The following is a 121896-nucleotide window of genomic DNA, read 5'->3' as shown; positions in this document are numbered from 1 at the left end:
ATATTGGCACAGAGCRACTGAAGTGAGGTGACATTATTTGTTTAAGAGCTCTTGAGAAATCTTGCTGCTTTCAAACCACATTTTTGATAGAGGTAGTTGTGGCAGTGATTAGGAAGATAATGCCMATTTTTTGAAAGATAGAGATGTCCRTGAAGCAATAATGCTGTGAAAATATGTGTCCAAAACCTAATTCTGTTATGATTTTGGTGTTTTGAGTTCCTTGCAAAAAATACAACCTGAACATTTCTATACTACCACTGGGTTCCACCATGGCTCCTCTTTAATCCCAGTTACTTCTTAGTACCAATTTTAACATTGCATTCTGTTTATTGTAGTTTCCATTTTGGAAATCAGGTTTTAATATTTCAGCTGCTTCTAATTTGACCACACTGAAACTTGGCTTTTCTATYTACCCAAACTCATTTCCCAAGGATTCCAATAAGATATGTTTTTTTGAAATGCAATAAAAATAGCAAACCTCTGTTGATTTCAGATGTATTTTCCAAGGTGCTACATCCAAAACAGCTCGGTTTTGAGAAAATAGAAATGTGCAGGCAAACCACTCTTGGTCCCTGTCTATTTTGAGTTATGAACAGCTAATACACTAGTGGTGGAGAGGAAGTCCAAAACTAAAGAAAGATGGTGAGCATCCCGTAGAACTTGTCCTGACATTCTTTTTTTATCAGTGAACGACAAAGCAGCCCTTGGAATGAGAAGCAGAACGTGCCTACGTGTGAGAAAGGCAACATGATGAGGCTCTCCAGCATGAACTAGTGGGGATTCTTCACGACTTCCAAGGCTTTCACATAGGGAACAGCTTGGGCTTCAAGAAAAAATGATGTAGCTGTTTGGGGACAGAAGAGAAGAGCTGTAGTCGTGAAAAAGAGAAGGATCTGTTATGAATCTATCCTGCTATGTCTGTAGTGGTTCACTTTAAACTGAGACTTGCTTGAGACTTGCTTGAGACTTACTACTATATTATTAAGGACTAGGGTCTTGCTTTTGAGATGCTTACACTCACATAATACTGATAATCTTTCTCATTGATGTGCCACATAACATTGTGATACTGATATTTGACCTAGCAGGGACAGTGTGACTATTTTCTAAACTAGACCTAGTCCTTGAATGAGGGAATTCATAGTGCCACAATGTCTTTGAAGAACTAGGTTTTCATTAAAACTATATCATGTAAAAACATCATGCAGATTCTGCACATCACTGCTGAATAATCTGAACATAAGCTAACCCTGCCTATTATTGTGGTATCCACTTGAACAAAATATTTTGGTGGTTTGTGGTTTTACAAAATTTGTTCATGCTCAAGAGTGAGAGTCACTAATGTCCCACATATGGTAGACCCTCAGAARGATACCTGGAAATAGAAGCAAAGTGTACAAAAGCCTGGGTGGAGTAGGTTTTAAAATGAGCCAGACTTTAATTGGAAAAATAGAAGCCTTTCACAAAGCCAGAATATCCCAAGCACTCTSTTCTACACGAAAAAGAAGGAAACAAACAAAGAAGACATCTAAAACACTCTTGTGCAACATTTAAGAGAGGGYTACAGACTGCCAGCTCACTCTGCATCTGGCCAAGCACCCCTTGATGCCTAGATCTGCTAAAGTAGACCGAGGTATGAAACTCCAAACAGGACTAGGTCTCCCTGTACCTTCTGTAATGGACTAAAAATCTTACCAGACAACAACAAAATCTCGGTGTTGCTTCCTCAAGTATTGCTGTCTSTGCAACCTCCCCAGGTCTGGGGGATGCCCCAAGGGGAGGACGACAGCACTCGCTCGTCAGTCTTTATGGGTGATATGGATGWTGTGCGGGGCCCCACCAAGCATCCCCGCTCTGATGTGTTTGTAGGCATTAATGTTTGCAAAACGGGAGCTGTAAAGAGCAAAATCCTGATTTTCACAGGACTCCAGCAGCTCTTTCTTTCAGTTTCAGTAAGGTGAAGATTTCACTTGGATCTTCGTTTTTCTATATCTATTGGTGAATTATTTGCATCAAGTTTCAGCCCAAATCTAATGCACAGTGCAGAACAACGATTAGTTTACATTCAGATATATGCATTTTCTAGTATAGAGAATTATCAGGTTTTTTATTGCTTAAAAATCACTAAGCAGTAATGTTAGACACATTTTATTCTTGGCTTACATGAAAACAAAGAGATAATTCAATTAAAAAGTATTTTCTTTCGTATCACTCATGAATAATGAATTTGGGGCATGCTTTGTGTTTACTAAACACAAGAGGTTTTTCTTTTTAAACCTCTTCCATTTTGTAGTCCATATATTTTTAACATAATGCAACAGAATTTGATTACATAAAACTTCCCTGTCATGAATACATAGTGAAATTTTATCTTGATAGAACCTCCAGAAGAAATTTTCTAGAAARTTTTTATATGCATAAGGAATTATTTTAAAAATATTCAGATTTTATTTTATTACTCTGTTATGATTTCTGAAGCTCTATTGTTCATTTGCAAAAGCTGTATGTGATAAGCATATGTTTAATATGCTTAATTTTAATATTTAAATATGTTTAATACTTCCTTTCTTTTTTCTTATTGCATTCATTTATTTTGCCTAAGTGYATTGTTAGCAACTGACCTACCATGCCGTGCTTGAGATTTTGAATGTTCCTATAGTGTAATGTTATACTGTTGTACTGTTAATYCTATCTGGCTTATAGCTAAAAAGGGAAACATTCCCCTTCTCGTTTGGCTTTTTTTTTTCTGGAGCTGATTAGTCATGACAGACAGCTCATCATGTAGGTAGCAACAATTTTGTAGGTGATGATGGATCTGCATTAATTCATTATCCTTTCACATCCTTACTAATTCTGACTTCCTAAAGAATCTTTCATCAGGSAGAAACTTTAGGGAAGCACAAGATGCAAAATCTCTCCTTTCAGAAACGAAGGCTGCAATATGGACTGTGTTGGCTTTTTGTCTTGGAAATACTCATATTAAAATTCTTGTGACTGTTGTTAATTGTTGCCAGCTTAAAGCTACAGCATACGCCAGAGGGGGACCTCCCTTCATCCGCTGGCTAGCCGGTTGTGAGAATGATTGCTAAATCCTAAGGAATTAAATATTTGCAAGAGCTCATAAAATAGAAATCCTGTAATATAACATAACTCAATAAGTAGAACTTTTCTCCAGCTATGTCCTGCTTATTTCTCCTGGGCCTGAGCTTGATAGACCTGCCCAAACAATGATTTGCAACAAAAGCGTGTGCTCTCCCTCCTTGAGCTGTGCTCACCCCAGGCAGATATTCTCTGTTCTCCCCCCTGGAAGCCAGTACTGGTCATGCTTTCTCTAAAGCCAGAGATATAGTAACCTTTTTCTTATTTTTTTTCAGATTGCCTGATTTTACACAGAACTGTCACTGCCAGGCCCTTCTCAGAAGGTACATTAATCATGATGTTATTTATTCACCGTGTTATTTATGTTATTTATACATAAAGCTTACAAGCTATGAACACACATGGGCTTGCACACACACATACCCATAGACACTGGCTGATGCTCATCCCCTTGCTGTGGCTCTGGAGAGAGCAGCTGTACATCTCCTTTCCCTCAGGAGCATGTGCCTGTGCTCTGACACACATTGGCCTCCTCAGTCCAAATCTAAAGTGATAGCTGGGACACAGGGAGGATAGTGCAAACCATTTCATAGGGTTTTCTACATAGCAGGACCTGGGGAGGGCCTTTTTTGTTTGTTTTAGTTTGATATTCCAGTTGTTGTTACTTGCCAAGTGCTTAGTGTAAGACAACTGTTTGTCTCAACTTATAAATAGAACATTGAAAAACATATATTGATAGTCATGTAATTTATGAAGTCGGTCAAATATATCTAAACCATACACACGTGTTGCAAATGGTAAGCACAGATATCTCACTACAAAAAACAGGGGAATATGAAAAATAGCATCTTATTACCATAAACTGTCTATAGGTAGTATAATGCTGATAAATTTTGATTTTTTATGTTGAAGGTTCAGGCGAGACTATATTGTACCGATGGTATTGACAATACCATTGTATTGTCAATGTTGCTAGATATTTAGATAATCTCTAAACCATACAGAGATGAATTCTCCCTTTAGTCACAGAAGTTTTTGATATTGAGGAGCTGTCTCATTTCAGGCCAGTCYTTTTTTTTTTTCATGTTTTTACGCTAGTGATAAAAAGGAGGTTACTCATTGGAGATCAGACATAAAGCTGGGAAAAGAACAAAATTCTGCTGTGCTCCCAACGAGCCCTTTCAGCAGCTCAGTGGTGCTGTCCTAGGCAGGGAAATTCACAATCTTGGCCCTTTATTCCCAAAGTGAATCTATCCGGAGCAGGAGTGGGCAGACAGGTGACCTGATGGCCTGCACTCAGCACAGGGATCCCAAAAATTAGCCTGGGAAAATACTGAAGTAGTTGAAGGAGACTATATACCTCCTCCAAACCACGGTGCCTCCCAGTCATGATTTAAGATCAGCATGTTTTGGTCATATTCCATCTGAACAACAGTTCTTTCATATATAAGTTATATAAGATCATAGTAAATATACATGCATCCTGCCTAGACTTTTCAGRAGATATTTAGCTTTTTGTGCCTTTTATCTAATGTCAGCTCTTCAAGAGGTTTTCAATATTTTTCTTTTAGGTTACATTCAACAGGATTAAATTGTGATATAATGGGATAGGTGACAGTATTCATTCTCCTTCTAAAGACAACCAGTCTGTATACTYCAAAAATTATCCTTAATTTAGTTTTAAATACATACCTCTCATTTTAAACTTTTTAAAATAACATGAACTAAGTGTCTCAATTCCATGAACTGATTTGACCTAAAACACACACGTTCCAATCTGAAAAACASTGTGTAAATTCTGAATTAACAGCATAACACCAGAAGATCCAACTTGTAAAGGAGAAGTGTTCCTCCTGGAAATGCATAGGATGCAGAGACTGGAGAGCCAACACTTCTTGCAGGGACATTGCTGTGGAGGAAAGAAATGATGAAGGCAGGGGAGTGAAGGAGCTGTGACCTTGAAAGTGTTTACACAAACTAAGAGCACTGGAGCTGCCTTCCCAATGGGAAGGTCACATCTAGCCACGCTACTACACTTAACACATCAYGCACAGTAACCTGTTGCACTCACTTCTTGTATTTACATATAATGAGTGAGAAGGAAGCAGATTCTGAAAACTCTTGTAGCTGTCTGCTGTCTGATACACTTTTAAAAAATTATTATTATTTTTTTTAAGTTGTATTGCCTTGCTAGTACTTGTAATTGGATTAGGAGGGAAATCTCAAACATTGTTTCTGTGCTCCCAGATAATGCATTATGAGTGTTCCTGCGGGACTGTCCCGTGTCACAGTGTCCACCACAGCTATTATGAAATCATAGGAAAAAAGGAGCTTTTAAGAGGAGCTTGCAGGTCATCTGTACGTTCCCTTTGCAGATAAGCAGAAATCACCCACAACACTAATCTTGAAGTTCCAGCTAGAAGATTGATAGCTCTATCCTGACTGTTGGCATATTTTTCTCACTGTCTAGACTAAACCTTCCTTGCAACATTTTAAGTCTGTTCATTTTTGTACTTCTTCCATTACTGTCATTCCCATTCACGAAGATGGTTACTACATATATATATATATATATATATATATATTTGCTTTTATTTTCCCCTTTGACTAAACAATTCTGGCTCTACCACTCTTTTTCCTTACAAATCCTGTATTCCAGAGCTGGACCTGGTCTCCCTGCTGTCCTGTGGGCTCTCTGTGCTTTGCCCACTTCTTTTGGGGGAAAGAGCAGGCAAGCTGGATTAAGTATCCCAGCCAAGGACTTAACCATTGCCATGGAGAGTTGAAGGATTGCTTGAGGATTCTCTCCTAACAAAATAGTTACACAGTTTATCTTGTTGCTTTCTTTTTCTGCAGCAATACAACACGCTCAATAATGATAACTGTCTCACCACCCAATTTAAACCAACCAGAACTGCTCCTTTTTCAGACTGAGAGGAATACACTGATCTTTATTTGAAACTTCAAGATATACTCAAAAAATGTATTTTTCTCAGTGATGGTCCAAGTACTCAACCAAAGTKGTGCCTAAATGTAGATCTGAGATTCATCTGGAAGTATCTGCAAAATAATGTRCTGCACAGGAACATCTGGATCTCATGAAAAATGGRTGTTTTTAAATGAATCCTTAAAGGTACTTTAATTACTACCTCTGCTAAAGAATGAGAGTTGTCAAAAAAAGCATAAATCCAGCACCATACTTCATTTCAGAGTCATCTAGGGACTTAAATTTCTCTAGAAAACCAAGGAGCTGCTTGCATACCTCTTATTTGAGGCATCTTATTTGAGGTCTGACTTTCCCACCCTCAGCATCGCTGACTTTGGCTGGGTAGGATTGATTCCTTCATTTTGCCAGCTCCCTCTGGAACTAGTGCTATATTCCTGGAATGGGAAGGTCCTTTGTGCAATCCTCCTTGCTGCTGGACAGCAGACAGAACAGGGTCCTATGCAGAGTAGAGAGAACATTATCCCCTTGCTGTCAATTATTGTTTCCGTGCAAAAAAAAWTAAGGTTACAAATGCTCCTGTTAGTGAGCAATAATCAAAATTATGTGCATATTTAGCTTCATGAAGACACATCTGACTTGTAGTATTCAAGCACTGGAAATGCAGATACCATCACATCATTAGTGTTTGGGATTATATCTTTGAAAAAATGGCTTGGATTTTGTTTGTTAAGCTTGGCAAAGGATGGATGGAGCAGGCTTTGTGAAAGGGGACAGAAATTGCCCACATTTGCACAGCAGCTTTTATCCCCAAATGAAGTTATGTTGCTATATTATAAACATAGAACATTTTGTAATGGAAATGCTGGCAGACTTTTAATAAAGGTAGTATTATTGTTAAGAATTTTAATATGGAGAAAATAGTTTGTTCTGCTTTTGTTGCTACTTTATTTCAGCTAAAACATATTTATTAGGTAAATTAAAYGAAAAAAACCCCACAAGATTTAATTTCAGCACCTGTGCCACAACAAGTCTTTCCCTTTGCGCTGAGTCTCTGTACTAGACAGAAAAGAACAGCAAGAGCTTTTCTGACAAAGTCACTTGTTCAAACAAAGAGAAAAAACCCTCTTGCCAGAGCCAATGTTCACTAAACTTGGTTTTCATGTGTCAACTGTGGTGTAGATACTACCGAGTTGGTTAGTTTAGGGTTTATTTCCTTGAAAAATTCTCTTCCTGCTTTTTGGTTCCCTAGTATCTAAATTGTGCATTTCTAATGAATGGAAATAAAGAACACATTTTTCTTGTGATAAATATTAGAGACAAATTTTCTAATGTCAAGACACGGTAATTGTTCAGGTCATTTCAGCATTCTCAGTATTACTGTCATTAGTGTAGGGTACTATTTTTAAAGCACAGGTGTACAATTTACCTTGTGCGCAATGACTACTTTTCAAACYATTTTGATATGAAGAATAAAATAGCACTTTCCATTGGAAAAATATTTTGATTGGAGATTACCATCCAGCTCCAGAAATGCAGTCTTTTCTGCAAATCCCCAGGACAACACTAGCAGGGGATTCAGCATGTGATTCTTTTAGTGTCTGTGAATGGTTATTATTCCACTGAAATCAAAGTTGCCACAAAAACTGCCATAAACATGCAATGTTTCTGTCACCTGAAGCTCAAACCAAGATCCCCAAACCCAGCTCCTAAACTTGGCATTTGAGCACATTGCCCTGAAGTAAAAAAAAAAAAAAAACCCAACAAAAAAACCCAAGAGATTAGTGAATGAAGAAAGCACCCACGATAATGGCAAAGCATATCAATTTTGTACATCCACAGGAACACAACAGACGTAAAACAATCTGTACTTATATGTACATGACGATTATTAAACTTTCTGTATTATGCACATTTCTTTTACAATCAGCCAGTTTGTGTCTTTAGAAATTAAGAATGCCTTTTGGAAAGCACAGCGTGCCTCAAAGCTATCCAGAAACACAGCATCCGCAGTAAAGCTGCCTTACTGCCTTTAGCTACTAAGTCTTCCATTTTCTGTTGTTCACTGGCAAAAATAGAAATAACAATATGCAAAATACTGTTGTGTGAAAAAATAACTGCCTTCATATAGCTTGAAGTCTGAAAAATAGGCATGTGGTTTGAACGAAAACTCAGGACTGTGTTTTTTGTAAATATTCCACTAGGTTGAGCATGCTGTGGGTGGCACTGTTGGTGGGCAGATCCGTCTTGTTCCTGGACTCTTGTTGGATTGTCGCGGAGTTGGCAACTCCTTCTCCAAGATGGGTTGAAGCCTTTGGTGAGGAGCAGCAGCAAGGTGAGTGCATCTGCAGCATGACTGCTCTTGCCATGAGGCATTGCCTCCTCTACTTGGAGGGGGATTCAGTGCCTTGGGTTGCACCTTTCCCTTACTTGGAGCTTGGAGGACTTCTCCAGTTAGGTGGATGACTCATGTAGGTAGATATGTTCCGCACACCTCCATTTAAAATATACTGATGACCAGTCCACCTTAGGGTTTAATTGTGGCAGTAAAGGAAAAATTAAATCCAACTGAACAGAGTATTTAAAATTGGTTTCAAATCACTAAGGATGAAATCGTTGTCGGCTTTCGAAGTCTATACTAGGCTGTATTGCAGAATTTGTACCTAAACACTGGAGAGAGCTGTCTGACACTCACTTATGTCAACAGATGTTTGCTGGAAAATTTTAATGGAAGTTGAAGATTTATGATAGAATTGACTTTAGCAATTTATGCTGTGGAATATAAAGTCTATCCTGCAACCCTTCTTGGACAGAGCATGACCAGCAGGATTATGGCCTTTACTTGTGATCTTAAAGTTTACATTTAGCTCAAGCATTTTGTTTCAGATATTCTTTTCTCTTTTGCTATTAAATGACAAGATGTGAATTTAATACTATATTAACTTATTTAAGTTATTATGCAGCTCTAAGGAGAAAAACAGTACGAATGGGATCTCAACAAGTAAAGGAAGGAGGGGAAAGCTTACAACTGTGAAAGAATTCCCATGTTAATTGAATTACAGCTTAAGCACTGAGTTTCCTATTCCTTCCTTCTCCTCTTATTCACCTGCCATGTAGGCTGGTATTTTAACAGCTCCCAGTGCAGGGCTGCTGTGTAGCAGCTGCCTTCTCCTGTCACGATATTTCCCTGTTTGGGCTGGGGCTGAAGCATCATATGTAAGTGGATGAGCAAGGAAAACAGAGGGGCATGGATAACTTTCCAGCTTTCCTCAAAGGCAAGGCTGTGATGTGCACACTGGTATTTCAAATACCCCATCCTTGTATAAAACAATAGCAAAGGAGTGGATGATCTGTAGGGAAAGTTTCTCAGAAAGACGCAGTAAAGAAAACTTTTAAATTCATTAAAAGTTTTATGAACAAAACTCCCTAGCAGTCACAGGTATTCAAAACTTCATTGGCACTGGTCTTTCTGCTTGTAGATGCTTAATGTTTAGCTTTATGTGGAGCATTCATCTAGTCCTTTAGAGTTTTTCAGAACTTGTGTAATGACAATGTCACAATTTCTAATTGCAAATCAACTTTCCCCGGCCCTATTTCTACTGCAGTAATCATACAGAGACAAATGATGCTTTGAATGTACAGGAGATGCTTATTACTTGCAAGACTAGGTATTTACCATGTTTGCCTGATGACACTCACACATTTCCTTCATCTATCAGGGATTCTCAGCAGCACTCAGATTCTAAAAATAGATATTTTTTCTGCTGTGACTTTAGTTTCTTATTTTTTACCTGGGATTCATTACTGCTATGGCTATAATTTTATTAGAGACAAGAACTCATCCACCATTTATCTCTGAATGATCATCATATGAAATCATAATTTCCAATCAAATTTCACAACTTATTTGGGGTGAAAGAATTGTGCCTTAATGATGAACTTTCTGGGCAGAGTAATAGGTTGACAGTTTATCCCATAAACAAATACTCTTAAGGAGCTACCAAACATTAAGTAAAAACTCTTTTGAAATGTCTTCTGAAATTTTTTGAAGCATTTTGAAGAATTGCTATGTTTCTGAAGCGATGATTAAGAATTTGTTATGACTAATTTACCTTCATTTGTTCTATGCATCTGCTAATGGCATGGTAATATTTTGGGTATCCTTTGGAAATCATCAATATTTGAATACTTTAGAGTGATTCTTTTTTTGGTCTTACCAGGTACAAAAAGATTTAAGATGGCATCAAGCTCCTTAAGAGGGGAAAGGGAAAAGATTCCAAGCCAGTTATTTCTTGTGAAAGCTGATACTTCAAAATCTCTGGTTGAATAAAAGTAACTGAAGCAAAAAGTGCTAAAAGTTTAAAACATCAGATACTGGTCCTTTCTTTCCTATTTACTATGGGTCATCTGAAACTGTTGGTATGGTTGTATTGTCACTTCATATGGCTGGTACCAGGAAGTGTGGAAATTATGTAGCTTGGTGAGCAGTTCCATGTTGAGTCGCTGCATGTTGAGTAGGATGGACTGCTCTTCACATCTTTGCATGACACTGTCTCTGTGTCATGCCTGGAAAAGGTTGATGTGGCTTCAATATAATGCGTCTTGTCATCTGGTCATGCYCTCTCACACCATGGCTTGATTTCCACACTTCCACCCTTCTCCCTACTTTGTTCACAAGCAGAACGTGAAATGATGAGTTTGTAATGGTTGCTGTTGAGCTAGGCAGATGTCTCGCCAGATTTTAACGCAACGAGTTCAGAGTCATCTACGTATCTGCCGTTTAGCTGCTCGTTGTTGGAGTCATGATGGTACAAGTAAACGGGGACCTCTGTGATGGATGTTGCCGTGTAGGAGGTAGATCGTGTGGAACAGTGCTCTCGGCGCCTTTGGCCCCACTGTGTTTTATACTGTGTCCATTGCCTTTTCAAGGCTCCTTGTACCTGTGAAAGAAATGCATAATTAGAGTGAGGCTAAATTGCAGCTCCTAAAGTGAAGCCAGTTTTGTTTGTTGCAGTGATAGTTTCCCTGTCCTTTGCTAAGCCATTGGTTGCAAGCACCAGGACCAGTCCCCTCTCTTCCCCTTCCCCCCAGCTCCAGRAGCAAGAGCAGTGCAGTTATTCAGCTCTCTGCTCTAGGTTCCTTCCTGTCTACCCTATGGCAGCAACCAGATYTTCTGCAGCTGTTGATGCATGCAAGCAGAGCAAATGGGCTAGTTGTTCCCATAGGAGGTCAATGTGGAATAGACTGATGTACAGGAATGCAGTAGGATGGAAGTAGGGAAATGAAGGAAGGTTGGGGGTTAAAACTCAACTGATGCTGCAGCTGGATCCTTGCCCCTAATACATCTAATACATCATGAATGCTAATACATCATGATGCTAATACATCATGCACCTCTGCCTTGAAGAAACTTAACCTTGAGTAAAACTAGCCACAAATGGCATATATGTAAGTACACTTTATAAACTTGCCAAGATTACATTTGTACAAAGAAAGATTTGGAGGATTTCTACAGATGAACAGGGATTGGGCTCTCGTCATTTATGAATAAGTTTTGGTAGTTCTGCGCTGGCAAAAAGCCTTGATCACAGCACTGTGCACAGCAGAGAATTTCAGCCTCTGGACATTCATCTTCTAAGAAGGCATCTTTTATTTAACATGTATATTAAGCATGATGTTTTATATAAGGTTATGTTTTATGATGAGTTGTGCAGGGAATAAGAGCCCCTTCTGAGACTGCACATCCAGGCATGCTGGAACCTGCTTGCTCTGTTCCAAGGAAGTGTTGAGACGCGAGCAGGGGGTGGGCAAACCCTGGCTCCTCTCCTTCAATTTAGCCATAACAGCCAAGAAAATGTAAATGCAGAAGTAGTTTGCCATAATAATCTGCTATAAATTACTTCCACCAGAGAAAGGGAGAAGCAGGTGAAGTGCTGGGACTTACAGGAGCATCCTGGAGTTACAATATGCCTCCTAAGGCTGACATTATATGTCAGTTTTTGGTCAGGAAGTTTGCTCAGCAGCCACTCTAAGCTTAATGCASAGAGGTGTCTTTGATTCAGGCAGAAGAGTTTGAATGACTTCAATATTTCTCATGTCTCCACAATTCTAATCACTCTATTAATATGTATATARTAAAGTGCTATCTACTCACCACCCACAGCTGCCTGCAAGAAAGCCATTTCATGTCACCTAAGGACAAAACTTCATAAGGAACTGCTATAAATCTGAGATGCTTACTGAGTGTGCAGTGGGACTATGCAACATGCCAAGAATGGATATTTCATTTGCTTAAGCTTTTTATTTTCATGCCAAGGAACAAGCCAAGGTATGAGGAYTGATACTATAAATCCTTACTCATGCAAGTAGTTGCACTGACTGCAGGATGACTACTTTTTTTTCAGAAAACAGTTATTTGCTACACTGGACATTTAAAACTCACTGAAAACTATGTCCATGCCCAATTTCCAATACTAACTGTTTGGGGTTTTTTTTAATMATTTTCTCAAGACAATGTACTTAGAGTTTTTTTCATCTAGAAAAATGTATTGCTATTCACCTCATGGCAAATAAAGAAAAGAAACCAAAAGCTGAATGTAGGTTAACTAGATATCAAGAACATAAATGGAACTTTAATTACTGGTGTCATGAAAAAGTTTATATATGGTTTGGGAGAGAAGAGGAGTATCCCTTCCATTCAGGCTACGATTAGAAATGCCAGTTGTCAGATCTAAAAGGCTCCATGGACTGTGAGAGCACGAGGTCAAAGCAGCCGTGTTGTTATTCTGCACCAAACTGCTGGACTTTACAAGAATCTGACCACAAATGGGTAGCGGCTGATACAAGCTGCTGAGCAGGAATGAAACAACATGTTAATCTATATTTCTGTGCTAACTCCAAGGATCTCAGATGATCACAGTTCAGTGCCAACTAAAACTAGGTTTTAAATGTGTAAGCAGCATTTACTGAAAATCACATGCACAGCCATAACACATTAACAACTGAGGGCTGGGCAGGATGCTCTCTATGACAGCAGAGGGAGGAAAAGAAAGCCTACAGAAAAGAAGAACTTAAGTTTATTTGCTCTGCTCTTCTCTGTTATATGCTCATGCCTCTTTGGCATACAAGGATATATGACTTTTTTTTTTTTCCTCCAGACTTTCCATTTTTTTGGCCAGCCTTCCAGTCTAAAAGAAATCTCAGGACTGGAAATATGGTCTGGCGAGCCGACAATTGCAAAGACCCTATATCATCTGTGCAATGCTATTTTTATTGGATGGAGAAACTACAGTGCTACTTGACTCTCAGATTTTATATGAAAATGAATAAGAAAACTCATCATTTAAAAAGTACKAAAAAAAGCCATTATTTGTATGTTTTCCTATATTAATGCAGAGAACTTCTTATTCAGTATTTTGGCATTTCTTTCAGCAGATGGRTTTGTTGTGGTGCTAAAGTGAGGTAGGTGAGGTAGCTGGCTGCAAACACTGATAGAAAACACTGCCAGGTGGTACTGAATTTAGCATTGTTTATTCTGGATAAGTTTTTCATGTTTTGGCCTTGAAGATAAATATTCCAGTAGTAAAAAATAAATTACTGAATATGCAGCCTCCTGTGTTACTAAAACTAATCATCTTGCCCCACACTGTATTTTCCCATTCTGTATGGCCTTGGCTGAGGACAGACAGAGCAGCTGGCACATATCCATATCCATTCCTATATCTGTTCACACTACATTCAGCAAAAGTCCTGGGAAATTAGCTTAATTTTCTTGGACAACCTAATTCAAATCAGTACATGATGAGGGCAGGSATGAACACAGCCCCTTTCTCTCCCTTCAGGAGTTGCTAAAGTCACCCTGGTGTCAGTCCGTTGCTACTCCCTAATAGCTTTTATGTCTTATATATCTGCCACTTGTGCATATACAAGAAAAAAATGACACTTTGAAGACAGGGGCCATAGTTCTTTCATTCTCTTTTCTGGTACAGTCCATCACAGCTGGTTCAGTGGAATTAGGCTTGTTATCTATTGATCAACTGCTGATGCAAGTACCCACAGATTGTCCTGAGTCTGTACGGCAGAGGTGTCATCTTGGGTCTCTATCCACCCTAGTGGGAAATTCTAAAAAAGCTTCCCTTTTCTGGTGAATATAATTTCCAATTAGAAAATAATGTGAGAGTTTCTAAACACCTCTGTCATTATTGTTGGGCAATCTGCATGTCTGCAGCAGATGCAATTTTGGAAGCTGGAGTAATGAACAAAAACACCTGAGCACCAACAAAAATCACACTAGGCATGACTTGAGAATCTGAATCTCAACAACTGTTTGTTCCTAGTATTGATGCTCATTAATATTTCTGATCAGTCATGCCAGGAAGAATTCATTAATCCTTGAGGCWGGTTGTAACTACCTGAGTGTAGCCAAGGTATCCGTATGATTACTTATAGGAGCAACACAGTAGAGGTCTGGAAGACACATTTCAACATCAGATTTGTGTTTTCACTTCATTTTGTGCTCTGCCCTTTACAGATATGTGCCTGTGATCACCAAGATTATAAACTCAGGGAGCGTCAGAGATGTCCCCTCAGTGACAACTCAAATCAAAGGCAGATGTCTAGGTCATGGACTTTTACAGGGAGGAACTCCTCCTCTTGTGAGTTGCCAGATGTCTTAGAAAGGCTTTCCGAAGTCAACAGGTGTCGATGACTATTGTCATTACTCAGAGTTTGTATTCAAATTATATATCTTTGGTCTGTATACAAAGCTAGCTGCTGTTACTACAGTTTCCTAACAGCAGCTCAATTTGATGCAGAACTCCACAAAGTAACAAGTGCCTCAGAGACTTAAGTATCATATATGATTATGGCATATTTCCTTTTGCATTCTCAAATAAATGTAACCCAATACTTAATGAGTAAAAGCAAGTTGTGATTATTGTAGACTCAGTTTCATTTCTGAATTGTGGCTTTGKTTTTTTTTCTGCCTAGCACACTACAGGTTAATTAATCCAACAGATAAATTCATTCATACCTGAGCATCTAATTTTCARTTAACTGATACATTTGGTTATAATATTGACATAATTATTGGGCACCTTGAAAATTATATTACTGGAACTGTAAAGATGGATTTTTTTTGACACTTCAGCACTGACAACAGTACTTTAGAAATACAGAATTACAGCTTTCTGCTGAACCATATCTAAAAATCAAGCAGCCTTTAAGAAGTTTTATGTTTTCTGTGCCTTTTCYTGCTGTTTTTTTTCTTCCCACTTTTATGTTCTCATCGTAACTACAGAATTAGAGAACTGATCTTTTACCCTGAAGCTGTAAAATACTAAACAAATATGTTCTGCAAAAACTAACCTACAATATTTTTCATGTGATACTGGGGGAATAAAGGGGAAAGAGGTCAATGTTCAGAACTAGAATTTTGGGGTAGCAACACATAATTTTGAAGCAAGCGATGACATGCAGGAACACTGCCTGTACATAGCTATGCAATTATTTCTACAGGGAGAGAATGTTTCAGAAATTTCCTGGCTGGTTTCCTCTTTCTGCATGCCAATACTTCCCTTCTAGAGAGAATCATAACCCTTTACTCTCTGTATTTCATGAGTGTGGAGAAAGGCCTGTGCCAGTAAAGTGGTGAGTAAGGCAGAAGGAGAAATATGGTAGAAGCCCGCAGAATCCGGGGCAGAAATGTGGTGGGAATAAAGAGCTGGAATATATCTCTGCAACCTTGTTTATCTGGACTTGCCTCTGGAACCCAAGAGTGAACTACTGCAATGTGATATTTAAGGTTATCATTTCATTTTAGGTTTGGTTTCATTAACTGCTCATGGTTTGCTATTCTCTTTTATATCTCCTGAAAAGCCATGCTACAGAATGACAGTGGGAGGGYATCCAATCTTTTGTAGTATTTCATTTCTCTGTACCTTTACTTGGCAAGCCAAAAGCATAGGTATAATGATGTGGAAGCAGAATATAATGCACTGTGTCCTCTTGAAAAACAGCAAACCACTCAGTAGCACCTTATCAATAAGGCAGCTCACTTTAAGTCACTATAAAAAAAGCAGTGTGCTCACATAATTACTGGGAACTTGTACAAGGATAAATATAAGCTTGGATATCTCTTTAGAGTGACATAGTGAACRCTGGCATGACAAATCTTGCTCCAAAAAGGAATATGTGTATCTAATGCAGTAGACTGAAAACTAACTTTTTWAAGTGCTTTCTAGATTTTCAAAGGTACACAGTATTTCATTTTGCTACAGTTAAAAGCTGCTCATGTATTTAAAAACATTTTGCGGCTAACTGTCCTTGGAAAATTACTTGCTGTAGGAATTTAAATGGCTCTTGACATTCTTTAACTAGCCGTTTTTATTGAAACAAGAAAAATCAGTGAAGTGGACCTAAAACAAGTTGTAAGAGGATAAAACATTGATCCCGCTGTAAAAGAACAGGAGACATCTTTCACTCAAGGGCTTTTATTCCTTAATTACTACTTGAGAAACACAGGCCTTAAAAAGGCCAACGCTAACCCCTGAAGGAGTGAAAGCAATTGCACTCCACCAGGCTTCTCTGATCTGAGGGCACTGCTAGGGATGGCCTCTCTCTCTGCTCTATCAGTTTAACCCAGCTTGCTGGTGGTCCAGGCCACCCCTCCGAAAGGGCCCTACTGCTTCTCTCAGGATATTGCAATCACTTCATGTCCTTCATCCAGCTACTCTAGGGCAAGAGGTAAAGTTAAATAGCAGGAAAGGGAGATGAAGTAGATTATTGCTTTTCTCCTTTACCTTGACCTCTATTTTAGATTAAATTGTGCAGGGTAGGGGTGAGAATCTCTCGACGGTACCTCACTTCATGTGGTCTGCTTTGTAAGGATAACACTCCTCAGTCACCCCCTCAGAGAAACTCAGGCCAGGCTCTGTGCAGAGCTTTGAAAAGTGCATGGTGCTGCTTGCATACATAGACTAAAACAAAGACTTTGTGCTGTTTTGAAGTTTGCAGCTGGCCAGGTTTCTTTTCTCTATTAATGAACAACCACCTGTCTATCTATGAAGTTTCTGATCATTTACTGTATCGTGCGTGCTTACCTCGCCATTGAAGAAGCAGAAGATAGTTGCAACAAGCAAGCCCTAAGAGGAAGAAAAATACAAATTTTAGTGTGTGTCACATGCCCCAGCTGGAAGTTTAGACTTGAGAGTCACAGAATAAAAACAGTTCAATTCTTTTCCAACTCAGTTATTTCTTCTAATCTCCCTCTGTATACAGTTACATTATTGTATTGACTTCTGCCTTTTAACTGTTTAACTTTTTCTTTTATATTACCAGCATTTCTAAATCATCCATTTTGAATGTAAAGTTGTTTCTATACAACAAGGAATTTCAGAAGTGAAATTAAGATATTTTGCTATCAGAGCACCTCATTGACACTAATTTTTGTGAGAGAGGGARGAATAAAGGTATAGATGATCCCACTTATACTTTAGGGTGCAGTTATTCAGTTGAAATTAGTCAAGGAAAATTAAATGCCTCAGAAAGCTCTTAAATTGAAGTGCCTGTTAGGATAAGAGAACTTGCTTGGGGTGCAGTGGGATGAATCAGGTGAATGTAAAAAGAGGTCTTAGTAAGGGGAAAAGGAAAGAAAAGTAACAGCTGAAAAGAGAGATGTGGAAAAAAAAAAGATTGAAGGTCCAAGCTTAAACTGCTCAAAATTAATGTAAATAATGCAACAGTAGTTCAGATAGTGTTTCACTATATCTACAAGATCAAATGGGGCCAAGCCAGGAGCGTGAGGTGAGGAAGTAGGAAGTACAAAATTAATAAGACAAAAATTTCTCACATACAGAGCCTGCCATTCAGAATATGTAATTAAATTTGCCCACGTTTTAAATAGTATTAGCTCTCATTAAAATAGCATTACATAACAACACTGGGAGCCAAATTCATTCTTCTGAAATTGCTTAAAGTATTTATAATAAACTAAACTTATGTTTAGTTTATTCAAATTTCAGTTTGTGAAGTTGAGTGAAAATCTGCAATACAGTAGCTTAAATTCCCAAGGGCTACTATGAAAAGTGTTACAGCTGTGTCTTTTTTGTAAGTCCTCATTTATCTGATTACAAGTGAACTTGTAGCTAACACTTCCTGAAATAGATCTTGGACTCTCAAATGTATATTTTGGACCACAAACGTATGTTAAGTGATAACTCCTTTTCACCAAATGCTTATATATTAGAGACACATAGAGGCTGTTTTGAAGATGTGTTAACCACTTGAACATGGGCAATTACTCTGCTGCAGTAGATTTGCTTTCACGAAAATGGGTAATTTGATATGATTTAAAATATGAACACAGAAAAACATATCTAAGGATGAGGAGATAGCATAGATAGGGTGAGAAAAAGAAACCTTCTCATATTTTTGGAATAAAATGTGAATATCTCAGAAATCTCACAAATCCTGTTTCACAATATGCAATAATTCATCAACAAGTCCTGGTCTGAAAACATCATGAAGTTCTCCAAAATCTTATGCCTCAAAAGCAGGACTTCATAGTTCGCAGTAACATCAGTGCTTTCATCACTTGCTAAATTGTAAGTGTTTATGAAGACAGCAATCAGCCAAGATGGAAAATGAGATGGACCTTCTAATCCTTTGGGATTAGAAACTGCCAATGGGTGATCCACATGAGGCATGACAGCCATAAAAGACAGTACACAGAGAGGAAGAAACAGAAACGTTTTTCAGAAGTCTATTCTTTAACTGGAGAGTTTAGTCAGAATTTGCCAACTGGAGGTCACATTAAGGCAGAAACTGAATCTGAACAACTGTATGGTATCTGCAGACCTCTGTTACATCCTACAGTTGCTCTACTTCTTTGCTTTTCAAGCAGTGGGTATTTTCCTTAACAAGTGGGTTTCTTTTCAAGGCATCTTCTGATAACAGTGCCGAAGAGGAAGACTTGGTGATGCCTCATCCACCTCTTCTGTTGAGAGCAGATCGGGTTCCTCATTCTCTTGAGGCTGTGGATGACGTATGTCTCTGCTATTTTTCTCATTTTTGCCCCACATTCAGCTCCCTACTCTTCTCCCAAGACACGTAGCCCCCTGCGACCTGACAGCTGAAATGATTTGTGTTTGTTACTGAACCTGATTTACACTGAAGAGGAAATCTCCATAACAGCCACACACAGTGATGGACGTCTCTGGAAAACTTCTTAATATATGTAATCTTGAGCAAAATTGGAACTATTTACATGTTTTCCTTTTTATTTCTTGCCTGCCATATTTCCAACATTAAAGGCTACTCCATGATTTTGTTTCTTTTCTCCTTCCTATATGGATATGAAATGTCTTACAATCTTACTTCCAATTCTATCTTAAAATAAGTAAGTCTATTATTTCAGTAGAATAGAATTCTTTATGTAGATGGTGACGAGGATTCTGTTCATCTGCAATTTGGGAAAGTTTTCCTGTTTTAAAGTGATATATTCACTTTAGTACTTCTTATATAATAGCCTTCTTTGTAAGATGGACAAGTGGGAAGAAGTAGTAGTGAAGAAACTAACTCAAAACCTAAGCGTCCTCTGAAAGGCTAAAAATAGAAGAAAACAGACAAATGGAAAATCTGTAGTATGAAGTTATAACATTGAATGAATTATAGCATTGAATTACAGCATTATTATAGCATTGAATGTGCCCCTCTCGCAGCCATACAGAGAACAACAGGCCACCAGGCCATGCCCATTGCTCCATGACAATTGCAAGGGCTGGCACTACGTCCTGAGACTCCTGGCACACCATCGTGGGGACCTCATTTCTGCAGCTCCATAGGGATGGCTCAATGCTCTTACAGAAAGAACAAGCTGGGCACAAAGTTCTTCTTCTCCTCTTGCCTTTTGATAGGTCTATAATAATATACAAGAAACCTGATATTTTTATGTATAAATATATTTTTATAGATAATATATATAAATATATAACACTGACTATATGTTTAAATATTATTTTGTTTTAATTTTATCACATCTACATGCCTATAAATATGTTTCATATTAATATTCTCAATAAAGTATTATTAATACTTAATATTAGCAAAACATATCAAATATTAATATAAATATTAATGCATTTAAATATGAATATATAAATTTATATATTCATAAAAATTGATAAACTGCTTGGTGTTTTTAATGAGAGTAAATATTAAAATGGTTCTRCATGTTGCCTGAATTTTAGCTCATATATCAAGGCTTCAGGGTTATTATCTTGATTGAGAGTTGCCATCCCACTGGGTTTGGTAAAACATCTATATCACTAAGCAAGGGGAATCTTTGGCCTTGCCAGATCCTTCATGCCTGTTCATCTCTATGATGCCTTTATTGTAACAGTCAATATGCTTTCAATCACARTCCAAAAATACATGCTACATGCTACATGAATAGCTATTCATGCTACATGAATAATTACTTGCATTTCTAATTCTATTTTTTTCTGATTTATAAACAGAATTCTTCCCATAGCTCAGTCTTTTGTGTACCTTCAGCTGTAAAGCTATGCAGCTGCAGAAGCAGCTAATATCAGTAGCATTTCTTTTTTCTTGACTAGAGGACTGGAGAAGCACTGATATTACAAAATATTAAAATATATGAGAGACTGGATATGGATTATCTGTTTCATGGCAGCCCACAGGGTAGTCTTATATTTGTTTTACATAAATCTTCCTTTTTTCCCCTTTATTTGCTGCTTTTTTTTGCACACGGTGCAATCCTTGCCGAGGATGGGCTGTCTAGGTCAATTATGTCTCTCTGCCACTGTGTGGAGTTGTTAAACTGACCTGTGATATATTGGCTGCTGATAGTAGGATAATGATGGCTGTGGGATTGAAGGGAGATATGAGGAATAGTTTTACTTTGAGACTAAGGCCTTTCGGAATTCTTTATTTTATTTCTGGAACTTTGTGAAGACCAGATGAACATGGCTTTCTACTGAATCATGTCTTAGGGACTGTCCAGAGTCTGCAGATCTGAGAACTTGATGTACCTTATTGACCAGACAGTGTGCTTTTTTCCCTGCATTTAAACGCCTGTATTGGTCCAAGGACATTCTTTGTTTGACAGGTATTTGATTTGGTTTACACTGTCTTACAAGATGTGTGTCTAAAATGATATTCCAATAATTTGTTCTTTTTTTTTTTGATTTAAAAATTTAAGAACAATTGTTAAAAAAAAAAAAAAAAAAAAGGTTTCCCAAGTCACATACCGAAAATTGAAATTTTGGATAGGTTTCTGATATCTCATTTGGGCTTCTTCTATCTCATGTTTCCATAAAAGCAACATAGATCCTGTATGAAGGAGCAACTATATGGTCCCAGTCTCTGTCCTAGTTATACACAGCATGTCCTGAAGGCTTCAGTGGGATTCATGATCGATAGTAGAGGCTGAAGACAGAGGCCTTCCCACTATGACTGGTATGATCCAGTGTTTAAATTCCAAAGCATCATGTTGGATGTCAKGGAGAGAGGAGAGCTGATGGAAGGAGTCTGGGAGTGGGAGCTCCTTGGAGAGCATCTGGCTGGGGAGGGCTAGATGAGGGCTTAATGTATATATATTGGGAGTACTGCATTTCCCTAATATTTCCCAGGTGCAGGCAAGCCCCTTGGAGGTGTCAGGCATGAGCCATGTCCGTGCTGTCCTTCTTCATCATAGAGACCCATCAGGCTCCTCAGTATTGTTATATTTCCCTTACACACAAGACACGGCTGCTGCTGTTCCATTCCTTCATGAGAGGCAACCTATTYGTTGCATTTTGGTTTTGCAGGGCAGTACAGTAGGATGATAAGTAGAGGCTTTGTAGTGAATTTCATGGATATATTTTGTGAGAGGTGTGCAAAGAGCTAGTACATCCCATGCAGGAATGTCTTACACCCTGAACAAAAGTCCATCCTTCATAAGCTTTCAGCATCATTTAATGGGCTTTTGAAAGTCAAGTCCTCTAGAGAAAATGTGCTAATTTTCTCTAGAATGAGCTGTTCTGTAATGCAAATGTTTGCTTTACAGTGCCCACTTAAACTACCTCTGTTTAATTAGCTAGCTGCATGTTCATCAATCCGCAGAAAGCACACGTTATTCCACTTTAGGATTGAAATATCTGTTTTTTTGCCTCATGAATTCTTCATTTCAACAACATGTGAGCCTGAAGAACTCATGCCAGGGGTGGTGAGGGGAGTTACAAAACTCTGCTTCTGCATCTGCAGCATTTGCACCCATATTGGGAGTGCAAAGCCAGTCTTCAGTTTTTATAACTTAGTACAGACCCACTCAGTGGATCTGTTAAGGTGAATCAGGTCTAGGTAGAACGAGCAACACAATCAGACAAAAGGGAGGCCTTTGCGAATTGCTTATACAGCCATATTTGAAAAAAAGCAAACCTTCTGCCTAAAATGGTGAGCATTAAGGGTAATATTGCAAAGAGGGCAGAACAATTCAAAGCCAAACTGGCTTCTGCTGTGCATAATTGACTTTAGCAGGAGAAGTCTAGCAGGTAGCGTATTTTTGCAGCTGAGAACACCACTCTCTGAAGGAAATACTAGTCCATACTTTCATCTGGGAGCAAATTCTCTCTCATTCACTGTCTTCAATCATTTGATTATTATAATAGACCACAGTGCTGGTTTGTATCTCTGTTTTGTGCATCGCTAATCTATCAAATCATTGTGGTYACTTAAAGCAGGGAAGTACTGCTGAAAAACTGCCTCTTTCTCTTCGAGAAAAGGTATAGAAAAAAAATCATCATTTAACCACTTTGAAGATGAATGGAGAATGTGCTACATTAACCACGTGAAGAAATATCATAATTATACCCATAATGTCTGCTTGTAAATGCCTGACATACACTGCTGGATGCAGAGATGAACAAGTTGCTGCTAGTTATGGAGAGGCAGGCTGCACTGCAGTTTATGAGGGCAAAAGAGCCAGGGGAGGAATATCGCCATTACACACACTAATGCAGTATCTGCTAATTACATAAGCACTCCTAGAAGAAAATGAACACTAGAGGAAGGATAACACAGCTGTCTGTTTTAAACATGCATGCAAGAAATGTTTGGGAAGGGAATAAGAAGGTTTATTTCAGAATACAATTATTAAAGTCTGCTTTATGAAGAAAAGAGGGAGTCRCCGATAGTCACAGACAGTGGGTGAACTCCATGTCTCTCATGAAAGACCAGTTTTTACATACTGGCCTAGATACATTGCAGCCAGTAAAACAGACAACCAGACATTTAAAATCATTTAGTGTTAAAAACAAAGAGAGAAAATAAAATAGTTCTAATTTAAACTGTTAAATGCTTGAATTTAACTCTTAAATTTCATTGCCATTGACAGTTTCATTGTCTTCACTGCACATTCCTTCCATACAACACTTTTCATATGCAACTAATTTTAATATTAACCTCATGGCAACAGTTTCAGTCAATTTGAATGCTGTGGCAAGAATAATGTTTTGAACATTATTTAAAGCCTTCTCTAATCTCAGGTTTCTCTATTTAATTCAGAAMTAGTGCTATCTGATGATTTTGCTGCATTTTTTCATTGTTTCCTCTTTCTTGTGATTGTTATTTATTCAACAATATTACTTTTGCAGAGGAAGATAATCCAATAATGTAAAAGTGATTGGGAAAGAAAAACAAAACCAAAATCACACTCACTTTCAGGGCAAAACAGCTGGCAACACTGTCTTTGGCTATATTAATCTTATACAACTGCTAAGTACAAATTTAGCCTGCTATTATATAACATACCTGGTAATGCATTAATATATGCATGATGTAATCATATATTTCTCCAGCAAGTCGGTTTTCTGGTCTCCAGGGGATAATAACAAACTGAATTCCTAGTAAGGGCACCAGGATTAAAGTAGCTCTGACAGCTTTCATATACATGTTGGACTCAGCACGGTGAGTATCTCTTAGCTTTGTCACCAAAACTCGGACAATGTTAAGCAAAAAGAAAAAATTGACCTGCAAAAGCACAGAACTTATTGGCAAAGCATTCAGATTAAGCAGGCATTCAAAATAAAAACATAGTACATGTGTACAACAGTACATATAGAACAGTAAAGTATAACTTTCCAGCTTCATCAAACTCATGAGGGGCAGCTCCTTGAGTGTCTGGCATTGGAGAGCAACCTTGAATGTCTTAAGAGTGTTAAGCAGCTCTACATGAGCTCTGCTGAATGGATGTGCCAGAATGGATGTGCCAGACCTGCCTGAATGGATGTGCCAGACAAGTTGGGCTCCCTTCTGGAAAGCAATGAGTTATTTTGACATYGCTTTGGTCAAATGTGAGACTTCCAGGGCAAAATTCACCTAATGTCTACTCCAAAGTCTAACAGAGTGCAGATGATTGCCTTCAGGACTGACTGTCTCTATTGACTCTGAAGATGACTTAGCTGTCTTGCTTCATTCTCCATTGAGGGCTATAGGCCCGTGAGACAAATCTCCACTGTGTCTCTGGGCACATGGGATGTATGCAGACATATGCATTCTCYAAGGAACTTGGGCTGGCATACATAGGCCAATATTCAAACTCTTGAGAAAAATCTGGGCTTAACCTTACAACATAAAGCCCATGCTACTTCCTCCACAGGCTAAAGCAAAAAGTGCTGGCTCAAGGCAGAAAGGCTGAACTTTTCAGAAAGTTTGACKCTTCTGTTTAGTTATTCTGACTAGCTTATTTCCCAGGTCATTTCTGGAAAGCTGGATTCAGTTGCAGATGCTCAGTATATGAAAACCCGCTCCCGACTCTGGCTTCACAGCGTGTCCCTGGGAGCCTGGGACAGGAATAAGCTGGGTAAATGCATGATGAAAACAATTCCAGAGGGTACCAGCTGGATATCATAGATATCCCAGCCTGTCTCACCATCCAGCGTACTCAGATCATTTTTTCCTGCCCTRTTACAACAATATGTGCACATATGCTTCTGAATTTTAAAGGACTTCTTTTCATATAATGTTTTAAAATAAGTATTCTCTTACTGCATAACTGACAGTTATTTTAATAGCCAATGCTCCATAAATACACAATGAATTTAATCTGGACCTTTCAGAACAATAAACCAYGAAGCAGTAACCTTTAATAAGCCATTTCATAAATTCTTTGCCACTGAGAAATCTTGCAAATATTTTAYATTCATGCTCTACTTGTAAAGAAAAAAAAAGGAATAATAAATGACTTCTGAGGTCCCATTCAGCATTAAATCTAAAACTTATTCTCCATCCTACTCTGACTTCACTCACATCATAGCTTAACCTTCACTTTTAGAATTTCTTGAGATAATTATGAAAGTTGGAAAAAGATTTTACAAAGGTAAAAGTTTCTAGATCTTCTGAGTCAGTCCGTAACTATATAACAAATCATTTAGGTTGTTCTGTAAAAATTTCCATTTTCACAAGAAAAATCTGCCTGCAAATGGCATCAACACAAGTCAGAAATTAYAAAATCTTGTTTTAAAAACAGTTAAAGATTGTTCTTTTTCCATAAAATACAGACTTTGTTTTCTTTGTGGTTAAGATGCACAAATTTGGAGTCGGGTGATGGCCACATGGAACAGGTGGAATGACCATCCCTAGAACTGGTACTGTGACAGCAGAAGCAATGCACAGTGAACCAACAACCCATAATGTAATTCTTAAAAAATGGCAGACTGTGAATAAGGSGTGAGGCTTCTGCTTCTAAGCATTGCTGACATGCAAAAATGCTTCTCAAGAAAGGGCAGATTTTCAGATTTTTCAGATACTCTTACATGGCGGGTTGTTCCTTTATTTAGAGATATTCCATGTGTTGACTATCCTACCACTCATTCATTATTTCATGTGTATAACTGAAACCTCTCTGCATGTTGCAAGGTGGTCAGCTCCCCTGCACTAAACTGGCACTGCTGGCACATAATGTCCTGCGTATGCACATGAGAAAGTTGTGCCTTGTCCTATGTTGCTCCTACTGTGACATCCCAGTCCAGACTCTTTCCTGGCCTAGTTTAGCTCACTACCTTTGGACCATATAGTGTAGAGACCAGTAAAATCAGTGCAGAGCAGCTGGCTTGCATTCACTCACAGTCTGTCATTCAGCGTTTGTCACAAATAACTTACCATGGAGGAGAATGACAGCTGTGGTTTTTAAAAAGCAGTGAGTGATTCTCTTTGCCTCAATATCTCATTCCTTACTGGAATCCTACTGTCTTCTTACTGGAAGATCCCTTTACAAATCTGATTTTTGGAAAATATTAAGAGTCTGTTCTCTTAATATGTATGTCCTTTGCAACAGAAAAAAACACCAGCTACTTTTCAGGTTCTACCAAAATACTTAAAATACACAGACTTATATTCTATGCAGGTTACCAGCATTTCTGAAGTAATTGCCTTCTGAAGTAATTCTGAAGCTGTTGGTAGAAAATAATATTCTTACCAATAAAGCTGCCATTACAGGTCCATGAACAATATAAAGCAAGTGAGTGTCAACACTCATCCAGCAGCTGTAAAGGAAATGCAACATTAAAAATATACCATTAATTCCCATGAATAGTCTTACATAGTCAAAGCTGAGTTACTTCAGTAACTGTCATACTACTCACTTGTCATTGAAGTATTTGGCTCTTGCAACAGCGTGAATAGATGCTGGCACCAAAGGGAAGCCTGAAATGATTAAAAACGTAATTAAGTCTTGGCATCTTTTTGGCTGCAATTCCACGTGGTGCACACACCAATAACCCCTCTTCACTTTTATATATGTGTGTGTGAAATCAAAATGAAATCATGAAAAAATGGTAATCCCAGAAAAWGTGCAGAGCCAGGCTGTGTATGGGAATGGGATTTGGGCTGTCTGCTCTCTGTGATTCCCACATCGGCAGAGGGCCCATCCGTGCATGCTGATCCCACATCTCCTGCCCTGGCTGTGAGTCTCACGCTGGTGTTAAGCACAGCAGGCATTTCCTCTTGTGCCCTGCTTCCTTCTGCTTGCTTGCACATTGCCTCCCTTTGCAGTAGTCTAGAAATCTGGAATAACGGTGCCTGCCCTAAAATACACCACTTGGTAAAACCTTATGCACACCAAGAGCTGGGCAGTGGGCATTTGTAACACTGCCCTTCACAGAGTAMTCCATGGGCACATTCGGGGCAACTGCTCCCTATAAACCATGCATGCTTGATCTGAGCTGTGGATATTTTATAGCTATCAGCAGGAACGAATGTAACTGTCCTGATGATCCTTTAGTCACAAGGGAGGAATGTGGTTCCCTGTTTTTCCTGGGTGTGGGCATGTTCATAAACACTTATAGAAGAGAAAGAGAAATCTTAGCCGAATTCTCAGGGATTCATACCTCTGGGAACAGGCCAAGTAAACCTAGAGTGAGAACATGGTCAAAAGAAGTATGTAAATAGAGTACTTGTGTCTCCAGGTATCCTTACTTAATAGCTTCCTACTTTGCTGCCAAAAGAAGTTCTTATGATAATTTAGCTTGGAATGATGGTGCAGCTGTGAAAAGCACATCTCTCATCTTCTCTCTTGTGATTCTTTGGCTTCTGGTTTCAGAATGCCTTTTTAGGGTGATGGTGCATGGCAGAAAAACAAAAAATTCAGTAGAAGGAAAATAGCTTCTGATCTTGGGGGGAGCTAGTAGGACTGACAGCTTGAGAAAATCCTTCGATTTGGAGAAAGTCTGAGACAGTTTTGCTGACAGATAACATAGATGGAAGTACAATTTTTAAGGGGTCATTCTGCAATAGGAAAATGTTTTCCTCTTAGAGCTTTGGCCTGTAGTATTGAAGTAGAGTGTTCCACATGATGAAGGGATTTTTTTTTGTCTTCTGCTAAGTGCATTAGCCTAGAATATTTGACTCAACAAATTCATATGCATCTCTTAAGAATGCAATGGAAAGTTTTCATTAGTTAGTTACAGAGCAAGAAGCTCATGACTGTCCAGAGCTCAGACTTCCAGCTGCAGGGCACTCTGCAGGGCTGGATGCTGTCGCTCCTTGCCAAGGGCCAAGGAGGGTGGCTGTGAGAAGCGGAGCTCCAAGAAGACCCGCTGAGTCTTGGTTGCCTCGTGGGGCAMAACTCTCTGAAAATGGTTGTGAAGAAGGGAGACGATGCCTCAGACCTTACTTTTCAGACCAGAGTGGGTTAGATGCAGATTGCAGGGTCAATCTGCATAATACCTGGAAATAAGGCAGATGTTGCAGCCCCTATGTTCATTGAAGAGGCAGTGAACATCCTTAGGCACAACACRTCACACCAGGCACCTCAACTACACATCAGGGTGTGAGCCACATGAAAAAGCTTTCACCAGCCATTGCAGGAGGAGGTAAGACATGTCCCTTTAAATCATGCCAGTCTCCAGCACAAAATGGCAATTATTTGCATTTCTTTTTGAACYTAGAAGGCACTTTGTTTCCACCGCCCAAATAAACAATTCCCTTTTGAATTTTAGATGGATGAAGCTGCTAGAGACATTAAGTCAATAAGGACCTATGTTTCAGAGGAATGCAAGTGAACTCCCATAAGAGCAGTTGGACAGTGGATAAAGAGCCACCACTTGCTACTTCACCGCACCAGTAGGTTTTKAGATACGGGGATAGGCTCACGAGGAACTTGAATGAGGCCAGAAACTCATGTAATGTCACTGTGGGAAAGCTGCTGTTAGTAATGACTTAATGCCAACATGTTGTGGAATTGTTGTGGATTTCCAATGCTGACTTAAACGTGAAAGGGTTCACAGTAATCAGTAATATACTGATTGTGTTTACTTGGCCTTCTGTTGAGTCAGATCATCCAAAGGTTAAATATTTGTTGTAGCTACTACCTAAAGGGCAAGGTCTCCCCTACTGCATATTTGGAAATGATAGACCAGACTTAGTAAAGTGCAACATGTGTGTGTGTAACTACAGTTTGCATTCATAGTGTGTGGGTTTGTAACCTACCTTCAAGATGATTGAGATTTGCCTAATTGACACCTATAGGTTTCTCTGAAATTCTTTAGAGACCATTGCTGTCAGACAAATCCAGGAAAGCTGTGTAGGTATGGTATGGTATGGTATGGTATGGTATGGTATGGTATGGTATGGTATGGCATGGCATGGCATGGCATGGCATGGCATGGTGTCTTCTTTAAAACAGTATCTGCCAAAGTATATCTGATAGTTTGATAGCCCCAGAAGGGCTCTGGTTCCTCTTTGTATATCTGCTGTGTTTTTCCATTCTGGGAGACATAAATACTGATTTTCCTCCTCTTCATTCCAGAATAAATATACTTTTATAGGTCCGGTGACGGATTAATATTTTTGCAAATAACATGATGAAAATAGAAAGGTTTTGTTGATGAAAGATGTTTTTGGATAGAAATCTACTTCTCTCCCAAAGGTTTCCTTAACAAAACTTAAATATTTCTTTCAGCAAATCCCAAGATCCAGAAAATAATAGATACCAACTTCTATTGATTTTTATGAGTCTCTGGTCGCATCCAGATAAATGGAATTAAATACAGAACTTAAGAGCCCAATTTTAGGCTATGATCTAGTACTATAAACACAATATTCAGGAGTGTAAATGCTAGAAGAATTCAAATGTTTTTTTAAAAAAGACCAAATTGCTACAAACTCTAACATACATACCCCAGCCCAAGAGGTAATACCAGTGTAAGCGCTGCTCTTCAGCAAACACTGCCACCACAATTAAAGTGTGGAGATAAATGCCTTCGCAGAGCATCCAGAAGTAGTTGCAGCCCAACATGTACTGATGAAAGAACTGCAGCACTTTGCAGCTTACCTGTTAGATACATGAGATAATGTTATGTACTTGACCTGGATTTTTCAACTAAGCAGGCAAAGACAAACATTAATGCTACATTATAAGAAAATAAAGTGAAATAAAAATCTCCAAGTCTTGCTGGGTTTGTTCAGAACATATTGGTGATGAGGACTTTAAATTTTAATAAATGAAACAAATAAATCTTTTAAAATACTACATATATGTTATATATATATAACAGCACTCCAAAAAGTACTATGTAAAAATAAAAATCCATTAATCCATTGCAAAACTTGGCAGTCTGATAGATTTTACAATTCAAGCAAGGAATTTGTTCTGCAAGTACAAGAAAGGCTGCAGAAAAGGAGACCTAGAAATCCAGTCGGGATGTTTTCATTTACATTTAACCACAGTTTTCTAAGACGTGCTCAGCTCTCCCTTATGAGTCAGAGTCATTCACTCTTTAAACTGCAGCCAGCTCAGAGCTTGCCGCTTAGCGAAGGAGAAGTACTGTTGGCAACGGAGATTTTTTTGGTTAGGTACCAGGAATACTGGCTTGGCTTCTTTGCAAGAAGACAGTTTTACTTTATTTTGTTCACATAGCAATAGGACACATGAAGATAAATGCAGTCAGAGAGGTAAAAATAGCCAGGCTGTGCTTTGGTGCCACATTTTGTAAAGGCTCTTTTTGCCTTTGCAGCCACAGTGCAAGAATTGAACCTCATTTAAAACACCTGGGCTGTGGTGCCTTTGGGTTACATTCAGGTGAGAGCGGCACTATCCTGGCATGGTCATGTCCTGCTGCTCTACTAAACATATGGCCTGGAGACAAAACTGGATAGCATCATTCCTCCATTTGGGCTTCTTTTCCATGGAGACCAGCTGACATGGGATGGGGATGCTTGCTCCAACAGAAAGTTGTGAAAAAGTTCACAGGTGACCAGGTCTTGGGGAATGAGGAGGTGGGAAATGGTTCCTGCCTGCGGTGCAGATGCAGATGAGGTTACAGAGATACATCTTGACAGGAGATTGTGGTTTTGATGTGCTGAGAACATTGCAGGAATAAACCTGCCACGTATGATCCCAGAGAGCCAGTTGGTGTGGGACAACGTAGCTTCTCCTTGAACAGGGGCCACCCGCTCCTCCGAGCAGCAAGGCCAGTCCAGTGGCTCATCAATGGTAGACTCCACAATGCAGACTACAGGCCCTGTACACGTGGGTCTCCTGTCCCCCAGCATCCCAGGGGCTCGGCATGAGGAGAGGTACCACTGGGCCTGCCAAAGCCCTGGCCATTGGCAGGGGACCCCATGCTCATTGGACATCTGGTGACAGCAGTGATCGTGGTATCACAGCTGCCATTTGCAGCCAGGAGAAAATGCTCCTTCCTCTTCACTTCCACGTTGAATACTTGGACTGTAAGAGATGGTTTTAGGATTTGCTTGCCTCTTTAAAGGAACTCCAGTTTCATCTGTTAAGCTTGTAAAGCACTGCCTATCCTGTACCTCTGTGGAGGACCCAGGCTGCTACTCTGGACCAGAAAAGCTTGTTTCACGGCCAATTCAATGAATTGCCATTTTTGCTAAAAAAACCTTCAAACCACAATGACCAGACAAAGTGCATTTATTTCTGTTTTGATATTTAAAGTACAGATTGCTGCTTGTGATAATTTAGGATTGATAAGATTAACATAAAAGACTGATTTTTTTTTCCACACACCATACAGAGCAGAGTGGATGGCTGCTTTTTCTTCTATCACGTTGTATGAAAAGCATGCAGAAAAAAGGGCTGTATGCAAGTGGTCTGAAAAGATATAAAATAAACAAACAAACAAACAAAGACCCAAAATAAAACAAAACAAAAAAGCTTTTTTCTCTATTAGCAAATGTTTAAAAGCCTGTTTTTAAATCATCCTTGGGCTGTTTTTCATAGGTTTTCATAGGTCGCCTCGTCTGCTCAATACAGGCCCCCAATTGGTCTTTCTCCATTGCCCCTTAATCAAWCACCCCTCCTCTCAAGAGCTGCCATGACTGGCAGATACACTGTGCTTAGCAAAGGCTGAGCTTAATTTGAGCTGGCACTCTCCCTGACATAAGCCAATTAATGCCGGCATGTAAAATGTGCATTAAGTTTCTGCATGAAAATAGACGTTTACTGGACAGGTTTGGTAAAGTCAGTCACTTTGGAAACAGTGCCACACTGCAGACCTGACAGCCTCAGGTGCGCAGAGCTGTACTGGCGAATTCTGCCATAAAATCTATAAACTATTCATTTAACTTAATGCCTTCACTGTTTCATATTTCCCAGCTGAAAATGAGATGAATATGGAATATCCTTTCTTTGCTAGATGTTTKCAGGTGTTCACCAATGCTCTAAACAGATTAACTGAACATGTAATTTGAACAGAATGATTCCTCGTTGAATTTTTATCTGTAGCTCAAATATATACATTTCAAGCATTTCTTGAACATGAACGATTTTTGCTTCTTGGAGAAGTCCTTATCTTAGACTTCATTTCCTCAATATTTCTTTCTTTCCCGTTCCGCCCATGTGAACTATCATTTGTGGTTTTTAAAATAAAATTTTATTTTAAAATAAAACATATCTRTCTTTCAAAGTAACAGTCATGCAGACAGTTCATGATTGCCTTGAGGAATGCAATCCCTTGCCATAAAAAGTAAGTTAAAAAATGCCAGTGGCAAAGCATGAGGAATGGGTGTGATTAGTACTTGGATCCATATCACATTAATTTGAGAATGACGATGAAAGAGTTAGCAGGAATAGGTTARGCACGACAAAGCATCAAGATGAACTAGGTTAAATTCATATTAATCAAAGTATGGTGAAAATTACTGCTTGATCAGGATGAGCTAACAAATGCAGCATGTTCTCATCTGTGGTTAAGTGGTGCAGTGGAAATATTGTCTTATTATCAAAACAGAGTGTTTTCCTTTGCCCAGAACATGTAAAAGAAATGAACCTGCTACTGATGAAGAACATAAACTTGTGGAGTTTCCAACCTCAAGCCATGCATAATACAAACAAAATATGACAAATATTACTGCATGTCTCAGTATATGTTAGTCTGATTTGGGAAAATTGCTAAAAAAATAGTGTTATGTTTTATTTTTAATAAAAGAAACTTTTTCACGATGATACAGAAGCAAATCTTCCATTATTCCTACACTTGACAACAGACCGATTGTAAACTTTTAGACAAAAAAAGCATTTCTAGGAATTTTGTCTTCTGTTGAAATGGAATATATTTTGCTGCCAGCTCTCTGAGGCAGCGGCTCTGGCCCTGCACAGCCAAATCCAGGATGCAAAAGACAAACCACCAAAACTTCTAGTGCATTTACTACTGCTACTACAACTTATATTATGAAGGAGAGTAAAATGTCTTTAATTCTCAGTCTGCAGGTGTACAGGTAGCTTAAACTTCAATTTATAATTCATAAGCAGGAAGCTCTGATAGGAAATAGTCCCTTCCACTGCAATTCAGTGACTATTGTTTGGGCTGGTGTGTTTGTCTCTTAAACAGAGGAATCATGAAATGTTCCTCATTTTGGAAAGTATGGAGACTGACAGCACTGTGCTGCCCTGTTTGGTGTCTAGGAAAAGGAAGTGTGATATAGACAGTTATAAGGAAAACAAGCAGAAAAGTCAAGTAACTACTTAAGGAAGAAGCTGGTGGCTCTAAAATGGGTTCAAGTATGAACTCTCTCCAAAGCTGTCTGTAAAGAAACTTGGACCATGGGCAAGGAGATTGCCACTTGCTATTTGTTCCTACTGCACTGTGCAAATCTTGCTAGAATTTCTGCAATTCTTGGGAGCCTCTCAGCTGTGATACATTACGAAAACACTTCAAAAAGATGCTGGAGCTTTTTCAAAAAGAAGAAATAAAGTTTCCTTTTACAAGAAGGAGCTAGAACTGGTGTCTATAATGCACTGCAGGATATATTGACATATTAGAAAYACCATTTAACATTCCATCCCTGTCTAAGGAGTCTCAAAGATTCATCTGTCAGTGTAGATACATTGCACTGTAATACAGATTGCATTGTAACACTGTTGGCATGTCACTTGTTTTGGCTAATTGAACAGCCCTTCATCATATATGTTTGCCACTTCTCTGTTAAAATATGCCTTAGTTATTAGTTAATGGCTTACGGACAGACAGCAGTGCCATTAATTAACATTACTAGCCATTATAGTAAATCAAATCAAAATTACTCAGATGATATAAAAACTACTACCATTSAGGACAGTATTCTAAGAAAATGTAATATTAAATAAATTACAAATCACAACTKAGCAGCTTTTTGAGTAATTCAGTCAGAACAGTAACCATAAAACAAACAAAAACCCAAACAACTCAGTTTTGCCATGGAAAAGAAAGATTCCTGTGTGCTCTTGTTCCCTTGGTCCCTTCCCTGGTTTAGGGTAGCAAATCAGGAGGGTTGTGCATTACAATAGATCTTATAGCTGTCAAAATCTATGAAAAAAATGAAAGCTGCATAGTTTGTCAGTGTACATAATAGAACCACTTTTCAAATGGTCTATAGCTGCTGAAATGCCCTAGACTGACATTTGAAAGAAGAAAGCTGGGAGGAATAAGCCAAAYAAGGTTATTAATTTTAAACCAAGCCAGTTACATTCTAGTTGTTCTTCGTTTAAAGGAAAATATATTTATTTGATCTCACCTAGGATTAACTAATGYGGTTTTTCTTCACTTCTGTTAACCTTCTTGGTGCACAGCAGTAAAGGGCTCTCCTTATGAAAACAGATTATGGCCAGACATGATTTCTTTGAATTCAGTTTGAAGGCAATAAAATATATGTTCAGACATTCTTAACATTTAWAGGAGTAACTTGAAGTTTGACTATTGACTTACTGTACATGTTCTTTTTTCTGATTATTATATAACTATTATATGAAAATATTTTTAAATTCTAAGCAGTCATATGTTACATAYATAAGGAATAAAGGACTTTCCAAAGCATAACTGTGCTAGGTAACATAGCTGTAAATCACTGACTATTAGAACGTCACAACATTATACAACACATCTACTATGAGTCATCCATTAAAGTGAGTTCCAGTCAGAAAGCTGGCACACAGTGGCTCCAACTAAGATTAATGCTTTAATATACTTTTAAACCATTTACAGAACAAAATGTACACGGGTGCTCAGAGGGACCCCAGATTTTGTGTTACAAGAAGAGAAAAATATGAAATTAAACAAGTAGGGATATTTTTAACAGCCCCTGTGTCCATGTCTATGCTATAGAGAAGCAGTCACTGAGTCATCACAGAACTAGAAGTTCTGGATGGGATTTACTAGACCTCTATTTATACAGCCTTGAGTCCAGGCTTGGGGGATAAATCATTCCAGCTGTTCACCCCAAGTCCCTCTCTTCTACAATCACTCCTCTGCTGCAGTTACCAGACACAGYGATGGAGCAAGGCACAGGTTACTCAAACATGCAGTGTCTTGTGCTCATTTTGCAGCCCTGTCTGAGCTCTGCTCTATGCTGGATAGGTTGTTATCACTTTCTGAGCCAGGCTAATTTAAAATTATGGGGAATAAAAGTAATACCTGACGATACTTTAGCTTAGGTTTGAGATATAAGATATAGAACTGCAAATGCATTTTCTGGGGATTAGGTATAGAGATAATTTTGATAACATTCACAGAACCATCCACAATTCAGATAAATACCTTAGTGATTTTCTTTTGATAGGAGTGCAAGTTGTCAGACTAAATATAGACACCTATGTTGTCTCTCCTCTAGTCAAAAGACAGAGTCAATACAGCTGATGGAGATTAGAGCATAAATTAGCTCATCATAAATGAGATACCTAAAATAAATCAGCTAGATTGTGTCCTAGATGTCTGTCATTATCTGTAAAAGGAGCATGAGAGTAGCTCATCTGTCAACATCTGTGGCACAGCTCTCGAAGGGCAGGTGAGACAAATCTGACTTCAAATGCCTATGGGAGTTTTAACACCTATAAAACTTACTGGATGTGCTGAAAGTCTGCTCTAGTGTCTTTCCTGGGCTGTTAGGCTTCTGAAGGATGTGGGCACTTCTTGGGGGGGAAAGCTCTCTACTCAATTCACGTTCAAATTTCTTACATTTTAGAATTTTACCTCAGTAAAGTTTCTAAATATAATTGCGTTATACTCCCAGAACAACAGCAAAACCTAAACCTAAGGTGCTTAACTGCTCCATTCATGTAGGAGTCCTGTGTGGACAGCACAAGGAGATGGAGTTTGTATTAGATGTCAAGTCCATACAGCAAATACAAAGATCACAAACAAGGCAACTGTTTGAACTTCTTGCTCTAACTGAAGAAGCTGATAAATGACACTTTCCTGTCTGAGTGTTTATAGGCTAATGACCTACCAYGTATTTACTTGTCTCCCAAATGCACAGACAGCACAATCTGGAGAAATCTGTGGTCATCTAGCTCACCTTCTGTATCTCTATTATCTTGAGGAAAGACAGAAGGTTAAAATGATAAAAAGCTCAGTAGAGCATGCAGAATTGGCTTAGTGTCAAAATTTGGTCAACCTCATTTCCAAACCATGAAATTCTTATAGTCTTTCCATGACAGCTACTGTTCAACTCTTAGGCTAAAATAAATGAAGCTTCTTTGTGCAGCAGTTTTCAACAAATCCCATGAATTTTTGTGTATTGGGTTCAGTCACATTACACCTATAGCATGTGTTTTGRTGTGACAACCTCATATAGAAACTCCAGCGGCTGCACGTGGCCACTCTTGTTAAACATGAGAAATGCTTCATTAGCTCATGATAAAATGGCTTGGTGGCACAAGTTCCTGTAGAGCAGGCTTCTCATTCTGGCTTAATCTCACAAGAGTTTAGTGGATCTGCTAACCATGAAGCATGTTGGGAAGGATCTCCCAGGAAATAATAGCAGGAAATGGAGAGAAAGTTCTTGAATGACAAGACGAGGATGCAGTGACTTTGCTGATTTTGAAAAAGGCTGCACAGGGAAAACYTGCTTCTCTCCACCACGGTGTCAGTATCTTCAGGGTCAAACAGAGATGGTGGAGGTGTATAATAACTGGCAGAATGTTAAATGAGTCTTTTCACAGAAAAAGTCACATCTGCAGTTTGGACTGTGTTGCCCATTCAACTGTTCCTGAGTTTGCAGCCTCCACTCATGCTGTGGATAAGAGTATGGTTCTTCCTCATCTGAGCAGAAAAGAAGGAGCCCATGCTTCAAAACCCTGGAAACAATCCCCAGGGCTCTAGTGACCAGGGCTCTAGCACTTCTTACAGTAACAAGATCCATTTCTGGAGGAAGATGCCTTCAGCCTACTAACCTATAGGGAAAACACTACAGAAACACCATCCACACAGTCTGATCTGTGGATTTGGATTGTTTTGACATGAAAGAATTTGGGGTGAGGCTACCTGAAAATTATCATCTTTCCCTTCATGATACTTTAACAGTTCTGAGATGCCCGAGTTAACAACATTGCTTCAAAGAAGAAAACAATGCAATGTGAATACAGTAATTTCTGAGGAAAGTAAGATGAGATAATCTGGCCCCAAATAAATCTAAACTTGGAGTTTTAACTAATTTTTTTTCCTTCTCAGGACAGTTGTTAACTTCCCAGATGGTGCCTTCCTTTTGAGAAAGCAACTATAATAACTTAGTTGAGAAAGTTCAGATCTTTTCAGAGGTGATAATCAATTGACTTCTTTAGTAGTTCTGTATGAAGCACAAAMGCTTTTCATTGAAATGGCATTAATGAATGCTGTGAATATCCTTTTAACTTCTATCCTTTGCATCCTAGGCATGGCATGCTGCCTCAAAAGTAAATCTGATACCACCGGCATTATATAAAAGTTTATGTTTCCACCATTTCCCTGAGAGTTTTGAAGACATAACCAAGTTTACTGTCATTCACTCTCTTGAAACAGGGTCACATTCATTTGCAGGGAAATCTTTCTTTGCTCACAGACTCTGCAGAGTGACCAYGCGCTACCTGTGCCTGGGTGCAGAAGAGGAGAGTGGGAGATCTTTCTCCTGAGCAGCCAATTCTCTTGATCCTGTGGCTTAGCAGGGCTGGATAGGTCTGGGCATTACATAGCAAATACTGCGAGAAAACAGATTTAAACCCCAATAAGTGTAATTCTGCTGTCACTATAAAAATGAAATAGTAACAAGGTAAATTGTTTCACTTGATGTATCAGTCCTGTTCTGTGGATCAGAGGAAACAGGAATTTCCTTCTCCCCATCACCTCCTGAGAGCCAGGTACAGTGAATAACTCTACTGCAGCCATATGTACAGCAAGAACGTCAATGGGGATTGCGCTGGCCTGCACTTCTCACAGCCTCAGCCACTGTAACTAAGAACCTCTCTGCCATGATATGGATGCTTTGTAGTCTAATCCRTTAAAAAATGTAGCTGAGCCTGCTTCTCTCTAAGCCTTAGAGACCATCTTCCTTTCATGCCTCTCTTTCTATTGTTTTGCTCATAATCAATGGGATCTTCTTCATGTAAAAAAAGATGGTCAAAGGGAAGGTCAAATGGGTCTTAGAAGGACGTTAGTGACAGCACTGTTTCTATTTTAAAAGACAGCTTGTTCCTATTTTAAAAGATAGCTACATCAAAAGACTGCTGTCTATAGTACAGCATTTGTAGTGTCAGGAAAGAAGTTGTATCATTTCACTGCCTGCTCCTCTGCCTTACTGGCCAAAGCTAATTAAAAGACAGATAGCTGTCACTGGGGAAAGCAGAGTGATGGAAGACTTGAGTTCTGAAATCACCAACCCAGCTACAATGCTTGTCTTGGTATCCCAGCCCATGGAAAGGAAAACTAATGGGATTGGGGTATTTGTTTTTGGATGTCAAAAATGATTATTCTGGGGCATCCACAAGGTCTGAAGCACAGCCTCAGTTCTTTGCTCGATGGATTAAAGAGCATGGTTCAGTAACTCACAACAAATGCCTGAGGTCATCTGAGATGCTCTTGGGTATGTGAGTCATCTACAAGGAGCTGCCAAGCGTGTCAGAGCCCCTGTAGAAGAACCTGGTCCCTCTGGAGCAGAAACTAGAGACCATCACCTCAAAAGGCAGTATATGACTGTTTAGACACAGAAGACTACAGCACTCCACTAGGATGAGACAGAACTGGAATTGTGAAGGCAATGCTTTGATAGTTGTTCAGAGTGTACAATGAAAACATTTCCAGCCAAATACAAGGCTAATAGTCATTTTGCAACAATCTGATTATTTAAAAAACAAAAATCTATTTATATGCACTTTTGCTCTTAGTTCAAGCTGAGCAAAAGATGGTAGCTTCATCACAGAACATAAGGGTTAGAAACACAACTGCTGGAAATCCTTTATCTTCAGTAATGTTTGAAATGAGTGAAAATGGGGAATGATTTTGGCCTTCAACTTATGCAAAAGCAGCTAATGTATTTTGTTTTCACCAGGTGAGGTAGTCAGCCTTGTTGAGCCAATTGGCCCTAGTGAAGTCAATGTACAAACACAATTGCAAAGATTGGATCCAGTTTCACCAGGCTCCTTCATTCCCGTGCAGATAGCAGGGCAATAGTGGTTTAATCAACCATTGAGCCCTTCATTAGATGAATGGCCCACTACTAGGCAAAATAGCACATACCTCCACAAGAACACCTACCTTTTCCTACTGTAGAAGATAAGTTAGAAGATTTATGAGATATGAATACTATGTACTGGTTCTCTGCCAGCAGTTTTGTCTTTGATTACTTTTGGATCTGGAATGTATTCTAGGAGAGCTTTTAGCTATCTGGGTCTAAAATGGCTGCAGAGGTCCCTGCACGTAAGCCATCTGTGAGGAGGATGGAGGAACAAATGTACTAAGATGAAAGGATTTGAAAAGCTCTGGAAATAGATACTCAAATAAAGAATCATTTTAATTTAACAGGAATGGGGCCTCCTGAAGTTTTCTCCCAAACACAATACTGGAAACAACCCCTAGGATCAAAGTGCCCTTCTTCTTTGTAGAGTTGCCTCTTTGCTGGATTTAGTGGAGGTTGCACCATTGGAAAGGCTGAGCTTATTGAAGCAAATGTCCTGTGGTACTGGTAAGGGGCCCCTTTTTTGAGAAAAAACGTATTTAAAAAAAAAATGCCCAGGCTCTGGTAGGCTACTTCAGAACAAACTAAAAATAGCAAACATCATAAAATTCTATCATAAGRAAATTCACATTTATATGGTAAAAGACCTAAAATTAGCATGGCTTCCAGTACACTGTGAATCCTTTCAGTTTTCTTGAAGATTCATTCATTGAATGAAGATTCATTGTATATTGTTCTGAGAATAGGGAAGTCATAGAATCATAGAATCATAGAATGCCGAAGGTTGGAAGGGACCTCAGAGGTCATCGAGTCCAACCCCCCTGCTCATGCAGGGTCACCTAGAGCACGTGGCACAGGGCTGCATCCAAGCGGGTTTTAAAGATCTCCAAAGAAGGAGACTCCACAACCTCTCTGGGCAGCCTGTTCCAGTGCTTTGTCACCCGCACAGTGAAGAAATGCTTCCTTAAGTTCCTGTGGAACTTCCGATGCTTCAGTTTGAAGCCATTTCCTCTAGTCCTATCCCTGCCCACCACTGAAAAGAGGCCGGCCCCCTCCTCCTCACTGCCTCCCTTGAGGTATTTATACACGCTGATCAGGWCCCCCCTCAGCCTCCTCTTCTCCAGGMTGAACAGACCCAGCTCTCTCAGCCTTTGTTYATATGGTAGATGTTCCAGGCCTCTGATCATCCTCGTAGCCCTGCGCTGGACTCTCTCCAGCAGCTCCACATCACTCTTGTACTGGGGAGCCCAGAACTGGACACAGTACTCCAGATGTGGCCTCACCAGGGCTGAGTAGAGGGGGATGATCACTTCCCTTGACCTGCTGGAGACGCTCTTCTTAATGCACCCCAGGATCCCATTGGCCTTCTTGGCCACCAGGGCACACTGCTGCCTCATGGTCAACTTGTCGTCCACCATGACACCCAGGTCCCTCTCTGCGGGACTGCTCTCCAGCAGGTCCACCCCTAATCTGTASTGGTGTCCAGGGTTATTCCTCYCCAAGTGCAGGACCCTGCACTTGCCCCTGTTGAACCTCATGAGGTTTCTCGCCGCCCAGTTCTCCAGTCTGTCCAGGTCCCTCTGGATGGCAGCACAGCCCTCAGGGCTATCAGCTACTCTACCCAGTTTGGTATCGTCGGCAAACTTGCTGAGGGAGCACTCCAGCCCTTCATCCAGGTCGTTAATGAATAAGTTGAACAGGACCGGACCGAGAACTGACCCCTGGGGGACACCACTAAGTACAGGCCTCCAGCTGGACTCCGCACCATTGACAACCACTCTCTGCACCCTGCCATCGAGCCAATTCCTAATCCACCTCCCCGTCCACACATCTATCCCACACCTTTGGAGCTTGCCCAGGAGGATGCTGTGAGGGACAGTGTCAAAAGCCTTGCTCAAATCCAGATAGACCACATCTACCACTCGCCCTCATCTATCCAGCTAGATATTCCTTCGTAGAAGGTGATCAGGTTAGTCAAGCAGGATTTCCCCTTGGTGAATCCATGCTGGCTACTCCTGAGCACCTTCTTCTSCTCCATGTGTCTGGAGAGAGCATTGCAACAGTATTGCAACTCCATACACCACAGTAACTACCATTTTCTCCTCTGTCATCAAAGGTCATCTTCTATTTCCATTGTATTATTCTGATAGGGAGGAAAGCCCAATATTCTTAGAAAACTCATAGATTTAACTTGAATTAGTCAATTGTGAAGCTATTCATAGTGCTCTAATGAGCATGAGCCTCCTATATTTTTTAATATTACTTCCACCACAACTTTATTTTTACAGAATGCAGTTTCAATAGACATCCCTTTTTTTGCTTTCCTTTTCACTTGCTATTGGTCTTACTAGCAGTGCTGAGTTGGAATGAGTTTAGTGTTTTCTTCAGAACACTTGATACTTTCAGTACAGACAAGCTGGATRCACTTTGTCACCCTACCTCATGCCCACAGCCATAGAAACATCAGCAAAATGTATGAGAAGGAAGGGACTACACACTGCTGGTCCTCGTAGAGGGAGAAGTGCATCTGTGCCATCAGTTAGGGTTGGAAAATAGCCCAGGCTCTTTAARGTATTTACAGACTTTAATGTCTTTAAAGCACCAGGATATAAGAGCAGGTTTGCCAGCTCCACCAGAGCTCAGCATCAAACTGTTCACACTCTGCTTAGTATGAGCTGGGCTTCTGGCACTGCTGGTGGGAAGCACTGTACCACGCTCAGCACAGCCCATCCCCAGCCTGTCCGAGCTGAGAAAATGAGAGAAAGGTGCTCGTAATAAAACATGGGCTGCTTTAGGTTCTAAAATTTCATCCCACACAGTGGCAGGTGCAGTGAGCAGCAAGCAGAAAATTACTGCACCAAAGGCAAAGAGACTACAGAAAAACCTGGAAAAAAGACAATGACAGATATCCTCTCCATTAGAAGGACAAAGAGATAAAAATATAGTAAGAATTATTAAAGGTTTTCTGGAAGACTTTCCAATCAGCCGGCCACTGTTAATTTGTGACTAAACTTAGTCTTGTCTACAAACTTACTTATACTGGTGCTCTGTGCTACCTAATCAATTATTCAGTTTCTTATTAGCAGAGAGATCCCTCCAGTCATTATCTCTATCTTCCCTCACTTCTATCAGTATGCTGTGATAAAATTACTAGCTTGTGGAAAAAGAAAAAGAAAAAGGTACACACCCAATGTGCCAGACTATATTAAAAGAATAGGCAGCAAGATATTTCCAGGCTTTTTAATGGAAAATATAATGTGTTGTTCACAGATCATCCTTCTTCTGAAAGTCAGTCTCATTTAAGATTGCAATGGATAATACGCTTTCCTGTAATTTCAGTGTCAGTAATAATAGTATATTTAATGCAGTTGTTAGTTTAGATACAACATGCAAAAAATTAACTTACTTAACATTTGCAATATACATATCTATGCTCCTGCTTCTTTTTGCTMAGTGATTCTGCATGTTTTGTTTGGGTTCTTTTCTTTCCTTGATTTCTATACAGTTACCTGGACTCACAGTTTCTTTCTCTTCCATTATTTCAGCTCCACATAAATCCAACAGAGAGGGAGAGAGAGAGGAATTATAACCAGCAAGCAGGAACAAACAAGCAAAAAGTCAATTAAGGGATATGGAAAAAGTTGCCTCACTTACCATTTCACATGAATAGAATGATCGTGACAGCAAAATACATGTGGGTGAGGCTAGGACCTCTCTTCATGTAACAAGGCTTTGGATTGTCTCACCTTTTTATATCTTCATATAGACAGAATCTGGGGTCTTGGAATTTCTTCTCTTGTTTCTCCTTTCTTTCCTCTTGAGTGTTCATTAAAAAACAGAAAATTCTTTCTTTTTTCAAAATAATATGGATTTGATTGATATCTTCATATGTACATATACATGGTAAGTATTTTTCCCCTGGTATTGCATATTTAAATTGTGTTCTGAAACTTTAGGCAGGGAAAAAGCAGGAGATATTGGGGTGGAATCACATTTATTATTATGCAGAATAAATACCACCAACTTCATGTCTTGTATCACCATTAATCAAAGGGTATCTGTGACTATTTCAAATTCCTTCAACACATTTCTGTATTTGTGTGTATGTCTGAGTTGGAAGACCTTCATTCTTGAATCTGTCAAGTTCTGAAGACATGCAGGAGGAAAGTGGATAAATGCAGCATCTACAAAAACKTGTAAGTAGTCATCTTCAAATAGACTTAGCAGAATGGAAGTTATAATAGGGTTAGACAAAAGCAAACTGCAAAGCCTTCTTTTGCTCTGTTAAGTGGCAGTAATATGAAAATATTGAGGGAATCTGTATGGTAGAATAAATAACATTTAAATATAAATCCTTTAATTCTTCCTATAATCATATGTAGATTATCATAATGTGTTAGGGAGTTGCCCTTGGCGATTCATTTTCCTTTCCCAACCTTTTTCTTCCCGAAGTATTTGCAAATTTATTATGTTACTAAAAGAGCAAGGTATTCATTCTAGTAATATTGAGAGACTTTGCACATATTGGCATATCACCTGTTCCTTCCTCTGAGGATCTAGCTCAAAGACATTACAATATAACTTTTTTTTTTTTTTTTTTTAAATGAAGTCTTGGAGTACAAGTACTGTAACTTGAACACTTAGTTTAAACCATTTCAACTCAGACAATTTACTTCTGCTATCAGGAAGTAGTATTCTTAGCCAAAGATAAGATTTTGAATTCACACGCCTGCCTTTTATCCTCAAATATCACATGTACTTTCATCACACTTTTTGCATGAGGTAAGTATATMGGATGGTATGCAGTAAAGGAGAAAAAAAATGTGTGATTTTTAAAATTATTCTTTTACTCTTCTATTTTTAATCTCCAGATGGTTCCTGGAACTGGTAATGTTCTCTTTATACATTACCTGCTTTAATTAGCTTACTTACCTGGTAGCATATGTTTGAGAAACACACATGTGACCTGATAATATCAAGTGCTAATGCTTAATTGTTTTCTCAAAATTAGAAGCAGATAAATGACTAAACCATAAGTAAATGATTCGACTAGGAGGCGAGCTGATCAGGACTGCGATACAACTTCAGAGGTTCCACACTTGCATTAATTTTATATCAGCCTGAGATGCTAATAACAATATCAAGTACAATGCATTTGTTCCATTAGTGAGCCAGGTCAGATCTGGGTTACTGACACCTGGAGATGCAGTACATATCTATCAGTTAATGGCTTGGCACAATTTGCATCATGGGCTAGCAGGAATGACCCAAGCTACTGGTTTGATTTACCACCTTTGGAGAAAAAAATGGAGTGAATAGATGGGGTTTTTTGTTGGAATTTGAGAATCAGAAGTCAGAATGCTCTCCATCCCTGCCCTTGCAGGAAGTATTTGCTTGGGAGAAAGGACAGAGGACCAGTGAGAGGACCAGTGTGAATCCCTCCCTATAGAGCCTTTGTAGGCAAATGTCTGGTAGCTGTTGAAAAGGCCAATGGGAGCCTCATACAAGTCCATATGGACAGGCAGGTTACAGAAAGTCTGAGGATTTTCCCTCCTGTGCTATAGTGAAAGATTTTATTATTGCTCAGTGAGCACGGTTGAGTGAAGTTCTCATAACCTGCACCCTCGCTGGAGGGCTCACCAAATGGCTAGCATTTACTGATGAGTGGGGATGCCTGTTTCTGAAGAGGCAGCAGTAATTCCACTTGTGTGTCAAGACAGAGAGGAGTCAAGCTGTACTTACGGGATCCCTTTTTACAAGGCCTGGATTAGGTACAACAGCAATGAGGTGGGCAATGGTAAACATGGAGTTCAGCACATAAGAAAAAAACAGATTCTTGTGCAGCGTTATCCTTTGACAGCTGAGGCTCCTGAAAAATATTAGCACACGTTGTAAATCAGTATTTTCATCCTAATGTCACTTTAACAAGCACATTCTGGCAGAGGTCTCTCAAGAATGCCTTTTGGCAAGATATAGTTGGAAAATACATGCTTTGCATCGCAGCCATAACCCCTGACAATTTCTTTGTTTTTGTTTTTACACCTGTTTAGTACCGCATGCTTTTCAGACCATGTTGTAAAGAGCCATCCGGTCACATTCTCAGCCCTTGATGCCTTCCTTTATTTCATGGTAATMGAGATATTAAGCGGTGAAGCAAAACCCTGAGAATTTTTACAGATGTGCATGATGCAAGTAATGAACCTCAGGAATACTTCTTCATAAATAATTGGGCCCTGGAGACTYGGTATCTCAAATATTCAGATGAAAACTATTTGCTACTTTAGGAATTAGTGGTGAGACAGGATGAGAAATTTGGGCCGGAATCCCCTTAAATTTCAGGGAGATTTGGGTTGCTATCCTGCATGTTTCTGAGTCCAACTGAGATCCCAAAACAGAAGGGGTTGTTTTCTTGTGAAAACTTTTCTAAATGTCKGATTTTTTTTTYYTTTTTTTTTTTTTCATTATTTCTGCTATTGTGGGCAGCAGAATTTCCTAAGAAAAGTTCAAAGAATTGTTGTGCAGCTAAATCATGGCTGCAGTTTCAAATCTGAACTCTTTCCCTGTCTAATCTGCACTGGGACCCTAATGACACCGGCTCAAGCACCTGTGCAGTGCTCCATGCCAGGAGCTCAGCATGATGCTGCCAGGACTGCAGAAAAGCAATCCTGGAGCTGCAAGATAGCACTGGGATGTCTGTATTCAGTGCATTCAGTGATCAGTGGGAGAAAGCAAGCAAATAAAGGGAAAAGAACAGCTGAGAAGAGCAAATATCTCTGCTTTCATGAGAAAACGCTCACTGTCCGCATTAGAAGTCTTTTATGGACTGGTTTTGAGGGTTGCAGTGACTTTCTGCTGCTAGGTGTGTGCAGGTCAATGCAGAATGCACCCTCTGTAAAGCAGGGAACACTAATTTGACCAGCTACACTCTTTCATGTTTCTTTATCTTTTATTTATTTCCCTGTCTGGTTCTATATGGTATATTCATATCCATATGTGGAGTAGACTATGTGCACTCTCCTTGTCTATACTTCCCATTTACATCAGTGAGCTGATCTCATCCTACCCCCTCCAATGCCTCAGTCTACTCTTTAACATCCCTCTCCCTTCTCAAGACCTCCCTTTATAATGGAAACTTACTTTATCTTTTTGAATTTTGTATCTTCATCCATGGCTTAGTTTATCTCTAGTTTCCCTCACTCCTTTCATGTTCCTTCTCCTATTCATCTCTTAGCTCATTTAACAAATAGCCTGAAATTGCTGTCCAGTAATCCTCTTCCCCAGTTCCAGTCTTTTTCATCTCCCTTCTTGTTCTTGCCCTCCACATGAAACTGCTCTCATGAGCCTCTGGCAAAACCCAAACCATTATTCTATTCAGTCCCTCTGCTTTTGACAATGAGCTGTGATTTTCTTGTCTAAGGTCTCTTGGCTCTCTTTTTGCCTCCTTAATCACTCCTGCATTCTTGAAGGATCCTCCTCATCCCATACACCACTTTCTGTATGCTCCTTTCTGTGCTTTATAAATCAGTATGCAAAAAGATATCATCAAGCCAGTAACTCAAGTCTAAAGCCTATTTTGCCCTTGCAGCTTTCTCTGTGTCACTACAACCCTATGCATTGTGTCTCAGACTTTCAACATCTCCTATGTTTCATCTGAAMGATACATCTCCTCCTGTCTATTTCCAAGATTCAGCCTACCTTTTGAGTTTCTAATTTAATTTCTATTTCAGCTATTTCAAGGTACTTTTAGCATTATTTTCTTTATAGATCTATTTTGTGAATCTGTCATCACATGAATGTCCAGAATGCTATTTTTATTACTGCCAGTCAGCTCTTTTTCATCTTCCTGTCTTTTGCTTATCTTTCAAGCAATTATTTTCATGCAATCTACCATGCTCCTCTAGGAAACCTAGGAAAAACTTGCCCAAAATGTCCACAAACTATTTTCATCACCCTTCTTCAAACAGCTTTAAAWGCTTTGGTAACAATTGTGCAGTAGGTGTGTTGACATCATCATCATTATTCTGGCAAATCTAGTCATATTGTACTGTATCCAAATGTCTTTGTTTTAATAATTCAGTTAAAAACAATTTGGTGCCAGGAGTCTCTTTTCTTTTCTTTTGTATTTTATCATATAAGATAATAGGGTCTCAGACTGTAATTGTAAAAAATATTGCTATGATAATGTGATATATGTAACTACTAGAGATTCCTCTTTATGGCTACTCAGCTACGAGTAAGTATTGCTTAATATAATCACTGCTGATTCAGTGATTCAGTATTCCCTTTTGAAAGTACTGCAACATCTGTGATATCAAATCATTATGAATCTTGATATCCAAAAACTGAAAAGAAAATAAGAGTCTTCTCTCACATGGTGAAACAGCAGACTCTGTAAGCTGCTGCATTTACAGTCAAAGACTATGGTGCACAGCTCTGAAACCTGAAGTTGCTGTCTGATTGATCGTCTGATTGACAGCCTACCTTCTAGTGAAGGTCAAATAATCCATCATGGTCCTATCCAGACAATTGAAAACATTTGAATATATCATCAGGCCCACTCCCATATAGCTTGATTCTCAATTTTTTCATTTATTCACAATCTTGGTTGGGTTCCCTCTTTAATTTCCCATCTCCCAATAATCTTTCTGTCAGGGAATAGTCACGGTAGGGAGAGGAGAAGTGGAGTGGGCAGAAGAAGAGGAGGTGTGTGCCTGTCAGAGGAAGTCTCTCACAGAAATGAGTCTTTTGGCACTGCCTGGGAATGACCAGGGTTGGGAATTGCCCATGACTCAGGCAGACAAGCGAGTCAGGCAGCCTGGTCCCCACCTACCTAGCTGCAAGGTCTCATTAAGACATGGTCACCTGCTGGGATCATTCTGAATAGCAGCTTTACCAGATCCTGTTTCTCCTCTTCCACGCAGCTCTGAGTCCTGGGTATAGGATTTCAAATCAGATTAAATTTTACTCTTCCCAGGTTTCTCGAAACATTTATGTGCCTGCGCTTTCATGCTTTGTACCTTCTACAAAGACGAGAACGCAATTCAGCAGTTCATTGCCCTTGTGTATGAGGTGCTTGGCTGTCAGAGCTTGATGCTTAGTAGATCTTAGTACTACTGTAGTATCTGACTGCAATAACCTGGCCYGCATTAGAGGTAGGGGGGCAGGGATAACACACAGCACCTTCTTATAGGATCAGGCTGTGTCTGAAAACTAAAGTCTGCTATGAGGGGTATAGCTTTTCCTAGAAAACAAAATAATAAAACCACTCAGTCTGGTTTCTGCACTATTTACTTTCTCTGTATGGGGAACAAATTCTGACCTGTAACAAAGTTTCTTCAAAAGTCTGTCATCCTTGAAGTATYATTTGCAGTATGCATTTTTCTATCCTTAGAGCACTTTATTTCCTACCTTCTCAGCTTTCTTTCTATCTGCTAATTTTAATTACTTTAGAAATAAAAATATCTCCACACTAATTAACTGAATCCATCCAGTGCTTTGGATTATTTGGTTTCGAATACTGAACAAATTTAGTCATGTTACAGTTGAATAAGAATGTGCAAATTTAAATCTAATTTTGTTCATGTATCTGTGTAATTCTATTAATTTGTCCATTAAAGAGACAAAGCCAAAATCTTAACTACTGTAAATTAGCTTAACACCAAAGAAGTTAAACAAGCTGCTGACTTGCCTGGAGTATCTTTCTGAAAACATCATTTGTTAKCTCTCTCTAGCTATTATTCCTCAAAGCAAAAGTTTCAAATAACTGCAACCCCAAGTGAACTGGTCCCTGTTTAACTGGCCCTTTCCTCCCTTGCTTGAAATTACTTTTGTCATTACCTTCCAAAATCACCTATTKCCCATGTTTTCCCCTAATTAACCACTTTCTCCTCCTCTGCTCACTGATTCTTGTCATAAGATTCACCTCATCTTGTTCATCTTTTTGATGACTTGTTCATCTTTTTGAACAAGTCTTTCAAAACAACTTCTATGGCTGCTTTAAAATCACTTTCCAGACACATCCCAGGACTAGGTATATTAAAAATGACATGACAGTTTGTCATCTGCAGGCAGGTATATCTGTGTTCTGGCATAATCAACAATCTTAACTTGAAATAACTTGAAAGACAGGCTAGGTTACCGTCTCCATACCTCTACTGATAGTGAGCATTTCCCTCTCTCTGCCCATGAAGTATTTGGCCTTCTGCAGACAACTGATGTATCTTTGCTGAAATAAATAATACCTCCCCAACTGGGTCATTTTACTGAATTAAAAAAAAAATCCTACCTTTGTTATTCTGTTGCATCAGAATATCTGGAAACGGGCTTTACAACAACAACTTCTAAAGTGTGCTATCAGTCCTGGCAGTTCACAGTTTATAATAGAGTAATGGAAGTGTAACACTACAAAATGACTACCTAGGAGCTACAAGAAGAATGTATTTTATCCCAGGCTTCATAGCTCTCTGTGCACAATGACTCTGGGCTTTGCCAAGTGGCTATTCTTGAATATTTTCCCCATAGTCATCTCCCCCGTCATCTAATTTATAGAAGTGTTTACTGTGACTACTGTTGAGAAATCCTCTGTGACTAGAGTGTGATTTAGATATATCAACTTTTCACATGATTTGAGAAAAAAAAAAGAAAAGAAATAATCAGAGACCTTAATATGTTAGAAATGTGGTGTTTTGTTGCAACTGGTAAAGAAGGAGGTTTACTGCATTCCCATTCCCACCATTTCTCATTTTTATGTTAATCTGGACAAGTTTAACAGCTTGCTCTTTGCTGCACACCACTGATAGATGTCGCTTTGGTGAGGTGACTCTGTGATGTTGCTTTTTTTTTGCCAGGATTATATAAAAATGTTCTAAGAAGAGCTGCTTTTCATTGTCATATCCCCTTCCAAGTTTTTCTTTGCTTAAGATCCCTCCGAGAATGAACAGAGTCTGTAAAAAACACTCACTTGAAATAGAAGAAAATTGCCAAGGAAATCAACAGGGATGTTATAGACAAAGCATGGCCAACGATCGCCATATAATAAAGTATGAACGCCATCTGCAATGTAACAAAAAGAAAAAAAAAAGCAAACGAACAATTTGCAGGCACTCATTTCTCACTAAGGTAGAATCTACACAATCAACTTCTTGTTTTACATTTCTTTACTTTCAAACATTCTTTTGCAATATACTTTAAATGCCTGTAACACATTAAATAGTTAAGGTCTACAGATGAGATGTTTCTTATATAAGTTGATCTGTTTCTGCTCTTTGCACTCAAGCCACTAAGATTGCTGTTAACTCTGTGACTCATGAACTTTCTAGAACTTTAAGTCAGCACAGTGGACAGAACTTATGTGGATTTTCAAAACAGCCCTTGATAAGATTCCATCGCAAAAAATATTAAAGAAAACAGGTTGCCAGGTCATTTTATAGTCTGAAATCTGCTTAAACAAAGAGGAATAAATATCTTAACGGCTGCTTTGGGGATGGAGATGAGTCAGCAGTGAGGTACCTCTGGGACTTGTATTGAGGCTTTTTTTTTTTTAATATCTTCATGATGATCTTCCTCAATGACCTATGACAGCAAGGTGCAGAGAAATCTTTAAGTTTCTACACRTTGCACAGTTCTTCTGGATAATAGGGAATTCAGAAAAGTCTCAAAAAGGTAAGTGAGCTCAGAGTACCATCTGGATTCCAAAATATATGAATGTGAGCATGTAGGGACAAATAATTTAAACCTAAGTCCACATATGCTGAACCCAGGACTGACAAGTAAAACCCAGTAGGAGATTTTGTTGCCATCCTGGTCGGTTCTGAATCATTGGTCAATGCATGGTGAGTGCCAAAACGTCAACAAAATGTAAGACATAATCAAATACTGAGAATAGAAGAACATTTTGCCACTGCTTAAAATTTGTCATTCCCATATTGCAATGGGAATGCAAACCATTGCAACCATTCATTGCAAACCAATGCAAACCATTGCAAAACCATTGCAATAGTTTTGTATTTCTGATCTTCACACCTTAAGAAGGACACAATGGAAATGAACAAGGTGCAAGGAAGGCAACTGAAATAATTAATGGGATGGAGCAGCTGCATTAAGATGAGTGGCTATAACTGCCACTTGGAAAGAAGAAATCAAAGGAGTCTTACAGCTGAGGTCCACAAAATCATGAAAGCAATGAATGGTGAAGACTATTATGCAGCTCCTACCACACTAGAACAACAGACCCTGTGACAAATCATGTTCTTGAGACAAATCCAAATCATTGTGCAGTAAATGTTGCTTATAAACAAAGAATCAGACTCTCACTTTAGCAAATATCACCRAAATATAAGATGTGTGTGTCCATATTTTGTATGCCAATGGTGAAACAAAATTGTAGGGCAGCACTTTGGCTGCAGAACACCGCGRTATTTAAATGTTGTATTTTGGTCTCAGCCAAGCTCTTAACCATCATCCAGCTGTCAGGCTGCAGGAGGCTAACAGCACGCCAGGCTTTGCCATTCTCTTCTGAGAGCACTAATATATTATCAGCCCATACTGAAGAGACTACTAGATACAAGGTCTTAGCTCCTCTGCTGGGTTGATTTCATTAGCTCCTTTCATTCATTTTTCTTGTCTTATGCACGGGCTATTTTTCTTGTCAATGATTACATAAATCCCTTTAGCATCACATTCCTCCCTGAAAAGCTTGCAAGTACTACTGCAGCAATTTAAGCACTGTTTTTATATTCCTCCACCTTTGATTCTTTTCTGTGAGAAGAAAGAAGGGGGAAAGGCATATTTTAATGCAGTTCTTTCAGTGCAGACATCTTCAGTTAATATTTGGCTAGCTTCTAATTGCTTTTTGCAGTCCTGAGCTTTACAATCTTTGTGTTTTTTTCCAGGTTCCAACTCATTTTAAACTTTCAATTGGAAACAGGGATGAATAAAATTCAGAAAAAAAATCTATTCTTCCTAGCATAGATGTAAAGTGTCTTACCCGATTTGTTCTTCAGCCATTTTACAACTTTGGAATCAGCTCCTGCTCTCATTAATGTAGATGATATGGTAGCCTGATTCATATTTCCACCAAAACCACATTTATACCATCGTGGTCTATAGAGTGGGCATATAAATACCATTTACAAAATTATGGAAATCTATGAATTTTATTTGGAAAAACTCTTATGTCTACAAGTTTTCCTCTGCACAGACTAACCACAATATCACTAATGAGCCTGACCTCTTGACAAGCTCTTCTAGGATCACCACCTACTACAGGGAGGGTCAACCAGACCGCAGTGAATACAAGACAACTTTCCAAACACGGAGTAGCAGGAGTTGCTTAAACACAAGTGCACATGACATTTCTTTCACTGCATACTAAATAGTTGCTATAGTTTTTCTCTATATTAAATTGAATACAATTTCCAAGCCTGAATTTTATTTACACATCAATGGTTAATAATCTTTATGTTGTCTGAAACAGCTATAGAGGCTTCTGGATAATTAAATGCATATGTATATGTATACGTGTGTGCATCACAGAAGACTGTAGCTATTCATACTATCTTCCACTACAACCATGAAATCATTTTAACTCGATACCTGGCACTCAGCAATAGCATTTTTGTTTACTCCATGTAAATGTTCAAGCTTCAAAAAATATTTCTAGAAATAATAATGAAGGCAGATCAGAACGGACTAAATTGTCAGATAATAAAGAATATGGTATATCACTGCATTTTTTAAAGCTGTGATATATTTTTTAAATAATCTATCTCACAAATACAGCATATTGATATTTGMTATTGATATTTGTTACCAACTTCAGACAAATAAGAAACTGTTATGTCAACGTCTCATTCCTTAAAATATCAATCATTCATATCTYTTCTGCCATATAGGATTTATAGCATGATTTTTTATAGTTTATGCAGATCTTTTTTTCACCTTGGGCTTGAAAAACTTCTAAAAACCCCTACTAGAATGTTGCTTTTTCCTTCAAATTCTTCACTTGAGAAAAGAGAATTCTCCAAAAGAAATGCCTCCTACTCAGTTAATTAAATTATCGCAGGTACATGAAAATAACCTAGAACTCAAACATATTCCTGATTTTTGAAGGTTTGGATWAAAGGTCAAAATTCAATTTGGCATTACTGTAAAGTCAGATTCTTACTGCTTTTTTCCATTATTTTTTGTTTCAGAAAAATCTCAAAGTACGTCTAATTTTCCTTTGTGTTCTATCTCCACTTTGCTTGAAAAATGTCCAAAATTCTTCTTCTGGAAGGCATGAATAATAGGTAACAGAACTACATTTTTTCATCTCCATATGGGCCAACATCTGGAAAAAATATATTTTTATGGTGTTTCCATTTAATGCCTCTGTGATCTCAGGTTGTTACTATTATTCTCTCCTTGTTACACAGGTGAACCCCTTTTTAACCCGAAGGTCCTCATGCCTCAAAAACTTTTGGAATTTACCTCCCATCTAGTCCAACATCCTCTTCCAAGGCACTTTAAGCTGGATCATTACTAAATATAACCACAGACTGGCTTTTGGTTGGGTAAATAAAAATTCGCCAGCACAAACACCAACCCCAAATCAAGTCACTTTCTGACTCTTTTCCTTACACATTTCCAAAGAGTCACAAATTATTCTGTCATGAATCTACAATCAGATTTTCCTGGAGCTCCATTCATATTTCAGAAATATATTTATTTTTTCACAAGCTTCCCTAACTTAATTTTTCAAAGCTTTTCTCAGATTTCTCTTTCCTTGTTTCTTTTGGTGCTTTTATACTCAGTTCTCCTCTTTCAGCTGAGCAATTTGACTTTGGAACTATCGATGCAAATGCTTAATTTCGTACTGTAAGTAATCTCATTGACTTCAATCAAACTGTGAAAATTAAATCTGTTCAGGCTTGTAGGATTTTTGCCATAATGGTATCTTCACAAATATTTCTTTTCAAAGAGAGTAAGCATAGGGTTATACTCTTTGTTCATAAAAAATAATTTCAAATTATGTTAAAATTTGCATTGGTGCAGAGAAGACATCAACAGTTTGGGAGATGTATGTTAAAGAAAGCAAAAATGAATTTTTAAAGGATCATTTCATAACTGTTGGACAATGACAAATAATTAAAAATGCATTTGAAAAATACTACAAAACTGGTCAAATAATTGGTCATATGAATTATTACTAAAGTATCCACCCTGTCAGATAATTCATCAAATAATTTTAATAAGTTAGAATCTCAAGGACAATGATCTTAAATTCTTGTGCAACAAATAAAGTTGATTGACGAGGGCTATTCTGACCTCTCTCATATGTATCTTATAGCTAGTCCAGCCCCAAACCATTCTCAGACAATGACTYTCTTTTTAACTTGTAGCATACCTTCAGTTTTTCAGAGGTGAAAGAATTGCAGAGAGTATAGTTGGACCATGTTCGGTTGCTCTCAGGATGTCGGAACCAGTTTCCAGTTTCATCACAATACTTTGAAGCCCTTTCTGAAGATAAATTGCAATAACAGTTATTTTAGCACGTGCATATTATGCCTTTAAGTATTCATCAAAAAGAAATAATATGTTTGTAAATAAAAGCCTGTGTAAGAAAAACTACAGGATTTTCAGCTTGTCCAATTAATATATATCTTTCTGTTTCCGTTTGCAGAGATTTATGTCAACGTCCACTTTATATGGACATTGGATTTATATGTCTTTTATCTGCTTCCTTTGGTCTTGAATGAATGCAGTAGACTATAAATCTAAGACTTCGTTCAGAAGCAATCATGTGATCTGTGATAATAATTAATTTAAAGAGGCTGTTATAATTGTTTATGGAAGAAATAATAATGTTAAGCTCAGATATAGAGCTTGTACTAGATGTATATATGAAACACAGTGATGTCTGCATATGTTCAGTTTTCATGAGAGCCTACACTAAGAATATTGCAAAATGGATAYATCCACTGACTAGCATATAAATTAGCATTTTTTGGATTCTTTTCTTATTTATTTTTATTATTTTTTATTTTTTATTTTATTTTATTTTTTTTTTTTAACTCACAAGAAGACACTGAATAAACTGGTGTGTTTTGGGCCTTTCCACATGTGCATCAGGGCTGACTTCTGCACCACAGGTCACTCTGACATCTTTTCACAGAGCCACGCAGTACAGATCACTCATCAGAGTCATGTTTCTTTGCACGTGTCCTTTTATTGTGGTACAGGGACTCCAAGGATCGCAGGAATATATCATTGTGACGGGACTGAAGGCTGTCTGGAAGCACACATGTGGGCTGTACATGTGTCCTCTCAGCCAGGCATATATTTCTGTCTGGGAAACCATGGAAGCCGAAGCACAGGCAGTCACTTCTAATCACCTGTCAAAATTTGGACTCAGTCCTTTGGCCTTTACTCAAACCTCGGCCACATGGGAGACTGAAAAGTTTGCCTGAGTGATGAAGGCAGGAAGCACATAAGAAATGTTAGCAGTTGATGTTTTCGTAGATAGTGGTTCAGATATTTTATGAAAAATACAGCATTTCAAATTTGACTTTTTATATAAAAGAACAAAAACTCTACTTTGACTTCCCTCCACCTATATCATCTTTATAACTGTATTGGTTCTATACATATCATATTAATATTTACAGTCTCAATACTTCTACAGAGACAACTGCCTTTTTTTTCTGTTCAGGATGTGCCTTTATAGTTCTTAAACAGTTCAGATGATTTATGATATTAATTTGGAAGATTCCTATTCCCTCTTTACACCTAATTAAGAAAAGCTATCGATTACAATGCCGTTGATATAAGATGTGCTACCTTCCTCTGACTAGAAATAAATTGCATGCACCACCAATGCCAGAAAAAGGSACCACTTAGTCACCCAGAAAATAGGATGCTGTAGAAATTACTGTGAGTTTAAAACTCATTTTGGGGGGGAAAAATTGTTGCAAATCAATACGTGCATGAATGAAGAGAGGAACAGTACATGTTATCTCAGGCTACCATCACTTCAGCTTGGAGATTATCTTTGCCTGCCTGTGCAGTTCCCTTGTACTCTTTGCCAGAAATTATCTAAAGCTGGAAAAAGTTTTCAGTCACTGATAAAGATTAATGGTTATGCTACCATGGAACACAGTGTACAAACACTCACCTACTATCCTATGCACTGTGCAATGTACATGCCTGTTGGTAATATGCTATACAGCATAACGCTGGTATCATCTATCATCTCTGTACTTTGATGTCTAGGTAGGCTTTCTGCCTTAGCTTAACATGACCTCAGTAAATTAGAGGTAAATCTATTGCTTCATACTTTTCTGTGAATCCAGACATATCGTGGTGCCTAGTTTGGAAGCTGCTGGTGTTGCCACAGYCCACTGATTTCTTACTCAGATGTTATCACAGTATGGGACTGTGACAGCCTTGCTGAACACAACACAGATTTTTTTTTAATTTCTTCCTAGAATGCTAGTTAATTTGATAAATGGCACTGGCTAAACTTTATGATGAAAAGACAATTTTTTATGTTACTGTGCTCTTGGAAAATGATAAATAAAGACCATCAGACTTGGGTGCCTGGGTCTCCTGCACCCAGGGTAATCCTGACATACGATGGGTTTAGTCAGTAGGACTGACTTTTGAAAAAGTTTACAGATGAAGCTGTATTGTGTTCTGAAGAAATACACAAATGTGTAAGGACAAGACAGTATAATCAAGGCAAAATATAAGTATGTGTTCCACGATTATTAACATACTGTGTGAACACTAATCTCCTAGGTTGTGTCTATGCCCTATGAACTTGGATCACTTGGGTATCATATTCAGAGTGTAGGAATTGTGATGTTTCGTGGCATTCATCTCACATGACTTAAGCACCTTAAATCATATATTTGCTTAAAAGTATTTTTGCAGGCTCTCTGCAGTTCCTTGGAATAACAGAAAATTCAAGAGTTCTCTGGGCATCAGATGAGAAAAATCTCATCCATAATGGCAGTTTCTTGGGAATACTAAAATGTTCAAAAACATTAACCAGTAACAATAATTTTTCAAGGGGTTTGTGCTACCAATAATACTTCTATGAATCATATTTTCATACAAAACAACTCATTTTGATATAGAGCAAATATTTTACCTCAATAAGTAYGAAAAGTCTATCAATCAATCTTTTTACAATTAGAGTAGCTCAATGGCTAGCAGATGCTAAAGGACACTTTTTTCTTATTGTTCAGTTATACCTTCATAGCTAACAGAAGTTTTCTGCTGCTGCAACACACGCTCAGCACATACCAGAGATCAGATTGTTTGCTATTCCTTGGATAAATCCAATTACTACTTAGTTTTGCAGATGAGGAATAGGAATTGCTGATACTTCTGTAGCACATCTGACTTACTTATATTCTCAGGAAAATATTCCAGAAGAAATTATTCCAAAACAACAACAACAGCAGCAGCAAAATAGATATAACACAATGGAGCTCCTAGAAAACTTCAGCTGCAGGGCCCTATAACTGAAGAGTGATATTATCAAAATGCTTCAGTCAGCAGAACTGGAATCTGTATAATAGAGTCATGCTGTGCACTGAGTGGGGAAAGAAATTATGTTTAAAACATAGCTAACAAGTTGGCTAAGAAGCAGGATAGAAATGCACAGAAGGTGATTTGGAAAAAGAAGCAGCTGGACAAAGAATCCATCTGAAGAAACAGATTTGTTTTATTTATCACTGTCCAAATGACGTCACCGGAAGACAGGAAAACAGGATCTGTGGAAATTCAGAGGTCTTTAGCAGAGCAGATTCTGGGGCAGGAAGGGAAGGGCTCTCCATGGCACAGTCCTCCCTGCATGGCTTAGTTCACTGCAGCAGGTCCCTGGGGCACCCGGGCACCCGAGGCTGCTTCCTCCAGCCTCCAGCCTGGCTGCAAACACAGACCTGTCGCTGTGCCGGGACATGCCAGTGAGAAGGAGAGTGGGATGGACTGGGCACGCTGGAATGGGTTTGCTAGCTGGGGGGCTGCGGTTAGGATGCTGCCTGCAGTAGGAAATACCTGGGAAAGTGGCCTCCTGCCAGCTCTCAGACATGGCTTGTGGACCAGGAGGTCTCTCTCTTTCTGGTTTGTGTACGCTCATGATTTCCCATCTGCAATGACTATGCCTGTCATTTTGTATCTCACTCAGCTTTGTGCATTTTGCCAGCTGAGGAAAGGACCTGTCTGTGACCACCATATCCAGTCCCTGGTGTCACCRCTGCTATATCCAGAACGATTCATCAGAATCACTCAGTGTGTTCTCCAGCTCCTGCATGGGATATTTATCCTTCTCTAAAGATATTTTTATAGAAGATAATAAGTTTTGGAGACTGCAAAACAGCACAAGAAGAGAGTGACAGTGAAGAAAAATACAGCCTGTGTCTTTGCCATCTCTGCTGCCAGGGTGCTCCTCAGAGCCAGGGAAGGTAGGGAGTGCACCATGCTGCAGATTGAATGGACATCTCTCCCTCCAGCCAGCTGTGACRGATACGTTCCTTTCCCAGCTCATCCTGGCCTGTACCTTACATGCAGCCCTGTTTTGTTGCTGACCACCAGCGACCGATCTAATTCTGGCAGGCGCCATCGTCCTGATTTCTSTTCTCACTGAGACTTAACAAAAACAGTCCTCAAGGCTACATCGTAAACAGGGAGCTAAGGCCGACACACTAACCTAAGTCTTTGAAGTTAAAAATATGACTACAAGCCAATCATCTTATTCCATAAATACTCGGACAGCCTGAGAGCCCCTTTGAGCTCTCCTGACACGGCTGCGGCCTGCACACCAGGATCTCCCCTTGGGCAGGGACGCCTCTCAAGGTTACTCCTCGAGGTTCCTCGAGAGATCTTCCTTTCCACCGCAGACTTGTGGTAAGTGAATATAGCGCTCTTTCTTTCTTTCTTCCTTGCTTGCTCTCTCTCTCTCTCTCTCTCTCTCTCTTTAACTTTACTTTGTAACATAAGCACCCTCAGTCATAAACCGTTGACCAGGTCTGGGACTAGGATTGGATTCAGCCGCACCCAGACTCCTCTCGGAGCCTGGAAAGCAAGGGGGTCCAATCTGAACCTCGTGACTCAACGGGAGGGTATCCCAAGATAATCCTGTATTATCTGTGCCTCCATGTAGTAAATAATAGAGTGATCTTGCCATAGAATCTCGTGAAATCATTATTATACTAATAAATCATATCGTTMGTTCTCTATTTGAGTGAAGTGCATTTTGTCACTCGYCCCTGYCACCACTCGTTCCGTGACACCAGTGATAGGGTAATACAATAAGGCTCCTCTGATTTTCAGTCATGAGAGATAACAAAATATTAATCCTCCTCTGAGGAAATTGTTTGTGGGTACATATATAGGCCTGTTTTTGAACTGTCACCATAAAAACTTCTTTCTTGGAGCCACAAGGAGAGTTATGAGCAATTAGTTTGCAATATGAAATCAAAGATGTAAATAAACCCAATGAAGTAGGGAATTGAATGGTGCTTTGGTAAAAATAGTTGGATCATTAGATCAAGTCCCTGCCTGCAAGCCAGGCAGGCTGGTTCTGTGTTAGATGGTTACTGCTCTTAAACATGTACCCTGCCAGGAGAGGAAAGGGACTGAAAATGAAGYGAAAAGGTGTGACTATCATAATGAACTCTGTGCAAGAAACTGTACTGCTTTGTGTGATTGCGTTAAATTCACCCTGACCATGAGTGGAAAGCTCAGATAGTGAGGTGGGCAATATAAAATTATGCTTCCATAAAGCAAAGGGCCTGGGCATTGCATGGGGCACCTCATAATGCCCCCAGTAAATCCATCTTGGTGGAAGACCATTATATTCATGATCTATTTTAATATTATTTTATTAGSAAGAATATTACCCGAATGAATTATGCACTATATTCCTATTAAATACAATTCCCATCAATTTCAGCATGACTAAGAATTATCTGAGGAATTACAACAAAGATTAATCTGGATAAAAGACAAATATAAAATATAATTCAAAGGAAACTGTGTATGAGGTAGAATGGATATGGGAGTATAAAACCCAGCTCTGCTCAGAGATTCACAGACAGGGATGGATGAGATGATGAAGTTCCTGCTGCCACTGGAGTTAACCCAGTAGATCTCAGTATGTTCTCCCAAAACATTGATTTTTTTTAATGCATTATTACATTGCACAAGATGGTCACTGCGAGAAAGAGATCACCACAAAAGGCTACAGGTGTCCTGGCTTGTACGGGAGGATTTCTGTAAGTCTGTTTCCTTTAAGATTCTAATCTTCTTTCATGAAATAGATCTGCATCAGATAGGAAAAGAAGTGTGTAGGAACCCCTAGCTCATTAAACAGATGAGAGTATTACAGTGATCCTTTGCTATTCCTGAACTTAGATTTCTATCTGGTACAAACTAACCTAARTTTGGAGAAATAAGTGGGATTATGTCAGGTTGAGTTGGTTATGAAGCTGTCAGGCAGAAAATGGACTGAAAACTCAGCGCACTGTGGCTCTCATTTTGCTCCTGGGCCATTTTTGTCAGAATATGATTTCACCTTATTTACTTTCTAACATACTGTAACAACTCCCTCCAGAATATGATTTCATCCTATTTACTCTCTGACATATTGTAAGAATTTCCTCTTGGCATCAATAGTATATGCTATTGAGGGTTTGGATATATAGGTCTGTTAAGGGACATTCACAGGTTCATATGGCCTGGAGGATCAGATCTGGTTCACTTTTCCAGTTATGAATGAAATAAGTATCAAAGTGCAAAAATAAATCTTGGAAGTGAATTTTTTTTCTAACTCAAAGAAGTTATACATGGCCACAGGCAAAAGCAGCTTAGATGTCAGTGATCTGATACATACTGGCTTTGCAGATAGTACAACCCAAAGCAGCATAGTATAAAAAACCTGTTTTTGAAGTTTGTCTAGTATTTGCATGTCTAAAATACACGCTGAAGTGGTTTGATACCACGGAGCCCTAGTGAGAAGAAAATCTGACGGGCACTGCACTTTATATCTTGTAAAACTACTGTTCTTTAGGAATAAATTTCTGTTTCTTCTAGTTGTATTTTGCATAACATGCCTAAGTTACCAAAGAAAATAACGACTTGTGATACAAAATCTGACAGATTTTTCACAGGATGGTTGAWCGTATGCTTTTGGTCACCTCTAAGTGGCAGCCACTTTCATTAGCAGTGGAAAGATTTCAAGTCACCACATGGTTTTGTCTCCCTCCTACTTTATTATGTCCCTGTGTGACAATCAGACTCCTGTGAAGCCAACACTGACTACCCGCTGCTTTTATGCAGTGGATCTACTATGAGTTGAGGTGCTTAATAGATACTCTAGGAAAGTGACTGTATCCGAAGCAGGTCTGTTGTGCCACGGAAACAGCATCTATTGATCAAGACACCGGCGAAGAGGCAGATGTTGGCAAAGGAACAGAGAAAAGTGTCGGTGGAAAAACGCAGATACTACAGTGTTTGTCAGTATGTCCATATGTTAAATGCAGATATTGTTCCTAAATAAGACAGCAGCAAAAATAGCAGGAAATTATACTAGAGGCTTTGTTTTCCCACTGTGGTTCTCATAACAAGAAGTAAATATACATAYATAAAATATGCAAGCTTTAAAAAATGGGAGAAAGAATAACAATAGGAGCTACCCAAAGAAGGCTGGACTCTGCAGCACTTCTGAAAGTGCTTAAGAAGCCATTTGCAGTCAGTTGGATGAGTCACAGACCTCAACATTAATATGCATTAATAGGAAGAGTAAGGTGCTTCTGTACGTAGGGTTTAAAGCGTTACTTTGCAGAGYGCTGATGTAACGGAGAGACTGACTCAGAACAAGGATTTGGAGACAAGAAGATGGGTAGAGGAGCTAGTAATAGCTGTCTTGAGAACAATGGGGAGAGCTGCTCTATAATCACCCTCATTCTTCATGTGATGATGATCTACAAGCTGCGAGAGACTTCTGGGGCTTCACAGTTGTCCTGTACCTGCTTGTGCTACTAGGTTAAACAGCTACACAGCTATACATAAACCAGGACTCTTAGCACTACCTTGTTTTTTTGCCTACTGGGTAAAGCATTTGTTTGTGGAGATGGAGATGTGACTGAAAAGCTCTCCTTAGCTGGATGGGTCTCAGCTTTCATCAGGATGCACCAGGGATTAATGTGTGAGGTTGACCCCATGGTAAGACTCTTCAACCTCCTTTTAGAAACTATGGTAATGTATAGAAAAGAGTTTGAGGCCAAGTATGTCAGCAAGTAAGAAGGGCGTAAAAGACAAGGAAAGACATGATTCAATGCTCATGAGGTATCTTATTTAGGTTGTTAGTCTCTGTATGAATCGTGCCATAGGTTTCAGGATATTCCTCTATGAGCATATTCCCACACAACTTTGCTTGCTCGCTTTCCAGGACAGTGGATCCTTTCCAGTGCAGTGTTTGTTTTCAGTGGAAAAGAGGAGATTCCTTCATCCAAGTGAAGATTTGAATTCATGAAGACTGAGACTGATACTGAAGTATCCTGCCTGCTGGGTGGATTCTCTAACCATGGCTAGCTTAAATAAGATCAGAACAACTGGCAAATCTGTCTGCTACTACAAATTGGATTCAACTACATATGTGCTGGATCTGATTCAACATGGAAATTCTGTTTCTAAACAGGCAAAAAGCTCACTAGAACCAATAGTTTAATGATTAGACTGGATAATTAATACATTAATTTACAGCTATTTACTTTCCAATATGGCATGTAACTTTTTTTTTTAAATCTCATTGAAGATAATTAGATTTATATGTCCCCTACAATATTTTTATTGCAACTGGCACATTTTGTCTATACTTTTTTGAACACAGTGTAGCATGAGACATGGCCCATAAGCAATAATATGATTTGTGATGTTTTAACTGTATCTAATAATTCCTTATAGCTATTTATCAGCCTTTCTGTCTTTGATTACTTCTTTCATTTTCCCTTGTAAATGTTTCGATTTACTTCTCTTAGTCTAAAAGGCTGCAAGTATCTGCATTCAGAAAGTAAGAACATTAATTCTGTTTGCTTTCTTCCATAAAACTGTATTATCAAAAAAAAAAAAGAGAGAAAATGCTGATAATTATTTCATGCACAGACTATTTTCAGTGTTTGCTCTTTATTAGGAGAATTTAAAATTAAGTTTTACAATTCTTTTAATATTTCTACTTAGCAGGTATTATTTTTATAAAATATATTCCAGAAATCTATAGGTAAAATTTATAAAAAGTAAAAATATTTAAATCTTTTTGGTTTTAATTAAATTATGCAAGCAGTGACTGCATATGTTTCTGTTTCAGACAAACTTTCCGAGATTTCACTATGTCACAAAAATGCCTTTAGAAGCATGTTTTCATTTAATGGCATGAATATTTTGAAGGCTTCCTTTGAAAGGTAGTATGATGAGAAATAATACTGTACCYGTTGGATCAAAGTCTGGAAAATAATCTGGACAATTCTGAGCAGTGACTCTTCCTGCAGGTGTGTCATCCCAGCACAACCATCCGTCCCACGTTCGGTTACAGAACAGACCTAGACATGCAAGAGGAATTCAGGAGTTAACTCTATAAAAAATAGTCATTTTGAACACATCCTGCTCTACTCTCCCAAGGAATAGTGGCACCTTCAGATGCAATGAAAAAACTCATTATTACTACACTTTGAGGGATCTTCAAATGCTACAGGGTACTTGTGACTGCTGACTTGTCATCCGTGATGTTTATTTTACTACAAATTTTAAAAGTCAGTTGAAATAACTTGGAGTGTAGGTCTGATCATACAGATTCCTTGTTTCAGAGCCTAGATTCACCAATCTTTTCAGCCTTAAACATATGCATTATTGGTACAGGGGGCCTCTGTTGCACATATCCTTACAGATATTCAAATTTCAGTTCATCTTCTGCTGTTCAGCCGGTTTGAATCCCTAATCTTTGAAGCGCAAAGGCAGGAAGAGCTTGCAGGACTATTCCAGGTAAAGGCAACATTTGCACAGACTAGTCTCTAAGTTTACTGCATAACTCAACACTAAAGATTACAGTGTGGCTTTAAAGCCATGGCTCATGACACCAGGCTGGCAGGTGGGCTGGGACAACCTGTGGATCCAGTGGAATGACGTGTAAGACCAAAAGATGCTTCCAGCTGTCTATAACAAGCTCATTCTGCCCTCCAAGCGTGCTTAGAGAAGGATGTAAATCCTGCCCTCATCACACCCTTTGGGGAAGGTTGCACTGCACTGACAATGTCCCCTTCTAGCAATGTTCCCATCTCCTGAAAAGGTGAAAAAGAAGAGAGGAAAAGGTCCTTGATTTTGTTTTTCCCAGCAGTGCTGGAAATGCATTATACATCTCACTCCTATTTCCCATTACAGAGAGGTTACTTACTGCTTAGCTTAAACTGCATGATAAGACTGGTTCCTGTAACACAATTTCCTCACTCATTGCAGATTTAGCCAAGTAACATTAAAAATATATATACTTAATTATTTCTCATTTAAAATCAGTTTATGCTAGAGAAAAAGATATTTATCAGGTCAAAGGGAGAAAACATGTCTTGCATTTTACGCTCTAGTCCCAAGGGAGTTTTAGAATTGCTGTTATGATTGTGTAAGTCTTTTCTGAAATACTCATTAGGCAATTGGGCTCTATATAGACATTGAAAGTTAATAAAACATAGGCAGTGAATGGCTTCTTGTGCCTTTAAAGTTATTGTCAGATAAGTGTCCTCCTTTAAGCTTTCTTTGAAATCAGTATTTACAATAGATTTAAAAAGCTGTAAAAAGCTGCCTGTTATTTTAAAGCAGAAGTGTTTTAGATGAAAAACTGAAAGCATGAGGTATTCTAAATTAATGTTTTCCAGGTTAGTTTATAGCCAGAAGTATATTTTTATGAGGACTTTTTCCTCATTAGTTAAGATTTTATGCACATATTCTTTCCCATTTTCAGGTTGAATTTGCTAATGCTACTTGCTCAGTTTGTTAACGAACCACAATATTAGCAGTTTGTTATCTTTATTTCAGGCACTGTCATGCTCTCTTCTGACTATGAGAGTTAGTTGAAAGACAATATTTTGTAATATCAAAGAAAAAGATAAGTGAAAATGGATGCAACTTGAGCATTGTATTTGAGAGATACTGCTTGTTATGAATTTTTGGCTTCTGTTTTAAATTCTTTGCTTTTCCTTACAAGGTAAAAAATCATTGGTCTTGACCTATACATTGTACAATATGTCTCTTGAGGTAGATAAAAGGATTCAGATACATATTTTTAGAATCGGTGCAGGGCATAAACTAGTGTCAACAACAAAATAGAAAAGGAAGAGGAGCAGAATATTGGTTGGCTGACAATTTTGGATGATTACAGTTTTGGATGGATGAGGAAGGAAGGAACACAGCACCATTTCAAGGGGATGGTCACGTCATCTCAAGGGGCTGTCAGTCAATTCTACCTTGAAACGGGCAAGGCAAATGTTTACCCATGGTCTGTTATTTCAAGCCTGCAGACACACGACCACTTGTTACTCTACTGCAATCCATCTGTGTTACAGCAGCTCTTCCTCTTCTGATGTGAGATTGTGCAGTTTTCTGCAGTTAACACTCATCAGGATTGAGCTCCAGCATTGTGATGGATGTAAATCACCTCTGTGTCAGTATAGAAATTGGCCAGTTTAGGAGCTGCATATGTCCCTGAAAAACGTGGACACTTCAGGGCAGGGTGTCTCAAAGCAGTACCAGATTCTCCAAATTTTCCTGAAAGAATCAGATAGAATGAAACTCCACAAGTGTTTGTGCTGGGAGCTTGTAACTGGTATATCCCTTCAACTAATATGTCAAGCTCTTCTCAGGAGCTGTCTCACAGTTGCCCTTTGCATCAAGAGAATCCACCTCTCTTTCAAATTTGCAGGCAAATTATTTAGACTCTTGTCCAGACTAGTATTTTAGGAAGTATAAATGTTGGGGGACAGTAAGGATTTAGCTACTACTTACAGAAACTACAGCAAAAAGATGACTAGAGTGGCCTTGATATCATTCCTTAATCATTCATGATATTAATTCTGAGATATAAATTAAGCGCACATTGTCTCCAGTGATGTTYCATAAATCTTGCTGCTAACCAAAGGAGCTCATGAACTGCTGTGCTGTGCCAGGTTGTTGCTGGTCTGTAACAGCTGTTCTCCTGTGGCAACTTGAAAAAAATTACCAAGAATTCATACCTAATGAGAATTAGGTCATGCAGAGCAAACGCTTCAGCAATTAATCTCAGGATCAAGCAACAAAAGAAAGGGGAATCCAGTGGAACTCTCCATGGATGCAAAAATTACATACTTAAAGAGCTGGAGACTGAGAGAGTAATCTGAGCAGATTGCAACATTGCCCTTATCAAGCCTAGGAGCTAAAGGTTTGTTTATGTCTGAAAGATGAAGGTTTCTATCCGATAACACTATTTAAATGCCTGTTTTTTTTTTTTTTTAATTATTTGCCTGATTGAAAAACCATTAAAGCAATGGAAATCTATTTATTCCAAAACATCAAACCCTGAGCATCTTAATATCTAATCATTCTGTCAGTCTTACAGAAATCAGCAAAATCTTTCAGGAAAAGAATTAGAGAAAAGTCTTTCTCTTGTATCATGAAAAAAAGGAATCAAACACACGTTTTCTCCGCCCCATTCATTATGTTGGGTACATTTATCATGTGTCCTTAATATATCTTCCCTTTAAACTGTTGCCTCGGTCTTTCTGTTCCTTGCTTGCATAAATTCTCACAATGCCTGCAACATTTTTTCTCTAGTTACTCATAACTGTTCCCATATTTTTTGTATGGAAAAGTGACCAGAACAGAACACACAGTCTCAGCTAGGAATCCTTCTTGATTTATATCATGCCATTGTGACCTCACTGTCATTTGCTATTTCTCTCCTTATTATTCCTAATATGTGCCTCATATTCAGTAAAAATACAACCTTAGTGGTTTATAAACTTCTTTTACTAGTATTACCATTGACTGTGGAATACATAGACCACCTGTATAGGTATCAGTCAATACACAAATGACAAAATGAAATGGTGACAGTAGCAAACAAAAATGACACTTATGTTCAAGAGACCATTCATCACAATTACGTCTTTGTGTGAGCCTAGTGAAAGGTACCGATCTGACAGTCCTGGACAATCATATTCCCTAAGGATATTCAAGTTACAAAACACTGAGCCAGAAAGGTACTTCATCTGTGAGATGCTGGTAGCATCTGCACTGGGAGGAAGGAAAAGCAGTTTATTCCCTCTGCTCGCTCTGGACTCTTTCTTTCTGTCATCAGTAAGAGGATGCTTAATGTGAATTTGACTGCTATTTGTTGGAAGGAAGTGGAAGTTGGAATACCAAGACCATATATTAATGGTAGAATGTTAGACATGGTAGAATGGTAGAATGGAAGAAAATGTTTCCCTTGTAATAAATATAAGAAAACATAGCAATATACAAACAGAGGTGTTTTTCTTTTTTTTTTCTTTTTACCTTTTTTCCTATATGGAGGAGCTCTGTTCATCCTCTCATAGCATTTGAACTGCGAATCTATTATCTTCTGTCGTATGACTGAATTTTCAGTTACTACAGGCTCTAATGTAGGATCAGTATAATTTACAGTAGAAGTAAGACTTGGAACCATTCTCTGTACAGAAAGGAAAAACTGTTAGTACAAGTGAACAAAGCAGAAGTATAAACAAAGTGAGAATCAGAAATCTCTATTATGCATTATGTGGCACATCTGTTTATCATTATGATTGACCTTTTACCGCTTGCAATGGAAACACTGATTTTTTACCAGTTTACCTCACTATAAATGAGAGGTTTAGAGGTTTTAGCAATCTGTTTTAAAGTCTTTGAAGTCTTTGAAGTCTTCTAATCTGGCACATTGCTCTGCAAAAAATGTTATCAAAGTTACGCCCATCTATTTCCTCTTACTGATAGGTAACAGTATCATACTGATACTGATTTTTCTCTAGTTGTCTCTTACCCAGACATATACCTTTATTAACACACGTATTTTAAATGACCTGCTTTGAGCTCCTTCAACTGATACGGTAATAGAAACACAAGGCAAAGAGTTTAACCTTATGTCTGACCTTAGCTCTTAGGTAATTTAGCGAAGTGTTCCTAAATTTGAGAGCCTGAATGAAAAAGCCCCCTTCAATCAACAGGCATCTTCTGACCTTTTCCATTCAGAGTTCCCTGCAGGGCGTGTAGAAGGGTGATTGCCTCTATTAGGCAAAATCTCAGGGAGATACATCAGTTAGAGGAGAGTTGACCTTTCCCCAGGCCTAGGTGCTTCTCTCTGCTGCACAGCCCAGGTCTGTGAGCCAGGGAAACTTCAGCTCAATTCTGTTCTGCCTTAATCCTGTCTCAGGACATTTCTCCACATGAGGCTGATAGGAAAGGATTAGTCCCTCTGCTTCCACAACCAAAAGCAGAGCCGCTATGGTTTGAAAGGTTTGATGTTCTTGTGAATCTCTCTTATACAAGGCCTTGATTTCCCTAGACAACAGTCATGTAAACAGACTTATTAAAGTTGTTTTTGCAATATTTTCACAATGTGAAACGGCAATCTAAGGTATGCTTCAGATTACATTGATCATCTTCACAGCACATTCAAATTTGAGATTTGTATTAGCACCGAATAAGAATATACAGTTATTCAAACTGAAAACATGACAGGTTTCAAAGCACAAACATCATCTTGTTTGTCAACTTTGTGCTTTCTTTTTCTTTATCCAATCCTAAAAGCAATTCCATTAATACTTTACTTTCTTTTTTATTAGCCCAACTAATACTAATAATCTTGGTAAAATACGTAACAAAGACCATACATTTGAGTTAGACAAAATAATGTAATCACTTTGTCATTTTACTTCTCTGCCAAATGACATTATCTAATCTTTGTATACTTTTAAATTTAACTGATGTGTTCTGGAATTTAATATAATCTAATCTCCTCTGATACTGATGTTTTCATTTTCACCTGCGTGCTATTTTAAGACTGTAGAGAATAGTGAAGAATTTTTTATCATTGCACTTCAGAACATCCTTCCCTTTTGCTGATTGTTGGATTCTCTTCTATAAAGATTTTTCTTTTGTTTTAATGACAATGCATTCCCACATGATAGCGCAGTATGGAAACATATCATAATCTGACATCAAAGAAACAGCAGAAAATAAATGTTCTAATTCTATCTTTTAATTGGTGAAGATGTAACAGCTTGTTACTGGGGACGATATTTCTTAGGGTGTAATACAATTCACCCTAAATTGAGGTGAAGACACCTTACTCTTAAAAGCTAGTTCCATGACTCACTCTAAGTAAGAGGCTAATGCAATTCCAGAGGAAGTCATCTCTCACTGGGTATAGATTGAGAAGAATATTTTAATATTTGGTGGCAGCTGCTTAATATGGTGGTGGATTTTATATTTTGCACAGAATTATTTAAACTACTCAACCACATAATGCAGATGATTATATGACCTCTGAGGAAGGCAATGCTAGCCTTATTCAACCTGCTAGCAAAACTTCTATTGCTCATATTTTGATCAGGAATTCAGTCATAGAGATTAAAAAGACAGAGGAGATTGTGTCACTGTGGACAGAGGAGACTGTGTCCAAAGCTCTATGGAAATTACTTTTGGAAAAAAACACAACAAATTGGATTTTTAAAGTTGGTCATACACGAATATTTCCATGCACTTTTGATGTAATCAAATATCTTGTGTGCAAAGGCAAATTAAGTTCTGTACATACGTGTCTTACTAGTATTGTTCATATAGATATGCTCTTGAATGTACTCCATTTTTTATCTATTACTCTTTTCTGTATTTGAAAAGCTGGCCTGTGGAAGTCTGAATAATAGTCTTCTTTATCTTAAAATCTGATGGGCAATTTAACTAACTAAAGTAAATGTGATGCTTGCTGGAGTTTGAAGCAGTCATATCTCTATTTGCAGTATCAATTGTTTCTAAAGTGCAGAGGAGAATAACGTCCACCACCACTTTAATTTATGGAGCCTAAAACCTAATCTCCTACGGCTAATGGCAGTCTTCCCACTCATTTCAATGGGCTTAAGGTCAAACTTCATCTATTTGTGACTTAATCTGCCAAAAATCTTACTATTGTTCGTGACATTACATATTATTATTAATTTTATTTTTCTTCAGGTCCTTACTGGGAAAATYGGGCAAAAAGAAATATCTGTGTCATTTTCTTATCAGAAGTAGAAGAATCCTGGACATGAAYGCATAGGGAGGAAAGCTTAATGCATAGCATGTTCATGTGAGGGAATGTCCCTGTGCCACACATACAAGAGGAAAAAATGAGTAGGAATCAACTTTTATTACATTTTGATGATCTCACCTAGATATCTGGGGAATAAAGTTTTCATGAAAAAGCCAAGATTTTCTTCACCTGCTTAGTACCTGGAGAATTGAACAAATTCTAAATTCTCATAGTCAACCACTACAAGATAAAAGCCCTTCCCATTATTCCATCAGCTATTTCAGGTAGAAGAACAAACACTGTTGATAAAATAAAGTAGAATGCCTCATTCATGTAAAATATTCTTTATTAAAGAGAAATAAATAAATTACAACTGAATAGTCAGGATGTATTGAATAGCCTAATAATGATTTGTGTCATTTCTTCTGAAGAAAACTGTTTAAGTGATGTCCCATGCAGCAGTTTAGCAGCCGTACATATGATGTCACTCCTAAAAGTTCAAGTAAATGACGTCATACATACGACCACCAAGCCACCACGTGACAAATGACTGCTATAAGATGAATTATCATAGCAAAGAGAAATAAATGCTTGGAAAGCTGAAGATCCCTTTATACCTAAAACTGATGAAGCAATCTATAGAAAGAATTTGGATTTGTTATTAATCTATATTAGAAATGATCAATTAGTGCAACAGTTCTGTAAGACAGATACTTCTTTTTAACCCATGGAAGATTTTCCCCATTTCTGAAAGACATAATCCAGATAAAGCACACATAAAATTCAGTTGTTTCATAAAATATAGACACGATGAACAAGTATCCCCAAATACTTTTATGATGAAGAATTTTAAAATGTACAAACTGTTAATGATATGTGACATTCAAGAAAGTATTGTCTGTAGCTGGCTTGCTTTCCATTTTTTCCCCCTGCTTTCATGCTTTGCAATACTTATTGTTGAGCTCAGTCAAAATATATTTCAAATTTGGATGCTGCAACTATTTGTTATTGATTTGAAAGCTCAAAAACACACTTTGAACGTTTGCTTTAAACCTGCTGTAGTCAACACATTGTGGGTCACTATCTCCTGCCCATCAAAGCATAATATCCTTGAGATCCTTGAGTGAGATCTCAACATGACTCAGCTCAACTGCAGAGCCCTCTCTTGCCTTAATTGTTTTTGCACTGATTTTCACAGCTAGCATTAGGATAGTGGAAAAAACAAAAAACAAACAAAAAAACCCCAAAACCCCACAAAAACACTCTGATGCTTTCAGAAGGTCATTAGGGCGTGGTAATCAGTAAAAATAATAATTTCTTATTCATCACAAATGTGCTTAATAAGAGGAGACAATTTCTTTGGGGAAATACCTCAACTCAGCATGTTTTGTTTAACCATTAAATCTAAAAATCTTTCCATACTCAATTGTTGTTGAAGCAGGATGGACAGTTATCTCATACTGAGATTCCACACAACTTAAATTTCACACTTTGGCAGCTGTTTAAACAAGCAAGACATTATCACGAGCAGATGCAGACAAGGCATTTAATTAAAAACAAGTCATGAATCTCATATAGTTCATTTCCAGTGCTGCAGTATTTTTGCACACAAGGAAGCTTTACTCCCAGGATAATCTGATGGAAAATGTGGTTTTAAAGGAAGATTGTAAGAGGCTTCATAGCTTTTGACTGCAGCTCTAATTATAATCTTCTTTTAAGAGTCCTTTTTAGGGTAATTATCTGCATAGCAATATTTTTCTTAAAAACAAAGATGGAGATAGAAGTTCTGATCACACCTGAATCTTGTATGCTAACTTTTAAAAGTTGCCATTCCTTTCCCTGATGGAAATCCATGACCAGTTTCTTTCTGAAGAAAATCTCACCAACTCTAATGCATCAATAACATATTTTCTTTCACAATTTTTTTTGTGTGAGAAGAGCTCTTGAACTTGCAAGTCCACTTTCATACAGCAGGCAGCAAATGCACACTTTGGAATATCCCTATGAAACACAGCACCACAGACAGTGAGGATCTGTCCTTGCAGATATGAGGTGAGAGGGCAATGAGGTTAAGGGTGTCCCTGCATACCACAGAAGGTCAATAATCTGATGATCCTGGCAGATGAAGCCAGGAGCTTCAGCACAGCTGATCAACCAGACTCTTAGATGGACATGTCCTGAGGGGCTGGAGGAGCCTCTGGACTTCAGGCAAAGTAAGAAGGGAAGAAGGTGCTTCATGAAGTCAAGGGAGACCATGACAAATCTGTGATATTCCTTCTGGCCCAATGACAGATGAGATCTGCTTTGGACTAGTTGCTGGATGAGCTGTTTTCTAGGTAGGGAAAAGCTTATGACTTGATTAATTTCATCCACTGTGTGCCTCACATCCCCTGTGCAGAGGTGGCTTTTAGAGAGTCATGGTTAAGCTTTTGATCTGGGATGGTGTCAGGAGCCTGCTGGGTGCATAGATGGGCTGCCATCTCCTGGGTCTCTATCCTGCTCACAGCTGTGAGCAGCAGTGATTAGATGGACATCTCATAAGCAGTACCCTCAATCAGTGGCAAATGCTTTACTAATTGGCTTGTGGAGATTCAAACTTTTGTAATTGTGTAAATATACCACTTTGTGTAACGGAAATTATTCCAAAGTTCATGAGCCTTTCAGCTCATCTGGCACGACATAAAAGAGTTCATAGTGGTTTAGTGGTTTAGGCTTGGTAACGATTACACAGATTGGGACTTAATGAACACGTGCATTTGGTTTCTGTCTCAAAATGAATCCATTTTAAAATACAATTTTGGTCTAATGGATCTAATTGAAAAAAGGTGTGACCTTYATCTACAGAATTCATTTTGTCTTTACTAGCACTTTGTGGTTGGCCCAGGATGATAAAATTGGACTATATTATAAAATCTGCTTTTTTACTGAGTAAGATCACATCCTCAGTGAGATTGTATGGGTCTACATGCTTATTGAGAAATTGAAAATGTCAGGAATAAAGTGAAATAAGAAATATTGCTTGAGAGGAATTTTTACAATTTCTAATGGAATTCACTTTATCTGGAAAGCAAGGGAATACCTGGTRGAGGTGGCAAACCAGATTAGCAGGCATTCAAAAGAAGGGAAGTCATCAAGGAGGCAGGCAGTAAGAAATTACATCCTATATTTATATTATATAATTTATATCTCATAAATGAGTTCTGGGGCAACTGGTACTCCAGAACTAATGGCTTCTGTTAATAGCTTTTAAATAGCTTTTGTTTGACGAAGCAGAGTTATTATGGCCTTATAAGCACAGAACAGTGCTATCTATTCTAGGCAAAAATGAAACATGTGAGAGGGCTTCTATCAGAAGAGACCAAAGAGACTTGGTGATGAGTCTAAGGCTGGAGAAGGTGGAGAGGGGAGTTAAGGACATCATGTAACTGGGATATAGGATAAAACGTTCAGTAAGAGACATGGGAGTAGAACTCCTTCACTGAACTTCTTTCCTGTGAGGGTGACAGAGCCCTGGCACAGGCTGCCTAGGGAGGCTGTGGAGTCTCCTTGTCTGGAGATCTTCCAAACCCGCCTGGATGCCGCCCTGTGCCCCGTGCTCTGGGTGTCCCTGCTGGAGCAGGGTGTTGGACTAGATGATCTCTAGAGGCCCCTTCCAACCTTAATGATTCTGTGATTCTGTGAACGTGAAGGTGGATGGGGAATTAGGTGGCACCAGGCATTCAAGTAAGTCAGACAGCACCTTGGCAGAGAGTAYTCAGCCCCAGTAGCAGCACTGAGATACACACTTACTATTCTGTAACTGTGGCTGATAATTACAAATTGCTTGAAGTTTATCAAGCAAAGACCGGGGAAAGCGTTCCATTTACAGCATTCAGTCAGACAGAAACTAATTTGTTACAATTTTAGTACAGCAGATATTCAGTCATATTGTACATACTGGAATAACAGAAATATTGAGATTCAACAGTTGAAATAGTCTGAAGTGTGTAACTAATCTTCATACTGTTCTTTTCCCTTTGGATTACATTACTAAGAGCAGAATAACTGTAAACAGGGAAAATCCACAATTAATTAGATCAGTCCATCTCACACAATAATGTCATGCAAGTTTTCAGAACTATAAGTTTCCTTGTCAGTGATACTTTGTAGTCTGTAAAACATGGAAAGCAAAAGCATATCCATTACCTTGCTGGGCTTCCAATGCTGTCTCACCAAGAAACACTGATTACAAGTTACAGCTTTTATGAAATATCTTACTTTGGAACTTTACTAACTTTGTCCCAATATTTACCAACAATAAATTCCATGACTTACGATGTACGGGAAATATAACTCAGTACTTATTTTTCTGAACATCAGGTTTAAATTTGGCGGGAGTCATGAGCAGTTCATTTTTCTCATACTTACAATTAGAAGGATAATCAGTAAGAAGCAACTGTGGGTTGTTTCTTTCATTGTGGATTCTTTCTGGAGGGACATGCTGTAGCTGACACTTCTGAGAATGAAACAACACCAAAAAAAAAGCAGTATTAGACTTTATTTGTTTTGATAATCTCGTTTTCTTTGTGCGTGGACATCTTTTTAAACTTTAAGTGTATGTGAATGTGTGTGTGTGAATGTCTATTTGTGTGTGCAGCTCCACTCTTGTGTGTGTTTTTGTTGGACAGGAAATGAAAGAGAATAAGCACAAAGGAAWGCTGCTCTGGGACCTCACCAGCAACCTTTTTCTTGATTTTTTTTTCTATTTTCCTTATTTTTTTTTAATCAAAACCTCTCTGGTCTTTGTGGGAACAGTATCCATGCGCTACCTTGTATCATCATATTGTTTGGCAGTTGTGGAAGCTTAGCTGTTTGTATTAGCACATCCTTTCTAGTTTCATACAAAATGACCATATTAGAGTCAGAAACACTGCTTTTATGAAGGTATGGCATGTTTTGATATCCTCCGAACCACCAATGGTCACCAGTTGAACAACACGACTACAGAGAATCTTCTGCCATAAAGAAATAAGAAAGTAAACAGTCTATTATACCTTAGCTATTCTGTCAACTTGGAAAACGAGACTGAGGCTCTCTAAGTATCCGAAACCTAGCAATTTAATTATATAAAAAAGGCACACAGATTTGGACACTTAGTCTTATTTACATGTAGTGAGGAACACTGGTACAGCATTTCTCATGCTGAAATGGTCTGGAAAGTCATCCATTTACAGAGAAGTTAAATATGTATCAGTTGTAGTCTTTCTCACCCAAAGAAGAACTATCTGAAGACGTAATAATGATAAGGCATTTCTATTGCAATAACTTAAGCGGGTGTAATCTCCTACCAGATCAGAATGGAAGTGTTGCAGTCATATGTCACTGAGATTACATGAAAACCAAACAGATGAAAAAGAGGGTCCAAAGAATTTGCCTCTGGTAATAAGTAGCCTTATCACACTGTCTGAGCCTTGCCAGAACCATTCTGGTGTGACAGAGGTAATGGAACAGGCTTATGACACATAAATAATATGCAATTACACTGTCAGCTACATATTTGTACCTGATCAGCAATGACAGGCAACTGAATTGAAGCAAAAATTGGACAGCTGTATCAGAGGAAAATGCTTGTAATTGTGTGTACCTTCTTCAGAATAACAAATGAAAACCGTAGTGGTTCAAAACTGTAAAAAGGATTCATGAGCAGATAAAACATAGGCCCTGATCAACTGCTTAATCAGTAGATACATACGCATGTCTCCACATGGTTTTGCAGTGTAATGTAAAGTTTCTATAGTGTAGTGTAAAGATACCAGTGTTGTAAGTGACTATATTCTTCTTATTTATCTCATGGACTTCTGCTGCATCTATAGGGAGGCGAGAAATTGCAGGCAAAGGACTTTTCCTTACTCACTGCCGATTCATAAATAGTTTTAAAATACACATCATTTGCTGCAAATAGCACAATGGCACTACTGATTGACTACTAGAGATCAACACTGCATGTGCAAAATCAATAGCAGGTGAAGTTACCAGTGAGATATCTACTTTTCCTCTGTGAAGTACTCACAGCATTATTTTGGGTTTTAGCTGTAGCTGCGGGTGAGATATTGAGATACTGATCTTTGTGAACATTTGTTATTACATGCCAAAAGAGCTGTTTAAAATGTCTCTTGTTCCCATGTCTCCTCCCAATTAAGAAAAAGCCATCTGTAAAGTATTTCACACATTATTTTTTTCTTCAGTTAACCACAAAGACTGTGCCATACACTACTATATTTGAGTAAATGAGTAAGAATCATTTCCCACACTAAATCTTATATAGTCTTTATGTTTCTCATCTTTCTTGTTCCAGCCAACTTTAACCACAGGAACGGCTAACATGCTACATAAAATCCAGCGCTCCTTTTTATTTCCTCTTCCATGRGAGTCTTTTCCAATGACAACAATTTAAATAGGCTGGACTCTAACAACRCAAGTAAAAAAGTTTCTGACTGCGAAATGACTTTTCATTATTTTATGACCTATGAGAACGGCCCTAGCATTGCAATACAAGYGGGTTAACATCAGTGTTGGATCAAGAATCATGATCAGATTGAGAAGGTAGGCACAGGTAAAAAGTGTCAATCAAAGAACAAGGCAGAAGCGATGGGCAGGCAGAGAAGACCACAGAGAGTGGAGCCCTGGATGCCCCTAGATGGAGCACCAGAAGACCAGCATCATCACAGTTCTGCCTCCATCTCCTGCCACCCCTGTTCAAGTCTGACACGACACACTTGGATGTGCAAAGCACCACACTCAGGTACTGGGGTGACTGACTCCTATGTTACACATACCACTTTTACAGCAACTCACACTACTGCCTATAGAGAGTCTAATGAAAATCTGATAGAGACTGGGTAGTCTCTACTGCCTGCTCTGAGATAGTTCCTCCAAATACAGAAGGACAAATCAGAAATGAATATGGTCCCTTGGCCACATTCCTACCGTGATTAGCTATATACTGCCTTTGGTGGTGGCAAATTTAAAAGGAGTGAGAGCCCCTCTGCTTATCGACCCCTCTGTGGCAGCATCTTCTGATGTGCTCCATGCTGACTTGTGACCACAGCGGTTCAGGGTAAYGTTATAAAGCAGATCAGAAACTTAATTTAAAATGTATTTTTTTTTTAAAAACAGAATACATGTTTGTTACCGTGTATTGGTAACCATGCAGAAGATGGAACATTAAATTGTAATCTTTCAAGTTGATTTATGCTTTGGTATTTTAGAGGGCTCCACACTGCATGTGTTTCTAGGGGTGCATGAGGTTTGCCACAACAGCTACCAAAATGAAAATTCTTCTGGTCAATGGAGTGAACATAATATTGGAGATAACAATTATCTTTAATATGGTTCACAGTGACACAAAAATTTTCATTTGCTGAAGTTCACAAGCAGATTTTATGTATTGTTCTTGTTTCGATAGTATTTATCCTATTTTCCATAAGCCCAGCGATATCCTTGCTTGATACTTCACATATTTAACTTTTATAACATTGATATTTAGTGATTAATGATAAGCACATTTTCAAAGCCCAGTACTCTTCCATGGTCATATTGGTCTGTTGGTCGTAACAGTCTGTATGAAATCTCAACCTGTTTTTTAAACTAGAATGCTGTACTTTATTTGTTAATGTAGTATGCCTGATTATGTGCTGAGAYATTCCTTCTGCTTAAGTTACTAAAATAACGTCATTGACTCCTTTGGATTGGTCCTGAATGTCATTTGAGGATGGGCATAACATCCTATTTAACAGCGGCATCTCCTTTGGCCCTACCTGATTTCCAGAGCTGACATCRAATTGATCAGAGTTTTAATTATAGTTATCATAGGACTGCCCGAAATGTGAACAACCCCCCTGCTTAGCCATTTGCACAAGTGGCTTGAGCTGGGCAATAAGGAGGATCAAGGAGTGGGAATGCAAGACAGAGCACCTGGGCAAGACACAGGGAAGCCAGCAGACCACACTGCTAAGTGTCTATGAAACTTGGGTCAAAGAAGGGAATTACTAGTCTGTTAGCCTCCATTTCGCCAAATGCAAAAACAGTTTGGAGAAAAGGATTAAAATCATCCCACATTCCCAGCTGTGCATTTTACTACTTGGTTTCTKATTCAGGCTTTTACTTAAACACTTTCTGGGCCTGGAATCAGCTGTACAATCACGCTCTTAGAAACCTATGAGAAGGAAACAGCATCAGTACCTACCACAAGCTCTAGCCATCAGCCTGCAATGGTCTGCAAAAGGTGTTACTAGCACCACAGTATTCTGACAGCCACATTTCCAATGGAAACGGTGAGCTCTTTTCAGTTCATTCCAACATATGGAAAGGCTGGTGACTGTCAATCTCAAGAAATATCCTAAGAAATACAGGCTCCRGATTCTCAGTTTCAGGTATTAGGCCCTGTATGTGTAATTTGTAGACATCTAGGTCACTTGCAAGATCTTATCATATTCCTTCTGGGAGTCTTGGAGATGTTTTTCACTATCAGGGAGTTAAATGTGCAGTTTCTTGATGATTAACTAGTTGTTACTGAAGCAGATTACCATTAATTCCCATTAACTTGCTTGGTGAAATGCGTATGCAGTAATGAGTRGGTGCAAATGGAAACTATTAACTATGGCAAATAGACAATTCCAGAGGTACACAAGATCAAGTGATGAAATAAAACCACTTTATTGAATCACTAGGGTTTTATAGAAACTACAAYGTTTGATGCTTCATTTTCCTAGTGAAAACCATTTAATAAGAAGGGGCTAAATTATATCAGAGTTTTCTTTTTTKCAAATCCCTGGCAATAAATCAGAAGAAGATCAAAAGAAATAGAAAATAAGCTAAAAACTTGGCTATGCTTACTTCTATGGTAATGAGAGTTTTTCAAAGCTCCTGCACTACAAATCTGAGCAGCCAATGTGGTCAGAAACACTTGGGGTTGCATGACAGAGGCAATTATACTTTGAAAGAGCAAGAAATACAGATGCCACATACAAGAATGTGCTTCGAATGAGAATTATTTACCTGAAACGAATAATATAAGAGGAAAATTACCCAGAAGGTTTTCAGAAAAGATTGAACCTTTTTCTTACACAAAAGCACTAAAGCATTAAATGAAGCTGATTCTACTGTCTACCTGCCAMAGGCAGCTGCCAAAAGCTGGGGTGAGGAGCCCTTGGGAGGCTAAGAGGGGAGGCAGTGTAACAAGCACAAGCTTTTTAGGTTCAGGAAATTAGGTGAATCCCATTGGTGTTATATGTTTATCTGGGTACATCACTTCTATATCCTCTAGAAACGAAGGGCTGTGATTTCTACTATACTAGTAGTCAGAAAATTACTGTTTTTTCAGTATAGAGGGAGGCATCTCTAATCCCCCTTCTGGCTATTGACCAAGTGGTTTCAGGTGTCTTAAAGGAAAGGAAAGAAAATGCCAGGAAGGGACTGATGAGTATTTTAATGAATTTGATAGTAGCACAAGTTTGTAGTATTTATAGAGTAGACCGTGTGGTTTCTTACAAAAGGATTTATCTTGTAACTTCTGAAAATGCACTCTAGGAAGTATAAAACCTAAAATATTTTAGCTTGGGTGTTTTAGATGCTAACAGGTGTTAACATCTTAAGACAGGAGCTTCAGCATTTCTGGATTTTAGGTTCCTCATGTCTCCCTGAACCCTATTTCACCTTCATTCTTGGAAGCTGGTGAAAACATACTGGTTTACCCAGGAGTAAGTGTCTGAACAATGCCTAAGACTCTATTTTGTAATAATACTTACGGGTCTTCATATTAAACTGGACAGCAGGTAAGAAATGCTTTTATTTAAAAGAAAAGAGTATTGCAGAATTGCTCTTCACGTTTAAATGCTATACACTTGGTGCTGCTAAAAATTGCACATATTGTGTTTCTGGAGTACTCTGGCCTTGACTACCTGCTTCCAGCCCTCCCTTGTGCTGGCATTGTGAAAACCTGGCCCAAGCAGCTACGCAACTGCCATATGCAAGTTCATATACCATGGTGAGAGGAGAGGTAGAATAACAGGAACATAACAGCCCTGGTATAGATCAGTTGAAGTTGTCATGGAATTTGAACTAAAAAAAAAAAAAAAAGATTCACAGTGAATTTTGCAGGATGTGTTTGAGTAACGTGTTATTACACTTTATCCTCAAGCCKCAGGGAGGAAGAAGCTGTGGATCACACTGTCTCTCTTAAAAATGAGTTCAGTCTCCTAAGTCAAAATTCGAGGATATACTCTTAATACAATCTCATTGTAACAAAACAGCAGTAGTTCCTATGAGAACCGCCAGAGCCTCAGCACTCTCATTTATACCAGCTACAGAGGGTTTTCTTTTTCTTACCTTCAGATTTGCATTGCTTATGTTAAATTAGAAGTTGTAAATTTCTGGAGGATCACTTCAGATTTCATTGGCTCTATTTTCAGTAATGGAGAATTAGATTAAATTATCAATGTCAAAAAACAACTATTAAAGGTCATCAAATATGTTATCATGTTAAAGTCAAATATTGCTAAACTATAGAGCAAAGCAGCAGATACCTACCCAGCAAGGGATAGGGCTAAATTCTGTAGCAGAGCATTTCTGCTATTGTGAGTRCTTGAATAAATGAAGAAGTTTTGGCTGGTAGTCTACCACATGACAGATGAAAGCAACCACCCTGCACGAATGCCAAGTTCATCTCTAAGCACTCCTCAAAGAAGAACATTTCCAAGCCATTTAGTCACACTATGAAGCTGCGGTTTAGTATCTCACATAGTAAGACAATAACATTGTAGTCTCTTTGGCATAGTTGTGAATGGTATTTTGGAAAGTGCTTACAATTTTTTGAGATCTCTGCAGCAGTGCTTGTAAAACAAGTAGGTATACAAGTACTTAAGTGTGGTCACCCTTCAGCTGGCACCAGTCCAGAAGCTTGGGATGAGTACCGGCCTGCTATAGAGCAGTGATTTCAACAGTCATGCACATTCGCAGCAGATCATAAACTTTTGTATAGCCTGCAAAATTAGAGCAGATCTTAGGAATGTATCATCTGTATCTACAATTCTCTCAGAGATTTCAGAGTATTTATCATCTGCAAAACAATCTTTGACGCTAATATTAACCATGCTAATAAAATTGCAACAAGAATTATAAGCTAAACAAACTGAAAGTGATTGCAAAAKATTAAGTCAAAACTGATTAAGTTAGTTAATGGAAAAGTCACATCCATAACTGCTTTATGATTTTAATCTGGCGTGCCTCATGACTCTACTGAACATTAGACTTCAGTTATATGTACTGTACAGTCCATACCAGCTAATCAACTTAGAAATATTTTAATACATAACTGAGTTCAGTGAAACAAGAATAAAATGACAACACTAGTGTAGACACACTTTGAAAACACAAGTCACTGCAGGGTGAGGATTGAACTTAAGGATACTCCTTTTCCCAGCTCCCCTATTCTCTCTGCAACTCATTAGAACTAAAATCTTCACTTAACTGCGTATGAATGTAACCTCACGTGTGACAGTCCTTCTTCTTGGGTCTATATGTTTTCGATTTCACAGAACAGAATTTTTGTTAAAAATTTCATTCAGTTGTAGCATATATGTACAAGATTATATGTTGGAAAGAAAAACAGTTATTTAATATTCAGTTCTGGCCAATTCCTTCTCAGCTTTGCATTCTATCCTCTCCCAGGCAAACTCCCATTGGTCTATTCTTTGTAACCATACATTCCTGTAGATTATTTAAAGCAAGTGAATATTTTATGGGCTGGGCAAAAGAACAAGAAAAATATTACACTTTCTTATTATGTCACTGTTTTTATATRAATCTCATGAAGTGTAAAAAATCATGTGAGTGGATCATTATAAATCAAATACACACGGCATGCTTTTAAAATATTTTGCTCCCATTTGGCAGCAGAATAACCTATGCTATAGCTGGATGTGGGTTTCATTTTTAACCTGACAAAAAGAACACTAACACTTTTTGTTTTCCTTGAGTCTGGTTCTAATTTTATAGGTCTGCTAAAAAGGAATAGAAATTCTGATTATGACTGGAAGTCTGGGTTGGGATGGGTTACTACTGTTTTGTAAAGTCTGTATCTAATATATTAAATGGCCCAGTAGAGACAGACAAGCTTTGGTGCATGCAAGACATTTTGGGACAGTCTGATAGTTTTTTGTGTCTGAGAGTTTGGAAAGTGCAGAAACACCAGCTGGCCTACTGCAAAAGGCATTATTTCTGCTGGCAAAACTTGACTTGCCTATATTCTTAAAGTAATACAGCTACTGCAACCCTGATATTTCTATTACCATATCTATACTAAAAAGTAACATAAATGGCAATCACATCTGTAGTGCTTGTTTATTGCATTGTTCCTGTCAGGAATGACAGCACTGTTGATCGAGAAATTCCCMGTTTCAATTAGGGCAAAATCAGCACATTACTCACTATAGCATTGCACCCTCTTTACAGAAGTTTAACAGGATGATTTACATACAATAAATTACTATAAACTTATATTTTAATTCTGCAAGTATCAAGAGATAGCTATTAGCCACTTAATATTCTATGTAAGTCTTACATTAGAGAATTTCTATTWTTGGAAATTTACACTGAAAGATTTACTCTCACTGATAACTAGGCAGGCAATGTTTGTAATGAAAACATATGAGCCCAGATTAGAGTAAATGAGRGGAAATGGGTATTTTCATAGACTTTTGAAGAAAAGGGTAATATTTTCTTTAAGGTACCTCTTTTTTTTTCTGCAAAATAGAGGGGATTAGCAAGGAATACAGCTGAGGGAGAGTGAATCACTGGAGCTGCCAGACAAGTCATTACTGGTGTAACTCACTCACATGTTCCTAAAAAAACTTATAGAAAAACACATGGTCCTTCATCCTAAACATCCTTCCAGACCTGAAGTCTGGGGTCCAGAGCTTCATGCAAGTGTCCCAGTGGGATGGTTGGTTCAGGTGAGACAAAAAGTATGCACAAGTAAACAAGGCCAAGAGATGGCTAAAATACATGCTGGCCATGTGCACACACCTTGAGAATTGAAGGGATCATCATGACTTACTGTCAGCTTTGACCTTGCAGGGAAACAACAGATCTCTCCTGTCACTCATATATTAATAAACTGAGGAATTACCCGATGCAGTTTTGGTGTCTACAGTCTCTTGAAATAGTTTTTGCAGGTCTTGACTACACTTGAATATCAATGACCAAGCACCTCTTATGGAAGTTGTAGTGGCAAATGAGTATTCAGGTCCATTGCAAAGGGCCTGATAATGTAGTGGATGAGAGGGGATGCAGTGTTCCCGCCAAAAATCACCAAGWAGGTATGAGGAACTTGAGGTACAACAAGCAAACAAGCCTTTGCAACAGAACCATATTGGATAAGAAAGATGGGGAAGGTCCTGCAACTGGCAGAGCACAAGTTTTGGACTTCTGTTTTTTTGCAGCTTTCTACTAGATGCACATATTTAGGCAGTATTTCCCAAGCCAAGTTACTGTGAATAAGTTACTAAGGAGCTGGTGAAGCTTTGCTTGTATTAAGCCATAGTTATTTAAGATTTCTTCCTGTCCTTCACTGTAAGGGCAACAGGAGCTCAGGTTCACTAAGACAATTTGAGCAATCTTTCGGACTACAGATTGACACTTTGCTCTTCCTCCCCACTATTCTGAGGGTCACTGTCTCACTGACAGATCCTTCAAAGAGCCAAGATTTTCACTGCCTTCCACAGAGTGTCTGAAACACAAGCAAAAAAMCAGCATGATGCTTTTCTGTGAGCCCTGGCTTTGCTTTCCTCCTTGATATATGTTTAGAAGAGTTGTGAGAGAGCACTGGGAAGATAACCTACCACAAATAGGAAACTGGCACAGTGTGGGAATATTTACTGTTGGCAAAAGTGACTCCTCAGAACCTGCCAGTTTTCTCTCAGGAAAGTTTTTAGCCTCTTTATCACTGTGTCATTTGCTACTACTGTGCTTATTTCAATTCACTCTGTGATCATCTTCCTTTCATACATCAGTTCCTTGCATGAGATTCTAGTGAGACAGATAAACACATAGTCTAATCTTGCTCCAGAGAGGAGCAAAGAACTGGCCCGTAGGATCTTGCTAGCCAGCGAGGATGAGACAGCAATATCTGCTCAGGATAGTACCTGTTCAGTTGTGAGGTCTCTGAAAGCCTCRCAGACCACTGCAATTCTCAAGCAATTCAGTCAGCCAGAGCTCATTTATGATCACTTCCAACACAGTGTTTTTCTTACAGCTGCCAACACTAACTCTGAATGTTTCCTAATGCCAAGTTTTACTTTTGGTAAAATCTCAATWTATGCTAGCTACAGTCTGTCCTTAGTGGAGATTTATTTTGCTGGGGACGTGAAACTGAATTTCTGGCTCCATTACACAAGGAATTCAGAACCAACCCCAAAATGTCTGCTGAAATCACTAATGAGGACTAACTTCCAAGTTTTGAGTCAGCTGAAAATACTGAATCAATTTTGCTTTTCTGACCACAGCCCAGACCCGCGCAGGTGCCATGGAGCTGTTCTTAAGCCTAGCCTATAGCACTCAGATATTTTTTGCAACATCCATGCTTAAGGCTGCCCAGTATCTTCTCCCCAAATCCAGCTGCAGAAACAAAGATCATCTGGATCACAAATGATACAGTTAAATAGGAAAAGAGATCCCTCCAGTATAGCAGCCTGGTTCTCAAGCCTTTCAAAATAAAAACCTGGAAGTAGTCTGCAATTCTGCACAGCATCTTTCCTGTTTTACCATTGGTTGCCAAAGTTAGTATTTATTTCACTGGCAATGAGTAAAAAGACTGAAACTTTAGCCTCTTGGTCCTGTTAATGGCTTCAAATATCCATCCATGATCAAAAGCTTCATGTGGAAAAATAATAGATGGTCTTTTCCATAAAATATTTTGCCAGATAAAGTATCTTCACATGGAAAGTACTTTATATAGCACACAGAGGTCAAAAGGAAAGCCTATTCAGATGAGCACTGAGATTCAAAAAAGTCTTCCAAGGGCTTTGGAGGGAAGTTTCAGAGTAGTCTGTTCAATACCAGCTGGGACTGACCTTACTTGACATCTAGACAGTTTTACTGAACACAACTGTGTGTATGTGTGTAAGCTTCTGCAGCACCGTGCAAAATCTTTACATGCAGGGAATTTAACACAACCTAGTTGATTTGCCTATGTGGAGACTGTCTGGGGGCTTTTTGCTCTTCTTCCGGGSTTGACTTGGCCTTTCAGTGATCCAGAAAGTTGAGGATTTTATTTGCTTACAAGTATTTTTTTAGCTTTTGCCTAAAGCATACCGTGTACTTGAYCTTTCTATGCAGAATGTTTTTTCAGACACAACCTGTTTAAAAATCCATCTAAAGAGTATTTCTCTCAAATAATCTAAATATTTCTAATTCTGGATGTTGGACATCTTCTGCACCATGCTCACAGGGCCATCTTCATCAAGGTATTGAGGAGACCAACTCTTACTGGTTTCTTGGAATAAGATCTAGCTTTGCATATGATATAGCTTTGAATGCCTCTCTCTGCAGGTATCCAACCCTCTCTTGCCCACCTTGTGATCACCAAGTGCCTCATTAGAAAATGAGTAGACAGAAAGAGGGTGTCAGAGGACACTGAGGGTCTAACCATTTCCCAAAACAATAAACAGAATCAATGCTAGTAACACAATACATATATACTGGAGGTTTCATTTGACTATATCAGAACTATAAAAGCACAGAAATGCTGAGGTTGGAAGGGGTCCCTGGAGAGCTTGTGCATTCAGGCTGGCAACTGCAAAAATCCAGAGATGTTCCTCATACTAAAATGAGAATCCTTGGCAGGAGCTGCTTTAGCATCATCAAAAAAGACTGAGTTAAAGCCAAATAACGACTGGACTTTCACAGGAAAATTCAGGTGTGTTAGTCCTGGAAGAAGAAGAGGGGAAGGCAGATGCTTGGAGCTCCTGTCATTAGAGTGACTGGGACCTTCGAAGTACTGCCAAAGCTCCTGGTAATGGATAATGAACTGATTTTTTAAGTTTAAGGCTCAGCGAAACAGATGCAACACAGGCTGATACCTTGACATTTATATTCCTTTGGAAGGAATACAAAGGTTTAATTTGGTATATGACGGTCATAGTTTTAGAGATGTACATTGTACATATGGCTGTTGTATCCTATCTTAGCTTCAAATGAATCCTAGTCCACCAGGCTCAACATTATGAGCACTAACCCTTTCTTTTAAGCAACTGTAGACCTTCCACGGGGCAGTGACAGCAACAGCAGATTGGCAGCTGAATGCTACAGTACTGAACAATTAGGGAGGCCCCATCACATGCAAGTGCTATTGCTTTTGAAGACATCTGATATCACTTGTATGAGGTCAGAGGATATTGCCTGGTTGTCAGTACAGTGTGTGTTCACTGCTGTTACTGGATGGAAGACTTTTCCGCTTTGAATTCTTTATACATTAAATTCTTTGTCCACCACCCCTTCTGAAACACAGTAATGATGCTATTTTTTTTTTTTTCCATTAAATAAAGAGCAAGCTAAATATACTCAACTTAGTTCAGCTGGGATTATTGCACTCTGAACTTCTAGACACTGAAACACAATTTAGCTGTGGGATATGATCACAAATGGTTGAGGAAAATCTTTTAACCCTATGCCCATCTTGAATATGCCCAATTTTCACAAATTAAATAAATGCAAAMCCCAAATAAGTGAAGCAAAGTTTAGAGACAATTACAAATTTTCATCAAAGACTAGCTATTACATTTTTGTTTTGATCCTATCCTGTAACTTGAGAAACATTTATTAGTTTTAAAATAATACAACATTAAAACTATTTCTTTTCAGATAGAAGTAGATGCGTTTAATTCATTTGAAATGGCAGGAGCAAATTTCCTTTGGATTTCAGCAAAAACAGGTATGAGACTTTATGGAATATTATTCCTCTATGACTAAGACTTATTTTTTTATCCAGCTAGGTATGACTGATAATATTTATCTGAATGTGACCAAATAATCCTGCAGTATGCCCTCAAGCAGGGAAACCATGAACAAGAAATTTCATAAATGGTTTAAATGTTGATGCTGATAACCTCCAACCAAAGCACTTACTGAGTGCTTCAATTAAATGTTACTGGTGTGATTTGGAATTTGGTATCGATTTCAATGGAAAAAAAAGTTTGGATCAGACAGAGAAAAAGAAGAATGTTGCAAAGAGGTGGTTAGTCTCCAGCAGTGAGCAAAGGTGAYAAAAAGCCAAACACTTTTACTCATCATGGATTTCTTGCTAAACTGCTGTCCCCGGTAATTGCAGCTCGGAGCTGGGGCACACAGCACTATCTATCTGCACAACTGGCCATGCCTTGTTTCAATCACATTTAATAATGAGGGCCCGGGGAAGAGCTTGATTAAATAGTCCTGCAAACTTCAACAAAACTGCCATACAAGTTCTCTACTACTCCACATAGCAACAGGTTTGCTCTCAGTTTCTTGCGCCCGTTGTGGAAACTGCAGCTCCTACAGAGCCATGTGGAGGCTCCAGGATTAGAGCAGAGTTTAGTCCTGCAGAGGTTGTGAGAATCACAGGACAAACTTTCAGCGGAGATCAAGTTTCTCAAGCAGAGGCAGACAGGTCTATGCAAATCCTTGTCTTGACCTTTTTTTCTTGAAATTCTGTTTCTCATACTCTTTTGCTGGCAGCTATCCAAAAGTTGGTGTAAGACATAGAAAGTACCTTTTTTTTATTCTGAAAAGATAGGATAAAAAAACCTGTTGGATTGTAACAGTATATGATTCCTAACASCAGCACACAACATGAGATAAGCCATTTGTTTTTGCTTTCTTGAATTTAGGCATTCTTTTCAGTTTACTATGTTCGACTTCAACAGGATTTTGCACCTTACTTCATGATATGTCAGTAAAAAAACTGTAAAAAATTCCCCAACAAAAATATTGATATTGAAAACAAAATTCAAAGTGGGAATGAAGCAGTACCACAAAAACTAATGCAATTCTCCACTGATTGGCAATTCTCCACTGCTATAATACCATCAGATAATAACATTAAACATATTTTATCAATTCTAAAAGTAAAACTAAAATCATTTGAGATTGTGTAACTGCTCTCTCAATTCATATGAACAGACTGTGATTTCTGCCTTGATGCTTGTTTTCTATCAAAGTTTTGTAAAATTCTACCTTTCCTTTGGAAATAAAACCAAATTGTCATTTTTGCACTTGAAATATTTCTAATAAAAATTCCACCTTCAAAAATGACCTGATAAAGGCAGCTATAGAGATACATCTTGCTTATATGCAATAGTCTACCTTGACAGTCCAATCACTAAAATCATTTAAAGATTCCCATAATACAATTAGAATCATTTTAATGCTATTTAAGGGTTCCCAGAGAAAAATGTTTTCTTTGAGAAATATGTAATTATGTCAGACACCTTGTAGAATTACTAAGGCATATTATATGTTTTGGAAACTATAAATGCCTGCATACCTGTATGAAGGTATGAGGGTACTTTTCCATCCAAGATGACATAGCTCACTCCATACAAGGAAAGTGATAAGATGCTTCAGGATAGGCATAGCAGTGAGGCAGAGAAATGGGTGGAGGTCTTAACTGCATAGGGAATGACACTGGGAAAGGCATTATTTTTCTGATCTGTTTTCTGTACATTACAGCGACTAAGTCACATATAGCATTGCTATGCAATRTAAGAAATTCTTGTCAAATCTGTTTCCTACCTATTTCTTGAAAAGAAAATCTAGCATACTCTCTAGAAAGCATGTTTTTCTCTAACAAATATATCAGGAAGAAAACTGAGAGGAAAAAGTTACTTTTTTAAATAAATATAAGCCAAATGAGAGACACAGAAGGGTCATTTTGCTTTCTCAGAATAGAATAAATATTAATTTTAATAGTGAAATTTAATGATATTTTAATGCAGTTGAGATGCAAATCTTTATTTAAATAAACTGAAATATTTTTAAATTAAAAATTTAAAAAATCCTTATTAAAAATTAAATTAAAAAATTAAAAATTAAAAAAATAAAAATCCTTATTCTACTTCTTCAATGTACACCTAAAATGAGGAGAGTAAATCACAAACAAAATGTTCTTGAAGTGCCATAATTAATGTTTTGTTCCTTACRAATTCCACATTCTTTGATTAATCACAAGTTGTGAACATAGTTGTTCTGTGACGAAGAGACATTTGCTATATTGCACGCAGATACTGTACTTTCTTACAGAGAACATGCACCACAGTTTTCTCCTGAGTCAACACTCTTACAGGATGCCYATACTGGGATTTCTCTTAACTACTCCTCTTAACTACTTAACTACTACTTTCATGAAACTTGGAGAGAAATATGTTCACCCCCGGGATGTGTCCAGTTTGGGGAAAATTGATAAACAAATTTAAAGGTAATCCATAGAGGACAGATGAGTCCACACAGGTACAAACTAGAAGTATCATCATTCATTTCTTATTAGATTGTTAAACAAATCTATCCTCTTTCTGTCTAATATTTCTTGGTAATTCATCTGTCAGAGCCTTCAACCTCAGTTTGTTCCCTGCTCTAGTCAATCCTCAAATTACAGAAAAATCAAGGGAGCTCTATTTTCTGTTTCTGTAAATCCAGGGTAAAGTGAATCATCAGCATAGAAAGCTTGCTTCAGTGGGTTTGTGATGCATACTGACATGCTATATTCAATTTTCTGCCAGTATAGCCATCCACCCTAACTGCACTGTTCAGATATTAGCACAGTTCAATGCCAAGATCTTTTTAAAAAAGATCAGTGCAATAACCTTTCAAAAAGCACCGGTCCTGCAGCGCCGTAAAGGATCTTCGCCTTTGAAACAAAAAGGATAAAGGATTTGAAATAAAACAGGAAAGATACTCATCCTTTAACTTAGGCAAGGTGAGAAATAATTTCACCACACAAGGTATTATTCCCACTGTGCATAAAATTCCACTTTTCAGCTAGGCTAAAGGACACAATCTAAAGTTCCTGATCTCTTAATTATATACTCCAGCTATATCTAAGAATATGCACGTCCAGACTAATGAAGGCATGATGAGCACTTCTCAGAAATCTTCCTTGGGGTTTAATTACAATCTTTGTTATGAATCTCTAAATAGAGACTCCTGTTTCTTAGTCTAATTTCTTTCTTTCCCCCTGAAACGTAAAGCAGGTTGTAATTTGTTCACTTTACATTTAAGATTTTTTTTTTTTCCAGAATAGAAGCATCACCTGTGCTGGTTCATCATCTTGGTTACTGTACCATAGCTATGTTGCACATCTAACCCTAAATACTATTTATGACAAATCTCTGAGAGTTCACCTGCTCATACTTGTAAAGTAAAGGGGACTTTATGATAACTATTATTGGTTACTATTCTGCATAGGWGACAGAGATTTAAGTAACTGGGATAGGAAGTCAATGCATCGTTTTCATAGCAAGCAAACTGTGGCAAATCATGCACYCTATAAATGCATAGTAGCAATGAAATGTAAATTAATGCCCGAAGTTGACTATCATAGCAGGCAATGGGAAAAGCTCTCTGAGAGCRATTAATTCTTGCAGAAGTGTGAGGACCTAATGCTACTTAGATTTTATGTCCTTACTCCTTTTAATTTATTTTCATTTACCTTAACTTTTAATGTTGTCTTTGAAATCCAACACCTCTATCTTTCARTGTGGTTAAAGTTGACTTGGACACAAACAGAGATGGCACAATCCAAAACCTTCTTTCTTTTAATGAACTGAACTTGGAAAATTGGAGTCATGGCTTCAGCATTTCAGTGGACCAACAGCAACGCCCTGGAGGKGCATGGAGGAACCAAAAACGCTTARATGCAACGGACTCTTCATGAACGAAAAAAGCTGGTTGTATGTTAGTTTAAATCACTGTTCCTTCCCAAAGCATCTCTGCCTGTGAGTACCTGTGACGTCATCCTTATTCAGAGAAAAACGCACAAGTTTGATCTAATAGTAAATGAAGTTGATTAATCAACATAATACAACTGATCCCTCAGGTTGAATTCTGGCCCTGTGACTCATGCTGAAGACTCTACCTCCCAGGCACACACGCTGATTTCAGTGCCACAATTGAAGAGATAAAAGTCATGAGCTAAGATAGTGGATAGCATTTATTTTTTTCCTGATATTTTGGACCTATCCAGAGTACTCAGACACTAGAGCACAATTTCTTTCAGCAAAACATCCATAGCGCGCCTCATATCACTGATAATGCAAATTACAGTAGTTAAGTGAATAAAGAAAGCTGCATTGTGTTGTTTTACGTTTCAACAAAAGCACAGGAGAGGAGAAAGTACACTTCTCTTAGAGGAAAAATAAAGTATTATATGAAGAATAATGTTTCTCCCAGCAGTCATTTTCTAGTAACGCTTCTGAGCAATTTAGCAAATACAGAACTGGACATTTTGTAATAACTATGCTAATGAATCTGGACCTGATCTTTCTGATCTTGTGAATTGAGCCTTTATGTTTATAAGATAATGTTCTGTCCTTATCTGCATCTTCTCTTCTGTTCCATCCACAAAGACACTCTTGAGTCACACCCAGAAGTATTAAATGCCCTCTTCTGAATGAGGCTTGCACAATGAGGTCCTGTCCTGTTATAGTTCTGTTATAAAAGGGAATGCTAGAAACACCACAAATTCCAGRWGAAATTCAGATCTTGCAGAGTTGCCTATCTGAGCTATGCATCCAAATCTCCAGGCATACTCAGTCAAGGGAAAGGGGACGTGATTCATTCACACTCTATTTTAAATGTTTGCTTTAGCATGATGTAAATTAGTCCCTTTGAGTGCCCATTTCAACAAAAAATACAATGGTCAGAGAAACAGCATTCCCTGTGTTGAAGGAAATTTCAAGCATTTACACAGGTGCCTCTGTGCAAGCATTGCCATTGCTTGATCCTATAGTGTGCTTTAATACATTCCAAATCAATATTTGCAATCAACATTTTGAATAGTGTAATGGAGTAGAAGACATCAAACTGGAGTTTACTCAATTAAGAGACCTTTTTATGGACTGTGATACCATCAGGTGAATGAGAAAGGGGAAAACCCAAAGCTAGACAACCAGGCAAGGCAAGGCATCTGACCATTAAACTTTTATTTCTCTTAATACGGATAGGTACTTTAATTATTTATCACCCTTGTCAACTTAATTGCCACAGCTAAAGGCGAAGCCTGTTAGGAGCTCCAGGCAGAGCATCTTAGCTACAGCCCTTTGTCCTTCACTTCACAGCAGCACAACCTGAGCACCTTTCAAGCTAGTTAGACTAAGGATCCAAACACATAGAGAGCTGTAACAGAAATGGTAAGTTTGGTTGAATGGAAAATGACTGGGAATATCTGGGTTTGGAAACACCAGAAGGAACAACTGACAGGAGGAAGGCTATGGGAATGGCATGGGTGATGGCACTTAGCAGATGAGCAAGATGATAGCAATAAAGAACAGACTGAAAGAAGGGACATCATGAAAGAAAGGCAGCCTGCACACAGACTAAAGCAAAGACTCGATGCATTTAGAGATGGTGGTGGGAAGAGCGTGAACAGAGTAGGAGGCAAAGACATCAAAAGAACAAGACAAAAACAGTGAGTAAATCCTGATGAATCATAGAGATTAATAGAGGCTTTATATAGATAAAAAATCACTGTCAGCTCCTAAAGAGTACAAATACATGGACCCAGGATGAGTAAGGGTTTACAAACACCCAGAAGACATGAGAAGATCTTGACAGCTGCCTTCCCTTGTCCTCCACGTAACTGCAAGAAATTTTGGACAGGACACCCAGGTACAATGTGTTCCCTACATGTTGGACAGAYTGCTTGGGCCCACACATTGTGGGGCTTAAGTGGTATGAAAGTGCAAGTAAGCAAAATGAGTTTTGTTTTGGAGAAATAAAGTCTTCCTCCTCTCCCATAAGGTCTCATACTGGGCTGTGCTATGCAGTTTACAAGGCTGAAATATTACTTTCTAAAGTCATGAGAATCTACCTCTCTCAACTGACCAAATTAATAATTCACCACTTATATAGATGGTAAGAGTTTCAGTAAGGAGCACTAAGACTAGCTAAGAAGACTAGCAGGAAGGTTGGACTAGATGATCTGTAGAGGTCCCTTCCAACCTTAAATATTCTGAAATAAGAATGAAGTGGTTAGCACATGCACCTAGATGACTTATTTCAGTTTCCCAACCTGTCTGACTCATACTAGGCCCTTACTATCGGCCACATCCCAGTGTCATAGCAAAGASACTTTTCGTCATAGCAAAAAGACTCTTCCTAACCCCCTTCTGCTTTTGAATAGATGGTCCATCCTGAATCTGATGAACTTTTTTTTTAATAAGAAAACAGTTTAAACTTTTATGTTCCTGAAGTTTTTTTCAACAAATTGACACTGCCCAACAAAATAATAATACTGAAATGTTTTGTCAAAAGATTTTTATAAAAATACCCCAAAAGCTTTAGAACAGTAGGAAGTCTTATTATCCTACTATGCCTGAATCAGAGTAGAAATATATTTATATTCCCACGTATACAGGGTTACTTAGGCGACAGCAAATTGTAACAATTTACCATAATRCAGTTTTATGAGATTAAAACCTCAAATGAGCTATTTATAGACCATTCATGAAAGAATTGGTGGCACTGCATCATCACACTCCACTGTCAAAGGGTCCAACAATAATTTGTTTGTTGATTCAAGTAAAAAGATCCATTTTATTTTTTTAAAAGACTGTACAGCATAGAAGCTGGATTTCTATCAAAGATTTCCAATATTCTCTAGAACTGTTTTGAGCAGTACTTTCATTCATTCATTTCACCTAGCCATTATGTTCCAATTTCCATTAAAATTACACTTTTATGAGTGCTACAGGAAGGAAGCTCTAATAAGAAGTCCAGATTTCTTAGTGTTAATTCAAAAGGTCTATTATTTCAAGATTTTGCAGGTAATTTTAAGTAAATACCAAGAAATGGATGATTTGACAACCTTCTTATTTGTTCAATGTAATTTAACAGCAAAAAAGTCATCAACTGCAATTATGCATTATACATTATATGRCATTGTTTACCACTGTCTCATGGATATGTCTATTTTCAGTTGCAATGAGTTAGTTGGCACAATAGGATATGCAACACTGAAAAGTAGGTCAGAGTGCCAATAATTATAGTAAGTTTTACTGAGAAACTATAATATGCAAAGGGGTAGAAGTGACAGGATCAAGGTAACTTTCAAAGGCATCCTGATATTCCTCCAGGATAAATGATGCTGGAKATTGTGCTGCTTAAGCAGATCCCTGACAAAAGAATCTTCTGGGGCCATCCAGCAGGATTTGAGGTTTCCCCACCTGTATCTGTGCTTGAATTTGCAGTTGAAAGAGATCCAAGAGAGCTTGAAGCCACTGGAAACTTCCTGAGAGTAGGCAAGAGAGGCTACCTGGTCATGAATCTGAGCAGAACAGCCCAAATTTTTTGAGAAAAGTTAGTCTTCCCTACTGAGACACAGTTTATAGTTTAGCTCATTACTCTCCTTGAACACTGGGGAAAACAGCAAAACTAAATTTGCTGATAGCAAAACTTTTTTTTGCACTGATTTTTAAGTGTGGAAGACGAGGACCAAGAAAAATGCARCACTATGTACTACCTGGTCCTGACTCTGGAACTGGTGCTTTGTTCCCATAAACTTTAAATCTTCTTATGACACTGTTTGGTCAGGCAACTACAACTTGTAAACCTTTGGTGGCAATTTTTGAACTTCASTTCTGGAAACAGGGGCTTTGGATGTGATTCTATTTCTGGAATGTGGCATTTATTCTAATGTTAGAAATATACTGATGTCTGGATTTTCAAGGACTGAAAAGCAGAGATTTACAGGCAGGGTTATCTGTCAAAGATATTTCTTTTTCTTTTTCTTTTTTATTTTGGCACTCTGTCAAAAATATTCCTTTTTTTTGTTTTTTTTTAATTCTTTTCTTGAGAAGTGGCCCCTTGTCAAAATAGATCATTTGAAAAGTGTAACAATAATGCTCAACTTAAATAGGCCAAAAAAAACTTGAACAAACCAATTGGCACTGCCTCCAAATGATTTCCAATCCCACCTCAGCCAGTCAAAGGAGACTTCACATCACCATGTGAAGTCATAAGATGTGAACATAAAGATAAGAAAGCTGTTTCCCTCTATTTATATTTCAGTTCATGAAATTTCAAACCCAAAACATGAAAGAACAAATTTATAAGAAATAAATACTTTAATACTCCTTTTGAGGTTCACATGCTCTCTCACTGTGACCTACAGTAAGCTGCTGACAAGAAACTCATGCTCCAGCAGACTTGCATGAGCAGACAGCCTTTTTTTTTTCCTGGATGCTCTGTTTTTAGGGAAATAATGGCTTCAGGCTCTATTTGCTGCAGATCAAGAAGATAAAAAAGCAGAACAACATGTCACAGTGGCTGGGCAAGCAGCTATACATAAATATATTGGCAGCTTTCCGGTTTGCTTTCATCGATGGTTGATGAGTGCATGGTGTTGAGTATAGCACATTCTTTCAAGTACACTTGTGAGACATATCTGTGAATATCTGCACGGTTTATGAACAACTCTTTTCACTCTGTCAGATCAGATCAAGAGCAGAGCCAAAAACTGTGCTGCTAACTTGTGGCAAAATAAAACTGAATAAAGCTGAATTATCTATGTGCTATGTTTCCATGTGTTTGTATTTATTTGTGGCATATTGCTTATCTCTATACTTAGGTACCTATAAAATCTGAATCACAGAATGGATTCTATGGATATGTAAATATACAGATAAGCAGAGTGCTGCAAACTACTACAGAGGCATGCAAAAACTGTTTTGGGGGGAGATACATATTTTTAAGTCATGCATATCTGCAAGTGCCAAAAACCATGAACATCTGTAGAAGTCTGGGTTCCTGTAAAATCAGCAGTACTGTGAGGAGGTCATCTTTAGCAAGGTATTACTCCAGTGGAAGGACTGTATGTTGCCCAAAGGCATCTGTCGCCTTCAGCGAATGCCGTGCAAGGCTTGGATAAGCCAAACTTTGTGAGTAAGAGTTGGCATAAGGTCCTGCTTGCAGGGAGTTGTCCAAGCCTTCACTCCTGATCAGTGAAGAGTATTCCCACCTTACTCAGAGCTCTCTACACAGAGCTCTGCCAAATACTCAGATATTTGGCATCTCCCCCCAAGACAAGTAACTCCCCTCAGTACTTTTCAGTGATACTTGGTTCCGAGTCCCAGTTCTCCCCTTAGGTGGATGGGAGACTTGTGTGATGTCCTTCAGGAGATTTCACAAGTATGGCTTCCAATTCATGCCTTACTTGCTAATCTGGATTTGTGTGATCTGGAGAATATTTTGGTTATTGACTTGATTTCCAATCATTATCTCATTCCTTCAATCTGCCTTTCTGTTTCACCATGAGTTGGACCAAGACTCGCTCTCTCTGGCTGTAACAAAGACTGTGGTGAGATTTATAACATGAGTAATAAAATAATTGTTTGATTACAAGTATAAGAAAGGTCTTTTTTGAATATTCAGACAGCTTTATCAGAACTTCTTTGCAAATACTTCAAGCCTTGTCTTAAAGTCAGCAGTGCATATGAGTACATGAATATTAGAAATATTCACCAAYTCCTCCCTAGGGAGTAGTGCTCTTCTTTTACCTTGCTAGAATTTAATTAGGTGAAGCATTACATTAGAATGCTATAGCATATAAACTTGGCAATACAATCTGTAATTGGCTSCATCTCAAGAGATTTAAGGAAGACCAATGAGATAAAGTAATTAATTTCTTGCTTGTTAAAAACTGTGCATCAAGCTGAATCACCAGACCAAGAACTGGTAAGTCATTTCTAACCTTTTTTCACCTATTTAGTCTTTATTTTTCTCTCGAACTCCAACCCCTGCCTATCAGAAATTTTATTTATGTCAAGGAGTTGCAAGGAATGAAAGGCAAACACTACCAAGTGACAGCTGTACTCCTGAGAAAAGCAACATTTGTTCTGGAGACAGCCGTTGCACTTCATGAATCAGTCAAGTGCTCTCCTAGGAGCCACTGGTTTGGTCAAGCTTTGGGTATATTTATTTTGAAGTAAACAATAGAACATATGTGGTGATATTAAACAGCAGCAAATAGTAGTTGAACAGACTGTAGTGCACAACTCTTGTACTTTGGGAACACTTCCATATGGGGCAGAACTGCAGAGTAAAATTGGCAGTTTCTGCTAGAGATATTGTAAGACAAGACTGCCTTGAACTTAGGACCAAGAATAAGTGGCATCAGGTCTTGTCTCTATTAACAAGAAAAATGGAAAGTCAGAAATGGAAGTGAGTTCMCTTTAAGTATGATTTGTCAGAAAAATAGTAAGTCCAGAAAAATAGTTAGTCCCAAGAAATATATTTATAAAAATATAAAAATAAAAATATGTTTGGATTTAATTTGGCCAAAAGATATGGATTTTTTTAGATAGAATGAATTTTCTAATACAAATATAAGCTACTTCTGAAATGTGACTGATTGTTGAGTTTAAATATCTCTATCATTTTGTCATTTTTAATTACTATTTGTGAACTACTATTTTAAATGAAGAATACGTTCATTTATCTTTTCAGAATATTTTCAGTACAAGATTATCTGCATCCTCTACATGTCATCAGCAAGATTTTCTGTTAGTGCAAACATCTGCAGTTTCCTCATAGTTTGTACCAGCTGAGAAACTGAAACCATAAATTAATTCAAAATATTATTTAGTTGAATTGCAGCTTTTGTTAGAATAGATACACAAAAGAGAGTGCTACAACACAGTACTGGTTACTAATCTCTTCATTTTTTTTTAAGTGAATGCAGTATAAGTTTATAACTTTAATTACGTATTTTAACAGCTTACCCAACAGTAATACTAATTGTACTTTGCTGATTAGGTATAGCATTTGTACAACAATTCTCTGATTAAGTCATTAGCGATGAGCAATTGTTTCTAGTAGCCTGGAAGCTCTATTGAAAATCAATTCAAACACTGAACAAATGAAATTTCATTGAAGAAAGACATTCAAATATGCAGCTAATCTGCTGATAGCTTTTTGAAGACAATTTCAATGGTCAGGTACGTAAGTAAGATATAAAAATAAAATGTAAAGAAATAAGGGGTTCCAAGTAAGTTCAAGATTTTGCACATTCATGTCTGGAATATCTCCAATACAGCATTTTCTATGTTCTTCTGATGGCAAATAATTAATCTGCTGTTAGGCTAATCATGATGAGAATTAGCATTCCCATGAAATGCGATCATGATGAGAATTAACAATCCCATGAAATGCAGACAAGAACGAAAAGACCTAAGCATTTCTAGAGAAAGTGTTATTATATTTCTGCTCATAAAAGACATATCTCACACGATTTGGTTTCACACCCTGTTGGCTACTAGTAACATAACGAGTAAAATTCTAGACTCATGCATAACATCAATTCCATGTTTATACCTGTTCTTGAATCAAGTCCATGTATATAACCATTCTTGAAAAAAACAGAAAAAAACGTTTAATTCCAGAAGCATAGAATGATAAAACCAGTCAGTGAAGTAACTGTATCCCAAGATGGAGGAAGATCATTTTGTACAAACTCTCCTGCAGCCAAACACCTCTTTACCTCACCCTTCTTCTCCCAATCCTATAGTGGTGGACCAGCTGCTCTGCTCGGCCTCTTCCCACGGGCTTTCCCACAGGTTGTTGTGCACAGCTTCTCCCTGGGAAACAGCTGTRTAATGGGACTTGTCTATCAGGATAAGGTAGATCAGTGAAGAGAGAAGGAGTTCAAATATTTAGCTGCCTCTAAGGCTTACAAAGTTCTTATTTTACACTCAGAGGGAAACAAAAATAAATGTGAACTATTAATCCTTRGAGAACCTCTGAATACTTGAAAATAAAGCAAAGCAAAACAAAATATTGTCTCCTTTATCCCCAAACACAGACTCCGGCGTTGTAGACCTGAAAAGCAGTCAATGTGAATAGATTAAATGTACTGTTTTATTTCTAGAAAAGGCTTTTCATTCTATTAGTTTGCCAATTTGCTATCAGTCCAAGCAGTAGAGACATTTATCTCATCCCAGTTCTGCTCCAGGGTGGGAAGCAATATGAACAGGATGAAGACAGGAATACTATTGAGTTATAAATTTTTCATTACAGTAATGAAATGGCCATATTCATTCACTGAGGCCTACACAGGCTTTAATATTAGAACCACAGCCCCATCATGACAACTATGACACAAACTACTGCATAACCCTGTCTTAGCGCCAAATAACCAACAGGACACAGATTATGTAAGACAAAAGTGGAGAATATAAAGGAAGGAAAGAGAGTTAYACCCATAGCTCACAACCCAACAGATGGTTACATCTCCACATCTTCTTTAACAGTAGTATTCAGTTCTGGTTGTTTACATCTGTCCAGATACAGCCTCCTCATGCTCTAGAACTCAGGCTACCTCCTCAAGAATTCAGATTCTTGTTTTGCTCCAGAACTACAGTTARCACAACCTACAACCCTCTTCTTGGAGGTTGGTTTCCAATGCAGTTCAGYATACTATCACTTGGTTTGCTCCCTGGAAGAGCTTTGGAGTAGATAGGGAAACGAGATGAAAGACAGATTTTTTAAATACATCTTCTTTCAACACTTTTGTGAACTTTGTGAGAACCTGTGGAGAGGGATAGTATTAGCAAAATGTGATAGTAAGATGAGTTTTCAAGAGCTATTGATCCATGCCTCAGAGTTCAACACTTAGCTTTTTATTTTGAAAATATGCTGCATTTTAAGTCCTTTTACCAAGAATCTAAACACCACTGCAGAAAAAGAAGAGAAGCTGTCTCAGCAGTAGGTTACACAAGACTTGAATGGATGACAGCCCTCATAATAGGTACAAATAGGTGAGACAGGAGCAATCCATATGGCTGCTTATGTTTATAATACCTAAATCCAATTTCTGGAGCTTGCCCTTATAACTTATCCTAGTGAAGGCAGTGGCATTTCACAATGAGTTATCTCAGTTCATACTTGTAACCTCTAGCACACCAGGGAAATATATCCTCAGAGGTTCAGTCTACCCTTCAGTTACAATACTGTCTTTTTTCTATACACTGATATAATTTCCATCCCCTTTTAAAGCCTATTACAGCCTGAATTCAGTTCTAATGCAATAGACAAATTTGAAGAACTGAATCATTGGACTATATTGCAGCCCAGTGTATTTATACTTTTTTTATTTTTGAATGTAATATAAATACATTGCTCTATATATGTGATATGTAACTTTAGTATTAAATATGACAGCAATAATTCTAGGAATGTGAGTAGTATTTACTGTAAACAAATCTGAACAAAAAGAGATACAGCACCCTCTGAAAACCACCAGGTTTACTGAGGTAGTACAGGAAGAGGCTATGAAATTTGTACTATTTAAAGTTTTACAATGGCAGAAGTGATGCCCCTGGTAAGTCAACATAGCTCCTCAGAGCAGATGCACCCATCCACATCTCAAAATATAGGAGAGTCCACCCTGGAGGCTTGTATTAACAGAATGTGACCACTATGGCTTAACTAAAGGAGAGGACACAACAGCTGGTGGTCTGGAAAAAAAGAACAGAGGCCCAAAGCCCTGCCTAGGTAGGGTCTTGGTGCAAGCTCACACTGCCACCACGGAAGCTTGCTGAGCTTCTCCTTAGCTCCGGGACAAGCTTCTCTCTTACTGCTGTCCCGGTACCTGGGGCAAAGAAAGGGTCATCCAAAGACGGGTGCTATTTCAGCCACCTCCAAAGGTCCTGCTRATCCTGAGACTCTGCCAGTCTGGACTGAGGTAGACTGAGGACTGCTGTCAGCTGTGCTGGGAGTCTCAAGGGGACCCTTCACTCACAGCTTCCATRTCCTCTCCCTCTCTTCTGTTGCCTTGGCAGAGCAGCCCCTGCTACCAGGCTCCAGCCTCCTGGTGCAGGCAGGACTTCTGCAGCTGCATGGAGATGAGGTAGTGTTCTTAGGGAAGGAAAGGGGCAAGTGCAGCTCCTTCTACCCTGCTCTTCATAAGCAGACCCCTGCAGATGAGAGAAAAGCAAACCTTTGGTCTTTGACTATATTCTATATCCCTGTTTTTTGTGGTCACTGTGGCAGAGCTCTGAGTTTTTGAGGACTTGGTATGGGCAGGGTGGAGTTGGACCACTGCTGCCATGATCAGCCCRTGAGGGACAGATGAAGTTGGTCCCTGAATAGAATGACCCTTTCACCCTCACTGCCCGTCCTTGTACTGGTAGGTTATCTCTTGCAGTGGCAAGTGCCGTGTCTCAGGACACTGTTCTGCGAAACTGCTRTGCACAGCAAGTGATGGAGGAGCTAGAGGCTTTGGGCACTGTGGTATGGGGAAAAGCAGAGTGGAAAGAAAGTGCTATTTAATGAGAGTAGAAAGAGGCTTCTAGAGGAGTACTGAAACCTCACTTTGAATTTTAGCCTGTACTAGAAGGAGAGGAGGGAGGAGCCTCTTGCTGCTCCATGTGCCCGTGGGATAATGGATGAGGAGTGAGTGAGCAGGGATGTCCCTGCAAGTGTTTGCTCTCAGCCTGCTCCCATGCCTAACTGCCTATGCGAGGAACAACCAAGCTGTGCTTTGGGGAAGATGTGCAACACTGTGAGCTGGCCCTCCTGAGCCTTCAAGCAACCAACTAGCTGACCACACAAAGGTTTGCCTTCATCCTCTTCTCTCATGGAGGAACTAAAACCATAAGTCACTTACCCAGTCTGGACTCGGGAGTGCTGCTCCATAGACTGTTGATGCTGGCTGTGGCAGGAGCTGGCCAAAGACAGGTCACTGGATGTGTCTCTTGGTAGTCTTCAGAGAGATCCAGGAAGAGAGGGACCCCGGAGTGGCACTGGAGGACATTCCTCTATCATTTCCTGCATGGTGGTGCTAGGACCCCAGGCATGGATTACAGATGAGCAGGAGGCTCTGTAGTGTACTCCCATCCAAAGACATTTTCAGTGCCTCCATAGTGGGCGCATTTGGTCTGTTAATCCCAATGTGCACTGCACAGTTGCATCATTGGGAATGCAGCCTTCATTTTCTTTACTGTAGTATTACACTGTTCAGCTGTCATCACACATCTCCTGGTGCTCACGAGAAGAACCTTCTGCTATTGCCACGGGGTTATGCTGCCACTGGGGAAACTTCTGGGTCTCTCACTGTACAGATTTATGAGCTGTACTATTTCCCTAAGGATATAGGCTATATTTTTAAAGTTTTCTAAGTGACTGGAAGGAACCATAGATATCATTGAAGGAAAAAGAAACAGAAAAAGAACAATATAGTTTTAAGTGATAAAATAAGTGTCTGAGCATGTGAGGACAGATATAGAAGGTAAAGAACGGTGAAGATTTCAAATAATCTGAAGGATGGATGGTGCTAGAGCAGTAGTCTCAAAGCATTGAGGACTTGATGTCTAGCAATTTGTTTAGAGATAATAAGGCCCCAAAAGTGAGAAAGGAAAGCTTTCATCACTCTGCAACATTGTGTTGTGTTGTTATGACTGTTTCTTTAATACAGCTAATAGTTTTATCTTCAAGTCAACATCAAACATTTTTAAGCCTTTCTAAAGAGTGTACATTACATAATCTTGATGTTTTTGTTGCAGATATATGCAGTAGAATGGTGCCCGACTGGCCATAATATTGGTTTTAGTACACTGATGAAAGGAAAAAATTACTGGCCTGCATTTCAAGGGTAGGGGAACTTTGCTAGATATTACTGTCTACTGAAATATCCTGCAACCTGAATCCCAAATCATATCCCTCCACAGCAAAGAAAACAAAGAACCTGGATGATGATCCACCTTTGAATACTGTCTCTGGTGCCTTTTTCAACTGACCTATAGCCTAGCTCTTGTTTCAGACCAGTGTTCTCACTACTGGTAGTGAGAATAAGATTAATATAAAAAAGAATAAGATAAAAAAGATTAAAATTAATGGTTCRTGAAGGGAGACACTCAGCTTCCATTGTATCTTGTAGCTTGGCAGTGGGAAGCTGACATAGAATCAGAGACTGGTTGAGGCTRGAAGGGACCTCAGATTTAGGCAGGCAATTAATATTAGCCATGTAATATTAGCGACTCAAAAGCAGGTATTTGATTGAATATGGKACTCCTCATTAAAGCACTATCCCAAACTCAATAATGAACAGTCTTATACAATGCATTTTTAAAAAGTCCCTCATAGTCACAAATGCACTATTTTTCTCTTTAATTTCTTGAGAAGATTGAAAGAAGCCTTCTTAGTATTGCCATRGCAGTGCGTTCAAATTAGTTACAGTTTTCATTCTGAAACAAATCTGTATGCTCTTCCTAGTCGCTCTACACTTAGTAATTTTACAACTTTTATCTGCAACTCCCAGAAAAGGATTTTAGATAAAATCAAAATAGAAAGTTATGGAACATATTTACTTTTGAAATATAAGCGTTCAAGGCTATTTTCAACTTAATATTTCTTTAATTACATAAATAATGTTCTTCACAATGCCATACAGACAGAGGACATATTTCTCAAAGATCATTATAAAGCTTGTTTTGGATTCACGAATCCAAATTAGCAAYTACACACACATTCAGATAAATTTATTGAATTTGAATGATTGAAATCTTGGCAATTGCCAATTAATTCCATCAAGAGAATATATTTCCATGAAACATTTGGATTTTTCCTTTTTCTTAAAAAAAAAATCAGAAAATTACTTCATTAAAAATGCTTCAGACAGTCCTACAGAGGTATTTCATCCAACTGTTTCTTAGGATAAAAGGAAAAACTATCTTTTTAAAACCAAACCAGGACAGTTTTATGATAGGGCTATTAATCTTTAAGAGAGTTTATTAATGAATAAAAACCAATGTGAGGAATAAATGAGCAGCTTTACTACTGAAAATAAGAGATTAAGTTGAGAAATGGCCTATGTGATGCTATAGAAATGGAAAACATTGCTATACAGTAAAACTGAAATTGTTCAAACTACTGTCATAGGTTGAGTTCTCTTTTCTATGCTTTTAACTCAAGAAGAATGTAGAATAGCCTGCAATTGTAAAAAATTTAATTGAAACTTTACTTGCTCAAAAGCTAGTCTGACAGTTACAGGACAACTGTCCTGGAAAAATGATGTGATATGATATTCTGATGTTTTCAACTTTTTARAAGGTACAKAAATGTCAGKTTTTTTTCTCTTTCTCTGAAATGATAGATTTATGCTTTTTTAAAGAAACACCTGAAAAAAAAAAACCTATTGCACTTACAGGCGTGGAGAGTAGCATTTTTCATGCTACCTATAATATTTAGGATAGGACAGAAAAAAATGTTTCCAGCAATGAAAACTGTCATAAAAGCACAGAAAACATGTCCTCAATTGTAGATTTTAAGAGTGCTTAATTGCACTATTACTTCAATAATTCTTGAAAACAAAAGAACAGATAGGGAAGGAGATTTAATAGGAATGTCACAAGAAGAAAAACTATAAGAAAATATTTTCCCAGGAATATTCATACACTAATATATGTCAGATACACTAATATTGCCAGGAACAAATTTATTTTAAAAGATATAGATTTATTTGAAATTATATAGAAGCTTTGAAATATCATGTTGTTATTAATTGAACTGATTTACAGAGGTACTGTGTAATGTTAGCAGATTTATCCAAATCACCTGGCTGGAATAGCCAGTGGTCTCAAGAGCCTAACCACTGCCAAATTAAATAAAATCACTAAAGTGGAGGATTTCTATGAAAACAGCATATTCACTGGAATTCACTGGAACTCTKAACTTATTCACTAGAATTCTTAATTTAAAAGTGGTTGGTGCAGTACTTCAATGCAGTAGAATTATCTAATGGTAGAACTGTAATGCCTGGGTGATGAGACTKGCATGAGAGCTACAAAGCGCAGGGCTAGAAAAGAAACTGGACAGAAAGAACCTTGAGTGTGAGCAGGCTRAACTGCCATCGAGAAACAGGGACAGAGCCAACGTCCCAGAGGAGACCTCTGGGTCTCTAAGGTGCAAGAGACCTCTTCATGAAAACAGGCAATGGGAAGATCTTTGAGAGATGGTACAAGTCAGACTAACAAAAAGATCCTGGCACTAGACCAGTAATTTGTAAGTAGCTAGTGAATAATAGTGTTAAAAACATGAAAATGCCAGGAAGAAAAACTATCAAGCCAGTCTAATTTCTTGGCAGGTATCTAGCAGTTAAGACAGCAGCTGGTATGACATATCAGGACTTTAATCTGATTTTTCTCACACAAGCCCACAAATTCTCACACTACGAAGAAACAAATGGAAATTTTAAAAAATTATTTCACAAAGTTTACTAAAAAAAAAAAAAAAAAAAAAAGGAGGACTTGATTCAGTCACTACAGCTACAGAGCATCCCATGAAAGTGTGATGTTGTATAGATACGTGGCTCGGAGGCTGGATGGGGCTCTTTGCTGCATCTCACGTGGTGGGGGAAATGACAGCACCATCATGCAAGAGCTCTAGTCCCTCCCTACCAGTGGTGGGTACACAACTTTACCTGAGTAGCTTTGTCATGGCTGGATGAACAACCGTGATATCATTTTTTGTTTACTCTTGATGTCCCTTGATGAATGACAGATGAATACAACAGATTGTGAGTGTCTTTAAGCAGCAGAGAGCAGTTTATGAACAAGGTTCTACATCTCGAAATTAATAACTTGGATGCATTTGATTAACCCTGCTCTACTAAGCACATACATATATGTTTATTTTTAATCAACAGAGTGTCATTTTAAAGTGTTTCAAATAATAATTTTATTTTTATTTTTTAAACTGCCATTGCCACAACTGTTTTGAGATATTTGGTCATTTTGAGCCAATTCTTCAGTTTTGAAAGAACTCATACCCCATCCTCATAGTGAAACACTGTCAGTTGTGAAGAAAAGTGAAGGACCCAAGTGGACTGGCAAGTATTAAACCATCAAGCTGTTCCGAACCCTAAAACAAAATTATTTTTCTGTCTTTATGGATGAGAGGCAGTTATGTTCATAGCACACGCTATAAGAAAAAACCTTTTCACCATGTGAACAGTCAAGCTGTGGAGCAGGATGTCCACAGAGGTACCTCCCGGCAGGTTTTCAAGACTTGATTAGATAAAGCCCTTAGCAATGTAGTCTGATCCCTAGCTGACACTACTTGGAGCAGGCTGCTGAATTAGAGACCTCCTCAGATCTTCTACCTGAATTATTCTGTGATTCTGTGGTTCTATGAGTCTTTGCTGCTTTAAAGCTAAAGTTTTAGCATATAATTATGTGGGCTTTACTAAAGAGTTCAACTTTCTTCTAGCTACTTCTGGGTCATGTAGTTTGAATTAGAATCATCTTACTGTTCTCAGACTCGGTGGTATTGTTCATTACAACCAAGAAGACCAAAAGTGCTAATTAAGCAGACACTTTGTGAGTCGTCTGTTTGTATATCTCAGCTGTCACAGCAACATTAAAATAAATTATATGCATTATTAAAGGGTGAATATCATCAAACTAAGAAAGTCTCCAAAGAGAAGACTTAATTTTCTCATTTTACTTAAGAAAATGAGCTATATTCCCATAACACAAAACATGAATTTTGAAACTGCAGTCAAACTTATCAAACTGTAAAGACTGGTTTGAAAGAATATATAAATGTGTTCTTAGGAATTCTGACATATTTGTTAAAGTAGAAAAACCTGCTAATATTAGTAGATCCGATCCAATTTATGTAACCTGAAAATCAGGTTACCTGATTTAACCTGAAAAAAGGACAAGTGCATTGCAAGTGAAAATGTGACAAACATCATGACATTTAGGAAAAAAAAAATGTTTACTAATTATGATTTTTTTTCCACACTCAATTCAGCCAAGAATTGTGTCCAAGGCTATTCCTTTCTTAATGGTTACATTACTTATATTGCTTACCTATTAGATGATAAGCAGGTCCAGAAGTACTAAACAGCTTCTTCACAGCTTTACATTAAAGCATCTTATTCAATCGTATCATAGCTTACAATAATTTAATGTCCAATACAAATATCAAATGTCAGAGTGTCAACAGAACAGTCTGCATGGGACTCTTCTGTGGTGGAAAAAGAACTGTCCTGGTAGTTCGCTCAGCTGTAGGTTGCAGAGCGCGTGGTCTAGTTTGAGTCTACATATGTCTCTGAAGGTTGTGAATTAAAGCAGAATAAAGTCTTTATGAGTAAAAGAATGAAAAAACTCATGCTGTTTGGACACAGCAGGTAAGCAGTTAATTGCCAGGTCTAAAGTCAGGAGTAAGGCTGTCCTCCTGTTCAATATACTTAAATCATCAAGCAAACACTGAACATGGGAACCTGTAAACAAGAGGCAGTAAAGAGATGTGTTTGACATTTATTTTTTAGTTAAAAGATAAAGACAAGGAAGAATAATGTCAGCTAAGGTAGCAGTAGATGAGACCAAATAATTGCAGATGACAATGCAGAAGTTGCAGGATGTACTTAACCATGAAGTGGGTACTTAATAGGAGCTATTTATGTATGAAGTGTTGCCTGAGAGAACTCACAGGAAAAAAGTGCCTGAGCACTAGATAGAGAGGCAGCAGGAAATCATGATAAATTAAGGTAAAATCTGAGGAGAGGATGAAGAGAAGAAGAATTAACAAAGAAGAGGACCTGACGAGTATGGACCTGAACATGGACCTAAAGAGCACTATTCTGAGGCGCTATTCAGTATGAACACAGACCTTGAGACAGGAACAGAAAATAGTAAAGAGTATATGTATATATCATAGGCAGCAACATAAATAAAAGAAAAAAAAGTAATGTGAGCAACAGTGGTATTGGGATGATTTGTCTCCCAATGTAATTTGTCTGTCTGTGGATAGCTTTGAACCATCTACGGTGGATAAGTTTTCAGTCAGGGAACCCARACAACCCCAAACTAAAGAAAACCCCTAAACATATATTGATATGGCAAATTTCAGCAAATTTCAACAAATCTGATCTACTGGTTTACTCCTGTGGTACCAAATTACTTGCTAACATAGACACAGGTATCTCATTACAGCAGATGCAGGAAGTGGAGGGGTGTGTCTGCTGAGTGCCAGAAGCAAAGATAAATAATGTGGGCTTTTCAGGGTGATGCATAATTCCTATTACAGCAATATATTGCTGATATAAAAATATATATCCAGCTGTAACTGCTGCTAATGCATAAACAAGAGAATGTCCTTATCTGTTTGCTTAGCAGAAAGAAAGCATAGACCTGGACCTGTATCCTTTGCAAATATGCACCAAAATAAAAGTGAATGCAGTTACATGGATGTACATCAGTCATCCAGTTTTAGCAGTCTTGTCAGAACCAGCTATAAATTATGGAAGATCTTGTTTTGTATAAATGTCCTGGGAGTGATCAAATCAATTTCTTTGCCAATAAGGGGAAGAAATAAAGGGGATGTGGATAAAGGAAAGAGATGTCTGGCAGAGAGCACTGAAATGCCAATTGTAATTATAAAAAGAAAAACAATTTTCACATGCATTTTGGAGTTTAGTCATAGAGCTGAGTGCATCTTTATTTTATGAGCCTTCCTATTATCAGGCTCTGCAAAACAGTACCATGAAATAAAYGGTCAAATAAAGGCCTTAATCCCGACATAAAAAACATTCCCACGAGCATTTCTGGGAGATTGATCAGAAAAGTGTGTCCACAACTTGAACTCCAAGAATGAACACAGTGTTGGTGTGTACCTAATTATACTATCTTATTTAGATGTCACAACAGGGGAACTGATGCATTAAGAAGCAAAAGGATGTCAGATGTTGCCAGATGTCTCAGTCTTTGTAACCATTACTCACAGAAATAGTATTCGCTTATACAAGAAGTTCGACAGTGTTTATTAAACTGTCACACAAGTATTAGCTGAATTCAAATTTCGTACTAAAGCCTTCTAAAAACAAGCTGTGGCAGGATATCAAACTATTTTTCCAAGTGTGGGTTTCTGGAGAAGCTTCACTATTTTTCTCTCAAGTCAACAGGACAAACTACTTGTTTCAGCCACTTTAAAGAAGCTGTGATTGATTKATGACTCAGGAAAACTTTAAGGTGTCCTTTTAAAGTGAAAGGCTGCCTTGCAGTCAATATGAGATGCAGTATGTCCTTTGAATATATCCTTTGAATTCATTAGAGGTAATGTGTACAMGCTGAAACGCAGGCAGTTCCATCTCCATGTGAGGAAGAGCTTCTTTCCTGTGAGGGTGACAGAGCCCTGGCACAGGCTGCCCAGGGAGGTCGTGGAGTCTCCTTCTGTGGAGATCTTCCAAACCCGCCTGGATGCCGCCCTGTGCCCCGTGCTCTGGGTGTCCCTGCTGGAGCAGGGGGTTGGACTGGATGATCTCCAGAGGTCCCTTCCAACCTCAACCAGTCTGTGATGCTGTGATTAGGAATGAAGGTGCACTAGAACGTTGGTATGCAGACAGATTTTAACTRTTTTACAAAAGACTTTACATGTTGTAAGCAGTTTCCTGTCACCAGTTAAAAGCTTTCCAGGAACAGAAAATAGGGATGAAAAGGCTTTTTGAAGGTGTGTATCTCATGTCCTTGCCACTAGAGTGTAAGGATGGCAACTGTTTATGTCATTTTTGACCAGTTTTGAGTTAAACTAATTCTGATTTACAAAGCAGTTCATTACTATGAAGATCGGAATTCAGACCTCCTTGGCAAAGCACAACTAATAATTTTGTGTAGAGTATGTATACTTTCTTTGAGCATACTTTCAAAACATCTTTGCAAGGCCCTCATTTACCTTTCTAAGCACAGGCACAAATACTGAAGAACGGGATTCTTGGCACATTTTCCCCTTACTGCTTCCTAATAGCCTACATTTTATGTTCAAAACAAAAATATCAGAAGCTTTTGATACTTCCCATGAGATATCATTAATATTGGACATGCAGAAATCCACAGCACCTCAAGTGCAAGGCACTTTGTGAGGCTCTGTTGTTGTTGATACCAAAGAAACTACAGCCAACTAGTCAGAACTAACTATAATTAATTAAGAAAACCTGCATTCATGTGACAGCTTTATTAACTCTAATGTCCTAGGAAACTGGTTATGTGTATTCAACGGAACTGCAGCCACAGGACTGTCATTCCATGAGCTTTAGCAGAAAACACAGCAAGCAACGAGTGCAACACTTTCAGTAATTACAAATTCTAGGCACATCTCTTTTTTACTACACTTGAACATACAAATTACTGTGTGGCAAACTTGGGGTTTACCACGATGTCACTTTCTTGCTTCCCTTTTATGAATGGAAAACTATCTGATCCAACAGAGGCACAAAAGGAAAGAACGAATTCCATTCTCCTCAGTGAGATGTGGATACCAAAATGTAATTGAAGTATTTGCATGCTGAATTTTTTCAATAGAAATGTCATTCGTTAGATACAAAACCTCCACCAGTGCAGGAGGCTGTACAGCCACACTGCACATCGTGTTTTATTTTCATGTTTACAGTCAAACTGACAGTGCAGCATTACTGCTAGCCTGCAAATTTATTCTGCAGCAAACAGAGACTGCAGTAGTACAGAATCAGAAATCAGCAACACTGCATTTGGTCCTGATGTCCACATAGCTGCTGGAAGAAGACATTCTAATTATGCAGCTCTCCTATGTTTTATAAATAGAAGTTGATTCTGACTTTCTGAAAGTTTTCAGAGAATTATTTTAAAGAAAAAATAAAAGCACATTCAAGTTCCCATGGGCTTGATTGCRGTCCTGCTTAAAGGTAGAAGCCTAAACTACTGTTTTTGTCTAGATAGTCTGAAAAGAGGACAAAGGTTTTACAAGGACAAGCAGCCCAGCAGCTTCCTATCTGAGCATGGATGCATCAACCACTGCTTTATAGTCCTAAAGCAACAGGACCAGACTTCTCCACTGCATAATGTTAAACATTGTTAAAAAATATGCAAAGATCATCACTGCAAAGCACAGGCAGCTTCTCCATCACTTTCATGACGACATTCGTATGACACACTGCTGTCATCACTTCTGCTGTCAGCACAGCTCCCTAGTGGAAAGCCAAGATTTTATTCTTAAGTAGTATTTGTATTTGTTTTCCTCAGGTAACCACATCCTTTATCACAGATGCTTTATCCTCATTGTGCCTTATCAAGAATGATACATTTGGCTTACAGCAGCTTATGCAAAAAAGATGATCTGATCTAAAAAAATCCCAGTCGTATTTATGTTTAGCATATTACATCAATGGAAAGTTTTAACTTGATCTGTTAGCTGAAGGTCTTTCAGGCTGCTGAGTCACACATGATTAATTCTAACAATATTTTAATTTCCTTCATGATTAGGTAACTAATACTTTGTAATGAGATTGGGTGTTATAAACTGCATCAATATTACTATTTTTTTTCTTTGATGARTTAATTATAATTGATTTATGAAGTACCACTCTCTAGGGAACTGACTTTGCAATGCCTACTGATGAGGTTGTATCCCCTCTGAAGCCAATGAGCAATTTTCCTCAACAAGCATTGAAGGACCTGTCCTTAAGATTTGGAAAGTATAGCTAGTGCTAGCCTTTGAGCTACTCTGAAGACTACRATTATAAATACTTAGAGCTATAATCCTAAAATATATTTTGCTAAGAACTACAGCAGATTTTCTGCATATTCCATACCTGGAGTCATCCCAAGAGTTTTATAGCTTTCCATTAGAACAGGAGAATTACCAGCTAAATAGAGGTAGGAGTTGGAAGCACAGAGGCAATATACTCCTAAAGTCCTTCGTAACACAGCAACCTTGGACCACCCTCTGTGCTGATGCAATTCASATATCTCCCTGCAAATACAGGATGCTGTAGCTGAATACCAGTTCCTTTTTATTTCTGACTTCTGAAAAAGCACTCATAATAAATAGTAGGAAGCTGACAATAGTAGGAAGCAAATTCAAATCAGTGCAGTATTTTTAGTTGCGTTTCTTTTTTTAAATGAGTGATTCCCTTTATTAAATAGTGCTGTTTGTATTTTTCCAGTAAAATGAGAAATATCATCTCATAAGTAATGTTGTTAAAAATAAAGCTATTTTTAGTTTTACAACCAAATATATATTTTTTCTATATTCTTAATCAGGGTGTTGGCCTTTCAATATCCTTTTCTTCATAGAGTTATTTATCAAAAACCAAGTCCCTGCGAAATGAAAATATTTCATTTGAAATATATRTATTTCAGATATATATATTTCTGAAAATATATATTTCAGAAGCTCTTTGCTGAGATAATTCAATACGGCCTTCTTAAGCAATATGCCAAGTGTTTCTGGTGGAGAACCTCCCTGCAAAAGTGGCTATACTTTTAACATTTCAATATGAGAGCCACTTTAAAAGGCCATTTATCAGATACTAGCGTATTTCCATTTCTGAACCAGCTGTTCTTTTAAATCTGCCCATGAGTTATAGCACCTGTCATCTTCTGATGTCATTAGGCTGCTATGTAAGGATCTGGATCGACTTTTCTCCACTGACATCAGGGGGTGTTGAATCAGCAATGCAGTCATATGGGAACTGCAGTTCAGTAGACTGAGAGTGACCTCTTAGGTGCCAACACAACTTTGGTTTGAGTTTCAAAGCTTTAAGGGATTTTAGCTGTTCTAGGATTGGCAGTAGTGTGGAGGAGGCTAGTGAAAGGGGATTTGCGCTGACAGTGTCTTCCAAGAGCAAGCATGAAGAATGAGTGCTATCCCTGATGTTCATTATGTATCTAAATAATGCTCTGTAATTTTCAGAAAAATTATGCCTGTTCATTTCAGCAGAATCATAGGTCATGCAGTAGTACATGTCTGTATGGCCATTTCTAATGAAAAGATAGACAGTAAWTTTACAGACTCAAGTCAGGTAACACACATAAAAGATCTAATCTTGCCTCTGTGGTAAAAAATAACCTGATATTACCCTGTCAAAAAATAAAATCTGAAAAACTCTCTGGAACGTATCAGCAAACTGCAAAGATGAGGACACACAAGACTATTTTCCTACGCTACTGCCCTGTTTTGGGGACAGTGTAATTTCAGCCCACTCTTTGAGTGTAAGAATTCCTTACTGTACCCTCTGGGTGCTGCTGATTACCATCCCGTAGCAACTAATGAATAAACATAACAGTCTCTTCTCTGTCTCTCTACCTCTGGAGGAAAAGGATTCATTTTTACGCTCTTTTCCAGAACAGATCAGAAACTCTTCCCAATTGAAAGAGAATATCAAGGCACCAAGGCAGAAATATCTAAAAAAATACTCCAATACCTTAAAATATCAGAAGCCATATTTTGCCCACTTTCTGTGTAAAATTAWCAGTGTCATATTCTGCCTGAAGTCAGTGGCACTTGTGTAATAAGGTGCTGCTCATTACTTAGTCRAGGTCTAGGACAACCATGTATTTTGCAGGCAAGACCTGGGTTACTTGCAGTAGGTGCAGCTGACCAGATCCATGATGGTACCACAAGAGAACAGAGCCTCAGTGCTGATCATGGTCCCCAGGACACCCAAATTCATCATTTCTGCATCTCCCAAGGACTCGCGACACTTCCTCTGGACATATTAGGAATTCCAGATGTGGGTTTGGTATCTTGTGATAGTTGATGATTTCCTGAACTGAACTTTCTTTTCAAATAATCCCTGAGAGTGACTACATTTTACTGTCTGGTTTCTCAGTGCTATTGTAATTACTATCTTCCAATTGCAATCGGTAACTGCTATTTGTCTAGCCATGTTTGTCTTGCAAATGTGACAACACTCTCCAGGCTGGGACATAGGACTGTGCTGGGACCTCAGGAACTAAATGTRTAATCTACTACAGAAGATGTAACAATTGACACCTTCTGTAAACCAGACCTCAAATTTGCCAGACAGTGACAGATTTCTCTTATCCTCAGATGTATCCCAGATGCATCCCAGACTAGTCTCTACTGATGGGAATGGCTGCTTTCTTGGCCAACACATCAGGCACTGAACTGACAATTGCCAAGAATATAAATACTGCAGATCAAACTAAAAAAATCAGCCCTGTAAAGTAAGTGGTGTAAAATGTAATCTCTTTTACTGGCTGGCACAGAGTGTACTCTGCAAACATGCTTGTAAGAAAGACATACAAGAAGCTCTGACGACGGTGCTACTTGGGTGCTATTTATAGATTGGGGCAGTTTGTTCCACCTATGGTTTCTCACTAAAAAAAATATGATCATCCTTTCTGTCACACTATGAAAGCAGGCATGTGTCAGCTACATCTCATTTGCTTGGGATACAAGCAATTTAGATATTATTCTTAGTACTGACATTTAAAAATTAGAACTATGTCAGCTGAGTTTTAATATGCTAAACATTCAGGGAATTGGTAYCAGGCTCTCTAATCCAAATGTTAATTTGGTTTTCTGAAAAGCATCAGGATGAATTCTTATCAGCATTCTGTATTGTTTTCTGAGCTGACTTTCAATACTGTATGTGAAGAGAAAAGAATTGATGGATCTAATATACAAGATGCTAGCTGATTTAGAAGGTCATTATTACATGGACTAAGTTTTACATCATCCACTGACCTACAAAATTGGTCTCAGTTGAAGAATAAAAAATATTCTCCCAGAAGACCCTGGTCTTCTTGTTTTGTGAAGCTGGCTGAATAGCAGGATTTCTGGTTTGTGGAAAAGTTTTTGGGAAAAGCAGGGAGGGTTATTTGGTTTTGGTGTGAATCAGATCAAAAATATTTTTTTTCTAATTTCCCATGAACTGGAAACTCAGCGTGCACTTCTTTTTGACAACACCAGCACACGAGACTTCCTAAAGGAAACAACCTCATTGCAGCCAACAGCTGCTCGGTAAAATTGCCATTCTCGTTAGTTTCACGGTTGCTAATAACCAGGATTGGCTTCCAGGAGCAGCTGCCTCGGCTCCTCCGGCCAGCGGCCACACAGCCGGGTCCCGCTGACCAGCCCAGCGACACTGGCTTGGCTTCCAGCCCCCAGGGATACAGCCCCAAGTCCTGATCTCACAGCAGCCCAAGATCCCAACAGGTATTCCCAGGCCTTTCAGGTTGCACACTATGGAGATTGAATCCACAGAAGTTTCAGGTTCTCAAATCTGGAAGAAAATGACGGGGGGTCCTTGTGCTGGTGGCTCCCTTAGAGTTTTAGCTCTTGGATTCTCTGRTCGGCCAGTCCTGGGTCAGGCTACCCAGTGCAGCTGAGTGAAAGCATCTAAAGAAAATGCTTGAAGAGAAATAATTTTGATTTGGTGAATAAGAAGTCAGTCTCACGTCTCGGGTACTCAGAAATCCTTCTTACTGAGAATGCAAGATTACAGAAATTGCAGTTGCAGACAGACCTCCTGCTCAGTCTCTAAATTTTACTCTCTCCATCTCATGATGGTTTCATTTCCCCTGAAAGCAAATACCTGTACGGGCACAATGAAGAGAAACGGATCTTCCTCATTATAGTTGGCTTAGTGATGAAACACATTTCAGCTACASTCGACAGAATTTCTATGCAGGATTCCGGGGTAAGATTTATTTGAGCATGACAAATTCAGCCTATTCATTCTGTCTGTCAGAAGATATGATAAAATCCTATCAGTGTAGTCCTTGATTTAGAATTGTAAAATGCTGTATCCTGCAGGGTATTTGTAAGGCTCCAAATTTATATCAATACTAGCAAGCACTTAAAAAGAAGGATATATATGTACACAGTGTAAAGCAATATTAAAATTGTTCATTTCAGGATCATAGCCTATAGAAAGAGAAGATTGTTAATGAAATTGGAATGAGCAAGGAACAAATGTAGCACAGTTCAGGACACCATAATTAACCTTTATACTACTAACGTAACCATGCCCAAGATAGTTCCCTGGGCCTGGGGCACGTAATAACTTTCATACTTGCTTTACACTCTTATCTTTGAAAAGAGGATGGCCACACTCAAACTTTTTATWGTGAATGACCCTGGCCCCTGTTATGTCCCAAACTGCATCTAACAGCCCTTGGGAGAGCTCTAGGTAGGTAAGATCTTGGCTTAGGCCAAAACCAAGCTAGGGCTGTTTCAACAGATTTAAGTTTGATAATTTTTCAGTGTGCAGAAACATAGGCTGAGATGTCTACATGTGCAAAAGGCTTTAAGAGTTCTAATGTAATTGTCAGAACTACATAAATAAGAATCAAGCTTGCAATTTGTTATCCTGTCAGACAGCCMCTTGAGGGAGGTATAAACTGAGTGAGTTGGGAAATCTTGTTTAAACAACACACAATAATTCTTAATTTCAATCTTTCAAGATTTGTCTTTTCCATAAAAAAAATATTTATTTCACTGAAGAATTTTGGTTTTCCATTGGGAAACATCATGATTTTCTTAGAAAAATCTAGATATTTTTCTCCAAGAACATATGGGGGAAAAGAAGCATCAAAATAGTTTTTGTTGTTAAATTAAAATGAAAGAGGTTTTTTTTGTGATTACTTTGACATTTATCTGTAGCTAGTTGAGCTGCTGTAGTCTCATGTGAACTGTAAATCATATTTTCCCTATTTTCTTCTATGACCTATGCCATTCAATAAACCATACAAACATTTTATCTAGGGATAGCAAAAGATTTTGCATCTGCTGACTGTTGATGTGTCTGGTTTCTGATGATTTAGAACTTTTTGCTCCCTATAAACCTCTATGATCTATATTAACATAAATTTCTACCATAGAAAATCCAATTGCCAAAAATCTTCCTGATCCCATTTCCCTTATTTKCCTCGTAAAATCATAAAAAGAAATTAAGAGACCTCTTAAAATTATTGATTCTATTGTTCTAACATTGTACCTTGTTCACAATTCATAGTTCAGGTTTTCAGTGCATTTTTTTTTTGTTTTGATTATATTAATACCAATATTTAATTATCTTGCCTATAATAAATACAAAAGCTTGCAATTTTTTCTCCTTTAACACACAGTTCATTAGCAGGACAGATAAGAAAGTAGTAGAATGGACAAATATGTTCAAATATTACCAAACTTTAAACAGTCTATTGATTATATGATCACAACTCTCCTCTGAACCCAAGAAAAAAACTGATAGGCTCGATGAAATAAAATTATTTGTGCAAAGTGGTAAAGCAGGTCAAAAAGACAAACTGCATCACATTACTGCTGATGACACTCTGATATGCTGCCATCCAACATAATCATTTCTATTCCTTATAAGCACACTGATGTTATAGACACATTTTCCAACTCTGCAACACCAATAAAAAATTTTATGCTTTTGTAGGATCCTAAGACAGAAAAAGGCCACCAAATCCACTTTTCTTTCATACAGTTTTACCAGGACACAAGGATAAACCCAAACAGAAGCCGCCCTCTCTATGCTGTCCATGAACCATACAGAAAATAGTAAGAAGAAAATCTCTCACTACGACAAATTTAACAAACTATATTTTTTGTAATGAGGATAGATTCATTTCATTGATATCACTATGTACAATACAAATCTCTTGCAGTGCCCGTTGACTCTTTTAGTATTCTTGTCAAAGGAACTTATATAATTATAGAATAAAATCCATGACAATGATGATGGACAGAAACTTTACACTAGCAACTCTCATTAGAGAAAYATGAGCCACAGGGGCTCTTTTTACTCAATAACATTACACTCAGTATAAAATATCAAAGATTTTGTTATTTATTCCCTAGAGAAACTTATAAAATTGGACTACCTGATATTAATATTTTATTTTAGCTTCAGACACAATCTGTATTAAATCATTTAAGCCCAATCTGAATGTAAATGATACTACAGATAAATACCTATCATAATAAAAATAATTTTAATCTGCCATTTGATGAGAGAGAAAAATAGTTCTTGCTACCAAAATGCAAATGAAAATCTCAGTCAAACTAAGATCAAGTTTAAAAATAATTTAAGCTATCCCAGAATATTTAGCTGTGAAGAACTTAATAAGTTGCTGCAAGACTGAGTATTGACACATAGTGAAAAAGAAGTTATGGATAACGTATTTTAATTCTAATTGTACTGATCCTTAGCTGGGAAATGGTCAAACTTCCATTTTCTCAATGTGCATTAATAACAGTATCATATTGAATAACGCTGATATCTATCTATATGATACAGAAGGGTAACTTTGGAAGTAACTTTATAACAGCATTTCCAGACACCGCTCAAAATGCAAAATTACAGTAGTCATCATAACAATAGTATCCTGCTAGCTCTTGTTCCTGCACTGACTGACWAATAAGTAATATCCTGTAGTAATGTTGTGGTATAGGCATAGGTATGTCTTGATTCAACTCAAAACTGAGGTAGAAGAGGGGAACCACTTCCTTTGCCGGAACCAGGCACAACAAACACAGCAACAACTACTTGGGTTGACCAAAACCTTTCTTCCTGCACAGAAGTTAAATGGGCTCTTTAGACTTCTGGTTATCAAGCCTTGGTAGTTTTGGGKTTTTTTTTTTCTCTCTTTCTTTTTTCCTAGATATATTTTGAACAGAAAGACAATCTGAACAGAAATTCCCTTTCTACCTAAGACCTGAAAGATAATCACCCTCCCTATTCAAGATTTCACAGACCTCATCTTCCTTCATTTTTCTGAAAACTGACAGCCAGATTCCTACATGCGCTGTAATCTCAAAATTCACTTCTGTTTCTCCTCAAAAATCAGTTTACCCTATGGTAGCCACATCAGTTGCTCACATGGAAAAAAAATATCAGGAAACTAATACATTTTTAGTTGACTGTAATGTGGCTTAGCAGCTGGAAACAAGCACAGTTCGTTCCATGAGAAGGCCACCCTGTACACCAAAGGGGCACCACTTAGTATTGGTACAACTTTAAATAACTTTTTCCAGCCAGATGTGCTTTCCAGGAACTTTTGCCATTCCCAGAGATCCAATCAGGTTTCACATACCATGTCATTTCCAGCTGTAATTTAAGAGCTTCCTCTCACACAGCTGTCAGCAAAAAAGTGCTCCCACATTAGCTGCTGAGCCGTTCTGCACTAAGACAGGCTGTCATCTTCTCCATGGTGGATCACACAGTATGCTAGGAGATGCACTAGATAAGTAAACATGATAGGACCTTAGTTGTGTCTAAAAAGAATGGAAATAACCTGTCCACAATTTTAAAGTTCTAATGAACGGAATCAGAGACTTGCATATCTCTTCAAAGCACATATAGGATCCTTGCTGCTTTTTTGTAATTGCCATTCAGCAGCAAAAACGCACTCACAGAGCTCTCAGGAAGTAAGAAACAGAAAAGGGAAGAGAAAACCTGAAAAGCATATGAACAAACTGCATGATTTACATTTACTTGGAAATACTTCTGAAAAAAAATCTCTGCCCGAAGTTCACTGTCTGATTTGCAGTGGTGCTGACTATTTGCTCTGCTTCAGTTCTGGTCTAAGAGTTCATGCAGAATATTTAAAAAAGTGCTTTACATCATCTTATTGCAAACTAAAAATGCTATCTTATGATGCATCCAATTGCCTTATCAATAACCACAAGACTCATCTCATATCTGCACATGAAGTAGGGCTTCTGTTATCATCCTGTTTTTAGATGTCAGTGATTTATATGAGAAATCTGCCATGGAGCAGGGAAGAGAATTCTTCTTGCTCTGTGATGTTATTTTTCAGCAGGCAGTGAGGAAATAAAGGCGATCATACAAGTAGTTGTTCTGTACACCCCTCCATGACTGTTTTTTTCAAGATATCCTTTCCTCAAGACTTACAGGGGACCCTGTCAAGTAAGTCACAGCAACACTGAGAAGCATATTGTCCAGCTCTTTTGCTCCTTGCAGTGATTTACTCCTGGTCTTAAATAACAAGATGAGCATGCCTGCCATAAATCAAAGGCATATAGCTTTATGGGCTTGTAATTAAACAGCCTATTTTGATTATATTAATTCCACTGAATACTAACATGTGAGTATCATCTCCACCTCTAAATTAGTCAAGTTAGTTAACATCATTTTCTTTGTCCTTACTTTTCATATTGACCATCAGGGTAATTGTGTTTTCCAACAAATTAGACAAGTTAATTAGATTTTATTTATCTATTATGTAATTTGATATGCCAGCAATAATTTCAAATGGTGTGTTTTCCTTAGCATGAGCAATGAACAATATAGCCCTTTCCATGCTAATTGTAGAACTGCAGAAACTGCAGAACTGTTGAAATGCAGAAACGCAGAAAAAAAAATGCATTGAAGTCAGAAATGCAGAAAAAAAAAATGCATTGAAGTCCTGTGTGCTTTATTTCTACTTAAAGTGCATTCACTATATTCACTATATTCACTATATTAGTTACTATATTCACTATATTCACTATATTAGTTAAGTGACCACATATTATACATATGCATGCCCATGCGTATTTATATATTACTTTGTTTCTGAGACAGCAGATGAATAAAGCTAGTACTATGTAATAATTCATTGTAAGCCTTCATATAAATTGCATATATGTAGATGTATAAGTTTTTCATTTAGGATACACTTTTTCTTAACTCTTTTCTTCTAGTACTCTTAATCTATATTTGTAATGCTGTTATTTACATAAAGCTCTCTCTTATATTTATGTGAGGTAACAATGAGAAGAATGTGTTTGAAATTTTCAGTTCACAGATGGTTTAATAATAATCTTTTAAGTCTCCACACTCTAAACCTCAAACAAAAGACTATCTAAGCCTCTTGAAGAAATACCTGGACATCATCTTGGAATACATGCTTTCCATTTTTCAGATGAACTAGGTTCGATTTTGCACATTCATGCATTCTCCCCAGTTGGTTCCCTGGGCACATGTGAGACTCTGGAGGCAAAAATCACCATTATTTCACACTCTACATTATTTCACCTTGTATAGTCTCATTGACAGTGAGTAGGCTGTAGGCCTCAGTTTGGCAAGCAGAAAAACAGTCATAAGTCAATGCAACAA

At 38.3% G+C, this 121896-nt stretch overlaps 1 protein-coding gene across 1 annotated transcript; it reads right to left on the bottom strand.

The window, feature by feature from the left end:
• Window positions 1–10178: 10178 nt before the first annotated feature.
• CALCR (calcitonin receptor) lies at window positions 10179–81646 on the bottom strand. The gene is made up of 13 exons (XM_026039476.1): window positions 81606–81646; window positions 75171–75258; window positions 68018–68171; window positions 63931–64041; window positions 54843–54955; window positions 50418–50509; window positions 45200–45326; window positions 29717–29870; window positions 26683–26743; window positions 26517–26583; window positions 23852–24070; window positions 17143–17184; window positions 10179–10983 (listed from the first exon to the last, which is right to left on the bottom strand). Exons 2-13 carry the CDS (start codon window positions 75240–75242, stop codon window positions 10762–10764), a joined length of 1434 nt encoding a protein of 477 aa, XP_025895261.1. The 5' UTR covers window positions 75243–75258; window positions 81606–81646; the 3' UTR covers window positions 10179–10761.
• Between the last annotated feature and the right edge of the window lie 40250 nt (window positions 81647–121896).

Source organism: Nothoprocta perdicaria, unplaced genomic scaffold (genome assembly GCF_003342845.1).
Source record: "Nothoprocta perdicaria isolate Ctin4 unplaced genomic scaffold, notPer1 scaffold_23, whole genome shotgun sequence".
NCBI classification, from domain to species: Eukaryota; Metazoa; Chordata; class Aves; order Tinamiformes; family Tinamidae; genus Nothoprocta; species Nothoprocta perdicaria.
This window is presented reverse-complemented; position numbering and strand designations above follow the sequence as displayed.